At 37.6% G+C, this 144,179-nt stretch overlaps 1 protein-coding gene across 1 annotated transcript; it reads left to right on the top strand.

Annotated features, from left to right (window-relative positions):
• The first annotated feature begins 34,614 nt into the window (after positions 1 to 34,614).
• PLCL2 (phospholipase C like 2) lies at positions 34,615 to 126,769 on the top strand. Its single transcript, XM_083376120.1, has 9 exons — positions 34,615 to 34,740; positions 35,761 to 35,958; positions 36,175 to 36,293; positions 39,702 to 39,751; positions 87,663 to 90,149; positions 91,774 to 91,977; positions 114,905 to 114,980; positions 120,320 to 120,429; positions 125,532 to 126,769. Exons 3-9 carry the CDS (start codon positions 36,233 to 36,235, stop codon positions 125,658 to 125,660), a joined length of 3,117 nt encoding a protein of 1,038 aa, XP_083232246.1. The 5' UTR covers positions 34,615 to 34,740; positions 35,761 to 35,958; positions 36,175 to 36,232; the 3' UTR covers positions 125,661 to 126,769.
• The last annotated feature ends 17,410 nt before the right edge of the window (positions 126,770 to 144,179 follow it).

The following is a 144,179-nucleotide window of genomic DNA, read 5'->3' as shown; positions in this document are numbered from 1 at the left end:
TATTGAAGAGGCGAGCCAGACAGAAAGATGGCTCTGGAAGAAAAAAGCACATGTAGTAGAGAGTGGGTTTTTATACCCTCTTGGGCTTTTGTTTGGCATTGTTTCCTGTTCTTGTTTGAGGCTTTGTATTTCCTGTGTCATGTACTTTGACCTGAGTCTGAGTGTGCCCCTTTGGCATCTGTATTAATCCTATTATGTCCTGTCTTAGAGTTTGGGTGGGGTATGTAGATTTTAAGGGTCTTTGTCTTCCTAAGCTTCTAGCTGGAGGGCCCCAACCTTCCTGAATGGATGATCACATTTCTACAGAGCTGGTTTCTGCTTGTGGAAAGGAGACTTGGGGCTATTAAGAAAAACTGTGCATGCTTTTCTGTCTCTTTAAGATCCTTTGAGGAAATATAATATTTTGCCCTTTTAATATTTCCTTCTCGGGGGGGTGGCTGACTTCCTGCAACATATTTCAGACTTCTGTATTCAAAATCAATGAGAGAGTTCAGCCAAATTATAAGATGCTGAAAGAAACAAATCCAGATTTTTAATTCCATTTTGGAAAACAGCTTTAAAATATTGTTAGTTTCACTTACTTTGCTTTTATTTAAAAATGTGCTTTATATGCTTTCCATATTTGCTTTCCATATCTGCTTTATCCCAAAGCCACATAAAGGTAGTCCTTGATTTACAACCATTTGTTGTAAATGGTTGTAGATGACTGTTCACAGCACTGAAAAAGGTGAGTTATGACCATTTTTTACATTTAAAACTGTTGTAGCATCCCCATGGTCATGTGGTCAAAAATGGGATACTTAGCAACTGGCCTGTATTTATGGCGGTTGCAGTATCCTGGGGTCATGTGACCATCTTTTATCATGTGATAAGCAATGGGAAGTCCAATTCACTTAACAATTATGTTACTAACTTAATAACGGTGATTCACTTATAACTGTGATAAGAAAGGTAAAGTGAGATAAAACTCACTTAATTGTCTTGCTTATCAACAGAAATTTTGGACTCAATTGTGTCATAAGTCGAGGACTACCTGTATTGTCAGATTTGCATCATAACTATTCATCTACCTTACTAGTTTCAAGGTTAGCTAATCATATTAAGTAGCAGTTTCATGTGTAAGCAAATAAAGTTTTTGTTTTGTAACAGAGGTTAGAATTAGGGATTATCTCTGTATCTTTATAGTTCCAAACTCCTGCATAGCTTATTAAATTTGAGCAAATTTCAAACAATCGTATTATTCAGTTTATCTGCAGTGTGATCCAGATGCTTCAGTAGGTTGTCTGTATTCTCTTGTGATGTACAAATCAATTCATAGTATGTGTAATCACTGCATGGAATTTTTTTAAGATAGATCTACTTGCTCTAACTGGAAACAAGGTATACAGACATACTTACTTCTCTTTTGGAACCAGTAGCAACATGCAAAGCACAGAAAAGGGGTAAGACCAAGTAAAGAAAGAAAGAAATTAAAGGCATCTGGAAAAAACAAATCTAATTTATAATAATGTCATAATTTACTGTAACTTCGTATTCTTGCAAACTATCCTTATTTCTATCATGTCCTACATCCTGATTTATACATTTATCTTTTGTTCTTTAAATTTTTCCTACCTGTTTGCTACTCTCATCAATTCCAATCAACCACAATGTTTCCTCTCAATCCATTCATTCTTCCTTCATATATTTATTTTATTGATGAGGCCCAAACATATTTCTTTTGCACTGATCTTTTGTATTTAGTCAACATTAATTCATCAGACATAAATTCTTGATTCTGTCTCTTCTGATTTAGTAAACATACTTCTGACATAATATATTACTACTATATTGTGCTCATTAATAATTTTCTGTTTTCATTACATATTCATATGCACATACACATACACATCACATCCCATGGCATAAATTACAACTGTCTTCCTTTTTTAAATGACACTAGCCATGCAAGGAGAGGTAGGCTAATAGAGATTGACTGGTTCTAGCTGAAGTTGAACCTCCATTTCCCTAGATGTGGTTCAGCAACTTTGCTCATATTGGCTCTCATAAATGGTCAACTCAAACATATCTTCAGGTTAATTCTTTTTTTATTTGTATGTATGAATATGTTCAAACCTTCTATTTGAAACAGGATTTTTTCTAAGCAGATATCTACCAGTCACCATTACTATTCTGTGGTAACTATGTGATCTGATAAGTTTTTGTTGACCATCTTATCTCATTCCCACCCATTATTCCTATCACATCTACTGAGAATTGCAAACTTGCTCACCAAATAAATTCTGGTTATTCTTTTATTATAAGTCAATGAAACATAAGAGGAATTATCTCCAACTTAAGAATTTTTATTTCATACATACTGTTGGCTATCTAAATGATATGTCTAAATTCATATTACTGACGTATATTTTATTTTCTTTCATTGTTAAATCTACAACTTTATTTTCTGTATATATTCATCAACTCTACAAGATCAGATCATCTTCATTTTGATTTATTACATTATTTCCCTTTGTCTTAGTTTCATAGACTCACAATATACCTATTTGTTATTTCACTAATTTATGTACTTTACTATTGATAGATGAACTCATAGATATAGACTTTTGATCAGTTAAGGTATTCTGATTATAGCAAATTAGAAAAGATATACAGGTAGTCCTCAACCTATAACCATTTGTTCAGTGACTGTTCAAAGTTACAATGGCGCTGAAAAAAATTGACATGATTGTTTTTCACACTTATGACTGTTGAAGCATCCTCATGGTCACAAGATAAAAATTCGGACACATGGCCACTGGCATATATTTATGAAAATTGCTATGTCCCGGGGTCATGTGACCTTTTGATGAGCAAAGTCAGAGGGGAAACCAGATGTAAGAAAGGTCATAAAAAGGGGCAAAGCACACTTAACCACTGTCTTGCTTAGTAACAGAAATGTTGACTTCAATTGTGGTTGTAAGACAAGGATTACTTGTAGTCTTGGATACCAGGTTTAAATGCATCAGTGCACATGCAGTGTTTCCTGATAATGGTCAGGATTATACATTTTGGTACATTTTAGCTTCTATGTCACAAGAACAATCAACAAACTTTTCTAAGTGAAGCATTCTTTGCAAGCTAACAAGCATGTCAACATCATCTCTCTGAATTCTAAGGTATATATATCGTTTAGTAATGCATATTCAGGATGCATATCTTTGAAATAAAGGTAGAGCTACTTGGATTATGAGATGAGAATGGATAAACAGAAAATCAGAAATTGTAATATCATAGTAGCAAGAGATTGTTGGATGAACGTATTTGTGGACACTACAGTGCCAATATCTGCCTATTTGCCCATCGGTTTAGGGAAAATTTCCTCAATTTTGGGGTTTCCAGATATGTTGTTTATTTCCAGCTATTATTGAAGGAATAATTAGTAATTATTGATTTGGCACAATACTGTATAGAGATAGAGAGGGAGGTAAGGCAGCAAATGAGAAGCTGAAAGCATTTGGTTAAATGAAGGACTTTATTTTATATAGCTCTTGTCTGACTCTTAGTGATTACAAATACCACCTGGAATGAAACAAAAAACAAATGTTGAACTATGCTTGCAAATAAAATAAAAAAATTATGTAGAACATTAAGAACTGGTGAGAGATATGATCCCTTAAGTCTATAGTATTTACTAAACTGAGGAAAAAAAGCAAACATAAATTTGAGACTGCTGATTCCTGAGAAAACAGACTCTTCATATTAAGAAGCTGGTTTAGCCAGCTGTGTCATTTATAAAAATGATTTAATTGTTATAAGAAATGATGAAGGGAAGAACTTATTAGCAACTTTTCTCCAAGAGATTGCCATAGCTTGCTTGAGAACTTGGAGAATGGGAAGAATCTAGAGAACCAGTTTGGTGTAGGGATGGAGGTGCTGGTCTAAAAAGCAAGGTCTAGTTAGGTGTGAAAGCTACCTGGGTGATTTTGGACCAATCCAGGTTACAGCCCATCTCACAGGGCTATTATGGAGGAAAGCAGGAGGCAAGAATAACAGAATTGGAGGGAAATTCTAAATTCTTCTAGTCCAACCCCCTAATCAACAGGAAATCTATATTATTTCAGACAAATTGTTGTCCAATTTCTTCTTAAAAACATTCAGAGTTGGAGCAGCCACAAATTCTGAGGCAAGTCATTCCACTGAATAATTATTCTGTCAGGAAATTTGTCCTTGGTTCTAGGTTATTCTCTCCTTGATTTCCATTCATTGCTTTTTGTCCTCCCTTCAGGTGCTTTGGAAAATAGGCTGACCCTGTCTTCTTTGTGGCAGCCCCTTAGATTGGAATGCTGCTATCATGTCACCCCTAGTCCTTCTTTTCATTAAATTAGACATACCCAATTCCTGCAACCAGTCTTTATATGTTTTAGCGTTCAGTCCTCTAATCATCTTTGTTGCTCTTCTCTGCACTCTTTCTAGAGCCTCAATAGCTTTTTTATACTGTTATGACCAAAACTGGATGCAATATTCCAAGTGGGGTCTTATCAAGGCATTATAAAGTAGTATTGGTCAATGTTTGCAGCATTGTTTGAACTGTCTCATTTATTGGAACCATGACAGTATTAACACTTCAAGTGATCTTGATTCTATCCCTGTGTTAATGTATTAAGGTTTTTTTTGGCAGCTGTAGCACACTGCTGGCTTTATTTAAGTGATTGTCCACTAGGACTCTAAGATCCCTTGTAGTTACTACTACTGAGCCTAGTATCACCTATTCTATATCTGTTCATCTGGTTTTTCTTGCCTAAATGTAGAACCTTGCTTTTCTCACCATTGAATTTCATTTTGTTAGATAGGGCGCAGTGTTCAAGTTTGTTGAGATCCTTTTTTATCTTGAACCTATCTTCTGGAGTGTTGGTTATTCCTGCCAGCTTGGTGTCATCTGCAAATTTGATGAGTTCCCCTTCTATTTACTCATCTAAACCATTGATGAAGATATTAAAAAGTACTGGGGCCTAAGACAGAGCCTTGGGGTACACCACTGCATACTTCTTCCTTGTAGATGCAGTTCCATTAAAGATTATACATTGAGTGGTCCACTAATTTTGTCACATTGTCAAAGAATGCAATAAGGTTTCCCTGTTATTTTTGACAAACCCATGTTGACTTCTCATTATGACTTTATTTATTTCTAGGTGTCTGCAGGTTTGTTGCTTAACTATCTTTTCCAGAATCTTTCCAGGTATTGATGTCAGGCTGTTACATCTGTAGTTTCTTGGATCTATTTTTTCCCTTTTTTTGAAGATGGGAATCACATCAGCCCTTTTCCAGGCATCTGGTAGTTCCCAGGTGCTCCAGGACCTTTGAAAGATATTGTTCAGTGATCACATCTGCCAGTTCCTTCAGAATCTTGGGGTATAATCCACGTGGTCCTAGTCATTTGAACTGATCTAGAGCAGAGAGGTGTTCTCTTGCCATTTTCCTGCTTATTTTGACTTGAATTCCAAACCTGCATTTTACAGGAAATTTTTTTAATAGATTGAACTGTTTTTTTTTCCTTTTGTATATGCAAAAAATGAATTAAGCACTTCTGCTTTCTCTTAGCTGCTGAACATCTTTTTTACTATTTTCTCCCATTAATGGACCAATTGTTTCCTTGATTTTTTCTTGTTTTTTTGACATGTTGAAAGAAGCTTTTTTGTTGTTATTTTTTTACTTTTGTTGCAAACCTTAATTTATTTTGAACCTTAGCTTTCCTGACTTCATGTTTGCAGGTTCAGGCTATTTGCTGATATTCTGCCTTAGTTATGTGCTCTTCTTTCCACTTTTTATGCTTGCCCTTTCTGTCTTTATTAAATATTAGTATGTTTGTTGCCTTGAATGTGTATGTGTATAATAAAATATAATAATTCCTTTCTTCTTTCCTCTGGAGAAGAGTTCCCTGAGAATACTTTATAATTTGTTCATCTGTATGTGTGTGGGTGTACATACTGAAAAACTAGTCTAAGAGACTCCCATCATTTTTTATAACTTTGCCTCATTTTTCCCCATTACATAATTCTGAGATTTTGAAGTATTATATGGGAGAAGGTAGCATTAAAATGTGTGGTTGTGATACCCTTGTTCCATGGTTCCAGCTATCTCTTGTCTTCTGTCCCACTCAATTTTTTGTGTTTATTAATACTTGGTTGAAAAAAAATCTCTTTTGTGTAATAATTCCTTAAATTGTTTCCACTTTGTTTCTCTTTCAAGGTATAATTTCATGAAAATCACATTAAAGAGAATGACCCAAACACAATCAGTAACTAACTTTCACTAAGATGGGAGAGCTTGAGGGAAAGAGCATCTTTATACCATTACTGCATCTACTGTAATGGTATAAACTGTATTTCTGAAACAACCTAAAAATTAATTAGTAAATAGACAAGGTTATTTCAATCATTATTCTAAAAAAGTGGGCAGAATGTAGCTATTTGGAATCCTCTTTTAAACAGCTCATTTGTTCATATTGGTATCCACCTAATTGTTGCATGAACATGTCATAGTAACTGGATTGTTTTTTTTAAATGATGTTCATTTGTCATGTTGCCTTTATCTTATCCCCAGTTCACAGTTAAGGCAGTTTAAAATAATTTTGTAACTGTTCCATTTGAAAAGAGCATTTTTCTCCTTTCCTCATAGTTTTTGTCAGAGATATGCTCTGGAAGGTTTCCCTGACAGTGGGATGGACGATGCCATCAGGAGCTGAGAGCTGCTTCTATTGGCCATTGAGACTGCTTCCTCATAATCATATGGACTGTGGTCCATGGCCAGGATGGCTTCTGCTGGCTGCAGGGAAGCCCAGACCTCCAACTTTCTCAGGAACATCTGCCTATGTAATGCCTAATCATTGATTTCTCAGTGGTTTTTATTGGGTTTATGCAGGCTTCTCATAAAAATGTCATTAATACTGTTCTGAGTGATAGTTCTACAGTATGCCGCACAGGTTGATGTAAACTGAGAAAGAGAAACCAGTTTTGTCACCATGAAATACAGTAGATGCTTTCCTCTTTGATAGAGGAAAATATGGTAGATCTGTGGAATTCTTGGTGCTCTCTGAGCTGGGTAACTTGCAGGTGTTTTATTACTGAGCTAGGTGAAAGATTATGTGATCTAGTTGGTTAATGAAATATCTTCAAAGAAGTAAGCTTAAAGAGGACTAAGAACTCCACAGATTTTTCACTGCTTCCATCAAGATCTAAGATGGCGGCGCCTGGAATGGCTGCGGCTGCATTGGCTCTTGAAGGCAAATAGTTTTGGGAGGGCTATAGGCCACATGATCAGGAAGATTTTAATGTGTTTGAGCAACATGGTGGAACTAAGGTAACATACGACATACGACCAACAATCTTTGCTGGCATGGCAAGTTTCTAGTTGTTTTGGAACTGTTGGTGAGACCGTTAAAAGTCGTTGGCACTGTTTGAATTTGTTCTACCAGCAGCAAGATCTGCTCTTTTAATATTTCCTTCTCTGGGAGTCAGGATCAGAAAAAGGAAAGAAGGCGAGGTTGTCAGAATACAAGCGAATTTGAGGGCTAATCCACACAGATATAAGATGATGAAAATCTTGGTGATTACAGATGATGGGAATGGTAATCCAGCAATTGCTGCTATAAGTCATTTTTGTCCATTTGTTGTTCTCTCCAGAAACTGGAACAACTTTGTCATGGAACAGCCCCCATGACAGGATCTTGAAGTGTTAATTGGACAGCAGGCAGTTGTGCTAAATGTTTCCAGCACTATGTGTGAAGGGATTCAGAAATATATTAATTTTAGAATAGACACATAGAAAACTGTAGGCTTGAATTGAACTATCAATGGACGAAAGGATATCAAATGATATCAATGATATCAAATAATATCAATGGACGATTCCAATAGGAAATAATTGTTTGAACATAGAAGATGTCTTTTTTTACCTGGTATCTTCTAGTTGTCATTCATTTATTTTTGATAGCATCATTCATGACTAATCTTCCTACAGTACTAGTAAAATGTCTAAAAGAAACGACTGACATTATTGTAAAAGCATGAATGAGGCATCTTAAATATTAATGGTGCACCCAACTTCATTTTGTAGGACACAGTTCATTTATCCCTACTTAAATCTATTTTGCCTGCAAGAAGGCAAGGAAGATACCAAGTGTGAATACTATCAGGAAAGATCTTCATGTCTCTGTCTTTCCTCCCCTCCTAACCCACAATATTTCTGTGAATATGTGATTTCTTATCTGTAGTGCCACCTTTCAAATAATATCTTGATCAGCTATTGGGCACTAATAACTTGGGAAAAATAACATTAGCAATTTAACTAATTCCAATAATTCTCTAGAATGCATTTCAAAAGTTTCCAAGGGTGCTGTCCTGGTTGTCAGTGCAGAATAGCTGTGAATGTTGTTTTAATTTCCATTACTGACAAATTTAATCTGCTTATTTGAGAAGCCAATGCACAAAGGCAAGGAAAGTAAAGCCGTCAAATTTAATAGATTTATTTCTAGTATTTATAGATTTTCAGATTTTGGTGTGATTCATATGACTGGTTTGCTTAACCATGGAAATTCTAATCCCAGAATTGGTTGTAATCAAGAATTACCTGTACATTATACTTAAGAGTTAATATAATGTAATGGTTAAGGCACTAGAATAGAAACTGAGAAACTGTATGTTTTAATTCTTCCTTAGCCTGAAGCTAGGTGGGTGACGTTGAGCCAGTCACTCTCTTTCAGCTCTAAGAAAGAGACAATGGCAAATCACTTCTGAAAAACCTTGCCAAGAATATTGAGGGGACTTGTTCTGGTAGTTGTCAGGGATAAAATACTAATTCAAAGATACACACACACACACACACACACACACACAGAGAGAGAGAGAGAGAGACAGAGAGAGAGAGAGAGAGAGAGAGAGAGAGAGAGAGAGAGAGAGAGGAGAGAGAGAGAGAGAGAGAGAGAGAGAGATTATCAAAGAGCAGGAAAAGAAACAGGAGGGCAAAATAGCGAAAGGGAAGAGAAATTTAAAGAAAATTTGCAGCATGAAGTACTCGAGAGGGCTAGGACCCTATTTCTCTTATTTGTTTTTCCCATTTATGTGTATATTGATATTTTATACTTTTGACACCAGATGCTCATCAGGCTATAAGAAACCTATCAGTAATGTCAACCTCCAACAAATTCTGAAGTGCTATCATGTTGCCATCTCTTTGTAGGACAGTGAAGAAAGATTATAGGCCAGAGCAAAAGAAATCTATCACTTACAAATTCACCAGCAGAACAGAACAGAATAACAGAGGTGGAAGGTACCCTAGAGATATTCTAATCCAATCCCCTGCTCAAGCAGGAGATGCTATATCATTTCAGACAAATGGTTGTCCAATCTTGTCTTAAAACCTCCAGTGCTGGATGCAGAAACATCTCTCTTCCCTTTTATCATTTCACAAGAACTTCAAGAAATTAGAATGATAGAAGTGATTGATATGAAATGATGTCTTTCTTACAGGAATTCAGTGGAGTATACCTTATGTGAAATCCCTTCATTTTATCTACGCAATAATATATTTGATTGTGAAGTAAGTTAACCAGAAAGAAGAAAGAAAGAGAGGTGGCTTAGAGCAGACATATCAAACTCGTGACGTCATGTGACGTTGTGTGACATATCAAGACTGTTTTGCCATTGCCAGCAATGGGGTGGGCGCGGCTTCTGCGTGACATGTCTGGCCTGCCAGCCGGCAGATTCACACCCCTGGCTCAGAATCATCCAGTGGGTTTCAATGTATTTCAATATTCCCATTTGTAGTCCAACTCTTTATCATTACAGTACAGCATGAAAGTGTGTTGAAGCAGGAATATGTTGATGTAATAAATTAAGTCAAAAATTAAGAAATATTTTTTCTAGGCAGGGAATTTTTATATATAAGCTGAATCCTGAATCCTTCATATTAACGAAGTTTAGGCAACTGTAATTGAGGTTTAAAAAACTCCAAGCTAGAGGCAATGATGATGATGGCGGCGGCGTGGGCGTCGGCCTTGGCGCGGGTAGCAGCCTGCGCGACGATTTTTTGGGCCGCGCTCGGCGGTGATGGCGATGGTGGCGGCGGCCCGGGTTTGGCGGCGACGGTGACGACGATATGCTCCGGACGCTCGGGAATTCACCAGCTGGCTTTAGGGCCATTTTTGTCTGTACCGGCGTTTCTGAGACTGTTGCCCCGTCTGCGGGGGCCAGCTGCTGACTCTGGTGCCTTTGGGCTTTTGATCTTTTCGGCGGCGGCGGGACTTCCATGTGGCCCCAAGCCGCCTTGGCCCGCTTTGGTGGTGGTGTCGCCCTCGGGCCGTTTTGGCGGTGGAGAGGGCGACTATTATTATTCACCTTGGCGACGATGGTTGACCTATACCCTTGCTTCAGGCCGCCTCTTATGGCGACGGCGTCTTCGGACCGCTTGGGTGGCGAAGAGGATGACCGGGAGTTATCTTACCGGAGCAAGGACGACATGGGGCTCTTGCATCGTGTATCATCTTCGGACTGCTCTTGCAGTGACGCCGGTGATTCAGACTATTTTTATTCTGGCCTGCCTATCCTCCTTGCCTTGGACACACTTTCTTACCATCTGCCTGCCTACCCTCCCCCCTCTCCCTTTGGACTTTCGACATACCTGGGTATCGGCCACGGTGGGAGAGTGGCTGGACTTCTCCATTTGCAACCTCATAGAGGTGGGAGCTCTATGGGGTTTGCCTACCCAGAGGATACCTGGTCCACCCCCAGGAACGGAGTCTCAACCCGTTGTGAGAGAACGGGGTGCGGCCTGTCTCGGGGGCCACCCAACTGAGTGGCAGTGAAGTTGGGTGGGGATCCAGACATCTGTCATGTTCAATCCTCCCATGGACAACTAAGGGATGCCTATCCTGGACTGTTTGGACTTTTTTATACTTATGCGGCAATATACGAGCACGCGTTTGTACGCCCTCAGGGGTGCCCCCCTCTCCTGGGTGCGACCCGCCTCCTTAAACGTTTCTAACCTTGATGACGGGCCCGAGTTTTGGGTCTCTGAGAGATGGCTGGGCAGGGGCAGGGGCCGTCAATGTAAATCTAGAAAGCCTCTGATTATTTTTTTATCTAAATTTTTTATAGGGCTAGGGAGCGGGGTGGGAGATAGGGGTTGTTTGGCTATGGGGGGTGGCCGATCTACCATGGTTCAGACCAGACTTGGGTCTGATTGCACGGGGGGAGAACGGGGTGGCGTTGTCGCCGGGGCTCATGAACGGGTCGTGGGATTATCAATTCCCACGATGGGGAATGGCAGCAGGTGGATAGACAGGGGGCCGTATCGCTACCGGGAGGGCCGTCCCCGCTACTTGCAAGCGGTGAGGCGCTCCGACCCTCTGCTTCTTCCCCGAGATCCCGGGAGCGAGGATGTGCAGCCTCCTGAGCTCCGGCTGGTGTACCTGAATGCCAGGTCCGTGGTTAACAAAGCTCCCCTCGTTAGGGATTTAGTTGAGGGTGAGCATGCGGACCTGGCTTGCATCACGGAGACTTGGTTGGGCCCAGAGGGTGGGGTCCCTTTGGTTGACCTCTGCCCACCAGGCTTCCGGGTGCTACACCGGCCACGAACTCACGGTAGGGGTGGGGGAGTGGCGGTTACTATTAGGGAGACCTTATGCCCGCGGGAGACCACCGTTTCTCAGATAGTCGGGTGTGAGTCTCTCTTTGTGAGATTTGGTCCTGGGGCGCAGTTGGGCTTGCTGCTGGTGTACATTTCGCCTAGTCGCACAGCGGCAGCCCTGCCCGAGCTGCTCGATATCCTCTCGGGTTTGGTGGTTGAGTTTCCCAAACTTATAGTTTTGGGAGACTTCAATCTACCATCCCTGGGAGGTTCATCTGAGCTAGCTCGGGAGTTCATGGCTTCCATGGCGGCCATGGACCTGACGCAAGTAATTTCAGAACCAACTCATGAGGGAGGCCACACTCTTGACCTGATTTTTTTATCTAGACGGTGGTTGGATGATCTAGGTGGGGGCTCTCCATTTATTATGCCCCTGTCATGGACCGATCATCATTTCCTGTGGCTGGTCTTCCGTTTTGCCATCCCCCGCCGTGGGGGCATGGAGCCAATTAGATGGTACCGCCCCAGACGCTTAATGGATCCTGATAGATTCCAAGCGGCGCTGGGGTCCCCACCTGCCTCCACTGCTCACAGCTCGGCGGATGCCTTAGTGGAAGCCTGGGAAAGGGCAGCCACTGAGGCACTTGACCGGGTTGTACCCTTGCGGCCCCTGACCCGGCGCAGACCCCAGCGAGCTCCATGGTTTTCCGCGGAGCTCCGGGAGATGAAGCGTCAGAAACGGGGCCTAGAGAGCTGCTGGAGGTCTAGCCGATCCGAACCCGACCGGTTGCGGTTAAGAACCTATATTAGGTCTTATCTCGCAGCGATGAGGGTGGCGAGGTGTAATTACTTCTCCACCCTCATCGCGTCCGCAGATAATCGCCCGGCTGCCTTGTTTAGGGTGACTCGCTCACTTCTTAATCAGGAGGTGAGGGAGGATCCCTTGCAGGGTCGTGCCGAGGAATTTAGTCAACATCTGTCGGATAAAATCGCTCGGATTCGGACCGGTTTGGACTCTAGCTGGGCAGAGTCAGGCGGTCAGGACACGGGCGGTCTTGTCAACGTTACCTGGGAAGAGTTTGATTCTGTGACCCCTGATGAAGTGGACAGGATTATGGGGAGGCTGAGCTCCTCCACATGTTTGTTGGACCCGTGCCCTTCCTGGCTGGTTTATGCAGCTAGGGAGAGGACACGAGGCTGGCTCCAGGCGGTTATATCTGCTTCTTTGAGTGAGGGTTATTTCCCCACCGTCTTGAAGGAGGCGGTGGTGAGACCTCTCCTCAGCTGGGTGAGACCTCTCCTCAGAAGCCTGCCTTGGACCCAGCTGTATTGAGCAACTTTCGTCCAGTCTCCAACCTTCGCTTTCTTGCAAAGGTTGTCGAGAGTGTGGTGGCGCATCAGCTCCCTCTGGTCCTGGATGAAGCGGATTATCTGGACCCCTACCAATCGGGTTTCAGGCCCGGGTACAGCACGGAGACGGCATTGGTCGCTCTGGTGAATGATCTCTGGAGGGCTCGGGATAGGCGATATTCCTCTGTCCTAGTCCTATTAGACCTCTCGGCGGCTTTTTATACCATCGACCATGGTATCCTGCTGTGGCGTCTCAGGGGATTGGGAGTGGGAGGCACAGTTCTTCAGTGGTTCTCCTCCTATCTCCTGGGACGCTCGCAGTCAGTGTTGGCAGGGGGGCAGAGATCGGCCCCTAGGTCTCTCGTTTGTGGAGTTCCTCAGGGGTCGGTTATCTCGCCTCTCCTGTTCAACATCTATATGAAACCGCTGGGTGAGATCATTCGTGGTTTTGGAGTTGGGTATCATCAATATGCCGATGATACCCAACTTTTCTTTTTGACCCCAAACCACCCCAGTGATGCCCTCGCTGTGATGTCCCATTGCCTGGAGGCGGTTCGGGTCTGGATGGGGAGGAACAGACTTCAACTCAACCCTGACAAGACTGAGTGGCTGTACATTCCGGCATCCCGGGACATTCAAAATGTTCCATCTCTTTCTATGGGGGGTGAGCTCTTACCCCCCGTGGATAGGGCTCGCAACTTGGGAGTCCTCCTAGATTCACGGCTTACCCTGGAAGATCATATAGTGGCCGTGACTAGGGAGGCTTTCGCCCAGGTTCGCCTGGTGTGCCAGTTGCGGCCCTATCTGAACCGGGATGCCCTGTGTACGGTCACTCATGCGCTCGTGACCTCTCGCCTTGACTACTGTAATGCTCTCTACATGGGGCTTCCCTTGAAGACCACTCGGAGGCTCCAACTGGTACAGAATGCGGCCGCGAGAGTTGTCTTGGGAGTTTCCCGGTACTCCCATGTTACACCTTTGCTCCGCGAGCTGCATTGGTTACCAGTTGTCTTCCGGGTGAGGTTCAAGGTTTTGGTTATGATCTTTAAGTCCTTACATGGCATGGGTCCGGGTTACCTCGGGGACCACCTGCTGCCGGCATCAACTCCCCTCCGCCCTGTGCGTTCCCACAGAGAGGGCCTCCTCAGGGTGCCGCCAGTCAGGGAATGCCGACTGGTGGCCCCCAGGGGGAGAGCCTTCTCTGTGGGCGCTCCGGCATTATGGAACCAACTGCCGGTGGAGCTCCGGACGGCATCAGACCTCCGAACTTTCCGTCGTGGCCTGAAGACCCACCTATTTGAATTAGCTGGTCTGGCCTGACGGGGGATTATGGGTTTTAAATTGTTGTTTTAGAATTGTATTACTGTTTTTAACTGGGCATTGGTTTAATCTTTTTTAATTTTTGTATCGTTTTTTTTATATATGCCCTGTGAACCGCTCTGAGTCCCTACCAAGGAGAAGGGCGGTATACAAATTAAATAAAACTTGAAACTTGAAACTTGAAATACCGAATCTTCTAGAAACACGTTGCTTTGTTACCTGTGAAATGTGAGTGAAACAGATTTAGCATCAAGGATCTCTACAGCAGGGCTTTTCAACCTTTTCACCCATTGTACCACTTTTAGGATATGTCAACATCCGAGTACCACCAGTCGCCTAGCAAGGTGTCAAAAACTTGGATGACCAAAAAAAAGGAAAATGTGATGAAGTACAGGTAGTCCTCGCCTTACAACAGTTTGCTTAGTGACTGTTCAAAGTTACAATGGCACTGCAAAAAGTGCCCCCCAAGCCACAGCCAAGCAAGACACCAGCCTACCCTCCTGGCAGCGCTCTTCCTCCTGTCCAAGGTTTTCATTGTTGTGAGCATTTCTGTTAAGGATTGGCAGTGGGGTGTGTGTGTGTTGTTTGGTTTTTATTCCCCCCTGTCTGCTGGGTGGTTGCAGCAGGTTTTGGTCACTTCACATGACCCTGGGACACTGTGATGGTCATAAATATGAATCAGTTGCCAAGCATCTGAATGTAAATCACGAGACTCTGGAGATGCTGCAACATTCCAGCTGATCGGTGCTGCTTCTGGGCTCAGCAGAAGTGCCGGGATTAGCACCGAGCTCCAGCTGGAGCATGGTGCTGATCCTGGCGCTTCCGCTGAGCCCTGACAGCCCTGTAACTCCAGCCATCTCCTGCTCAGGCTTGTGTGGTACTGCCATTCCCCTCCCCCACTACCACTTTTCTAGGATGGTCGCGTACCACCTGCCAGGTGTCAACGTACCACAGGTGGTACCCGTACCACTAGTTGAAAAGCCCTGCTGTACAGCATATGTATAAATTCATCTCAAATGCTAATTAAACAAGAAGGCAGGATTGTTGTAAATTTCAAATTCATATCTTTTGAGCCACAACTGTTATCTGCCTGTGCACTGAGGCAACAGGTGAAGTAACTCAGCATGGATATTAGCCTAGGCCAGGGGTGTCAAACTCGCAACATCACATAACGTGTCGTGACGTATTCCATTGCCAGCAATGGGGTGGGCGTGGTTTCGGCATGACACATCTGGCCGTGGGCTGGCAGTTTGACACCCCTGGCCTAGGCTATAGAGGTTTTTCTATTCAAAGGGGATTCTTAGCCAAATGTAAGGCTAGTGTGGGTAAGTGAATGTCTTGTGCATGTGTCATGAAATGGAAGGGCATGCTCCTTTGTCACTTTGTAATATATAATATATTATGATGTAGGAATAAGAATTAAAAGGAAGGTTGAAAACTACAGTACTACTGAAACTAACGGATCCTGTTCATTTATAATCATTAAGTTTCTTTCTCTAGATCTGTAAATACAGCAGTACTGTATAATAGCTTTTCTGTATAGATAACTGTAGTTAGAATGATTACAGTATCTTATAACTCAGACATAACAGAATTAAAATAAGGCTACTGTTCAACTGCTGAAGGAATGTGAGCTATTTATTGTAGTCAGAAATTGGTAATATTATTAGCGTTTTATACTTCTCAAAACAAACCATCTACCAGTCAATTTTATGATGGATCATACTTCTTAATATTCACATCACTGAATGACCTTGTGGCTTGAACTTTACATGGCTGAAAGCAAGAGATTAGTCTTCGACCTTTATTTTGTTATCTGTTTTATAGTGAAATGACTTCTGCTAGCAACAGTAAAAACATTTTCAGTCATACTGTATTCTGTATTAATAGCATATTTTTACATCAACTATGATTATTGCACTTGAACAAACTATATGTTATTGCACTTGAACAACTATATGTTATTTTGCATCCTTTGAATTATAGCAGTGACAATGTTAGATAAATGTTAAAAAGTAAAACATTAAAAAGCATTCAACTTCCTTTTTGTATAATAATTTTTATTAAAGTTTAAAGCAAAACACTAATACAAAGTAAGCATATAAGATTAAAAAAGAATAAATGTGCAGAAAAAATTAAAAATATAGTAAAGAAAAAAGATGACTTTCTTCTTTATCATGACAAGTACAATTTTAGTAACTTACACTTTTTCTGATACTATGACCAAAAGTCTCTTCTTCCCATAACTCATCTGCTGTGCATAAACAAATTCCTAAAGCCACAGTCCTAATCAGGAATAGTCTACTAAGAGGTACTATAAATGACGTATATTTTGAATTTAATCAAATAAACCAATTTTATATTTCTTTACTTACTTTTTAGTATTCTGAAATACAGTAAAAGATCTCTTCTTCCCATATTTTATCTGTGTAACCTTTAAAACCTCTTTAGATTCTGATCAACAAAGATTCATTAAGAGTTACCACAAACAACAACACATATACATATACATATACATATACATATACATATACAAACCTTGATCAAATAAACCATATTTATAATATTTCCCTTTACTTTTAACAATCTTGATCTTTAATCTCTTTACATAGTGACCCGTTTCTTTCCATTTTCTCTTTATCTCTTTAGGAAAATCCTTCAGAATGTTAGCATATCCTTTTTGTAAACCTAAAATTAGAAAGTTATCCAAGTCACTGTTGTGCTTTGTTATTTGTATATCTCTTTTAATTATTGAGACATCAGCTAGTTTCATTTGTATATCTGGTATGACATTTTTTCCATATTATCTTTTAACCTGTCATTTTTAAATCTAATTTGAATCAACTTCAGTCTTAGTCTGGCTCAGCAAAATATATTCTTATTCTATAACATTCTTAAAATCTTATTTTATTATAGCACACAATTTTAAGAGTAACTTTTTACTACATTGTTCCCAAAAGTTAGAAATTTTGTGGAACACTTTAATAGTAGTTCTCTTCTCCTTTAATTATGATTTTGGTTGTTTCTAGTTCCCTCTAGTATCTAACCTTCAAAATCCCATATTATTATGTTTATTTTTTTAATCAACATTTCTCCTCAGAGCGAGGGGGAAATAGTTAATTTTCAAATTTTATTTAAAATACGTCTGGCCCCTTAGACCTTTTATAACTTTGCAAAATCAATGTTATAATTACCCTTTTGCTGTCCAAAGTAAGACTTTTTAAGCCCTTAAACTAACATAAAACTTTTTTTGCTGAGGATGGAAGGAGACTCACCAGGTGTAGTGAAATCTGCCATTCTGAAGGCTCCTAATATTTAAAAAAATTAACTCCCAGAGTTCAAATCCTAGTGGAGACTAGTTCTTTTTGTCAAACAACTGTCTGGAGCATGTGCAGATGATTCCAGGTCTTGTCCTCAAATGGAGAGGAATTCTGAGAAGCCAGTCCATTCATTACAACATCACTCCCAAAAGCACTTATGACACCTTACTGAAGTCACGAATGTTGCAGCACCATGGCAGTCGTTTATCCTTACAACCGACTGCTGAGACACTACAATATTTCCCCTGCCTATTCCCCCACTCCAGGGACCTAACAGGCACTGGGTCTGTGGAGACTTATTTACCTTGCAAAAATCTCCATGATCAAGCGAGCTGTCTCCTCTGTAGTCACTCTGTTGTGGGTTTTTTTGCCTAATCATAGAGCTCCAATAGCAGAGTGGTAAGAACCGAGGCAGAGTGGGACAAGCGCATCCTACTCAGCTTGGTTACTCACCGAGGCTGCCTGTGCAAGATATCTGATCCATTGTTGGAACGCCAGGCAGCCTCAGTGAGTCTAAACAAGTGCGAGATCGCATTCTTGAAGGCTTCCATTCTCCATGTCAACAGCTTTTGCTGCAGGGAATGGAGACCTGCAGGGCGCGAAATTGTATTCCTGAAGGCTTCCATCTCCGTGCCAACAGCTTTTGCAATGGGCACAGAAGACTTTGGGGGTGCAAACTCACATTACTTCAGACTCCATTCTCTGCAACAAAACCTTTTGCAAAGTGGATGGAGGCCTAAAGCGGCTCACGATCATGCCCCTGAAGTTTTCTGTCCCTTTACAAAGATTTTTGGAGCAGAGGATGGACAGCTGAAGAAGCGCAAGATTGTGCCCCTGCAGGTCTCCATTTTCTGTGGCAAAAACTTTGGTGTGGAGAATGGAAGCCTTCAGGGATACGATTTCACACTTCTTCAGACTCAACTACCTGCTACTCCAAAAGTGGATCAGGTATCTTGCGTAGGCAGCCTCATTGAGTCAGCCAAGCTGAGCAGGGCATGCTTGTCCCACTCTGCCTCTGCTCTCACAGCTTTATTATTGGAGCTCTGGGAGCAAAGAAATCGTGGCAGAGAGGCTGGAGAGAAGACAGTTCGCTTGATCATTGAGTGCTTTGCAAAGTAAGCAAGTCAGCCTGTGGAGCCCTGGGGGGGGTGTAGAATGGGGTGCAATCAACTTTGGGAACCCCAGGGGAGCATGAGGTAGCTCAATGTGTCAGAGGGAGGCCTTGGGTGGACTGAAGCAGGTGGCCTGCTCCAGCACTAGGCCCGCAATGATCTTCCCCACTGTGAGATACTAATGTGCACTTAATGATCTGCACATTTGATTAACGAATGCGTTGAGGAAAGCAGGGATTCATTTAATGTGATCCAATTAACAAATCCTCAGGTTATGAATATAATTGGCAGGCTCTCTTACATTTGTAATTTGAGGATTACCTGCAGTAAAGTACCGAAAATAAGAACTATCCCGAAAATAAGACCTAGTTTCATTTTTATGTGTGCGTCTAATATAAGCCCTATCCCCAAAATAAGCCCTAATTAAGATCCTGCCAATCCCGTCTCACCATCTGGTTGTATGAGATGGGGCAAGGTGCACACGTAAAAATCAAGCTAGGATGGGGTTGGGAGATGGATCTGCCCATATGCCCTGCACAGGCTTACTTTAGGACCGCCGCAGTCAGGCCTCCTATGCCCTGACACCTGTTGCTCTACTGCCTGACTTGTTTTGCTGTCGCTTGTGGCTGGACACCATGTGGTGCATTGTGCTGGTGCCACTACTCATGGCAGGAGGTCATGTGGCATGTTGTACCAAGTGCACAAGTGGCAGCCCTGGGGCGATGCACCACATGGCCTACTTCCACAAGCAGCAGCACCAGCACAACATGCCACACGGCCTCCTGCTGCAAGCGGTGGCAGTGGCACGGCCTCCTGCCGCAAATGGCGGCACTGGTGCAACACACCAAGTGGCCTCCTGCCACAAGTGGTGGCACTGGCATGACATGCCAAACAGCATCCAGCTACAGAAGAAGTCAAGCAGCCGTGGGACAAATGTCAGGGCCTAGGATACCTGGTTGTGGCTCTCCTAAGATAAGCAGGGTAAGACATCCCTCGAAAATAAGACCTGGTGCCTCTTTTGGAGGCAAAAAAATATATAAGAACCAAGTCTTATTTTCGGAGAAAATAAATGTCTGTAGTTCTGCCTGTTTGCCTGGGATAGGCTTTCAGGGCCTCTTCACTTGTTGCAGCCGTTTGAGATACATAACTAAGGTGACCAATCGTCCTCCTTTAGGGAGGACAGTCCTCCTTTTGTAAATTCTGTCCTCTCTTGAAAAGCGTCCTCCTACATGTCCTCCTTTTTGATATTTGAAGACTAATCCAGGGCTTTTCAACTGGTGGTATGCGTACCACCAGTGGTACGTGAGCCCACCCTAGCTAGTTACAGTGGGGGAGGGAACAAGTCAAAATGGAGTCACACAGACCTGGAGATCATCTGGAGCTGCAGAGCTTGCCAGAATCCCCAGGATCTGTGGCGACATGCTAATTGGAGCTTCCAGTGCACCCAGAAGAGAAAAGGAGCAGGGCGGAGAGAAGAAAAAGTATAAAAGTATAAAAGACCGGCCTGTTTTCAGAGGAACAGCAAGTGGAGCGGCAAGCGAGGAAGGGTAAGTGAGCAAGTGGTGTGTTTGGGGGGGAAGGGCTAGCAAGCAAACGGCTCCTGCACAGCTCGCTTGTGGAAAACATACTGCTTGCTAAGTGAAGCCCCAGGATCAGCGCCGGGTAGCCTATTTTCTACAAGCAAGCAAGCAGGAGCCCAGGATCAGTGTTTTTGAGTGCGATCAGCTTAGCTGATCCTGGACTGCTGCCCAGCTCACTTAGCAAACAGCCTCTTTTCCGCAAGCAAGTGAGCTGGGCAGGAGCCTGGGATCAGCTGAGCCATGCTCAGAAGTTGAGCTCAGAAATGCTGATCCCATTCCTCCCCACCCCAAAACCCAGGGTTTTTACTTGTTTTTTGCACTGCTGCGCTTTGCGCGACTCACCCTTTCGCAACGTGAAAAGCGAGTAAAGGGCCTGCTTTTTGGGGTGGGGAGACTCAGGTGCTGTTCCTTGAGAATCCTCTCTCCCCACCCCAAAAAGCAGACCTTTTACTCGCTTTTCACGCTGCTGAGCTTTGCATGACTCACCCTTTCGCAGCGCAAAAAGCGAGTAAAAGCCCTTCTTTTTGGGTTGGGGATATAGGATTTCCAAGGAACAGCACCCGAAGTCAGAGCACAGCTCAGTTGAAGCTCAAAGGGGAAAAGCGAGACCTGGGGGAAAAAAACCCTTCTCCATGGGGCTCGACACAACCATTGTCACTGCCTTCCTCGCTTGCCTCTTGCAGGACCCAGACCCGGACTGCCAGGAAGGAAATCCCAGATGTGGGGGCAAGGTAGGGACAATGGGAGGGAAGAGGGGAGGGAGGGAGGGAGGAAGGAAGGGACAAAGAAGGAGAGAAGGAAGTAAGAAAGGAAAGAAGAAAAGTAGGGACAGTGGGAAAGAGGGAGGGAAGGAAGGGACAAAGAGGGAGGAAAGGAAGAAAGGAAAGAAAATAAACACATTGAAATTGATAAAAGATGAGTGGAAATATTCAGCCATTTCAAAAATGAACATATTCCATGTGAACATTTATTTATTCTTGTTCAATTTACATTGTGCTGCCCTGGAACTAATGCAGCAGTTGAAAGGGTTTTTTCAATTGCTAATGATTTTTGGAAAAGTGAGAAATCGAGATTGAATGTTGATACTCTAGCTGCAGCACTTGCCGTAAAATTCAATATGAAGGATATTTCTTGTTCAGATATTTCCAATATATTGTTAGAAGATGATACATTGACAAAAAATATTCATTCAATGGAAAAGTACTCATTTAAATAAAATTAATAGGCATGTAAGCATAATTACAGTATAAATGTTATTGTTACAAATGTTTTTTATTATGTATTTATCATATCATAGTGTATTTATATTATTGTTGCAATGAATAAAATGTTTCTTTTATTTACGATTTTTTTTCCTTCAGTTTATTTGTGTCCTCCTTCTCATTGTAAAAAAGTTGGTCATCTTAACATAACAACCTATGGTCCTTATTTAATGATGGCAAATGAGACTACAGTAGTGCAATTGCTGTTGCTAACTGATGCAGTCATGTGGTGTCATGCTTTACAATCCCCTGCTTAGTTACAGAATTCCAGTCCCAATTGCTGTCATAACTAAAGCACTAAGCTGTAGATCTGACAGTTAATTGCGCCAATTAATGCAATCTATGGATTCAGGCAACACCAGATCACTGTTATGCAACATCAAGGAAACAAGAACTATACAGTTTTATTAAGTTTTCTTTAATACAATATGGTTAAATTCAAAATTTCACAAGCTGTAAGAATTTCCATCCTCATTTATAGAGACTTTTTCAATACTTTAAAATATATTCACAATTTCTCCCCACTTAAAATAAGCTGTCACTGACTTGCCTACCATCTTTTCAGTGCTTATGTTTTCTTAATTTCTTTTCCAGTCTTTTCTCTTACACTGGTAGCCTATTCCTGATGCTCTGTGGGAACTCTGTAGTGCAAATTATTTTTTTGCAAATTGAGATGCAGGGAAAAAACCCCAGTGTGCTTTAGAGAAAATTTCCCCATTGAACTAACAAAATGAACTAGGGACAAAGTAACATCACTCATCATACAATTAAATCATGTTTGCCCATCCCCTCCCCGATAAAATGGGGCCCTATTACTTTTGGGATGGACTTAACCCCTGAAAATCATCTCAGCCTGATCTGCCTGTTCATTACTCCAAAAAGGATAAACTAGCCTGCTTGAAAACTCCCATCAATTTGATCTATCTACTGGCTAATATGGAGCTGTATACCAAAGCCTCATAAACCTATCCTCTCACTTGGCTAGGTATTATGCATTTTTATTTCTGCTTGAATTACATCAGAATTTTGATGTAGATGTACATCAGAAATGGGATTGCCATGATCCAGAACACATTCTACATGCTATTGCAATTCTTTCTAATATGGGTTGAATATAAAATGTAAAATCCAAATTGAAGTTAATACTCATGGCAAAAAAGTATAACCTATTATCTCTGTATAAGATGTAGTCCAAGGAAGAAATGAAAGCAAAGCAGATGGCTATATGCAGAATAATAATGTGAATTGACCCTTGCAATCAAGTTAAAGTACTTTTGATATGTAATAAATTATTTCCATTATCATTAATAATGTTAAATAGAAAACAATACGCATTATGATTGGAGTAAGAATTCAGGACATTGGGTCTCAGTTGTGAATCAGAAAAGTTATCTCTATGATACTGTGATTTTCTTTTTCTTTTATACAAGTTTTATTGATTTTTTAATATTTACATATACATGTATTTGTGAAGCAATACGGTGGTTGGGTAGTCAAAATAACAAATAACAAGTTGTAAATAGTTCAGGTTGCATCAACGGGGATTCCCTCTCTGATTCCCTTAATTATCACATAGTCCAAAATAGTCAAGTTAATACATTTCTAGTTGTAACCTAGTCAATTAACAAAATTTTCAATATATTTTCACTAATACATATCAATATCCTGCTTTTAAATTTTATCTAATTGCAATAGAATATTCTAGAATAGCCTATAATGTACGAAAGAAAGCTTAATTTTGGGGTAACCCAGAATTCCCTATTTCAATAAAGAATAATTCTCTTACCTACAAAACTTACATTGTTCATTACAAAACATTCTTATGTTTTACCATTAAAATCTAGTTTTCATCTTTACAAATCACCAATTATTAGAAAGATATTTTTTGTCTTAACCGTTCAACAATTATTAAAATACTACCTTTTGTATATAAAGTTCTAGATCAGACATGTCAAACACAAGGCCCGGGGGCCAGATCTGGCCCGCAAAGTGGTTTCATCTGGCCCGCGAAGCCATCCTGGAAACAGTGAGGGAACGGCCCCCACTGCCTTGGCCCTGGCCCAGAGACCCTCCTTCTGCCAGAGACCCTCAGATCTGTCCCACTCCTGCCCAGGCCCCCATAGGCACCCTTGATGCGAATGATGTAGAGCTGGCCACACCCACCTAGTAGGCCATACACACTCTAGCCATGCCCACCCAGTAGGCCACGCCCACCCTGGCCATACCCACCCTGAGGGCAACTGCAATGCTGATGTGGCCCTCAATGAAATTGAGTTTGACACCCCTGTTCTAGATTCTATAATATAGTTCAAAGGTAACAACTAATATATTCTATAAGTCGTCTTAACCATACATCAATTGTTAAAATACTATCTTTTGATATATCATTCCAAATTCTATAATATAGTTCAGAATTATATTCTAAAAGCTTACTTTTGTTTTCCCATACAGATCTAAAACCTAAATGTAAAATCAGTTATATTTTTTAGTGATTCCCCTTAATCCATTGAAAGGTATTTTTATAGTCTATCTTTAGGAATCCCAAAAAAGAAACAAGTTCAGTTTTTTAAATCTAATTCTTGCCTTCCTTTTGTGCCAATCACCTCCAAGAGTTGTTTTCAGTGCCAGGTGTTCCCACACTTATCTTTAAAAGTAATGTCAAGGACAGCTCTGTTATTCAGTCAGCTCTCACAACAGGAGAAAAGTTTACTTGCTGTACCAGGTTTCGCCACAATATATCATCAATAGCATATAAAATGCAATGTAAAATTTTTCTTTTTTTTCCAAATTAATATAAAACTTTTATAGCATTAGTCCAATTTTTTCCCTTTCCCACCAAAAAATAGAAGCTTTTTAGTAAATACAAATAAAATTACTTAATTTCTTTGCTGAATTACTTGAATTTCTTTAAGGCTTTAAGATTTGTTCCCAGAGTAGATATTCGCCCTTTTTTCAAAAAGTGGGGAAAGAAATTTTCAGGAAAGTCCCACAGGAAAATAGTTAAGGGAGTAAGAAAGGTAAAATCTCACCCAGGTCCTCCAGATTGCTTCTTAGTGCTAGGTAGTGCTTTTGGCTTTCGGCAGGGAGCGGCTTAATGATCGACCATCTTTATGGCCGGTCACTTCTTCTTCGGGCCAAAGGAGTAGTCCCGGATTCAAGCAGAGGGCTGCTGCCCTTCCGTGATCACAGGGAAGGCCTCCTCTCAGTAGTCACCCCTCCAGGGCAATTTTTGACCCTTTTCAGGGTCCTCCAAAAAAGAAAGAACTGACGGCAGGAAGTGGACTGTTCCTGTGCATCTGGAAGTGCCATGCACGCAGACCGGAAGCTCTGTGGTTTTTTTTTTCAATTATCTTTGATGGAGAATAAAAATACTTATCAGTAAATCACTGAAAAAAATCTTTTTATTGCCTTGCCAAGCAGCATACTCTTTTGTAATTTGTTTCTTAGACAATAGAGAAGGTATGATTATGTTCTTTGCAGCAGGCATAAGGATTTACAAAATACAAATATAAGAGGAGGGCTCTTATTTTCAGTGACTAGCCTGCTAAGCTGTAAAGGAAGATATACTCACTTTTTTAATCAAGACCACACAATTAAATTGTTTATTGTTCTCCTTTCTTGACTGTTCATTGTTCTTTTTATCAGTTAAAATTATTTTAGCTTCGCTGTTGCCAACAGTTGAGCAGTATTCCACACATAGTGAAATTTTGATTTATAAGCTTTTTAATTTAATTTAATTTAATTTCATAATTTAATTTGTATACCGCCCTTCTCCCGAAGGACTCAGGGTGGTGAACAGGGCAATACACAATAAAAATAGAATACAAAAATTAAAAAGCCATTAAACATTATGCCCATAAAATTAATACATATTAAAATTAAAACTATTTATAAAAAACCCAACCCCATCCCATCATAGACTTATCATAGAAAATTTTCTGTTGATCATTGCCCTTTTTGGCTTTTGAAGTTCATTCAACAGACCTGCTTCAAGAGGCCTGCCTATATTATGTCAGAAGCCATAATATGTTTAGTTTAGTTTAGGCTTAATGGAATTGTGATCCCTCTGTAGTTTGTACACCACAATTTATGGTTGTACACCACATCATTCAACAAATCACTTGCTTTAGTATTTAAAATCATGGAAATGGCTTTAGTATTCCAAATCATGGAAAATAAATCCTAGGCTATATAGTTCTGTATTCTGCATAGTTAGGAGTCACCTTAAATACAATTTAAATGTGGCAGGGATGACTACTTTAACATAGTGTTTGGGCAGTGTTTTAGAGACTTCAGTGCAGTATTTCTCAACCTTGGCAACTTTCAGATATATGGACTTCAGCTTTCAGAATTCCCCAACTGAAGTCCACACATCTGAAAATTGCCATGGTTGACAAACAGCACACTAATAAAAGTTAAAGGTTTTCCTGTCCAGTTGTGTCCAACTCTAGGGTGCAGTACTCATCTGCATTTCTTGGCCAAAGAAGCCAGTGCTGTCTGAAAACATTTTCTGTGGTTATGTGGCCAGCAGGCTATATGCCAAAGGCGCATGGAATGCTGTTACCTTCCCAGCAAAGTGATACTGATTAATGTACTTGCATTTGCATGCTTTCAAACTGCTAAATGGTAGGAGCTGGGTCAACAGCAGCTCACCCTGTCACATGGTACTCAGGTCACAAATCTGGGCTGTCGGCTGATAAGCTGAGCATCTTTAACTGCTAAGCCATCACACCCCCTCTATACCAGGGCTTTTCAACTAGTGGTACGGGTACCACCTGTGGTACATTGGCACCTGGCAGATGGTACGCGATCATCCTAGAAAAATGGTAGTGGGGGAGGGGAATGAGCTGAACCAGTGGCAGCACCACACAAGCCCGAGTGAGAGATGGCTGGAGCTTCAGGGCTGTCAGGGCTCAGCAGAAGCGCCAGGATCAGCGCTTCATCAGGGCTGTCAGGACTTAGTGGAAGCACCAGGATCAGTGCCATGCTCCAGCTGGAGTTTGGCGCTGATCCCAGTGCTTCTGCTGAGCCCAGAAGAAGCTCTGATCAACTGGAAAGCAGCACTGATCCTGATGCTTCTGCTGAGCCCAGAAGAAGCGCCGATCAGCTGGAATGTTGCAGCATTCCCAGGGTCTTATGATTTACATTCAGAAGCTTGGCAACTGATTCATATTTATGATGGTCACAGTGTCCCAGGGTCATGTGAAGTGACCAAAACCTGCTGCAACCACCCAGCAGAGGGGAGGGGTGGAAATAAAAACCAAACATCCCCCCACCCCACCCCCGCTGCCAATCCTCAACAGAAATGCTCACAACAATGAAGACCTCCGACAGGAGGAAGAGTGCCACCAGGTGGGCAGACAAGTGTCTTGCTTGGCTGTGGCTTGGGCACTTTTTCCATTGCCATTGTAACTTTGAACCATCACTAAGCGAACTGTTGTAAGTCGAGGACTACCTGTACTTCATCACTTTTTTCTTTTTTTTGGTCATCAAGTTTTTGACACCTTGCTAGGCGACTGGTGGTACTTGGATGTTGCCATATACTAAAAGTGGTTCAATGGGTGAAAAGGTTGAAAAGCCCTGCTCTACACTAACTACACTACACTACACTACACTACACTACACTACACTACACTACACTACACTACACTACACTAGTGCATAACAAAACATTGATATGTAAAAGTATAAAAACTGACTTAAAGCAAAGTAGGACCAAATTAATACTTGGATAGAGACCACTAGAAAGTTCTAGGGCTGAAGTTTAGAATGGGAAATGAAATTAATATCTGGAAGTAGGCTATGACAATCCACTTCCATATTTTATGAAAAAAACAGTTACTCAACTGATGTTTGGAGAGATGATAATATTGCTAACTGAGAATGGGACGGAAATAAGCATATGCTCAGAAATTTTTCCAATATGAATTGGCTATTTTTAGGAAAATAATCTACAAATGACTCAGAATAGATTACCTGTTGAATGAAGAATCTATAAATATAGATTATATCTTTATTTACCTTTCCAAAATGTTACTGTGTAGAATCCTAATATTTGATAGGAATAAGTTTGTATTGGTGGTGTAGAATTATGGTTCTCTGTGAAATCACACAGTTTGTTAGATTTTTCATCCTGCTTTCAGTACTTTATAAGCAACTCAAGGCAGCAAACATATGTCATATTCCTTCCTCCTCCTATTATCTCCACAACAAGTGACAAAAAACTCTGAAATGGGTTAGGCCAGGGGTCAGCAACCTGAAACAGTGAAAGAGCCACTCGGAACCGGTTCCCTCACAAAAGGAAAAACTGGAAGCTGCAAAAAAATGTGTGCACATGCGCATACATGCGTGCATGCGCAGAACAGGGTTTGACTAAAGAGTGGAGCCAAGGCGAGATATGCACCTACCCTGCATATTTGAATTGATTGGTTGAACTTTTTTAGTCCCACTTTTTTTTTGGACTGCACATGGCAGAGGACTAGGAGCCGCAGGGGGCGGCTGAAAGAGCCGCATGCGGCTCCGGAGCCACGGGTTGCAGACCTGTGGGTTAGGCTGAGAGGAAAAAACCCGACGCAGATCCCAGTGGGCTCCATGGTTTTCTTCGGAGCTCCGGGAGATGAAACGTCAGAGACGGGGTCTAGAGTGCTGTTGGAGATCCAGCCGATCTGAGCCTGACCGATTGCGACTAACAGCCTTTACAAGGTCTTATCTCGCTGCAATAAGTACGGCGAAATCTAATTACTTCGCTACCCTCATCGCGTCCGCAGATAATCGCCCAGCCGCCCTGTTTCAGGTTACTCGCTCCCTCCTTCATCGGGAGGAGAGGGAGGATCCCTTGCAGGGACAGGCTGAGGAGTTCAGTCGTCATCTTGCGGATAAAATTGCTCAGATTCGGGCCGGCTTGGACTCTGACTGGACAGAATCTGACAGGGAGGATTCGGGTGGTCTTTAAAGTGTTATCTGGACTGAGTTCGATCCTATGACCCCCAATGAGGTGGACAGGATCATGAGGAGGCTGAGCTCTACCACCTGTTTATTGGACCTGTGCCCCTCCTGGCTGGTTTATGCAGCCCGGGAGAAGACATGAGGCTGGTTCCAGGCAGTAATAACCGCTTCTTTGAGCAAGGGTGTTTTCCCTTCTGCCTTGAAAGAGGCAGTGGTGAGGCCCCTCCTCAAGAAGCCCACCCTGGACTCAGCGATTTTGAATAACTATCATCCTGTCTCCAACCTTTGCTTTTTGCCGAAGGTTGTTGAGAGTGTGGTAGCGCATCAGCTCCCTCTGTTCCTGGAGGAAACTGATTATCTCGACTTGTACCAATCGGGTTTCAGACCTGGGCATAGCACAGAGACGGCATTGGTCGCACTGGTGAATGATCTCTGGCGGGCTCGGGACAGGGGTTGTTCCTCTGTCCTAGTCCTATTAGACCTTTCAGCAGCTTTTGATACCATCGACCATGGTATCCTACTGTGGCGTCTCAGGGGGCTGGGAGTGGGAGGCACTGTTTTACAGTGGTTCTCCTCCTACCTCCTGGGCCGCTCGCAGTCGGTGTTGATGGGAGGACAGAGGTCCACCCCGAGGCCTCTCGTTTGTGGAGTCCCTCAGGGGTTGGTCCTCTCTCCCCTCCTGTTCAACATCTACATGAAGCCACTGGGTGAGCTCATTCGTGGTTTCGGGGTGGGGTATCACCAGTACGCTGATGATACCCAACTTTTTCTTTCCACCCCGACCCAACCCAGTGATGCCCTCACCGTGATGTCCCATTGCCTGGAGGCGGTCCGGGTTTGGATGGGGAGAAACAGGCTTCGTCTCAATCCTGACAAGACTGAGTGGCTGTTCATAGCAGCATCTCAGGCTGACCAGCCTTCTCCATCATTAATAATAGGTGATGAGGTATTACCCCCCATTGATAGGGCTCGCAATTTGGACGTCCTCCTGGATTCATGGCTCAGTTTGGAAGATCATATAGGAGCCGTGACCAGGGGGGCTTTTGCCCAGATTCGCCTGGTGCACCAGTTGCGTCCCTATCTGAACCGAGATGCTCTACGTACAGTCACTCATGCGCTCGTGACCTCCCGGTTAGACTACTGCAATGCCCTCTACATGGGGCTGCCCTTGAGGACCACCCGAAGGCTTCAACTGGTGCAGAATTCAGCCACGCGAGTTTTGATGGGAGCTTCCCGATACTCCCGTGTAACACCTCTTTTCCATGAGTTACATTGGCTTCCGGCTGCCCTCCGGGTGAGATTCAAGGTGCTGGTAATGACCTATAAAGCCCTAAATGGCTTGGGTCCGGACTATCTAAGGGAACACCTGCTGCCGGCATCATCTTCCCATCGTCCTGTGCGTCCCCACAGGCAGGGCCTTCTCAGGGTACCACCAGTTAATGAATGCTGGCGGGTTATTCCCAGGGGAAGGGCGTTCTCTGTGGGTGCGCCTGCCCTATGAAATCAACTACCCACAGAACCTAGGACTGCCCCTGACCTTCGCTCATTTCGCCGGGACCTGAAAACTTGGCTCTTCGATCTGTTTGGTCCAGACTGTGGGGTTGTTAATTTAACTGGGTTTTAGATTTACTCTTGGGGCTTGAATTTAATTTAATTGTTTTAATTGTTTTTAATTTTTTGTATTCATGGTTTTAACTGCCCTGTAAACCGCCCTGAGTCCTACGGGAATATGGCGGTATACAAATCCAATAAAATAAAATAAATAAAATAAATAAAAAGACTAGCTCAGAGTCACCAAGCCTGCCTAGGGTAGGATGAGAATTCAGTCTCCTGATTTCTAGGCCAGCACCTTAACCACTATACCAAACTGGCTCTATCTATTGTATGAAGTGATTCCTATTAAGAAAGGAACATATGTCTCCCAATTTCATGCCTTATTCTATATTTCTATACAATTTATGTCTGGGGAATATTTTTGTACATGCTGCTAGTGGCTGTTAGGGATTTCAGGTAGTTTTTCCAATCTTATTCTGAGAAGGAACCTGGGACTTTATCCACACAAAGCAGATGCTCTATTATTGGGCTGTATCTTGTCTATGAAATTGGCAAGAGAACTTTAATGTCCTCAGCATAGATGCACAAATCAGACTTTGTTACCTTCCTAATCATGGGCAAGGAAATGGATTTTGCACTTGGTGTTTATAATGGCAAAAATTAGTGTTCATTTTTATTAGGTTTGTAGTGAGCCTACATAACAAATTATTCTAATAATATGGTTTGTAAATTCTGCTTTTTGTCATTCATTCATTCATTCATTCATTCATTCATTCATTCATTCATTCATTCATTTCTGTGCCCATCTCAGCACATAGTTCTAAAAACATAAAAACAAACATTAAAAACATTAAAAATAAATATATAAAACAGCCAAGAAAATTAACCAATTGACAAGAAACAGGGCTCTTAACACATTCAGAGCCCCCAGGCCCAGTACACAGCCAAGTTTTTAAAGCTTTACAAAAGACCAACAGGTTTGGCGCCGTTCTAAGGGGAGAATATTCCATGCATCAGGGGCCACTGCAGAAAAGGCCCATCTTCTGGTCACTGCTAGTTGACACTCTAGATGGTAGGATCTCATGTGTGTCTAATCTACTAGATCACTGGTGTCAAACTCGCATCACGTAAGGTGTTGTGACGTATCACAACTTTTTTCACATTGTCGGAGCTGGGGTGGACATAGCCTCTGCATGATGCAACTGGCCTGCAGGCTGGCAGTTTGACATCCCTGTACTAGATCATACTGGGTGGGTAGAGACTGTTAGAAAAAGGCAGTCCCTCAGGTAGCCGTGTAGAGCTTTAAAGGTGATAACCAGTGTCTTGAATTACTCTTACAACTTACCAGTAACCAGTGCAGCTCACACAGTAGTAGTATTATGTGTGCCATGTATCTTTCACCATTTACTACATACATAGTCTCATTCTGCAGCAGTTGAAGTTTCTGAATGCTCTTGAGGCATAGCTCATGTAGAGCGCATTGCAGTAATCTAAGCAAGACTTTTTAAGAGCATGGGTGACAGTGAACGGAGCCCCTCTCTCCAAACTATGCAAAGGGTCTCCTAACCAAGGCTGCCACCCGCTCTTCAAGCAGGAGCCATGAGTCTAGGAGAACTCCCAGGTTATCTGGCAGTGCTTGCACATCTAAACATATGCTACTGTACAATCCTACTGGAGATACCTACTTAAGAGATACCAGAAATGAAATCCATATTAAATCATATGGACTCAGACTACCAATTAAGGCATAATTTTATATATTTCTTGGACATAACCTTCTGTTATATTACTGGACCTCAGCTCCAACTAATTAACTCCTTAGCTTTGTAAATGCTGAGTTTCATAGTATGTACTTGTTTATATTTCCTATGTAGTAAATAAAATAAAATAAAATAAAATAAAGCTACCATTGTTGGCTTATAATGCATGAGCTCCAGTGTACACCTTGGAAGATCCCTTTAAGTCATACCAGTTTTCAAGGAACTTTTTTTTTAAAAAAGAACTCCATTATAGGAGAAAATCTGAAGGAAAAGTCTTTCAGCTGTAGACTATAAATGGTATTCCTCTTTTGCTTTTCAAACAGATCTTTATCATGTATTTTCTTTTACTGGAGTCCTGGGAGAAAAGGGTTTCTTATTTTGCAGGAGACATTTTCTTCAGAAAAACAATTGATGTGCATAGGGAAATTTGTTCTCAGAACAACTCCTATTTCATGTCAGGCAACTTGCCTTCTTCTGTTTTCACTCCAAACAACTGCTTATTTTTCAAAATCATTTTTGGAACATTGATTTCTTTTTTTGTTGTTGTTTTGTCATATTTATATTTGCTGTAAATTCCTTTTTTTAGTTCTCATCACTTTGTCAGATAATTTAATCTTTTTTGCAGTTCCTGCTTACTTACTGTTTTTATTCATGATATTTTAAAAGATCAGTTGCTGCTTATAGACTTCTGTTTATTTTTGGTGTAAATGGCTGGATTGGGTAAAAAAGACTACAGGTAGTACTCGACTTACGACCATGTCGGCTGGTGGCCCCCAGGGGGAGGGCATTCTCAGTGGGTGCGCCAGCCCTCTGGAATTGCTTACCAACTGAAATCCAGATGGCCCCCGACCTCCGCACCTTCCGGTGCGACTTAAAAACTTACCTGTTCCAGCAGTCCGGCCTGGCCTGATAGCTCTAATTGGGGTCCCAGTTTGTTTTTACTATTGTTTTTCAGTATTGTTTCATTATGTTTACCTGCCTTACTCTGTACACCGCCCCGAGTCCCTCGGGAGAAGGGCAGTTCATAAAAATAAATAAATAAATAAATAAATAAATAAATAAATAAATAATTGAGCCCAAAATTTCTGTTGTTAAGTGAGACATTTGTTAAGTGAATTTTGCCCCATTTTATGACCTTTCTTGCCTTGGTTAAGTAATCAGTGCAGTTGATAAGTTAGTAACCTAGTCATTAAATGAACCTGGCTTCCTCATTGATTTTGTTTGCAAGAAGGTTGCCAATGGTGATTATATGATCTTGGGACACAGCAACGGTCATAAATATGAACCAGTTGCCACACATCTGAATTTTGATCACATCCTCATGGGGATGCTGGAAAGATTGTAACTGTGAAAAATGGTTCATAGATCACTTTTTTTAGCGCCGTTGTAACTTTGAACTGTCACTAAGTGAATTATTGTAAGTTGAGGACTATCAGTACTGAAAAAGAAACCTCTTAGAAGTATTTTTGTATAGTTGTATGGAGGCATAACAAGCAGATAGCAGTTAACCCCACTGAAGACCAGAAGTTGCTTTATATTGAGTAACGTCTTTGGTCCACTTAGTCCAGTGTTGTCATGAGTGATTCCTACTAGACTTTGGGAATTTACATTTTATTACCTTTATTTGGAAATGCCAAGGAGTTAATCTGGCACATTACAACATGCAAAACATGTGCTACATCACTGAACTACACTTACTCCATAAAGGACCTTTTTTGGTATAATTGTTAATATTGAGTCTTTAAAAGTGACTGACATTGTACAGCATATGAAATACTGCAAACATTATTCTTACTAATTTATTACATAACATTTATGTGTTTGAAATGCAAGCATACAGGATTTGTAGGTGTTATTTTCCTAGTGGATTGCACATTAGGGGAATGCTTTGGGAGTGCCATGATCTGGCTCATATTGTTGGAAAATATTTGCAAGAGATATTCCTTTGCATGTTTTTTTTTGGGGGGGGAGGCACCTTTAGTTCCCACCTTGCTTTCTTTTTGGAAATGTCATCTGCATATCATTGAGTATACACTATGCATTTATTTCAGTTTGATTTACACTTTGTGGGCAATTTATGGACAGAATTGATTGTCTAGGAATATGATTCTGCCCTAACCCAATCCAGTTGGTCTGATGATGAGTTAACCACGGATAATACTGCAGTATTTTCACAAGTGAAGCCAATGATATTGCTTATCGTGGAAAACTAATGTTTTTGATTATCATTAATGTGGAGAGCACCAATTTTTAACCGAGTGCACGATTTAATCAGATTAGGTTTACTTCCAACACAGATGGAAAATGAAAAGCTGTCAAACGTGCCTTTGTGAAAGCGCTCTTCACAGACAAGCGCGTCCGTGAAAAAAATGCAGTTAAGAAATAAGTAAATTTAAGCAAACGCCTTGGTAAGGAAATGACTGAGGAAAAGGCATCAGATGCTTAAAAACAAGCCAGTACTAATTTTGGTGGTTTTTTTTTGTTTAATTAAAAACCGAAAGGGGGGGGCAGAGTTGTGATAAAGCGGCCTTTTTCTCCTTCGGGGTAGCGTCGGTTCAGGACTTCGGCATTTCTCCCTCCGTCCGCTCCACCGTAATTTGTTTGGATTGCCGAAAGGGGTCCTGGGTGATTGCCCAATCTGAGTAGTGCTCCTTCGAATGATTGACAACTGGGCTAGGCCGGCCGCGGTGCAAGAGGCAGAAGTCAAGGCTGTTCTTCTTGCGTGGGTGGAACCCCGCTTGCCTTGCTTAAGGGTGTCTCGCTCTCCTCCGGCTAGTTTCCTAGCGAGTCGGCGGCTCCGTGAATCTATCACTGCGCGTATCCGGCTTCAGGCAGAGGCGGGAAGGGAGAGGAAGCCGCGATTACTGCTGCTGTTATTGAGGCCAGAGGAAAACAGCGAAGGCAGCAGTAGTGACTTCCCTCACCTTGTGGAGGTGTGTTTTTTTAGGTGGGTGAGAAAGGGAAGGAAATGGGCGGTAGTAAAAGTGAGAAGTAGCCTAAAGGATAATATTGGGCGGTGCTGGGGGTAGGGCATGTTGCGCAGGCGGGATTTGAGGACACCGTACAGGCACAGAAGAGTCGCCCGAAGCGGCGGGCCGAGATCGGAGGACGTGGGGAAGTGCAAGCTGAGAGTAACGCAGGCGAATTGTGCACGTGGGCGCCCTGTTGCCGGAAGATGGGACTCTGCCGGTTGTGCAGGCTCGGTGCAGTTACTCGGAAGAGATGTTTGTCCGCGTTGAATTGCAGAGGTGGGTCGGTCCGCTCCTTCGGCGCGGTCGACGGAGCTATCTTTCTGGATGGAGGTGTGTACGTTGTTCCTGGACGCCCTTTGCTCCTCGTACGCCTAGATAATGAGTAGGGCGGGAATTGCATTTCAAGGCTAATAGGCGGCGGGTGTGAATTGTTAGCGGCTATAAAGGGTCATGGCTTGGCCCTTGGCTTGCTTGCAGTGTATCCGAATAGAGATCGGGGAACTGAAAACCAGAGAACGGTAGTCTGATGGTATGCTTTGTGATGTGTTGGGAGAGGATCGACGATGCTTGCCGTTTTCTAACTTAACCATATTCCTTTGGCTATTCCACTGCATACGACGCAAAAAATGCTAATTCTCTTTGCCTTGAACTTGCAAACCGCGAACTGCTAGCAGCAGCGTTTACCTTTGCTGTGCCTCGTACGTCGCACACGGGCGCTTCCAGATTTTTTTTTTAGTGGGGGGGGGGGAAGGATTGCGATTGTTTTTCTACATTTCCTTCCTTTGGAGAAACCGTCTTTGTTGTAGCAGGAAGGGATTGTAGCTTTAACCTTTGTGTGCTGCTAAAGCGTTTGATTGTTGCATTTCATCGTTTCCTCCTTCCTCATCATTCGTGCATGTGGTGCGTAATATTTTAAGTTATGAGTATTTCTGGGAGCCTCATTTAAGAGCAGATATTCTCCTTTTTCTTGCTTTCCCCCAGGTGTGTGTAGAGCTCAGATGTGTCTCCAGCACGTTGCAATTTAAACTACAAAAGGAGAGAAGAGCGTTTGGCCACTCATCTCTTCAGATCTTTTTGTGTCAGGGAGGAAAAAAAAGCGGAAGAAGAAGCGCAATCATCATCACTGAGCCGCTGCAGGAGGTGGAGAAGGAAAGAGAAAAGCAGGAAAATCACAATACTGTATGCTTCTTTAGAATCAGATGGCGGAATTTGGCAGCAGAGGGGGAGACACTAGTGGAGGGGAAATAACCTCCTCCCCAAATTTGGCACAGGGAAAGGTGGCTTTTAAAGCAGGTGATGGGGAAGGAGGAGGAGGAGGAGGAGGGGGCGGTGGTATTGCAAGAATCCACTTGGACAGTGCTAGCAATGGGGTCTCCAATGGGGATTGTGCTCTAGTAGGAAACAGAGAACACCCAGACTCTCCTCAACCTGGTAGCCCTGCTGTAGAGAGAGGATGTTCCAATCTGCATCCAGAAGGCAAATCTGGTATTCCCAAGAAAGCCAGCATCATCAAGGTAAGACAATATATTTTTTAGCTTTTATTGACTCAGAGAAGATAACTTGCTTGGGGATACAGAATGACCCTGTGCAAGTCAGGTTGTCCCAATCACTCAGCGTCATAAGCAGTCTGATTGCTAATAGGCAGAAGCCACATTTGTACAGTCCAGGAAAGACGTCACAGTCCCAATAACAAGTTTTGTTTATTTAAATTAAGAGACATTATCTCTGAAAAAGGTTCTTAACAAATTAGCTGGTGGAACTGAAGGTAAATGTTGCTGGGGATACAGAATGACCCTGTGCAAGTGACCCCATGCAAGTTAGGTTATCCTCATCATTTAGTGTGTTATAAGCTCTCTACTGATTGGAAGTAACAGCAGCTGTGCAGGCCAGATGTCACAATTCCAATAACAAGTTTTGTTAATATGTGTTATGTTTCTTAATTTATGTAACGTCTATCTGTAAAAGATTCTTGGCAAGTAAGCTGTACTCTCAGAATGGAGGCGAGGGTATTACAACCCAGTAAAGTATGAAAACAATTCACCTTACAGAGATTATAGATTAAATAGTTTTTTGCTGATCATAGGGGCTGTTAGATGCACCTGTGCAGAACAGTTTTTCCTCTTGCTGACTGATGTACAGCAAGTCATGTGAACATGAGGGATTAATGACGCCGTAAGAGAAAAATATAGAATGCTCTCTTGAAGGTGACTATATCATTCAAGGAGATTGACAGTGTTGGAGATGAGATAATAATAGGAGAATCATATATAGACCAAAAATAGTTTCTGTGCTTTGTGTAAATATATAGAAAGTATACAAATTTTTTTCCAGTTAAAACAGATTTCATAATAGCTTATTTGCATATATTCTACCCTGGCTGTTTGGTGCAGAAATGAGCTGCACCAAAAATTACATAAAGTAGGATTCTATACGGAGTGACATATATATCAGTATTGCAATCGGTTTTATTTCTCTAATTCTACAGGAGTAAATGTTTTGGGTAGTCTTAAATTCTGTTTCAAAATCTTGCTTGAGATTCAAGGGAAGAACAAGGACAGGGATTACCATAATGCATTTATCAAAATTTTGCATCTACCCTTTCTTTAGAGAATGGCTTTGCAGACTATTAATAACTCACAACAGCGTATGTGGCAATCTGTAGTAAAGTTTTTCTACAATGTTAAGTGATTTTCTACACATACACCATAGTCTATGTTTGTGTATAAGTATAATCTGATCTTAGTTAAGAATGCCAGAGGTCTTTTGACCTAAGTCCAGATTCAAATATTCCAGATATCTTTAAAGGGGGATATTGCAATTTGTGCTATGTTGTCATAGTTTGTTAAATGTATTTTTAAAATATCCATTTTTATTTGAAATACATTGTTTTAACGTAAACTATAACATTTGGAAATAAGCTAAGGATCTACACTTAGCTTATTTCATTTGTTGTATACAAAAATGAACTTTGTCTTCTCTATGTAATTGTTGATACTCACCTAAATAGGTACTCACCTATTTAGTGGTCATTGCAAAACTGCATATTTTCTTTAACATTTTTAGGACATAATTGCTTGACAATTTCTACATATAATATAAGGTTATTTTTGTAATATCTGTTTAGCTGCTGTTGTAATTACTTCATCTGGTGTGAGTTTCAGTGCTATTTTAAGTGCATTGCCTCATTCTTATTTTGGACTGGAGTGTTGTTCTTTAGAACCAAATCCTATATATGTTTACTTGGAAGTTAGCCCAACTAGATTTAGTGGAGCTTACTTCCATGTAAATGTTATCAACATTAAAGGTACATGAATTTTATGTGAGCCTTATCTTGGAATTTCATAATCATAAACAGGGTATTTAAATATTTATGCAAAATTTCTGAAAACTCTGGTTTTTCCTTCTTAGCGCGCTACTCTTTATAGATATTTGTATTCAGGGTTATAACAATACACATGCATGGTTAATAGAGCAGAAATACATTCATGGTAAAACTTATTTTCCAAATTAAAGTCATATGGTATGTGCTATCATTTTCAACATATATGGTGGCTAATGCAGAAATTACTGATGAAATGAATAGATTTAACAAATTTCATAGATACATATTTTTAAAATGGTTCATTCTGTCATTGGATTCTATATAATTTTCCCAAATTATATGATAAAAGATATTGAAATAAGGTATAAATCCATATTTATGCAAATAATACATGGTGGTGCTGTTACTTCCCTGTATACAATGTATTTTTTAAAATGCTTGTTATCTCTTTGACTGGGAAATACATTTTTCTTGCTATCCTGTCACCTGATGTTGTTCTCTTCTTAAATTTCATTTTGTCAAGAATCTCCACTACAGTTTACCGGTATTTTGCTTTTGTAGCTGAACTTAAGATTTGGCAAAATAGTCCCAGTTGCAAGAGGAGTATTTTATCTCTTTTCAGCTAGCTTTAAAACCTGATTATTGTTAATTTTGGCTGTGTATAAAATCCTGAATTAGACTAGGTAGTGTATTTCTGAAGGGTCCTCTGGGTCTTCTCAGGATTTATAGAAAGGATAGTTTCTGCTTCCAAAAAGCTAGTCTCTGTGTTAGTTTTCTGTGGTAGGCCTCATCTGTGTTGCAATTCTCCATGTTCCATGTGTAACCTCTGGGCATCATGTGGCTGTGTACCAAGTAGTTCATCCTGATTGCATCAAAGTTTTCAGTGCAGTAGACAAAGCTAAATAGAAAGTATTGTAAGACTGCATATTCAAGCTCTGGTCCTTTTTAAGATGATGCTATAGCTGCAAGGATGCAGATACCTAGCGCGAGTCCTTAGCCAAGGTTTTACATATGGTGTATAAGCCTTTAAACTGTTCAGGACCAATTGACTGTATATAGTTTATTTCTGAGTTCATCTGGATAGGTCCAGTTGCCTGTGGATAGAATTACAAAATGCCATCCTCTAATTGCTTATAGGTTAACATTCTGGAATTCTCTCTCCCCTGAAATTCTATATGAGTTTGGAACAATGGGGTTTTATTACTGTTTTTCTTCCTTTCCCCCATTCTTTTATTTTAAAATATGATTTAAAATGCATTGTTACTGTTGTGCATTTTATATTTTATAAACCACTTTGCTTTTTTATAGGAAGCAGTACAAGGTAATGAACCTGCTTTTTTCATGTGTTTAAGAGTGGGAGGGTTGTTGTGGTAAGTTTGGTGTTTGTAAATGCATATATTACAGATAGTAGTACTTTTTGCATTTTATTTTTCTGTAAAGAATTTTTTCAGTTTCAATTTCTCTAAGTTTAAAAGTATGACTTTTGTTTGTATTGCGTGCATTATTTTCTTAAATATGGACAATTAGATCTGTTGACAAACAGAAGGGTTTTTTTCTTTCTCAACTTGTTAATGTCTCCCATCCTTTTTTTGTTTTCCAGTAATATTGGTGCCCATGATGTTGGTCAGAATATTCTGCTACATAATGCAAGTAATATATCTGCATTGAGTTCATATTATTAATAAACAATGTATCTAGAAATGCATGTGCTGCTTTATCCCTAAAAGAATTTATTCTTAAAATGGTGGTTTTAGACTCATTGAGAATATGACAAAGGCAGATTTCCCCCCCTCTTCTAAGATTGTTATTGAAAAAGCACTTTTGTTCTGTATTTTTTCTTTCCTAAACATAATGGATCTTTCAGTGTCCCAAAAGGAAAATAATAGATACATTTGGTGGTTTAATTGTAAAATACCTTTAAAATTTCAGTTTATATTTCTCAGTTTCTGAGAAATAGTACTTTGTGCATTTCAATGGTAAATTTACAGTTGTGTTCAATAGAAATGAAATTCTGGCAAAGAAGATTTTTCTTCTTTACTTTACTGCATGTCCCTATTATATGCTCTGGGGAGTTCTACAATTGTTTGTAAGAGATTTGAGGTCAGGGTATGCAAGTGAAATATAAGGCAGAGGAGAATTCAGAAGGTATATTTCATGAACTGCATTAATTTGTCTATTGCTGGCTATTTCTCAGAATGAGGAAGTAAGATAAGATTGTATGATTCTGTCTTTAGGAGAACCAATAATCTATATTTCATCTAAGTTGCTCAGGAGATGGTCTACTCATTTCTTCTTTCATTCTTTTATGAGGATAATTCTGTGAAGTAAGTTAGATTGAAAAGGAAGTTCTCTGTTATGTTATGAGCTTCAAGACTTAAGAACCTTTAGACCTGAGGGGGTCTGGTTCTCCTTTATTATATCATTTAGGATTAAGTAATCTGTTACCTTCTACAATACAGCTTCATTTTGTCAGGCTAATAGGGGATCAGGTTTAACATTCCCAGAGAGGACTCAAAAGCACAGTATCCTAGTTTCTAGTCCAATGACTTAATTGCTAGAACAAACAGCCTCCTCTTCTTCATTTGATTCTTCAGTTACTACCACTTTTGTTTACATAGTATTCCTTCAATTTTGGGGAAGAACGGAAGTTACATAGCAATAGGTCTGGACTACATGGAGGAATAAGTAAGACCATGGTATTCAACTTGGTTAAATGTCTGTTGCTTGAGTCCTGAGGTATGAGACCTAGCACTCTGCTGTTGTAGCAAAATTTCTTTCTTGTGCTTCCAAATATAAACAAAGTGAATTAATGTTGCAATGAAACACTTTTGAGTTGATGTCTAGTTCAAGGAAGTCCATGTGAATAATGTGTATCCCCAAAAACTTTACCATAGTTTTTTTTAAAGTAAAGCCTGGGATTCGATTATTTTTTTCCTGCAGGTGAAGATTTGTAATCACATTTAATAAACTGACACCTCATTTTTGAGTTATAATGATGGGTCCATGATGATGAGTCCATCATCTTTGGTTGTCACAATATTGTGAAGAAATTCCATATTTTTATTTCCATAGTATGATTATTGACAAATTTCATCTCTCAAAGCTTTCATCTCTGCTGTCATATGCAGTGAACCTATCTTACAAACTCTTCCAATAATATAACCTATATCTTCCTTGAAATGCTGAGCTTAACAGCAATTCCTCTTTGATTGATCCACTGATTGTCCTTTACCAGTTTAATGTTTCTTGTTGATTGCTGTGATAGGTTATATACTTCATACTTGATCACACAAATCAGTGGTTTTTGGTTCACCATCTGTACATTTTTGGCCCAATCATGCACAGTACTTACATCAACAGAGCCATTATATAAACAGCCTGCATTTAGCACTGAATATCAGTTGGAGGGACTCCTTCAATGGTAAAAAATTCAGTCATGAATGCATTGTATGAAATGCATTGACAAGTATTTATTGCAGGTTTCCATTTCATACCAATTCAGCCTTTTTGGACAGCAACTTTCCATCAACTGAAGTGAAACAACAGATGCTAAACAACCCATCAAAGCTTCTACCATATCAGTACTGCCATCTGTTGGCAGCTAATAACATTGATGGCATTACGTTTCATTCAACAATTGTAAAAATCATATGACTATTCTTAAAGGATAATGTAATGTATATATTCTGATATTTAAGACTATTTTTAAAAGCTAAAGGAATGTTAAGGGCCACTGATTAAGATATTAAGAAATGAATGTTTGTATTATTATATTACAATAACCTATTACAAATACATTCTACAAATGATTCTACTAGATGTACACTTGCTATGGTAAGAACATAATTTGGAATTTCCTACTTTTATTATTGTATATCCACACTACCATACATCAATATACTTTTTGGAACAAAAGGACTGTTCTTTGTTATTTTAAAATATAGTTAAAATAGCTAAAGATGAACTAACAGCATTGCAGAAATTAATTCATAAGCAAAAATATAATTTCGTACTTTTATCTTTGCAGGGGCAAAGATCATAAAAAATCCCGGAAGAAAGTGATACGTTGCTCTTGTTAAGAGTTATTTTTCTTGGTCTTAATTGCCTATAATTTTTAGAATTGTTTTATTGACTGTTTAATATATTAAGATGTTGCAAATCAGTTATTACAACGTATAGAAATGTTTTGTTGCAGCACTATACAACAAAACTGGAAGACAGGTAACACAAACTCATTTGTAAACATTTATTTTAAGAATTGTTTACCCTATGTATAAAATACAATTTTTAAACAGAGGAGAGAAATTTTTCAAGTCAGATTGTTTAGACTGGATTTGACTTCCAGGGTAGAGTTTTATCCTGTAGTTTCTTATATATAGCCAGTGGCAGAACTGGTAGCCAATTTTTTGTTGCCCGGGCCTAGAACAGACTTCCGGAAATGGCATCCACACAGAGAACTGGTTGTTCACATATTTGAATCCCACCACTGTATATAGCTATCTAAACTACAAAAGATAGAAAAAGTTCCCCAATGTGCACAGTTTTGAAAGATGTGAAATATCAAATTAAAAAAGCACTTTAACTTGACAAGTTTTAAAATTTCAAAAACAAAGAATGCTGAATGTTCTGAATATATAAAATACTAGATTTCTGAAACATGTTTTCTGAAGTAAAACTTCAGCTGATATATTTGAAAGGCTTTTAACAAGAATTTAAGAAAAGAAATACTTTAAAACGTTTTAATTAATCAGTAACCCTGGGGACAGTTGTGATGTGTAAAAAAATTGAAATATAAGGAAGGTAACAATTGATATGCCACATAAAACAAACATTAAACTGAAATGATATGCTCCATGAGAAATTTTCATTGATTTCTTACAAAGCACATATAATACTTTGCTTTTAGGCCTTGATTGATGCTTAGAAACAACAAGTATTGTGTAAATTTGGGATTCATATTATTGGATAAATAAAATCACTTAGATTTGCTTGTGTGATAATTCTGAATTAAAAGAACTAATTTAATCTAGCGGTTAAGCAATTGGGCTAGAAAGCAAAAGACTGTTCAAGTTTTGCTTTGGACATGAAAGCCAGCTGGGTGATCTTGGACCAATCACACACTCAGTCCAACTCGCCTCACAGGGTTGTTGTGGAGAAAATAGGAGAAAGATGTGTTGAATATTTGCCACCTTGAGTTATTTATAAAAATAATAATAAAATATGAAATATAAATAAATAATACAAAAATAAAAACAGTGAAAGCTAAAAATATATCCTCCAGAAAGTATTTGTGAGTCTTTGTTTTGGAATGTTTAATGGTTTTAATGGTTTTTTTTCTTAAAGTGGCTGGCAATCTATAGCTTCACTAAGAGCATAGACAAGATTAGTGTGGTTTCCTAACTGGTTTCCTTAGTTATTCTTAGTGAATTAATTGAGGCTGCTTCTAATAATAATGTAATGGTATAGAGAATGACCATGTTTCATTATAATTGTCTGTGGGTCTGCTTCACTCTTACTTTCTCTGCTCCTTTCTTTCCTCCCTTCTCTTTTTTCAAGGTTGTATCTATATGGTGAAGTGAGATTAATTTCAGGCAGTGGTGCTGTTTGATAATGAGATAAGTGTTTTATTTTATGTCCTTTTAGTAAGATAGATATGAACTTCCTTTTTAGAATGTAAAGACGTTTTTTCTGTTACTAAATAAGACAGAATTTGCTTACAATTTTGATTATATATTTTAGTTCTGGAATTGTGGCACTAAAGTGGCATGTACTATGGCTTTGAAAGACCTTAAATGTATTTTAAAAAATGCTTGTTAACATTCTAAAAAAAGTTCTTTGTAATATTTCACAATATTTATAGCAAGAAAATATTCTGAAGAACAAATTCAGTTTTTGCTATGAATGGATAAATTTATATGCATAACTACAGGTAGTCCTCGACTTACAACAAGTTCAAAGGTACAATGGCACTGAAAACAGTGACATTTTTTTTCAAACTTGCGACCATTGCACAATCCCCATGGTCATATGATCAAAATTCAGACACTTGGCAACCAGCATCTTTATGACAGTTTCAGTTTCCTAGCATTGTGTGATCATCTTTTGTGATCTGACAGTAGGGAAACCAGATTAACAGTCGTGTTACTAACTTAACAACTGCTGTGTTTCACTTAACTGTGACAAGTAGGCTTGTAAAAATGAAGCAAAGCTCACTTATAATAATAATAAAGTTGGAAGTGACCTTGGAGGTCATTGAATCCAACCCCCTGCTCAGGCAGGAAACCCTATACCATTTCAGACAAATGGCTGTCTAATCTCTTCTTAAAGGCTTCCAGTTTTGGAGCATTCACAGCTTCTGGAGGCAGGTTGTTCCACTGACTAATTGTTCTAACTGTCAGGAAGTTTCTCCTTAGTTCTAGGTTGCTTCTCTCTTTGATTAGTTTGCTTCTTGATGAGTTCCCCATCTATCCCCTCATCCCAATCATTGATGAAGATGTTTAAGAGCACCAGGCCCTTAACAGATGTCTCACTTAGCAGCAGAAATTTTGGGCTCAATTGGGGTCATAAGTCCAGGACTACCTGGATATGCAAATATGAAATGAGTAGAAAATATTTCTCAAAGTTGCCCTTTATATTTTTAAATGCTTAAACTATAAGGTATATTTTGTTGCTTATACTGTATTACTGCAGTAGAAACTGCATTTTGCTAAATATATAACATCTTTCTTTCAAAAATCTAGATAAATGAATCATGGAAATTTGAATTTCTAGCTGCTAATTGGGAATAAGTCATTTTGTTGTAGAAAGAAGAGACTCACGCCAGCTCTTCAGGAAAGGAAAGGTTTATTGCACAGGTTCAGAAGGCTTAAACAAAGCAAAAGGTCTGAACCCCGAAGGGCTCATGAACAGACGTATTTATACACCTCTAATTCCTAGTTATACATTGTTATACATTGTTCCTTATATGGTTACATCCTGCACATTCTTATCAGACAACAGTTTACAGAAGAAAATTACATGAAGTACATGTAGTTTCACAGACAGGATATGGCATCCCAATCATCATCTTCCTTAAGGACAAGACTATGTTTGCTTAAACAAGGACTTTAATACATTCCTCTTTAAGACAGTCGCCGGGGAATACGTGCAGTTACGCTATCAGGATTATGGCTACCTTGATCAGCGTCTGCCCTAAGGACCCGAATACGTTTGTTTACACAATTACTTTAGTACACTTCCTCTTTAATTTTACATCTTTTTTAAATATGCAATTTTTATAAAATTAGAACTAACTAGAAACTTACTATCTTCAAGCAGGACTTTGAAAACGGTATTATTGATCAGAAGTATAAGTTTTCCCGAAACAGGGCTTTATTATATATCACTTATAAGTTTTCCCCTATATATGTATAATCCCAAGAAAATGGTGAAAATTTTCTTTGCATTTTCCTGCCTCTTAAGTAGGATATCCTATTTTTTAAAAAAACAAAACAAAACTTAATTCATATTTTGCAAAACATATGTAAAATATAGAAATCATGACAATGCTTTAGCAATTTTATTGGAAATAAACATTCTAACTATATTCTGAGAATTCTTCCCATTTACTTTGCCAACTGTATTGGGGCCTGCTCATTATGGTCGAATATAGTGAAGTGTTCATTGATTGCCTCACAACCCCCTATGCTGTTCTTCCTGATGCAGTCAATAAGTGGAACATGGTTTACCTCAGGGACCCTGGGCCAAGCCCTGGGAAGCCAAGCACATGTCCTGCCCTGAGCTCCCCAACGCCTGCCTTACCCCAACATATCCCATGCTCCACTTCCTGCTCTTCATTCTCACAAGCCTTGGGCCTCTGCTTCCCATCCTACCAGATCCCACACTTCTAACCTCACCCCACATCACCCATTGTATACTTATCTTTTGAAGATCTATGGAGTTCAGGAGAGGAGGCTGCTCCATCTTCTGCCCATATGGTATGATCCTGGAAGCAGCTACTATTTTTTTGGGTGGCCAGAATGAATCATGGGTGCTTCAAAAATGGTGGCTGCTGTCTGGATCATACCGTATGGCCCAGGAATGGAGTGGCTTATTCTGCTTCCTTCATGCAAGCTCCAGACTTCTGCAGAGCTTTTTAGAGTTTATGTTAGAGAAGCTCAACAGGCCTTTTTGTTCCTGGGCTGTATGGCACAAGCCAGAAAGTGGCTGCCTTTTTTCAAAGCACACACAATTCAATGTGTTTTCCCCCAAAATGGCAGCCACTTCTGGGATTCTGCCACATGGCCCAGAAATGAAGAGACCTGCTCTGCTTCCTTTACACAAGCTTAGGGAAAATTTATGGTGGTCTTGAACTCTCTGCAACTCTTTGGTTCTCACATTAAGGAAGCAGAGCAGGCTTCCTTCCTGGGCCATGTGGTGTGATCCTGGAAGTGGCTGCCACTTTTAGAGTGGCCACAATTCAATGCTCTCCTTAAATGGAGCTTCATAGATCTTCAAATGGTAAGTAAGGAGGAGGCTGTGATGCTTGATGGAATAAGAAACAGAACCCAGTGGAGGGGTAGGGGAGAAATGGGCGGGAGGGGGAGCGCCATAGTGGCCTTGCAGTTGATTATAAGGGTGAATGACCGCAGGGGCACTGCAATGACCATAACTTTGAAACCAGGTTGTAAGTAGTTTTTTGGGGGTGGGGGTGTCCATTGAATAAGTCAAAGACTACCTGTAATTAGAATAGCTGTGTATAAGTAATTGCCAAAGAATGGCTAGTGAAAAATCCATCTCCAAATGTGAAATTTTTATTGCTTGGATATTCTGTGGCTGAATTCTATTTTTTCCCAGTGAAGCAGCATAGGTTTCATTTCTTGTAATGTTACTTTTCAGTTTGGGATTCCTAAGAAAACAGGCTGTATATTTGCTGTTCGTTAAAAAGATGTTTTAGTACTCCAACTTTAGACTGAAGCTTAACGTAAGCAGGCAAATCCCACTGTAAATAGCTTCATGTGTGCTTATAATATGTGACTTTATTATAAAATATTTGTTATGTAAAATCAACAAAGCAAAGCAAACATATGTTATCATGCTGTTTCCTTTTATGATAAGCAACTGCATTGCACAGAGGGAGTAAGAAAAAGCTACTCAAAAGAAATTTAGACATTAGATAGGAAGGAAAATAATAACAAATCTAGTTTATTCCACCACCTACCTTATGTATACCTTACTAGCCTTGCAAACTATCATTGTTTCTGTGTCCATATATTGCTTCTTATATTGCTTTTTACTCTAAATCAGGCATCCAAATGCAGCCTGTGGGCTGTATGTAATTCTGAACAGGTAATGTGGCTTCACAATATCATAAGCGTTTAACATCATTATTATTATACTTTAGATGCGGCCCAAGACAATTCCTCTTCACTCAGTGCAGTTCAGACAAGCCTAATTTGGTTATCTATGCTTTAACTTTTCATTTCATTTTATAAATCTTATCAAGTCCATCTGGCCATAACTTTCTCAATACTGTCAACCCATTTACATTAATACATATACAAAACACACACACATGTGCACATGCATATCCCAGTTTTATTCTCAAACTACTTCAACATACTATCAGACTAGATTTTTCTTCTGATCAGTTGTGTCTAATTTGTGGATACTGCTTGGGTAAGTTCCTGCAGTTTTCTTGGCAGGCTGATTCAGAAGTGTTTATTGCGTCCTTCCTAGTCAGAGAAAATAGTCACCCAACTGGCTTTTATGCCCAAGGTGGAACCAGAACTCCTAGTCTCTGGTTTCTAGTTTGATGCCTTAACCATTACACTAAATTGACTCTGTAATCACTTTTGTATTCATCTGTGTTCATTCAACATCCATTTTCACCTCCATCTCTTGTTAAGAATCCTATTGTCACTCAAAACATAACAACTTTTCGAAATAAGCAGGATACTTTTACATAGTCATTTTCACTGATTTCAATACTGATTTATTTATTCCTTATTAAGGACCATATTGTCCATTATCTTTCTATTACTATTTACACCTATTAAAATTTCTTTATTGGTTTTCCCACCCTCAGGAAATATTATACAGTCAGACTCACAAATGTTTTTACTCTAGTTTGTCACCATTTATATATGCATTGCAATCATTCTCTTGGTTTTTCCTGTGAAACACAATTAATTATCTTAGCTTTCAATGGAGTATTTTCCAGAGTCTAAGAATTTATAATAGAGCAGCATATAAGAGTAAAATAAATCTGTCCAATGTTCTTTATAAAACTTTTATCCTGAACACTTCTATAATTACCATAAATTTCCTTTATATATTAATCTATAAATACATTATATATTAATCTATAAATATATTAATCTACAAACAAGAGATGACAAGACTAAACATTGACATCTTAGGTATCAGCGAACTAAAATGGACAGGAATGGGTGAATTTAATTCAGATGACCATCAGGTATACTACTGCGGGCAAGAATCCCTCAGAAGAAATGGAGTAGCCTTCATAGTCAATAAAAAAATAGGAAAAGCAATACTGGGATACAATCCTCAAAATGACAGAATGATCTCAGTTCGAATCCAAGGCAAACCATTCAATATCACAGTAGTCCAAGTCTATGCCCCAACCACCGGTGCTGAAGAGGATGAAATTGACCGGTTCTATGAAGCCCTACAGCACCTTACAGAACTAACACCCAGAAATGATGTCCTTATCATCATGGGGGATTGGAATGCTAAAGTAGGAAGCCAAAAGATAACTGGAATAACAGGCAAGTTTGGCCTTGGAGTACAAAATGAAGCAGGGCACAGGCTGATAGAATTTTGTCAAGAGAATACGATGGTCATAGCAAACACTCTTTTCCAACAACCCAAGAGACGGCTTTACACATGGACATCACCAGACGGTCAACACAGAAATCAGATTGACTATATGCTCTGCAGCCAAAGATGGAGAAGCTCTATACAGTCAGTAAAAACAAGACCAGGAGCTGACTGTGGCTCAGACCATGAGCTTCTTGTTGCAAAGTTTAGGCTTAAATTAAAGAAAGTAGGGAAAAGCGCTAGGCCAGTCAGGTATGAATTAAATCATATCCCTGTTGAAAATACAGTAGAGGTGACAAATAGATTTAAGGAATTAGATCTGATAGACAGAGTGCCTGAAGAACTATGGACAGAGGTTCGCAACATTGTACAAGAGGTAGCAACTAAAACCATCCCAAAGAAAAAGAAATGCAAGAAAGCAAAATGGCTGTCTGAGGAAGCTTTGCAAATGGCTGAGAAAAGGAGGGAAGCGAAAGGAAAGGGAGAAAAAGAAAGATATGCCCAATTAAATGCAGAATTCCAAAGAATAGCTAGAAGAGATAAGAATGCCTTCTTAAATGAACAATGCAAAGAAATAGAAGAAAACAATAGAATAGGGAGGACCAGAGATCTTTTCAAGAAAATTGGAGAGATGAAAGGAACGTTTCATGCAAAAATGGGCATGATAAAGGACCAAAATGGCAGGGACCTAACAGAGGCAGAAGAGATTAAGAAGAGGTGGCAAAATTACACAGAAGAACTATACAAGAATGAGCTTAACGTCCCTGATAATCACAATGAGGTGGTCACTGACCTCGAGCCAGACATCCTAGAATGTGAAGTGAAGTGGGCCTTAGAAAAGCTGAGCAACAACAAAGCTAGCGGAGGTGACAGTATCCCAGCTGAGCTATTCAAAATCTTAAAAGACGATGCAGTAAAAGTGCTACACTCAATTTGCCAGCAAATTTGGAAAACTCAACAGTGGCCACAGGATTGGAAAAGATCAGTTTACATTCCAATTCCAAAGAAAGGCAGTGCCAAAGAATGTTCAAACTATCGCACCATTGCACTCATTTCTCATGCTAGTAAAGTTATGCTTAAAATCCTACAAGCTAGACTCCAGCAGTATGTGGATCGAGAACTACCAGAAGTACAGGCAGGATTTCGAAGAGGCAGAGGAACCAGAGATCAAATTGCCAACATACGCTGGATCATGGAGAAAGCTAGAGAGTTCCAGAAAAACATCTACTTCTGCTTCATTGACTATGCTAAAGCCTTTGATTGTGTGGATCATAACAAACTCTGGCAAGTCCTTAAAGAGATGGGCATACCAGACCACCTTATTTGTCTCTTGAGAAATCTATATGCGGGCCAAGAAGCAACAGTGAGAACTGGACACGGAACCACTGATTGGTTCAAAATTGGGAAAGGAGTCCGGCAAGGCTGTATACTGTCGCCTTGCCTATTTAACTTATATGCAGAGCACATCATGAGAAAGGCAGGGCTAGATGAATCAAAAGTTGGAATTAGGATTGCCGGAAGAAACATCAACAACCTAAGATATGCAGATGATACCACTCTAATGGCAGAAAGTGAAGAAGAACTAAAGAGCCTCTTGTTGCGGGTGAAGAAGGAGAGTGCAAAACTTGGGTTGAAACTAAACATTAAGAAAACCAAGATCATGGCATCTGGCCCTCTCAATTCCTGGCAAATAGATGGGGAAGAAATGGAGGTAGTGACAGATTTTATTTTCCTGGGCTCCAAGATCACTGCAGATGGGGACTGTAGCCAAGGAATTAAAAGACGCTTGCTCCTTGGGAGGAAAGCCATGGCAAATCTAGACAGCACACTAAAAAGCAGAGACATCACCCTGTCAACAAAAGTGCAGATAGTCAAGGCTATGGTCTTCCCAGTTGCAATGTATGGCAGTGAAAGTTGGACCATAAGAAAGGCTGAGCGCCAAAGAATTGAAGCCTTTGAACTATGGTGCTGGAGAAGACTCCTGCGAGTCCCTTGGACTGCAAGGTGATCAAACCGGTCAGTCCTAGAGGAGATCAACCCTGACTGCTCTTTAGAAGGCCAGATCCTGAAGCTAAAACTCAAATACTTTGGCCACCTAATGAGAAGGAAGGACTCCCTGGAGAAGAGCCTAATGCTGGGAAAGATTGAGGGCAATAGAAGAAGGGGACGACAGAGAATGAGGTGGTTGGATGGAGTGACTGAAGCAGTAGGCGTGAGCTTAGATGGACTCCAGAAGATGGTAGAGGACAGGAAGGCCTGGAGGAACATTGTCCATAGGGTCGCGATGGGTCGGACACGACTTCGCAACTAACAACAACAACATAAATACATTAATCAACAAACATACATCTTTATTTTGCTCCCTTTACAATGATTTGGTAAACATTCAATATATTTCCAATCATGCTTCTTCATCCACAGTCAAAACAACTTTTTATTTCTATCAAAATTGTTCTTTATTTCTCTGTCTCTTGTTATTTTAACCTTCCATGCCATTTGACTTTGTAGCATTTTATTTCTGTGCATTTTAGAATATCTTTCTCCTCGTTTTATATGCATCTTTTTCCTCATCAATACTTTTTTTTTACACCATGATTCATCCAATGATCTTTTTATATATTTTTCATTAAAGTGCTCACTTTTCTGTGGCACTCTGTAATATAATTCTTTTCATTTTTATCAAGCAGCTTCTTCTTTTTCTTTATTTGTACAATCGGTTCATTAGGTTGAAAGATCTATCTTCTAGTCCTTACAGGACCCATCTTCCTGTTGTTCTATTTTGACTCATTTCTTTCACTTCTTTTTTCTCTGTACAGTTTATATTGACAGTAACAAACAATGCTCTGTCTCATACGTACAGCTACTTAATATCCTGGCATTCTATATTGATTTTCTTAGTTTTCATCATATGTACAAACAATTAAAACCAAATCATGCCTTTTGATTTATATTTTTTTTATTTTTAATTCCATTTATATCCCGCCCTTCTCCGAAGACTCAGGGCGGCTTACAAGCTTAGCAGTAGCCTTCATTCTATGTATATGCCTGCTTATTAGGGCTTTCACACACACCCCAAGCGGCATTATTACAAAGTCAGCTTTATTGCCCCCAACAATCTGGGTCCTCATTTTACCTACCTCGGAAGGATGGAAGGCTGAGTCAACCTTGAGCCTGGTGGGATGCGAACCTGCACTAATTGCAGGCAGCTGGTGTTACTTAAGGAGGCATTAGCCCACTGCTCCACCAAGGCTCTTTTTTTGTTAGAACAAACAATTTTTAAAATATATATAATGTTTTATCAATAAAATACAAAACAGAAACATACATCCAGCAATAACAAGAACAATAAAAATTTTGTATTAAAAAACGGGGGGGGGGGGAATCACCCAAACATCCAACATCAAACATAAAAAAAAAATCCACCCAGGCTGGATGCTGAAAAAACAAAACAAAAAAATCCTGATAAATTTTCCTCCCTTTACATAATGGTCCTGCAAATAGTTATAAATTTCCTTATACTTATTTGACAAGAAAAATATGTTACATAGACAAATATTTCAGATGAGGTTATATTTTTTGAAGCAGGGACTTGGGTTGGTTGATTGATTCATTTATAAATAGCCAGACAGGTTTTTTTTTAAGTCTCATGGGATATTTTCCTATATACTCATTCATGTCATTTAGCAGAATATTTCCTTCCCCTGTATCACATGAGTCCTACTCTCGTTAGAGAAAATAGTTTTTTTTAAAAGTGACTTTATGTCACCCATGTCAGGAGAAAGAATAGATTGCTATATTAAAATATTCATTTTCTCTGAATGGTTTTTTGTTGCCAAGAGTGGACGGTAAGCTTGCATCCAACCGTCTTGTTCTCCTAACTCTGAAATGAGAAATAAAGTGAGAAATGAGTAGGTTAATATTAATAATGACTCAGTTCTCATAGTTGGTACAGTAACAGTTACATTACTAAAGAATGTACTTCATAATATTTCTCATATTATTAAATGATAAAATACAGAAAAGGAAAATGATGAGATTAAGTGTTTTGTCAGGATTAAGATTGTGTTTAATATGCTTATTTGTATGGAAAGAAATGTATTAGAGAAAAGATGATATAATACTACAAGGGAATCTTCTGTTACTACAGAATCACATATTATTTTTAGATAGCTCATATGTTAAATAACTAAAATATGTTCTTCTGTTACAGAGCAAATGGTTACAGTCCCCAAGATATGACTGGAGCTTATCTATTACAGTCATATGTCACAACAGTCATTAAATGAAGCAGCTCAATTAATGACCCTTCCATCCCAGCTCTCCCCAATTAATTATTAAATGAACATGTATGTCATAAGTTGAGGTGGATCAGGTCCTTTGAGGCCTAGCACAAGTCCAGACAACTTGGCCTGACCCTCCGAAGGCCTCTCCCACACTCTTGAAATGTTCTGTGCTCCACTTCCCACCCTTTAGGTCTCCATAAGTCTTTTCCACTCCACCAGGCGAAACACCATTTACTTTTTGAAGAGCTGGAACGCATGGCCGCATGGCACAATTCTGGAAACAGCTACCATGTTTCCAGTGGCTTTCTGAAGCTGTTAGAAGTTTTGCAGCACTGTGCAGACCTCCTTAATTCTGTAAAATGGAGAACTTTGTTCTTGGTCTGCACGATGGTGACTTGTAAATGGCAACATTTTGTTTTGTCCCCCAAATATCGGCTTCTGGGTCACAGTCAGATAGCTCCAGAACAATCTGCTTTATTTTGCTGCCTTAACCAAGTCTGCATATTGTGGCAAAAGCTTTCCGCAGCATTCAGAAATTTCTGCAGCTCTATGCAGACCTCATTAAGGTAACAAAACAAAACAGTGTACCACAAGCAGCTTGTCACAAGTTGCCATAAGCAAGTGGAACAAAATTGTCTGTTGCCTGTCATTTTGTCCTGCCCACAAGTGGGCTGAAAAAATAGCAGCTGAATTTGGATCAGCTCCTCATAGCCCAGGGACAAATTGCTTTATTTTGCTACATTAATGAGGTCTGCAGAATGCTTCAGAAGTTTTCTGCAACATTCAAAAGCTTGTAGCGCTATGCAGACCTTGTTAAGGTAGCAAAACAAAGCAAGTGGTCTGCTGGCTACCATTATATCCCCACCACCAAGTAGCTGCTACAAAATAGTATTAGTGTTTAGGGTGTTTCCACGTAGCCGGGGACACATGGCCAGGGACACTTTTTCCCTAACATGAGATCCAGAGAGTTTCAAAAGATGGGTGAGTGGATGATGGGTGTGTGGAGAGCAGGCCCAAGCATTGCAGTCCCTGATGAGGTAGGATGTGGGAGAGAGGTGCACTGCAGCATCCCTGTGGTCAATCATAAGGGTGAATGACTGCAGAGGTGCTGCAGCCCTCGTAATTTTAAAGCAGCGTCACATATAATTTTGGGGCATCTCTTATAACTTGAATGTTCATTAAGTGATCTGTCAAGTCTGGAGGATTACCTGTACAGGGATTTAAAAGTGCTTCCCCAATATAATGCTTTCCAAAAGCATTCCATTACAATTCACGTTTTCCAGTCATCTTGCCCTGGGTCGCTGGCTAGTGATTATGAAAATTGAACACTAGCCTATAAGGCATGGAATCTGAACTTCTGATTCAGATGTGATGATGATAAATTTTATTTATTTACATTCTTATTTTAATCAATTGATCAAGTCTTAACTGCCAGTAATCATGACCACAAAATAAAATCATAGCAATAAAAACATTACATTTTAAAGCATGAAACCATCATAATCTTTCATTTCTGAAGATACTGTAAACGAATTCAAAATTTAGTGTTTTCTGAAGGATGCAGAGAGTTAGTAGGGGGTGAGGACTGTTCCACAAAAAAATAATGCTTCCCCTCTCCTCCTCACAATTGAGAGGCATCTGATGCATGAAAAGCTTAGTTCTATCTGAAGATACTAGGAGAAATCCAGTTTTCAAGGTTAAAATCAACATTTAATTGCACCCAGATTGCTATAAGAAACTAATGTAGTGCTTGTGACACAGATATTGCACATCTCAATATTTGATCTCAGCCATTAGCAAATAACTCTTCAGAGAGGGTATCAGAAAGGATTACCAGAGCTTTATTTCTTATTTTAAGTTTAGTCAAACAAATGAGCTTTATATTGCTTCCTTTTACTTCTGCAAGTTTGATCTTTAATTCATTCAGATATTGTCATAGGATTTGATAGCTTCAAATTTTCTTTTTCGTATTCAAAAGTCTTCTTATTTACCAGTATTCCTGGTTTTAATATTTCTACATTAATCAAAATTTGTTTCACTTTTTTATCCTGTAAATCTCAAAAAAATCTGACCTTGCAGCTGTTAAATTCTGATCTCATTCTTCAAAAACTCTTGAAATATTTTGAAAGTCATAACATGCATGTCATTTTGTAAATTCTAGTACTAACCAAAAACAAAGGGCAATATTTCACTTTTTTCCCCTTTCCCTTTTCTGCTTTCTGAAATTTTTAACCCCCTTATAGACACCAATTTCTGAAATCATAACGTCTGAAATTAGGATAGTTAAAACAACTTAGTTTCCATAAAAAAATTATATAAAAGTGTTTGTATAATTATTTAAAAAATCCTATAGTAAAAATACTAATGCTCCAAATTCGTTTGGTCCCTTAATTTGTAACTTTCTTAGATTAGAATCATAGTTAGATTTTGCTGTTTATTTCCATTTTTTTAGATTTTTAATCTTTATATCTAATTTTACTTTCCTTCAAGAATGAAATTAAATTTACCAGGTGGCTTTTCAAACTTGTCATTTTCAAGGTTTCTAGTTGCCTCAGGTTAGGTAATTAGAAAGTGAAGTTGGAACCTAGTATCTTTTAAAATCTCCACCTCAGTAGAGAACATGATAGCTTCCCTTTGTCTCTCAACCTACAACTCTGTGGGAGACTGCTATCTGGAGCACATGTGGGTAATCTCCCATCCTCTCCTTATCAATAGATGCAAAAAGGGTCTGTAAGACCTGTTCTTTATTTTTTGCTGTGGTTGTTGTGTCTGCTTAATCAGACTTGTGCTAGCTCAACATACCTCCCCAGAAAGTCATCTCTTGTCAATCCTTTTCTTACATGATTTCACACATATACACAGAGACAGAAAGACAGACAGACAAATAGAGAGACACCAGCTATTTCATGTACCTCTTGTTAGTATTACCAAGGAAAAGAAGTTGTACAGATTAAATTTCAACTTCTATAAACTCAAGATTTTGGCACTATTTTTAAGAAAAAAATTTCATTCTCAGAATTTAGGCTGTTGCAGAGTCATGCTATTTAGCAGATGCAAAATGTTACAGTATTGTGGGAGAAAAAAAAGAATTTATTAACTAGAGACTAGATTGGGTAAGCAGTCTCTTGTTAAAACTATCTGTTGTACATAAGATTGTCAACAGGCATAGATGAAAACTGCTTAAGTTTTGGTTGATTGCAGTTCTAAGAATTCATTTTTTTCTTAGTGGAAATGTACCTAGTTTATTCTGCGGTCACAAAATTGTCGTTTTCTTTTTTCTTTTTTAAATATTTGTATTATAAAATACAAATGCAATTAAAGATATGGCAATGGGAAAGAAAAAGAAAGTGGAAGGAAAAGTGTAGGGTACAAGGACTCCCCTGCAGATTTTACTCTGCATGTCGTTGCCAACAATAGGATGTGGTGCATCTCTGTTTTCAAGGCCATTGAACCAACATTGTCTGAAGATATTTCCATGGTCATGTGGCAAGCATGACATGACAGAACACTGTTACCTTCCCATCGAAGTGTTACCTATTTATCTACTCACATTTGCATGTTTCCGAACTGCTAGGCTGGCAGGAGCTGGGGTGAGGAATGGGAGCTTATTGAATCAGATGACACTCAGGTCTTGAACCTGGGCTGCCAGGTCTCCAGCCACACTACACTCCAGACTACAAGGGAAAACAAAAATATGCATTGAGTTCCAACTTTTTCCAGTACAGTAAAATAGAAAGTTACAGCCTCAAATCTTTACTTTTACATAGTTAGTAATATTAGCCATTTCTATAACAACAAACTAATCTAATCAGCAAATCTCAGTCAAGATCTCATTTTTTCTTGTTTCCAGCAGAGTCTAGAAAGTTTCCAAGTAGAAACTAAAATAGCTAGTATATTCTTTTCTCTGATTAAAACAGTTATTTTCTTGAACATTTGCTTAAAAAACAACAGTTATTGCAGATCAGTTTAGTTATTCTAAATAGACTAATAGACTACCTCTTGCATAGTTCAGACATTTTTTTTAATTTTATGGCGTAATACTTTTGAATATATGGTAATATGTCACTTTTTAGTTACAGCATTTCTACCACTTGTTCCACTGTATGTATATTATATATGTTGGCAATCATAGAATTATTTGCCATCTGTAAAACAGGCTAAAATACTTCCTTTATATTGTGGCATGGACCAATGTTCCATTGGCCTTCCCATTGATCTGTAATTATGTGTTTTGCATCCTTTTGCACCCAGTTATTATATAGTTTAAAATTATTTTTTCTCTAATATGTTTCAGCAATGATCCTAATAAATGATCTTGGTTTTATATAAGAATTCAAATTCTGTATTTTTTCTCAAAAATACAAAAAAGTCCTTTTTTGAGATTGTTTTTTTAATTTTTGCAGTTACCGGTATGTGCAAATATATTAACCAAATTCCTTCCTGCATTGATATATGTAAAACTATTTTTGTATAATTATCCTTGAAGTAAAAAGTGTTTGATGGTGAACTTGCTAGTCTTATTCTTGCTTTTAAATTGCAGGAAATCTTTAAGAGACTTTGTCTTATTTTATGTCCTTTCAAATTCCAGGGGTCTCCAAACCACTGTTTTATTTGATCAAAGGATAGGTGCTGTATTGTATCCCAGCATCCTACCTGTTAGGGTTTTTGTGTCATTGTGTGTTTGCATGTGTTTTCAGTTTTATAGATAATTGAAACAGAATGTAGAAAGGTTTATAAGGTGTAAAATACAGAGAAGGAAAAACAGATTTGTGTAAGTGAATGCTGTTAAAAAGGTTAAAAGAATAAAATGTCAAAACTGGGTACTTAGTTAGACAACTAACTTATAATAAACAATTTATTTTTTATTGAGTAAGGCTGAAAGCCAGCATCTCTAACTATTTCTGTGGATTCATTTTTATGAGAGTTGAAGCAGAATAAGATGCATTTTAATCTCATCAGAAACTTTAGAATAATTCTTTTATAAACATTATAGATTTTAACCTCTCAAAGCTACTTTGATGTTTCTCTAAAAAGAATAGGGATTAAGATAGTTGTCTATGCTTGGCCATGGAGCAAGTGGCTGAATCTGTGACATAACTGTTTTATTTAAGTTGGGTCTAAACTAAACCTTCAGCTTTTTAGATACTTTTCTTAACATACTGTATATGTTCCATACAAAAAGGTAGAAAACAATCTTAACTATTAAAACTGTAAAGGCACAGTCTTCTGCATTTGTAGAAGAGTTATTTGTAAAGGGCCACTTTGATCTAATTGTTAAGATACCATGCTAGAAATTGAAAGACTATGAGTTCTGATCCTGCCTTAGGCATGAAAGCCAAATGGATATTTTGGGCCCATCACTGTCTCTCAGCCCAACTCACCTTACAGAGGTGGTGTTGTGGGGAAAATAGGAAGAAGCAGTAGTATTATATATGTTCACCACTTTATAAAAATAACAAAAGCAGGATTTTAAAAATAAGCAATAAAAATGTAGTAATAAACTGCTTAGGAATTATATGTAAGCTGCTGTTATTATAGCATAGGTCACTAGCTCAATAATAATGTGATTTCTAGTAACTGGGCAAAATAGAAATAGATGAAGGTAACAGCATATTTAGAGATTAGTCACTTTGTTTGTGAAAGTAGAAAAGAAAACATTCCCAAATTTCAAAACAATTCTCTTAAAAACTAATTATATGCAGCAGTTAAGATTAGAATTAGATGAAAGAAAGAAATGTAAATCTGAATTGGAGGATAAGATGCTATGATCTCCTGAAAATTACTTGGAAAAATCTGTGGTTGATGGAATCCTTGGGTTTCAGGAGCTATTAAGGGTTATAGCAAATTTAGGTTGAAGTTCCAACTTGAAAAATTGAATATAGTGGTTGGTACCAGGCTATGGAAAAGATTTTATGCAAAGTCAAGAGGATTATATTGACTGTATAATCCTATATACTTGTAGAATAGAATAAAATAGAATTTTTTATTGGCCAGGTATGATTGGACACACATGGAATTACTATGTACTTGGCACTTGGCACAGTTACTTATGCACTGTTCATCTCACGGTTAGCTTATTGCTAAGCTTCCACATGGAATTAAGCTAGAAGAGTATTTGGAAGCTACAGTTGGTACAAAATACAGCTGCATGGCCAGTTAAGGAGACTGTTAGGGTGGCACATGTAAATCTCTGCTGAGCGATCTGCATTGGTTACCAGTTTGTTTCTAGATGCATTTCAAGGTGTTGGTCATTACCCTTAGATGGTTTTAGATGAAAGTTCACAGATCATATTAGCTTTTAAAGTATAAAGTTCTATTAACTTAATACAGAATTAATTTCATGAAAATAAACTGGATTGCATTTTTGATTGGTTGTCCTGTCCCATGATCACGTGACCACCATTTGTGATATTTTTTGCTGGTTTCCAGCCAGAAAATCCTATTTAGGACAATTTGTTTAACAACCATATTATCTATCATAACAATCCTTGTAAAATTGAATCTGGTCACAGGTGACTCACTTAACTACAATAACTTAAAACCAGTTTTTTGGGCTCAATTATGGTCATTAAATGAAGACTTATTGCATGGAAATATAATTCTTAATCATGTACAGCAAATCATTATAAACTGAAATCCAAAAAGGTCTGTAGGTACCTCTGATTAAATTAAAATGAAAGATTCTTTGTTGAGTTATGTAAAAAATGAAAGTGCACAGGGAAGACTGTAAATTATTCCTTTTTGCTAACTACATCAAACCTCATTTAAAGCATTTGTGCACAATTGAGTTTCCAATATTTCTAGAAACTGAGACCAAACTATAATTTTAATCAAATACATGATTATTAATAATTTAATTTTAATTTTAAATCTAAATGAAATTTACCATATTACTTTTTTTAAGATGACAAACTTTCCATTAATTAAACTTACTGCTAATGCTGTAAACATTGGATGTTCCCACTCTTGACAACTGATGAAAATTGCAGCCATTTTCTCTTTTAACATGCTTTTTCTGGTATTTAGAAATCAGGTGCAGAAGGGGGGGATGGAAGCTTGAACTCAGCTAGCCATAATAATGTGGCTTTGTGGGAACCCAAGAACAAAATGATAACGTTTTGGCGGACTGAGGAGCTGGGGAGAAACCTTATTTCAAATTTGAACCCACATCAGTTAGCAACTCCACATATCTGATGAGGTAAACTTACACTTTTAATAAAATTTGTTAGTAAAAAAATAAGATTTTTGGTTAATATGGATTACTGTGACTCACTTGCCCTGGTGATGTTTTTATATTATCTTGCTGAGGTTCTACAAAGTTTCCTGTATGTGTCAGAGTACAAGGATGAGAAGTTTCTTTTACTTTATTATTATTTTATTGGAAAAGTGGTTAACAAGATAATACAAATGTTAGAAATGAAACAATGAAAATTAAGAAAGAACAAATAGAAAAGAAAGAAGCTTCTGATCTTTTTCACAAGGAGTTATAAATACATTACCATCACTCTCTGAGGTTACATTATATTCCTCCCAAGAACTAATTTTTCTAATCTTCAAATCATAAATTACAAGTTTATCTTTCTGTTTTCAGAAAAAAGCTCATAAAAGATTTCCATTCACTAATAAATGTAATTGATTTTTTTAATCAAACAAGTTTTATTTTTTATTTTTATTTTAATTCCATTTATATCCCGCCCTTCTCCGAAAACTCAGGGCGACTTACAAGCTTAGCAGTAGCCTTCATTCTGTGTATATGCCTGCTTGTTAGGGCTTTCACACACACCCCAAGCGGCATTATTACAAAGTCAGCTTAATTGCCACCAACAATCTGGGTCCTCATTTTACCTACCTCGGAAGGATGGAAGGCTGAGTCAACCTTGCCATTTCTATTGGTTAGGTCATCTTCACCAAGCATCTTCAATAGATATTTAATAAGATAGATATTGTAGATATTTGTAGATATTTAATAATATTTCCATTTTCCCCCAACATAGTAGTCTTCAACAGTAATAATATATAGAAGCAGTCTTCTTTCTAATCAACTACCTTGACAAGAAAAGTTCCTGTATCAGTTGAATGTTGACTTTTAAAATTCTTTGTATGATTATGTGTATTTATTATACATATTTAAACCCAGAAATTCCTGATTCCTTTGAGTCCATCGGGCATAATAAAATGAGCCTTTATGTTGTCCACATGTCCAACATAACTTTGAAATACCTATATGCATTCTAGACTATTTTTTTGGATTCATATATTAGTGGTGCATTATCGTAAAAATTCTATATAACAGTTTCACTCCTGTTAATCTACATATTTTCCCCCCTAGTATATTGCGTCCAAACTTCTTAGCCCATTTTATCAAAAGAAACTTTTCTTTTGATTTCACCTTACATTCTCCATGTATCTGTTCTAACGACTTCTGCTAAGTTAATCATTTTTCTTTACCTACAGTTTGTTTCTTGTATTGAGATCTGATGGCATTTTTGGGCAGTCTGGATTTATATATGTTCCATATTCTCAATATGACACTGCTAATGTAATAACTCTTAAAATCTATATTAACCTTAACACTATCTTCCTTTTTTTGTTGTAGAAAAATGAATTTGTATAGTTGAGAAATCTTTCCACATTGCTTTATCTTAAAGGTGATATTCTGAACAAACTTGTCAAATGTTATACCAAAGGGAGATGTTTATTCAAACTGAAGAAAGAGCATCACAATGCTGCTAATTAATGAGTTCTTTATTTGAAGAATCTTGATAGATTTTCAACCAATCATATATTTTGTGATGTGATTTGAATTCTCTAATGTCACTATAGAATAGTTATTGTACTGTAATGATTTGTTTCAATCTTACAAATAGTTTAATTTTGTATAATACAGGTGAATTGTTTTGATTTCTACAGTCAAACAAGCCAGCCATAGTAATACAATATCAATATTCTAATATCTTAATATTTTCTAGAAACCTGTGTTCATGCACTACAAAAAGTTCTCTGTGTGTGGTTCTCTCTCTGTGTGTGTTTTCTTCTGGGCAATATTACGAGGAAGTGTATAAGTGGAAAGACACATTTAAGGAACATCTAAGAGCTAAAATGAAAAAGTTCCAATAATAATATGGAAAGCATTGAATGAAAACTTTGAAGAGCAGGATAGATTTGCTTATGGATTGGATTAGTATACTGCCTAAATAATGTATACCATATTGTAGTAAATTTCATTCTTATAAAAATGCCTTTCAAATTGTATCCAGTGATACAGGTACAAATCAGTTTGGCTTAAGAATGTTGCATTATTATTATGAACAAAATACCACAAAGCATAAGGCTCAGAGCAAAATACTTTGGCAAAGAGAAAAATGGTCTCTTTTTGTAAACATCAGATTATTTGTGGAAAGAGGAAGGGTGGAAGTAATTACATTAAATCTATTTTTTAAATGATGGATTTTGCATTACTAGTTTGTTATATATAAAAGTTAATGTTTGAGTAACCATGCCCCCTAAAGTTAATGAGTAAAGTATTTCAAATAACAGGTGTTTTTGAGTGATGGTTAGCAGAAACACAGGCCACTTTATGAAATCTTTCATGTAAATATTTTTCAAGTGGTCCTCAAGTTACAAACACAATTCATCCCAAAATTTCCATTGCTAAGCAAGACAGTTATTGAGTTTTGGCCCACTTTATGACATTTCTTTCCACAGTTGTTAAAGGAATTATTGCAGTTAAGTTTAGTAATACAGTTGTTAAATGAATCTGGCTTCCCCATTGACTTTGCTTGTCAGAAGGTGATCACATGACCCAGACCACTGCAACCGTCATAAATACATTCTGTACATTTACCAAGTGTCCAAATTTTGATCACTTGACCATGGGGTTGCTGCAATTGCTTTTTTAATTCCAAATAAGTCACTAAGCAAATGGTTGTAAGTCAAGGACTACCATATTAGCCCATATATAAATGTATTTGGCATTTCTTGGCCACATATTCTAATTATGAATAAAATCAGACAAAACATTTTCCTTTGATTTCCATAAAATAAAAATTGGTATAATTGGGAAATTGGGATAGAATCAAATTAAAAAGCAAACTTCCTGGGCTAAATCCATTGAAGCAATCAGAATTTCTACATGGAGGAAATGGATGCAGAATTCATCCATATGGAAAGAAAGCACATCTATATATTTTGTCCAGATATACGTAATAATTTTTATTTTTATATTTTGCACAATTTCTAAAGACTGGATAGTTAACTGTTAAAAATATTTAGAACAAGAAAAACAATATAAAACAAAAAGAACAAAGGCAATTAAGATAACAAATCTTGGTGGAAATAAAAAGAAGAAAAGGGAGCTTCAGTTATGCTTGACACAGACATGAGCAAACGGCCAGGTCTTTGGTGGTCTCTGAATTGGTTGTTTTCTTGCAGATATTTCATTACCAAATTAGATAACATCATCAGCACGATCTGTGTTATTTAGTTTGATAATGAAACATCTGCAAGAAAACAATCAGGCTCAGAGAATACCAAGGACCCTGCCATTCAGTCCTGAACTACAACTATTCTTTTTGAACAGCAAAGTGTGCCAATCTTGGCTGATCTGAGCAGCAGGGTAAATATGTCAGGCAATTCCTCCTGTCCATGTGCCATATGGGGCACATATAGGTAGATATGGATTCATATGTGATAATTGCATACTTTTTACTGTTATAGAAGATTAGAGGCCTCTGAAGGCTGCATCTGTTTCTACAGCTCTTCTGATCTATGGCAGTCAGGCAAAAGTGGTATGTTGACTAAAAGAGATGAATATGTGATCCCATTATCTTATAATAATAAGTTGGAAGGGACCTTGGAGGTCATCTAGTCCAACCCCTGCTCATCCAGGAAACCCTATACCATTTCAGACAAGTGGCTGACCAGTCTCTTCTTAAAAACTTCCAGTGTTGGAGCATTCACCACTTCTGGAGGCAGGTTGTTCCACTGGTTAATTGTTCTGTCAGGAAGTTTCTCCTTAGTTCTAGGTTGCTTCTCTCCTTGACTAGTTTCCATCCGTTGCTTCTTATCCTGCTTTCAGGTGCTTTGGAGAATAGCTTGACTCCCTCTTGTTTGTGGCAGCCCCTGAGATATTGGAACACTGCTATTATGTCACCCCTCACCCTTCTCTTCATTAAACTACACATACCCAATTCCAGCAACCGTTCCCTATATGTTTTAGCCTCCAGTCCCCCAATCATCTTTGTTGCTCTTCTCTGTACTTTCTAGAGTCTCCACATCTTTTTTACATCATGGTGACCAAAACTGGATGCAGTATTCCAGGTGTGGCCTTACCAAGGCATTGTAAAGTGGTATTAGTACTTCATGTGATCTTGATTCTATCCCTCTGTTAATGCAGCCTAGCACTGTGTTGGCTTTTTTGGCAGCTGCAGCACACTGCTGGCTCATATTGAAGTGATTGTCCACTAGGACTCCGAGATCCCTCTCACAGTTACTACTATTGAGCAAGGTACCACCTATACTATACTTGTGCATTTGATTTTTCCTGCCTAAATGTAGAACCTTACTTTTTTCACAATTGAATTTCATTTTGTTAGATAGTGCCCTGTGTTCGAGTCTGTCCAGATCCTCCTGTATCTTAAGCCTATCTTCTGGAGTATTGACTATTCCTGCCAGGTTGGTGTCGTCTGCAAATTTGATGAGTTACCCATCTATCCCCTCATCCAAATCGTTGATGAAGATGTTGAAGAGCACTGGGCTCAGAACAGAGCCCTGGGGCACCCCACTACACATTTCCTTCCATGTAGATGCAGTTCCATTGAGGACCACACGCTGAGTACAGCCTGACAGCGAGCTACGAATCCATCTGGTGGTGATGCTATCTAACCTACATTTTTCTATCTTTTCAAGTAGTAGGTTGTGATCTACTTTATCAAATGCCTTACTGAAGTCCAAGTAAATTATATCTACAGCATTCCTCTGGTCCACTAGTTTTGTCACTTGGTCAAAGAATGCAGTAAGATTTGTCTGGCATGATCTGTTTTTGACAAACCCTTTATTGGTCTGTATTAGTATGTGTATGTGTTACCTTAGCCGAAAAAGATACTAAACAATATTGTACCAAAAGAGGATTACATCAATCCTGTACTATTAAAAAGTTAGATTTTGCCATAGTATAGTATATAGAAAAAAGGGACGCGGTGGCTCAGTGGGTTAGGACGCTGAGCTTGTCGATCAGAAGGTTGGCAGTTTGGCGGGTCGAATCCCGAGTGCCGCGTAACAGAGTGAGCGCCTGTTACTTGTCCCAGCTTCTGCCCACCTAGCAGTTCGAAAGTACGTAAAAATGCAAGTAGAAAAATAGGGACCACTACGTTGGGAAGGTAACAGCGTTCCGTGCGACTTTGGAGTCTAGTCATGCCGGCCACATGACCACGGAGACGTCCTCGGACAAGCGCTGGCTCTTCGGCTTTGAAACGGAGATGAGCACCGGCCCCTAGAGTTGGAAACGACTAGCACGCATGTGCGGGGGAACCTTTACCTTTTTAGTATATAGAACCAAAGTATAAATTAAGCCTTCTGTATCTAACTTATTGCTTTATAATATGCAAACTGGAACACAAAGACTTTGAATATTTTTTCAGGCCTATTATTTAAGTAAAAGATTGCCCTGACCTGAAAGGATTAATCCTCAATAGGCTTGGTAATTAAATTAATTAAAATATGAGTTTTACTTTTCTTGCCTTTTATTCTGGCCAAAGAAGCAAATATTTTAAAATTAGGGTAGAAATTGCTTACTATAAGCCTGCTGGTTATCTGAAATGTGCAAGTCCAGGAAATTACACGTACTACTGTTCAAAACTTGGGTTAAAATGTTAAACGATCACAATATTTATTTCCTGAAGAACTCTCAAAGAAATTCACTGAGGATTTCATTTTAGCAGTATCTATTTGTAACAGAAAACTTGTGGCTGGCTGGGTGTGGATGGAGGAAGTGGGTTAAGAAAAACCATAAAATAGAAGGCGAAAGAAGGGAGAAGCATTAAATGAGCAAAGTAAGAGGCAAATTTAAAATTACTTTTTACTTTCCCTTATTCAGCTATATTTTCAGAGAGGTTTGCTGTTATTAAAATAGTTCTGTATATAGGACTGCCTGAGTAAATTGGCATAATAAGAGAAAAGAGAAATGATTTCAATTATCATTTCAATACCAGAGAGAAATTTAAAATGGTGTAGATAATCCGATACATAGTATACTCAGATATATAAGAATTGGACAACATACTGTTTCATAAAATGTTTAATACAAAATTTTATCACAACTTAGCTGCAGTAACTGTAGTCTTCTCTCCAAACGTGGTTGAAACCACAGGAATCTTGGCGGGGAGTGACCATGCAATATTGGAATTCAGCATTATGCAAGCACAAGCAATAGAAAACAGTCAAACTAGAGTCTTGGACTTTAAGAGAGCTAATTTCAATTAACATAGAGCTTGGGAAGGATTCAATGGATGAGAATCCCCAAGGGGAGAATAACTTAGAAAGCTTGGGAAATTTTGAAATGTAAGATTATAAAAGCCCAATCTAGCACAATACCAACAAAGAAGAAAAATAACAGCTCTCAAAAGAAACCAGCATGGCTGCATAATTGAAAAACAAAAAGGATAAGTATAAAAAGTGGAAAGAAGGGTGCATTACTAAGGCAAAATATCAGCAAATAGCCCAAGCCTGCAAAGATGGAATGAGGAAAGCTAAGGTTCAAATTGAACTAAGGCTTGCAACAAAAGTCAAAAATAAAAAAGCTGCTTTCAACATGTAAAAAACAAGAAAAAAGTTAAGGAAATGATTGGTCCATTAGTGGGGGAAAGTGGCAAGAAGGTGACAAGCAACAGGGAGAAAGCGGAACTATTTAACTCATTTTTTGCATCTGTCTTTACACAAAGGGAAAAAAACAGTCCAACCTATCAAAAACAGTACCATAAAAACAGATTAGAAACACAAGTTAAGATAGAAAAGAAAATGATGTGAGCACCTGTCGACCCTAGATGAGTTCAAATCACCAAGACCAGATGGACTACACCCCAAGGTTTTCAAGGAACTGGCAGGTGTGATCTCAGAACCACTGAACTATATTTTTCAAAGATCCTGGAGCACTGGGGAACTAACAGAGGACTGGAAAAGAGCTGATTTATTCCCATCTTCAAAAAAGGAAAAAAATGGATCCAGGAAACTACTATCAGCCTGACCTCAATACCTGGGACGATCTTGGAAAGATACTCAAGCAACAAATCAGCAAAAACCTAGAGGCAAACAAAGTCATTACCAAAAGCCAATATGGTTTTGTCAAAAACAGATCATTCCAGACAAATCTTATTGCATTCTTTGACCAGGTGACAAAATTAATGGACCAGAGGAATGCTGTGGATATAATTTACTTGGATTTCAGTAAGGCATTTGATAAAGTAGACCACAAACTACTACTTGATAAGATAGAAAAATGTGGGTTAGAAAGCATCACGACCAGATGGATTCGTAGCTGGCTCACCGGCTGTACTCAGTGTATGGTCCTCAATAAACTGCATCTACATGGAGGGAAATGTGTACTGGGGTGCCCCAGGGCTCTGCTCTGGGCCCAGTGCTCTTCAACATCTTCATCAATGATTTGGATGAAGGGATAGATGGGGAACTCACCAAATTTGCAGCTTGACACCAAGCTGGCAGGAATAGCCAACACTCTAGAAGATAGGCTTAAGATACAGAAGGATCTTGACAGACTTGAACATTGGGCACTATCTAACAAAATGAAATTTAATGGTGAAAAAAGTAAGGTTCTACATTTAGGCAAGAAAAAACAAATGCACAGGTATAGTATAGGTCAAACATGTCAAACTCGCAATCTCATGTGACGTCGCACGATGTATCAGAACGTTTTCCTCATTGCCGGCAATGGGGTGGGTGCAGTTTCATCGTGACACATCTGGCCTGCAGGCTGGCAGTTTGACATCCCTGGTATAGGTGATAGCTTGCTTAATAGTAGCAACTGTGAGAGGTATCTTGGAGTCCTAGTGGACAATCACTTAAATATGAGCCAGCAGTGTGTTGCAGTTGCCAAAAAAGCCAACACAGTGCTAGGCTGCATTGACAGGGATAGAATCAAGATCACCTGAAGTGTTAATACCACTTTACGTTGCCTTGGTAAGGCCACACGTGGAATACTGCATCCAGTTTTGATCACCATGATGTAAAAAAGATATTGAGACTCTAGAAAGAATAGAGAGAAGAGCAACAAAGATGATTAGGGGGCTGGAGGCTAAAACATATAAGGAACGGTTGCTGGAATTGGGTATGTCTAGTTTAATGAAGAGATGGACAAGCGATGACATGATAGCAGTGTTCCAATATCTCAGGGGCTTCCACAAAGAAGAGAGTCAAGCTATTCTCCAAAGCACATGAAGGCAGGACAAGAAGCAATGGATGGAAACTAACCAAAGAGAGAAGCAACCTAGAACTAAGGAGAAATTTTCTGACGGTTAGAACAATTAATCAGTGGAACAACCTGCCTCCAGAAGCTGTGACTGCTTCAACCCTGGAAGTTTTTAAGAAGAGACTTAAAAGCCATTTGTCTGAAATGGTATAGGGCTTCCTGCCTGAGCAGGGGGTTGGACTAGATCACCTTCAAGGTCCCTTCCTGTTGTTGTTGTTGTTGTTGTTGTTGTTGTTGTTGTTATTATTATTATTATTATTATTATTATTTCTTTGACCTACCTAGGATTCCTGCTGAAATTTGTTGAAAACTAATCTTACGGCATGTGTCATATTTCTTGATAAAATACTAATAGAAAAAGCATGATATTTTAGACCAGGCATAAAATTAGCTTTTTGCTAATCATGACTTTGAAACCAGGTATCAGTTTTATGAATGTATGTTGCCTCTTTTTTATCATCCTATGATTAGTCACATTTTATGTTAAATTTGTACATAAAAGCAGTCTATAATATTTAGGAAATCCGTGAATTGAATCTGAAATTAAGACAAGTGAAACATATGATAAAAAAGATTTCCTGCAATGCAAATCTCTTACATAAAATCGTTTAAGGAGTAGATGAAAAAGTCATTTTCAGAAAAGGACTAGAAAGTGACTGAAGAGTGCATTGCTAAAGAGAAATATCTTACTAAAGTTTGTTGCTGCTTTTACAATTATGATTTGAGCATATTAAAATATTTGAATAAGTTACATTCACTGCTGCTTAATAATATTTGACTACATAGTTATAATTATCATTAAAGTAAATTTTGTCAAAATACTAATTCAGTTGATGGATATATTTTCTTCCTGACATTCAGGCAACTCTTTATAACAATCTTTCCATCTATCTGTTTATCCTACTGCAGGGACTTGATTTGTTTGTTATTTTACACTGATTGAAAATAAAATTAATATAGGAATAATTAACACTGTTTTAGGAGTCAATATCCATCTATCATTGCAGCATTGAAATAAAGTTACTAGATTTATGAAGCTCAGCAGTAGGTATAAACATTTTTTGATATGTTAAAGTTTAAATTAGATTTTGCAGCTCTTCAAGCATAACATATTTTTGGCTATCTGTGAAGTTAAAAGAATAATTACTGTAATTTAGTTCTTCAGTTTTGAAAATAATTTACTCCAATTATGGTAGATTTCACAAAACATATTGCACAACGTTTAAGCAATAAAAGTAGACATTCCAGAAGACTCCTTTAGTGGGTTAGACAGCACCACCACCAGATGGATTCGTAGCTGGCTGACTGGCCATACTCAGCATGTAGTCCCCAATGGAATTACATCTACATGGAGGGGTGCCCCAGGGCTCTGTTCTGGGCCTAGTGCTCTTCAACATCCATCAATGATTTGGACGAGGGGATAGATGGGGAACTCACCAAATTTGCAGCTTGACACCAAGCTGGCAGGAATAGCCAACACTCCAGAAGATAGGCTTAAGATACAGGAGGATCTGGACAGACTTAAACACTTGGCACTATCTAACAAAATGAGATTCAACGGTGAAAAAAGTAAAAGTTCTACATTTAGGCAAGAAAAACCAAAAATACAGGTATAGTAGGGGGTACCTTGCTCAATAGTAGTAACTGACAGGGATCACTTAAATATGAGCCAGCAGTGTGCTGCAGCTGCCAAAAAAGCCAACACAGTACTAGGCTGCATTAACAGAGGGATAGAATCAAGATCACGTGAAGTATTGGGTTCTGGAATTTCGGTGCTCCCAGACGTGTGAGGGAATCGCTCCTCGTGTCGCCTGGATTTGTTCATCGGGGCCCCCCTGTAAAGGGGTCAAAAGTCTCCCTGGAGGGGTGATGAGCGGGGGAGAGGTATCTCCAGTCAGCAGTAGAAGGGCAGCAGCCCTCCCATTGGCTTGGAGCTACTCTCTGAACCAAAGAAGAAAGGATCGGCCACTCCCATGGCCCATCATTTAGCCGTTTCCTGCAGAAGCCAAAAGTACAACAAAGCACTTGAAAAATGGGTGAGAATTGCCTTCTTGTTTTCCTAATTGTCTACTTTCCCTGCCAAAAACGTCTCAAATTTGCTTCCCCCTGCAAGGAGAGAGGGAAGGGATTTTTTCCCCCCCCACCCTTCATAAGAGTGGCCTTTGTCTACATTGGGAGAGAAAAGAAAAAGCCTTCTACTAAATTATACTGATTTATTGGACTTACTGCCTTTCTACTTTTGGCCCAAAGTTCCTATATTTATAGAAATGGACTATTCTACCTATTAGTCTAAAAAAAGGGGACATACATACATACATACATACATACATAATAAATAAATAAATCTGTCTGAAAAGGATTTGAAGCATTCTGGGGATATCTAGTGAATACTATTGGCAAACAAGCTTGCTTACATTTTGGACTGACCTTGGCATTAAGATAAAAACGTGAAACAGCTGGAGATGAATTTGGCTTAGGCTTGTGGATTTGGACTCTTACTGATTATTGTTTGAAACATAGCCTCCACCAAGAACTATTTATAATTATTACAAAATGGAGAAAGATCAACCACAAACTGTGCTTGATTATAACCTCATATTTGAAACAATCTACAGAGTCACAGATGTCTATCTCCAGATTTAATAATTTACATGCCAACCTTAAGTCACAAATTGAAACCCAGACTGCAACTAAAGAATTTATACTTCAGAATATAACAAAATTGGAAGATATTACTATTGAGACAGAGGAATATAAGAACAACTATCCAAAGAACCAACAACTCTAAAAGTACAAGGAACTATCACTATGGCAAATAACCTTAAGGATCAACAAACTATGGGAAAACATAATACTCAACTCCATCAAAAGGGCCTATAGCTTTAGAAGTATACTATGTACAAGAGAGTGATGCTAACGTAGAGGACGTGGAAGATCAACAAAGACAGTTTTCTGAAAGCCTGCATACCCAAGCATTAATTACAAAATTGGATAAGACTCTTTACTTAAAGCAGATGAACCCAGATGGAAGAGGAATCCAGACCGAACTGAAGATAAAGTTTTTAGAGCAAACACAGAGACTAGAAATCAAGTTTCTGATGTATGAGCTTTTCAAGTGACTCTGAGGCATTGTTTACCTTAAAAAGTCCTTTATTCAGCCTAATACACCGGCAAATGCTTGCTCGAAGGAAGCTGGAATCTGACATCTCCGCCCCCTTGCACAATATATTAAAACATAATTCTCCACCTTTCTAATTTTGTCATTAATCATATTCTATTAATTTAAAGAATCAGTTTCCCTTCCATTAGAACCCCCCCCCCAAGCTCTTATCTTCTTTAATTTCAGATGGCCTTGAGGAACAATCCTTCTCTCCCAATCTCATAAAGCAAAAACTCAACATATGAAATAGCTACTTCTTCATCTCTTGTCAAGCAATAACATTCGATGTTAGTAGCGTTGACATCCGGCCCCCCTTACAAAAAGGACAAAACACAAGTTAGGAACTGGCTTTTGGTTTGTTGGGGTGTTTCTCGTAAAACCTTTTTATAAGTCTTGTTAGCTTTCACATCAGTAGATTTCACGCAAATGGCTTCAGACAATGGGTATCCCTTCCATTGTACTAGGTACTGCAATTTTCCCTTAAAGATTCTAGAGTCAAGAATACGTTTCACTTCATAATGGGTCTGGCCTGCTACTACAAGGGGTCCAGACAATGGGTATCCCTTCCATTGTACTAGGTACTGCAATTTTCCCTTAAAGATTCTAGAGTCAAGAATACGTTTCACTTCATAATGGGTCTGGCCTGCTACTACAAGGGGTCCAGGTGCTTTCTTAGGGGGACGTCTTAAAGTGGAGGTTCAAAAAGGTTTCAGCAAGCTACAATGGAACACCAGGTGAATTTTTCCCAAAAGTCTGGGTAGTTTCAATTTTACTGTGACTGGGTTGATGATTTTCACAATGGGGAAAGGCCCCAGGAATTTCGGTCCCAATTTCTTATTGGGTAGTTTAAGGCGTAAGTATTTGGTCGCCAAATAGGCCTTTCCCCCAACATGGAATGTTCTTTGGGGAGCTCTCTTTTTGTCAACTTGCTTTTTGTAAGTCTCAAAAGTCTTTTTAAAAGCCACCTTTGTATTTTTCCAAATTTCTTCCCAACCCTTCACCCAATGATCAAGAGTCTGGGAAGTGGAGGGTAACTGAGGGTATTCTGGTATGGGGTTGAATTCTTTCCCTGTGGCTACACGGAAAGGAGTGTAGCCAGTGCTGCTATGTACTGAATTATTGTAAGCCACCTCTACAAAAGGGAGGAGGTCGGTCCAGTTTGTTTGTTGGTAAGAGACGTAGCATCTAAGGTATTGTGCCACCATTTTGTTGCCAGATTCTGTGGCTCCATTAGTAGCCGGGTGAAAAATAGTTGATAGGCCTTGAAATGATCCAATTAATTTAAGAAAGTTTATCCAAAATTTAGCTGTGAACTGCACCCCTCTGTCCGAAATTATTTGGGGTGCTATGTAGCCGATAAATATGTTTTAGGAACAATTTAGGCGTTGAGCTGATGGAAGTCCTTTGCAGGTGATAAAGTGAGCCTGTTTTGAAAATAGTTCTATCACAGTCCAAATGACAGTATTTCCTCTACTATCGGGTAGGTCTACTGTAAAGTCCACAGCTATTTCTTCCCAAGGTTGAGAAGGTTCGGCCACTGGTTTGCAGTAACCCAGGGGTCTTTCCTGGGATTCTTTTCATGGTGGCACATATGGTACAGCTCTTGACATAGTTTTCTACGTCTCGTTTTAGTCCTGGCCACCAAAATTGCCGGCGAATGAGATGTAGAGTTTTTAGGTATCTGAAATGTCCAGCCTGTTTGACATCATGGCTGTGTTTGAGGGCATTAAGACGAAGAGCTTCAGGCAAGTACGATTTTCCACCCTTATAAGCCAGACCATCCCTGCATGTTAGGGATGTTTGATTGTCTTTAAACCATTGATCAGTTCTCGCTTTATTTTCTTTACCCCGGGGTCATCAGGATTAGGGGTCCTGTGAGGTGTGAGTTGGGCTGCAGTTTGTGGACCAGGGGTAATTGCCTCGTGAACTTCTTCGTGTTCGCTTTTGTACTGTTGGAGAGCACATCAGCTAGGAAGTTTTTTCTTCCTAGTATGTACTTTAGAGTAAAGTTAAAATGGTTGAAATGCTGTGTCCATCGTACTTATTTTTGGGACAATTTGCGGTGAGTTTTCAGTGCCTCTAAATTTTTGTGATCTGTCCATACTTCAAAAGGCACCTTGCTCCCTTCTAAGCATTTCCGCCAGTTTAATAGCCCCCACCTAATAGCGAAGGCCTCCTTCTCCCAGATTGTCCATCTCTTTTGACTGCAACAGTCAAAAGTGTGAAACCGTCGTAAATCACTTTTTCAATATCATTGTAACATTGAACGATCACTAAATGAACTGTTGTAAATCAAGGACTAAACAAGTTTTGACAAAGGCTAGAAGGAAAGAAAGGCAAACGATAGAAGACCAAAAAAAGGTCTGTTTGCTCAATAGGTTGGATATCCCAGCCTTAAATTAAGAACTAGAGCTCATAAGGCGCTTGTTATGATTTAAGCATGAGAACCCTGTTCTGTACAATCAAAAACCTTGCTGTGACTAATAAAGCAGGCATAAGTTTCCTTTTTATATTTTCTTGCTCTCTCTAATATCCATCTTAGATTATTTAATGTCATGTAACTGCCTTTTTAAAATTGATCCATTACTTTTGGGTATCTGTTAAGTATACAAGTTACATAATCTTAGCTTCTGTGGATTGCCGAAGTTCACTTATTTGCATATTCTCTTACCTTCCTTAGTGTAATAGCGAGATTTTTTTTTCCAGTTGCTAGGCTGAACATAGGCAGAAATATTAATATCTTAACAGTCTTTTGCATCCTTAAACAGTTCAGTTGGTGTTTTATTTCTGCTTGGTGCTTTCCTATTTGATAATTCTTGCCTGTCAAACCGCCTTTTCTAATGGGTTTGTTTCCTGAACATATGCTCTCTACAAATGTTTGCTATTCTGTAGTCCTATTTGTAAAATGTTTCATATGTTTAATGTTATTCTACCTTCCCTTAACCTCATCTGCCTGTATTAATTTTCCCCTAAGATTTCTCATTTTCTACGTTAGCCGTATATTTTCCTGTCACCTTCTAAAAGGTTTTCTCATTTTACTTGCATTCATCTATTTATTAATATTTTTTTGAATTTACGAGGTGTTTTTGTTTGAAAGCTCATCATCTTGCATTGTTATTTTTACTCAAATCTTTCATCCTACATCTTTGCCTGGTCAAAATTCTTTTCCAAAAATTATATTACCAAATCTCCTGTATTATTGTATCTGAGTTTCTGTCTTCCTTCATTGTCCAACACTTTGCATTCTAGTTAGCAATTGGTATTTCTTAAAATATTAAGATTACAGTTATTTGCCATAATATATAATATATAGTGCCTGTCTACATTTTATGGACAATCTTTTAAATAAATGAATACATAAATTGATTTTATTTTATAGTACTTTATAAATATAACATGTTTAAAAATATAAATATATGTGAACAATATTTATGTATTGATTTTTACTGAAGCAATACAATTATCTGTTTACCTAGAATAAATCAGAACCATATTATTAAAATGTGCACCGCTGGGTGAGATCATCCGTGGCTTTGGGGTGAGGTATCTCCAATATGCGGATGATACCCAGTTGTTTATCTCTACCCCGAGCCAACCCAGTGATGTCCTTGACGTGATGTCTGTCTGTCTCTGTATATATGTATATGTACGTGTGTGTGTGTGTGTGTGTGTGTGTGTGTGTGTATGTATATGTATATGTTTTTATAATAAAAGACATCTGATGATGTTACCTAGTTTGGTAATGAAATGTCTGCAGGAAAACAACCAAGGTCATAAAACAACAAGGATCCTAGTTCAGTCCTGAGCTACAGATATTCTCTTCTATCAGTACTTCTTGTACGTTTTAAACTTATTTTTTATTAAACATGTCTTAGAATGCTTTTGTGGTTTTTCCAAGTCCACATTTTATTATTCATTTCTATAAGTTTCTAACAATACTAAATTTAACAGAAAATGATGCAATACAAAATTGTCTGCACAATGTTTGAATAATATGCTGTGTCTGGTTTAAAATCTACCAGATGGTTGGCAAAAACACAAAATAAATTACCCAAGAATAATTAAAACATCCATAGTACTGTTCTCATCAATTACAGAGAGTAAATGGCATGTATATTGCTTCCTGGAATCAAGAAAAATTGTGCATGGCAGATATTATGGATTCATGGTTTAACAAAGCTGGAAGAGAAATCATTATGATACTTTCTCCATCAATCAGAGGCATACATTTCCCCCCCCCTCCCAGTGGGGAGGGGATTAAGAAAGACTTTTTTGAAAAATCAAATCATTAATCCTTTTTAGCCTTCCCAATAGCTAATTATCCCTTTTGAGGGAAAGAGATTTTTAGAAAACAAAAGTCTCTCTTCACCAGATAAATAGTTGGGTTAAAGTTTTGTCAGTGTACAAGAATTATTTATTTTATGTAGGCTTCTCTGGTTACTTTGAACCCAAATACTGTAGGTCTGCCTGATCTTGTCAGGCAGCTAACTAAGGTCAGATCTGATTAATTCATATATGGAGGGCTACTGGGGCTCCATAGTATATTCATGTTTCTTGAATAGTCGTATCTCAAGAAAGTAATGCACAGCTTTTCTATACTGTTGGCAAGACAATTGCAGAAATGTGGCCACAAATTATCTAGCAAGTGTGTTTCATTTCTTTTAGAAACAGGCTAGCAAGTACAAGTACACTAGTGAATTATTTTCTTGAGATAAAAGTATTCAGAGAAAATATTACATATTTTATAAAATACGTTTTAGTTGTTGTACCACAAAACTACTACTATTGTCTGTGTGGTGGATTGTCATAACATATAAGTTGTACAAAGTTGGGGTTTTTTTTGCCAATTCTAGTTGGCATTCCAACAGACTAGAATATTATGTATGGAAACAATAACATATTTAACTTGCTCATTATTCGGAGTATTTTTACTCTACTACTAGAGAGATGCATAGTTCGATAATAAAGGGTATACCTGCTTCACAAAGACATAGTCCAAAGAAAAAAGAATTGAGAGTGGGAGAGGAGAAGAAAACTAAACAGGCATTACATTTGTCTTACAAAGTTCTTATAATGAACAGCTGGATGAAAACAATATAAGGAAAAGAAAAACCAAATATTGCTAATGTCTTTCTTTTCTTTCATGCTGATATTATGATTGCTGTTTGATGATAGTTAATGAAGAAATTAGCAGAGTGGATTAAAATACCAGAATAAATTGTGTGGAACTTACATAAATGTTAAAATTAATAAAGTATTATTTCATTTTCCATCATGCTTTCTCCATTTTATTCTTGCAAATTTAATTGATGATAAAGTTACAAGTAATGTAACTCCTCTCAGTAGTACGCAAGCATAATGAGAGAATGAGCTTTGGGCATTCAATTTCACTCTTCTGGAACCATTTCCCCTATTGCTAGAAAATTTGAAAATTATTAATTCTAGCTATACAGAAAAGTTGCCAAAGCCTCATGTCAGAGATACACATTCACATTCAGAAGCACTTCTAATCTTCAGTTAAGTAGTTTTAAAAATGAAACTTACAAAGAAGCATCCTAATATAGTTGAAATGTATTTAATTACTCTATTTTATTAAAAGTATGATCACATATTGCACTTCAGTATAAAAGTCTGTAAAAATTAATGTGCAAGTTAGTAAGATTACTGGGGGGAAAAACTCCTGGGGGAAAACATAATAAAATAAATGAATATGGCATTCTCTATTCTAGGCATGTCAAACTCACAATGTCATGTGACGTCGCACGACATATCGGAGCCTTTTCTCCATTGCCGGCAATGGGGTGGGCATGGTTTCCTGGTGATGCGTCATGCCTGTGGGCTGGCAGAGTGACACCCCTGCTCTATTCTCTTTTCCTGATTTGCTGAAAATGAGATTTATGCATACTGTTGGGAAGTGAAGGGATAGCCAAGATTTTTAACCATTTTCATTTTGTGAATGTTTTGCCATAATGTTTTTATTAATCTAACCTTTGGGACATGAGGAAAATCAGAAAAACATTTCTGAATTTTTTTTTTTACATAGTATTTCAAATCTATTACAAATTAGGTATATGGTGGATGGTGTTTTAAAAAATAATTAAATAATCTTTCAAAATATATACTTCAACAACAATGGCAATAAAACCACTTTACATGTGTGTCAAAAATATGTTGGTTACGTAGCAATAATTAATCTATCTTTTCTATAATCAAACCAATAACAGATTTATCATAAAGCTTTTTACTTGTCCAAAAATACCCACTGGTTCTTTTCATAATTTCAATCCAATCTATTTGGAATTTTGTCGCAGCTCATTAGCATAACCTTCCAATTTAAATTGCAAGCTAAAAATGTTAATTCTTTAATTAATTTCTCTATCATTTTTTCAGTAGAAATGACAAAGTCTGTGTTTTTCCTTCTTCTATCTTCTTGTGAATTCAGGTGTCTGTGTGCGTGTTAAATGTTTTCATACTACTCCCTCCCTCACCTTAGTTTCTGCTATATTTACCTGTTCATTGCCTTGGTAACTGATCTTCTCTTCCATCAAGGTCACCTCTTCACAAGCAATGACAGCTGAAAGTAATTTGGTGACTTTCCTAGTAAGAGGAATAAATAAGACAACTTGGGGCAAAAAGGACATCTGTTGACAGCAACGAATATGATGATAAAGCATAGGTTACACTAAAAAGGGCATGGTATAATTAAAGTTAAAATAATTTTTAATAAAATATTTTAAAATTAAAATTAAAAGGAATAAGGGCAAGGGCAGATCAGCATGCCACCAAAATTAATTTGAAGATATTGTTCCTGACTTTCAGTAGGCTACATGATCTTTAGAGTGATGATTTTTATCTTTGTCCTATTTGTTATTATTTCAAATATTAGTCTGATGTTCCATATCTCTTATTGTCTCAAATGTGTACTGTATTGTCATTTTAAATCATATTCTTTTGAATCCCTATGTGGTTTTGCTGTTGAGCATTACTTCCATTAATATCTTCAAGCATTCCTTCTATGTTTCTGTCAAAATGATTGTTACTCCGTAAATGATGTGCTTAATATTAAAGCATAAAGAAGAGTGTAGAAATATTTCAAGACATATTTCTTGAAGTAGTAATACTTTTATCATAAAAAGGCATATGCTAAATAAATAAAGATAGGAAAAGATATATTATTGGGGAATGAGAATGGAAACAGATTTTAGTCTGTCTATTCTATATGGCAACTGAATTTACTATTTGATTATCCTGTTTCTCTATTCTCGCTTTTCCCAAAATAATTCTCATTTTATCTATGATCTTTCTACATTAGGATATCCAAGTGAAATATTTTGATTATAAAAAATCCTACTGTTCTTTAATCCTGTAGGTTGCAATAGTTATTAATGTTATTGTCTATGCAAGACACAAACACTGAAGTGGATTGTTCTGGGACTGAGTGACAGGTCCGCAGTCACACAAGCAACTTCGTTGTTTCAAGGAGGACTCAGGCACAGTCTCCTTGTAACTAATCTGATGCCTTATCATCACATCAAACTCTCTAAAAATGCATTTTTAATATATACTATTTCTCCATTTTTTCCCTGCATTTTTTATATATTTTGGTCAACTGAAGATGGTGAACATACCTAATACTCCTACCTCCTATATTCCCCAGAACAACATTTTAAGATATATTGAATCAAAAGATAATAATTGACCCAAAGTTATTCAATTTGCCTTCAAACCTAAGGCAGGCTAAGAACTCCATCTCCTGGTTTTTAGGACAGCAATACATCAAACTGACTCTTAGTTATTATATTAGCAAACATAGTAGTACACTGTGATATACCTTGTACTGGTATACAGTGATTATGTCAAAGTTAACCAAAGCTTTGGAAAAATGAAATGGACTTCACAATGACTCACATTGCTTCTCTATCTTGTTTCCACATTTGCTGTCTAGAAAGGTCAGGAAATTGCTTCATTTTTGCCTGGTTTTTTTTAACCTCTTTTTACCTCTGTCTTATTTGCAACTTGAGAAGAATACTTATTTTCAATTCCAGTACAGAAATTATTTTTACTCTTAAGATTCTTCTTCACTTTATTATCGTTTTAGGACATTACATTAGTAGGATATTAGTAGGACATTTCACCTGGCTTAACTTATGAGGAGATGTTGCTGACTTGTTTATCCATGTACAGTACTATTTTGATTGATTGATAAATTGATTTTATGCCATCAGGTTGTTTTTGACTCCTCAATAACTACATAGAGTTCCTCCATTATGATCTATCTGTAATCTAATTTTTTGAATCTTCCAATAGTGTTCTCAGTGCTATTGTGACTGAATCCATCCATCTTCCCTTTTCTTCCACCTTTCTCAGTACTAGAATCTTTTTTAGGGAGTTAGGTCTTTGTATAATGGGTCTGAGGTAGGAAACTTTGAGCCTTGGCATTTATGCCTCTAATGAGAAATTTTAGTTGACTTGTTCAGTTATCCATTGATTTATTTGTTTTTATCCATGGATCTCCATGTTATTCTTAGGAGTCTTCTCCTATACCAAAATTCAAAAATGTCAATATTCTTCCTATCCTGCTTCTTCAAAGTTCAACTTTTATTTCCATAGTGTCACAAGGGATTCCGTGGCTTGCAGAATCTCTTTGATAAGTGTAGACACATCAGGCATTTTGATACCTTTCCCAAGGCCTTCATTGCTGCATTACAAAATGCTGATGTGAGACATATAACTTAACTTCTGGATTTTTATTTTATTTTTATTTTTTGCTGTTGATATTTAATTCTAAAAAGTGGAAGCTATCCATCACCTCAATATATTCACTGACAATTCCAAATTGTGGTAACTTATTAGTTTGGTGGTTTTTATATTTAATTTTAATCTCATATTTTTTCACTTTTCTTCTTTTATCTTGATTATATCTCTTTGTTAATGCAGCCTAGAATTGCATTGATATTTTTTGGAGGCTGCAGCACACAGCTAGCTCATATTTAAACGATTGTACACTAGGTCTCCAACATCCCTCTTGCAGTTGCTACTATTGATCCAAGTTTCACCTAATCTGTACCTGTACATGTGGTTTCCTCGCCTAAGTATAAAACCTTACTTTTCTCTGCATTGAATTTCATTTTGTTAGATAGGGCCCAGTGTTCAAGTTTGTAGAGATCCGTCTGGATCTTAAGCCTGTCTTCTGCAGTGTTGGCTGTTCCTTCCAGCGTGGTATCATCTGCAAATTCTATCCCCTCACCTAAATTGTTTATGAAGATATTGAATAGTACTAGGCCTAAAACAGAACCTTGAAACACCCCACTTTAAGTGTGGTTTGTCAGCCAGTTACAAATCCATGTGGTGGTGATGCTGTGTAACCCACATTTTTCTAGCTTACCAAGAAATAGGTTGTGGTCTACTTTTTCAAATGCCTTTCTAAAATCCTAGTATAATATGTCCATAGCATTTCACTGTTCCACTAACTTAGTCACTTTATCAAAGAATGAAGTAAGATTTGTTTGGCATTATCTGTTTTGGACAACCCAATGTTGGCTTCTGCTTATAACTTAGCTTCTAGGTGTTCGTAGATTGCTGGTGATGACCTATAAAGCCCTAAATGGCTTGGGTCCGGGATATTTGAGGGAACACCTGCTGCCGGCATCAAGCTCCCTTCGTCCTGTGCGCTCCCACAGGGAGGGCCTTCTCAGGGTACCGCCAGCAAAAGATTGCCGGCGGGTAACCCCCAGGGGGGAGGGCCTTCTCTGTGGGTGCGCCTGCCCTTTGGAACCAGCTGCCCATAGAGCTTAGGACTGCCCCTGACCTTTGTTCATTCCGCCGGGACCTGAAGACCTGGCTCTTTGAGCTTTCCGGCCAGGACTGAGAATTTTAATTGTAATTTTATTTTAATTGAGTTTTAATTGGAGTTTAATAGAGGTTTTATTTTATTCAAGGACTAAATTAATTATTTTAATTGTTCTTAACTTTTGTAATTTGTATTGTTATTTTAAACTCCTTGTGAACCGCCCTGAGTCCTACGGGAGAAGGGCAGTATACAGTATAAGTCCAATAAATATTAAACATTAAACAAACATTGATTATCTTTTCCAAGATCTTCCCAGGTATTGATGTTAGACTGATTGGTCTGTAGTTTCCTAGATTATTTTTTTAAACTTTTTTGAAGATGGGAACCATATCAGCTCTTTTCCAATCTTTTGGTAATTTCCCGGTGCTCCAGAATGTTTTAAAGATATGGTACAATGGTTGTGATATAACATCTGCGAGCTCCTTCATAACTCTGAGATGTAATCCATCAGACCCTGGTGATTTGAACTGGTCTAGAATGGACAGATGATCTCTTACCATTTTCTTGCCTATTTTAATATGAATTCCTAGTCTTTTTTATGGTTCTGTCTTTGGTAGATTGAGCTATTTTTTCTTTTTGTGTAAAGACAGATTCAAAGAAAGAGTTAAGCAGCTCTGCTTTCTGTCTGCTACATGTCACTTCCTTACCATCATCTCCTAATAGTGGACTTTTTTCTTATTTTTTATATGTTGAAAGAATTTTTTTTGGCATTTGTTGCAAGTCTTAGTTCATTCTGAGCCTTAGCTTTCCTGACTTAGTCTTTGTCCCTATTCTCTAGAAAATCTCCCCCTCTAAACATACCCCTACTCTTCTTGGATTTAAGAAAGTGCTTAAGACCTGGCTCTTCCCCCGGGCATTAGTGGTCATTTGATTGAGCATTCTCCTTGAAGTTGTTTGGTTGTATTCTTGATTGCCATTTTATATTTTTGAATTTGTATATTTATATTTTGTTTCTGTACAGTATAGTTAGATAGTTTTCCATTATTTTTTTCTTATTGATTTACAGGTAATCCTTGCTTACAATTACAATTGAGCCCAAAATTTCTGTTGCTAAGGAGACAGTTGTTAAATGAGTTTTGCCCCATTTTACAACCTGTCATGGCACAGTTGTTAACTGAATTGCTGCAGTTATTAACACAGTTCTTAAATGAATCTGGCTTTCCTTTGGCTTGCTTGTCAGAAGGTCACAAGGTGATCACATGACTCCAGAATACTGCAACTCTCATAACTATGAGTAAGTTGCCAAGTTTCTAAATTTAGATCATGCAGCAGTGGAGATGCTGCAGCAGTCATAAGCGTGAAAAACTGTCATAAGTCACTGTTCAATGCCATTATAACTTTGAATGGTCACTAAATGAACTGTTGTAAGTTGAGAACTACCTGCATTGTGTATTTATGATGTAGGCTGCTCATAGTCACCAGTATGAATTTGTGGGCTTTAAAATTCTTTCAATAAATTAATGTAAGTGAGCTGAGTGAGTCAGTAAGTGCTCAAAGAAAGTTGAAAAGTTTAAAGAAGAAAAAAAAATATGCAAAGTGGGTTATAGAAATGGGGAATCAAGGAGATTTCCAAGATGAAAGTGATATGGTTTTCTGAACTATGTTGGAACAAATTTGTTGTTGTTGTTGTTAGCTGCAAAGTCATGTCCGACCCATCGCGACCCTATGGACAATGTTCCTCCAGCCCTTCCTGTCCTCTACCATCTTCTGGAGTCCATTTAAGCTCACGCCTACTGCTTCAGTGACTCCATCCAGCCACCTCATTCTCTGTCATCCCCTTCTTCTATTGCCCTCAATCTTTCCAAGCATTAGGCTCTTCTCCAGTGAGTCCTTCCTTCTCATAAGGTGGCCAAAGTATTTGAGTTTTAGCTTCAGGATCTGGCCTTCTAAAGAGCAGTCAGGGTTGATCTCCTCTAGGACTGACCGGTTTGATCGCCTTGCAGTCCAAGGGACTCGCAGGAGTCTTCTCCAGCACCATAGCTCAAAGGCCTCAATTCTTTGGCGCTTGGCCTTTCTTATGGTCCAACTTTCACTGCCATACATTGCAACTGGGAAGACCATAGCCTTGACTATACGCACTTTTGTTGACAGGGTGATGTCTCTGCTTTTTAGTGTGCTGTCTAGATTTGTCATGGCTTTCCACCCGAGGAGCAAGCGTCTTTTAATTTCTTGGCTGCAGTCCCCATCTGCAGTGATCTTGGAGCCCAGGACAATAAAATCTGTCACTACCTCCATTTCTTCCTCATCTATTTGCCAGGAATTGAGAGGGCCGGATGCCATGATCGTGGTTTTCTTAATGTTAAGTTTCAACCCAACTTTTGCACTCTCCTTCTTCACCCGCAACAAGAGGCTCTTTAGTTCTTCTTCACTTTCTGCCATTAGAGTGGTATCATCTGCATATCTTAGGTTGTTGATATTTCTTCCGGCAATCTTAATTCCAACTTTTGATTCATCTAGCCCTGCCTTTCTCATGATGTGCTCTGCATATAAGTTAAATAGGCAAGGCGACAGTATACAGCCTTGCCGGACTCCTTTCCCAATTTTGAACCAATCAGTGCTTCCCTGTCCAGTTCTCACTGTTGCTTCTTGGCCCACATATAGGTTTCTCAAGAGACAAATAAGATGGTCTGATACGCCCATCTCTTTAAGAACCTGCCACAGTTTGTTATGATCCACACAATCAAAGGCTTTAGCATAGTCATTGAAGCAGAAGTAGATGTTTTTCTGGAACTCTCTAGCTTTCTCCATGATCCAGCGTATGTTAGCAATTTGATCTCTAGTTCCTCTGCCTCTTCGAAATCCTGCCTGTACTTCTGGTAGTTCTCGATCCACATACTGCTGGAGTCTAGCTTGTAGGATTTTAAGCATAATTTTACTAGCATGAGAAATGAGTGCAATGGTGCGATAGTTTGAAAATTCTTTGGCATTGCCTTTCTTTGGAATTGGAATGTAAACTGATCTTTTCCAATCCTGTGGCCACTGTTGAGTGTAGCACTTTTACCGCATTGTCTTTTAAGATTTTGAATAGCTCAGCTGGAATACTGTCACCTCCACTAGCTTTGTTGTTGCTCAGCTTTTCTAAGGCCCACTTCACTTCACATTCTCGGATGTCTGGCTTGAGGTCAGTGACCACCTCATTGTGATTATCAGGAACGTTAAGCTCATTCTTGTATAGTTCTTCTGTGTAATTTTGCCACCTCTTCTTAATCTCTTCTGCCTCTGTTAGGTCCCTGCCATTTTGGTCCTTTATCATGCTCATTTTTGCATAAAACATTCCCTTCATCTCTCCAATTTTCTTGAAAAGATCTCTGGTCCTCCCTATTCTATTGTTTTCTTCTATTTCTTTGCACTGTTCATTTAAGAAGGCATTGTTATCTCTTCTAGCTATTCTCTGGAATTCTGCATTCAATTGGGTGTATCTTTCTTTTTCTCCCTTGCCTTTCGCTTCCCTCCTTTCCTCAGCTATTTGCAAAGATTCTTCAGACAGCCATTTTGCTTTCTTGCATTTCTTTTTCTTTGGGATGGTTTTGGATGCTACCTGTTGTACAATGTTGCGAACCTCTGTCCATAGTTCTTCAGGCACTCTGTCTATCAAATCTAATTCCTTAAATCTATTTGTCACCTCTACTGTATATTCAACAGGGATATGATTCATACCTGAGTGGCCTAGTGCTTTTCCCTACTTTCTTCAGTTTAAGCCTAAACTTTGCAACGAGAAGCTCATGGTCTGAGCCACAGTCAGCTCCTGGTCTTGTTTTTACTGACTGTATAGAGGTTCTCCATCTTCGGCTGCAGAGCACATAGTCAGTCTGATTTCTGTGTTGACCGTCTGGTGATGTCTGGTGATGTAGAGCCATCTGTTGATGTCTGGTGATGTAGAGCCTTCTCTTGGGTTGTTGGAAAAGAGTGTTTGCTATGACCATCGTATTCTCTTGACAAAATTCTATCAACCTGTGCCCTGCTTCATTTTGTACTCCAAGGCCAAACTTGCCTGTTATTCCGCTTATCTTTTGGCTTCCTACTTTAGCATTCCAATCCCCATGATGATAAGGACATCATTTTTTGGTGTTAGTTCTATAGGGTGCTGTAGGGCTTCATAGAACCGGTCAATTTCATCCTCTTCAGCACTGGTGGTTGGGGCATAGACTTGGACTACTGTAATATTGAATGGTTTGCCTTGGATTCGAACTGAGATCATTCTGTCATTTTGAGGATTGTATCCTAGTATTGCTTTTCCTACTCTTTTATTGACTATGAAGGCTACTCCATTTCTTCTGAGGGATTCTTGCCTGCAGTAGTATACCTGATGATCATCTGAATTAAATTCACCCATTCCTATCCATTTTAGTTCGCTGATTCCCATTCCTGTCCATTTTAGTTCGCTGATACCTAAGATGTCGATGTTTAGTTTTGTCATCTCTTTTTTGACCACGTCCAGCTTTCCTTGATTCATGGATCTTACATTCCAGGTTCCTATGGAGAAAAAATCTTTACAGCATCGGACTTTCCTTTCACCACCAGACATATCCACAGCTGAGCGTCCTTTCGGCTTTGGCCCAGTCGCTTCATTCTTTCTGGTGCTACTAGTACTAGCCCTCTGCTCTTCCCCAGTAGCATATTGGACACCTTCCGACCTGAGGGGCTCATCTTCCAGCGTCATATCGTTTTGCCTTTTGGTACTGTTCATAGGGTTTTCATGGCAAAGATAATGGAGTGGGTTGCCATTTCCTTCTCCAGTGGATCACGTTTTGTCAGAACTGTCTGCTATGACCTGTCCGTCTTGGGTGGCCCTGCACGGCATACGCAAGCCCCTTCGCCATGACAAGGCAATAATCCATGAAGGGGAGGAGCAAATTAGATAAGGCTTTATTTTTTATTTTATACATTGTACAGAATATCTTACTGTCTTTCTAAGCATTGCATAGCATTTTGTCCAAGAACGGAATAGTGTGATTGATATGTTTATATGCCTAAAATTCAGAAGCTAATACCAAACAATAGGAGAATGATTTTCCACCTATTCTCTGAAAAGAAACAGAGGACATACTGTGTATAAACGAATAATAATTCTTGCTGCCATCTAATGATCATTTGGATTTTGGCAGTCCAGATGTGATAATTCTAATTGAAAATACATTTAATCTGCCTTGCTGCCTGCCTTTTGTTGACAGTTTGACATGCAAATTTTGACTTATGACCATAATAGGACTATAAAATTTGTGGTTAAGCATTGCAGCCATTAAATGAGGCATCACATGCTTTTACAACATTTTTGCCACAGTCATTAAGTGATTCACTGCAGTCATAAAAGGAGATGTGTGGCCATGAATTGCAATCTTCCCTGTCAATTTTGCAAATGATTTGTCAGAGGCCAGTAGGGAAAGTTGCAAATGGCAGTTATGTGATTGTGGAACGTTGTGACTAATGTAAATGCATGATGGTTGCCAAGTGCCCGAATCATGATCATATGACTTCAGAGACCCTGCAAGTGCAAGGACCAACCATAAGTCATCTTTTTCACCAATTTTGAACAGTCACTTAACAAATGGTCATGTTAAGAATGACCTACAGACTAATGTATATGCAATATACATTTAGAAATGAAGTGTAAAAACATGGAAATATGTTAATTAAATAAATTTGGGGGTTATATGGTATGATAATTGGAATCATAGATTCAAAACGAATACCTTAGATACAGTATGTATAAACTGTAAGATATCTCATGGAGTTATTGCATATATGGCAGAAAATGCCCTGGCCCTTAATCCTAGTGATTTTCTTGGAATTTGCATAACATTAAGCTACATATATATGTAATTTATAATTATTATAATTAGTTACATGTCTGTAATTTTATATAATTCTTATCTTTTTATGTATGAGTGAAAATAGTGGACATACTACTTACTCTTCTGCAATCTTTCTGTACCATGTAATTTAACATTTTCTCTCTTCTCTATTTCCAGGATGGCACAAAACAAAAAAGGGAACGGAAAAAAACAGTCTCATTCAGCAGCATGCCTACTGAGAAGAAGATAAGTAGTGCAAGTGACTGTATTAATGCTATGGTTGAAGGTTCAGAACTCAGAAAAGTTCGATCCAACTCTAGGATATACCATCGATATTTTCTTTTAGATGCAGATATGCAGTCACTAAGATGGGAACCTTCAAAGAAGGATTCTGAAAAAGCAAAAATTGATATCAAATCAGTCAAAGAAGTGAGAATAGGGAAAAATACGGATATTTTTCGTAGCAATGGAATTTCTGACCAAATTTCAGAAGACTGTGCATTTTCTGTTATTTATGGAGACAATTATGAATCCCTAGATCTGGTTGCAAACTCTGCAGATGTTGCAAATATTTGGGTAACTGGCCTAAGGTACTTGATATCTTATGGAAAACATACATTGGACATGCTAGAAAGTAGGCAAGATAAAATGCGCACCTCATGGGTCTCCCAAATGTTTAGTGAAACAGATATAGATCATATGGGGCGGATATCCTTGGGCAAAGCTGTGCAGTTTATAAAAAAAATAAATCCTGGTTTAAAAACAAATAAAATTGAATTAAAATTCAAAGAACTGCAGCGATCAAAAGACAAACCTGATACAGAAATCACAAAGAATGAATTTATTGAAGTTTTCCATGGGCTTTGCACTCGTCCTGAGATCTATTTCTTACTAGTTCAGTTTTCTAGTAATAAAGAATTCCTTGATACCAAGGATCTTATGATGTTTCTAGAAGCAGAACAGGGTATGGCTCATGTCACAGAAAAGGCTAGCCTTGATATTATTCACAAATATGAACCATCTAAAGAAGGTCAAGAAAGAGGCTGGCTCTCTATAGATGGTTTTACAAATTATCTTACTTCTCCAGAATGTCATATATTTGATCCAGAGCATAAAAAGGTATGCCAGGACATGAACCAGCCTTTATCTCATTATTTCATAAACTCTTCTCACAACACATACTTGATAGAAGATCAGTTTCGAGGCCCATCTGATATCACCGGTTACATTCGTGCTCTAAAAATGGGATGCCGCAGTGTTGAGTTGGATGTGTGGGATGGTCCTGATAATGAGCCTGTAATTTATACAGGTCACACAATGACTTCACAAATCGTTTTCCGTAGTGTAATTGACATAATTAACACATATGCATTTTTTGCTTCGGAATACCCTCTTATTTTGTGTTTGGAAAATCATTGTTCTCTCAAGCAACAGAATGTGATGGTGCAGCACATGAAGAAGATCCTGGAGGATAAACTATATATAAATCCTCCGAATACAGAAGAATCTTATCTGCCATCTCCTGAATATCTTAAAGGAAAAATACTAATTAAAGCCAAGAAGTTATCATCTAATTGCTCTGGGCTAGAGGGAGATGTTACAGATGAAGATGAAGGAGCAGAAATGTCCCAGAGAATGGGAAAAGAGGCAGCGGAAGCACAGAATGTTGTCCCAGTGAAACGCTTTCAGCTTTGTAAAGAACTATCAGAACTGGTAAGCATATGTAAATCCGTTCAGTTCAAAGATTTTCAGGTTTCATTTCAACTTCAGAGGTACTGGGAAGTTTGCTCTTTTAATGAAGTGCTTGCTACTAAATATGCCAATGAACACCCTGGAGACTTTGTGAATTATAATAAACGCTTTCTTGCAAGGGTTTTCCCAAGCCCTATGAGGATTGATTCCAGTAATATGAACCCACAGGATTTCTGGAAATGCGGCTGTCAAATTGTGGCAATGAACTTTCAGACACCTGGATTAATGATGGACCTCAACATTGGCTGGTTTCAACAAAATGGCAATTGTGGCTATGTGCTGCGGCCTGCTATTATGCGGGAGGAAATATCTTTCTTTAGTGCAAATACAAAGGACACAGTGCCTGGTGTATCACCTCAACTTCTTCATGTTAAGATTATTAGTGGGCAGAATTTTCCAAAGCCAAAAGGTTCAGGTGCCAAAGGTGATATAGTAGATCCTTATGTGTATGTAGAAATCCATGGGATTCCAGCAGACTGTGCAGAACAAAGGACGAAAACTGTCCACCAAAATGGAGACAATCCTATTTTTGATGAGAGTTTTGAATTTCAGATTAACCTACCTGAACTTGCTATGGTACGCTTTGTTGTGTTAGACGATGATTACATTGGGGATGAATTCATTGGGCAGTACACAATTCCTTTTGAATGTTTACAACCAGGTTATCGTCATGTCCCACTTCAGTCTCTAACAGGAGAAGCTCTAGCTTATGCTTTTTTGTTTGTCCACGTTGCTATTACTAATCGAAGAGGTGGAGGGAAACCTCATAAAAGGGGACTTTCTGTTAGAAAAAGCAAGAAATCCAGAGAATATGCCTCTATGAGAACTTTGTGGATTAAAAGTATTGATGAAGTATTCAAGAATGCTCTTCAGCCCATACGGGATGCCACAGATTTGAGAGAAAATATGCAGGTATGACGTCCTATCTTCTTTCATAGACAGTATAATTTTGTACATGCATTTATCTAATTATGAATCCAGAATTTAAAAAGAATATTAGATTGTAGGAATAATAATAGTTTATAAAGGGATATTTAGATTTTATCTGATGAATTTCCTTGATAGTGTGACTGGGCCAGGCAGTCTTTTTCAGTTCAACCCATCTCACAGGATTGTAGCTGTGAGGAAAATAGGAAGAAAAAGGGAGTATTGGGTATGTTCATCACGTTGTTATTTATAAAATAATGAAGGTTGTATAAAGATCTAATAAATAACATACAAGAAAATTAAATGTGGAGCAGGTTTTTTTATTTTAAGCTTGAGTATTTTTACTGAGGGAAAACTGCTTCTTCAGTAAATACCACTATGTAAACTTGGAATACATAGTGGTGAGAACAAGCTTTTAATTGTAACTTAACATTTAGTCAATAATTAAATGTCAGTCCTTCAGTATAAAAATTGTTGCCAGATAGTATCCTTGGGCAATTTTCCCAAAGAAAACTGGCACAGGCAATTGAAATAGCTGATGAATCCAAACACTGTGCAAACTTATGTCAATCAAATAAATGAACCTATTTCCTTATGTCAGCAGTCTGTTTATTACAATAATTTCAAGGCTAAAATGACAGATTGTTTTTCTTTAAAGGCTTCTTTATTAAATTACAGTTGTCTATTTTAGCAGTGATTTGCAATGTATATAAATATTAGGTACTATGTTTAGTGAAGTGATGGAAGATAAGCTGGAGAAAATGCTGAATCTAGTATTATGGGGTCATTTTCTTTTCTTCACTTTTCTTGTATTTACATCATTGCATTTTCTTGCCATAATTATCCATCTACCCATCCATTTATACAAAAACATACATTAAAGAAATACTGGGAAGAACTTAGCTGTATGTTTGGTGGAAAATTATGTGTGGAGAAGATATTTTCATATGTTGAGCAATTTACCAATTGTAGATACAGGCTAATTTATCTGCCTCAACTAAGTTTGAATATTTTTAAGCTCATTTACATAACGAAATAGCAATCATTATTTCATTACTGTATTTAATTAGAAATCAGAGTTTGAAGTGGAGCTAAGATTCAACAAATGGGAAAGATCAAAACATTTATCTCATTTTTATGGCAAAATAAGTAATTGGTGACTTTTTTTTTAAAAAAAACTCAGTAATTAAGTGAATGACCCACAGTTATTTAAACCTCCAAGGATAAGAAAGTTGCATGATAAATATTATAAACTTTCAACATAGGAGGTTTTGAAATGGAGACCATAATGTAAAATTACAACATGGGTACCTCAGTATTTTTCTGCATGAGAAAGCAAGCTGTCTTTATCAGTTACAAGTGAAAAATGGAATTGATTCCTTAGCAATTTTTTTAAAATTTATTTATAATATTGAGCATTTGTTATAAATGCAGCAAATAAATATAGATGATTGATTGCATAGGAAAAGTAGTTATTTTCCCAGAATCTATATGTGTATTGTTTAATAGTTTAGCTGTTATAACTTCTATATTATAAACTATTTGATGTCTATTAATAAAGTAACCAAGTACAGTATCATTTCACTCTTTTTCTCTCTCTTCCAAATAGAATGCAGTAGTTTCATTTAAAGAGTTGTGTGGGCTTGCTCCTGTAGCAAATCTCATACAATGTATTGTGGCAATGTCTAGCCGCTTAGTGAAATCTGACAATACAACCTTGGTTGTGGTAAATCTCAATGATCGGTATCCCACAATGGAATTGCAAGGGATTGTTCCAGAAGTTTTAAAAAAAATTATCACAGCATATGAAATGGTGAGTAATCTTTTTTTCCAGTTTGAAACGCTTATATTTATATATCAGTCTATATAGACTTAAATATGTAAGTCTACTGTCCTGCAATTCTTCCTCAACCCCCATCTGCTGCTTGGAAAATTACCTCTATGAACATGAAGGAATTGTTTCTGGAGATTAATTATGGTTACCAGATCTGGACTGCAGAGGCACAAAATTTTCCCTTTGCTGTCCTCTATAGTTATTTGGATTCTTGCTGAACATGTCTAGAGGTATGAGGTTAGCACAAAAACTGATTTATGAAAATCAGTTATTGCAATTAAACAAAATTTATTGTATACATGTTTGCATATATCTTGCTTGGGCATTTGTTGTTCAGTTGATTTAATAATTTTGCTGCACAAGTATATATAATACTGAGTATAGCTTTGTAGTTCAATAAAAATGGAAAATTATTTTTAAGAATTTAATGTGTTATGATTAATATGAACTACAAATCACATTCTGTATTGAAATTTGTAGCTAGCCATAAAATTCAGTTTTATTTCTAGTAACTATTTTTTGAAGATTAGAATATCTTTTCCATGTTTAAAAAATCTTTTTAAACCTACAGTATATACATTCTAAATTAATAGAAATACAAATATAATGCACATGGTAGAGATGATTCCACAAAGATGACTTTTTAAATGGTTGGGGTTTTTTTAATATAAACATTTCATGTCTATTGAAATCATTGCCTGAAATAAGTGTGGTCTTAAGTATAAGTCAGATCTACTTCTGAATATGGTTGAGTCTAAATAAAATTTTATTTAGCAAATTGCAGTGATTATAATTTCTCAGGCTTTGCTTCCTTCCCAGTTTGTAACACACAACCGCCATTTCTTGTGAAAAGTAAAATTTAGAGAATAATTCTATTAACTACTGCACAAGTTGTAAGAGTAAAAAGGATCTTCTCCCAGCTTTTCAGATGTGTAGATGTAATCCCCTTCATGGATTACTGCCTTGTTGTAGCAAAGGGGCTTGCATAATTCAATGAAGCTATGAGCTATGCTGTGCAGGGCCACCCAAGACGGACAGGCCATAGCAGAGAGTTCTGACAAAACGTGATCCACTGGAGAAGGAAATGGCAAGCCACTCCAGTATCTTTGCCATGAAAACCCTATGAACAGTACCAAAAGGCAAAACGATATGACGCTGGAAGATGAGCCCCTCAGGTTGGAAGGTGTCCAATATGCTACTGGGGAAGAGCAGAGGGCTAGTACTAGTAGCACCAGAAAGAATGAAACGACTGGGCCAAAGCCGAAAGGACGCTCAGCTGTGGATGTATCTGGTGGTGAAAGGAAAGTCCGATGCTATAAAGATTTTTTCTCCATAGGAACTTGGAATGTAAGATCCATGAATCAAGGCAAGCTGGACGTGGTCAAACAAGAGATGACAAGACTGAACATTGACATCTTAGGAATCAGCGAACTAAAATGGACAGGAATGGGTGAATTTAATTCAGATGACCATCAGGTATACTACTGCGGGCAAGAATCCCTCAGAAGAAATGGAGTAGCCTTCATAGTCAATAAAAGAGTAGGAAAAGCAATACTAGGATACAATCCTCAAAATGACAGAATGATCTCAGTTCGAATCCAAGGCAAACCATTCAATATCACAGTAGTTCAAATCTATGCCCCAACCACCGGTGCTGAAGAGGATGAAATTGACCGGTTCTATGAAGCCCTAAAGCACCTTATAGAACTAACACCAAAAAAATGATGTCCTTATCATCATGGGGGATTGGAATGCTAAAGTAGGAAGCCAAAAGATAAGCGGAATAACAGGCAAGTTTGGCCTTGGAGTACAAAATGAAGCAGGGCAAAGGCTGATAGAATTTTGTCAAGAGAATACGATGGTCATAGCAAACACTCTTTTCCAACAACCCAAGAGATGGCTCTACACATGGACATCACCAGACGGTCAACACAGAAATCAGATTGACTATGTGCTCTGCAGCCAAAGATGGAGAACCTCTATACAGTCAGTAAAAACAAGACCAGGAGCTGACTGTGGCTCAGACCATGAGCTTCTCGTTGCAAAGTTTAGGCTTACACTGAAGAAAGTAGGGAAAAGCACTAGGCCACTCAGGTATGAATTAAATCATATCCCTGTTGAATATACAGTAGAGGTGACAAATAGATTTAAGGAATTAGATCTGATAGACGGAGTGCCTGAAGAATTATGGACAGAGGTTCGCAACATTGTACAAGAGGTAGCAACTAAAACCATCCCAAAGAAAAAGAAATGCAAGAAAGCAAAATGGCTGTCTGAGGAAGCTTTGCAAATAGCTGAGGAAAGGAGGGAAGCGAAAGGCAAGGGAAAAAAAGAAAGATACGCCCAACTGAATGCAGAATTCCAGAGAATAGCTAGAAGAGATAAGAATGCCTTCTTAAATAAACAGTGCAAAGAAATAGAAGAAAACAATAGAATAGGGAGGACCAGAGATCTTTTCAAGAAAATTGGAGAGATGAAGGGAACGTTTCATGCAAAAATGGGCATGATAAAGGACCAAAATGGCAGGGACCTAACAGAGGCAGAGGAGATTAAGAAGAGGTGGCAAAATTACACAGAAGAACTATACAAGAACGAGCTTAACGTTCCTGATAACCACGATGAAGTGGTCACTGACCTTTTTTTTTAATTGAAAAGTTTTAAAATACATTTTTTGAAAACATAAACTCCCTTCCCCCCCAACCCTCTCCCTTGCCCTCCCTAGCCCTCCCCCCCGACTTCCCAGAGCTGAATACAGGGTATGAACCAGTGCTTTTTTTGTAAAGGAAAAAGGTGCTGGAACTCACACATGTCATACAACCTGCCTTGCCTACCCTACAAGGTTCCCTCCAAAAAAGGTGCCGGAACTCCGTTCTGAGCGTTCTATGAGAAAAAAAGCCCTGGTATTAACTAATACAAACTTAAGCTAAAATGTGCTACTTAACTAAAAAGAAACATGTTAAACTCTATCCCACTTTAACTCCCCTTAAACATAACTAAATTACTAACCAATAATAAATAACTGATAATACATCATATAAAACTAATACTTATTCAAATGCTAAATGAAACTTTTTAGTCCCGTATTTGTTCTGAATATATTCAATCCATCTTGTCCATTCCACAATATATCTCTGTTGCGATTGTTCTTTCAAATATGCTGAAATCTTTGCCATTTCCGCCAAGTTTGAAACTTTCAAAGTCCACTCTTCTATAGTAGGCAGTTCCTCCTTCTTCCAATATTGCGCTACTAAAAGTCTTGCTGCCGTAATTAAATTCAACATCAATTTAGTATCTATGACAGTACAATCCGTAATAATACCCAACAGAAATAACTGGAGAAAACCTTATCTTTTTCTTGAATATCTTTTGCATATTCCACTAAACTTTAATCCAAAAAGCTTTAACATTTTTACAAGTCCACCATATATGATAATATGTTGCATCCTCACAACCACACCTCCAACATTTGGGCTGGCAGTTCGGATACATACTTGCTAATTTTCTAGGATCTAAATGCCATCTATAAAACATTTTGTAAAAATTCTCTCTTAAATTTTCAGCCTGTGTAAATTTTACTTTTCTGACCCATGTCTTTTACCAAGTATCCATTGTTATAACCTCCTGAAAGTTCGGGGCCACTTTATCATACAATCCTTAACAAGTTCCGTTTCTGAATCAATTTCTATCAGTGCATTATATATCCTCCTTATATATCCTGCTTGACCTTGATCTCTAATTTGTTTTACCAAATTTCCATCATTTATCGAAATACCAGCTTTCTGATCTTCTTTCCATCTTGCTTGTAACTGCCCATACTGAAACCAACTTTGTACTTGTGGTCACTGACCTTGAGCCAGACATCCTAGAATGTGAAGTGAAGTGGGCCTTAGAAAAGCTGAGCAACAACAAAGCTAGTGGAGGTGACAGTATTCCAGCTGAGCTATTCAAAATCTTAAAAGATGATGCGGTAAAAGTGCTACACTCAGTTTGCCATCAAATTTGGAAAATTCAACAGTGGCCACAGGATTGGAAAAGATCAGTTTACATTCCAATTCCAAAGAAAGGCAGTGCCAAAGAATGTTCAAACTATCACACCATTGCACTCATTTCACATGTTAGTAAGGTTATGCTTAAAATGCTACAAGCTAGACTCCAGCAGTATGTGGATTGAGAACTACCAGAAGTACAGGCAGGATTTCGAAGAGGCAGAGGGACTAGAGATCAAATTGCCAACATACGCTGGATCATGGAGAAAGCTAGGGAGTTTTGCTTCATTGACTATGCTAAAGCCTTTGATTTTCTGGATCACAACAAACTGTGGCAGGTTTTTAAAGAGATGGGCGTACCAGACCATCTTATTTGTCTCTTGAGAAACCTATATGTGGGCCAAAAAGCAACTGTGAGAACTGGACACGGAAGCACTGATTGGTTCAAAATTGGGAAAGGAGTCCAGCAAGGCTGTATACTGTTGCCTTGCCTATTTAACTCATATGCAGAGCACATCATAAGAAAAGCAGGGCTAGATGAATCAAAAGTTGGAATTAAGATTGCCAGGAGAAATATCAACAACCTAAGATATGCAGATGATACCACTCTAATGGCACAAAGTGAAGAAGAACTGAAGAGCTTCTTGTTGCGGGTGAAGAAGAAGAGTGCAAAAGTTGGGTTGAAACTTAACATTAAGAAAACCAAGATCATGGCATCCGGCCCTCTCAATTCCTGGCAAATAGATGGGGAAGAAATGGAGGTAGTGACAGATTTTATTGTCCTGGGCTCCAAGATCACTGCAGATGGGGACTGTAGCCAAAAAATTAAAAGACGCTTGCTCCTCGGGAGGAAAGCCATGGCAAATCTAGACAGCACACTAAAAAGCAGAGACATCACCCTGTCAACAAAAGTGCGTATAGTCTTCCCAGTTGCAATGTATGGCAGTGAAAGTTGGACCATAAGAAAGGCTGAGCACCAAAGAATTGAGGCCTTTGAACTATGGTGCTGGAGAAGACTCCTGCGAGTCCCTTGGACTGCAAGGTGATCAAACTGGTCAGTCTTAGAGGAAATCAACCCTAACTGCTCTTTAGAAGGCCAGATCCTGAAGTTGAAACTCAAATACTTTGGCCACCTAATGAGAAGGAAGGACTCACTGGAGAAGAGCCTAATGCTGGGAAAGGTTGAGGGCAAGAGAAGAAGGGGACGACAGAGAATGAGGTGGCTGGATGGAGTCACTGAAACAGTAGGCGTAAGCTTAAATGGACTCCAGAAGATTGATTGACAGGAAGGCCTGAAGGAACATTGTCCATGGGGTCGCGATGGGTCGGACATGACTTCGCAGCTAAAAACAACAAGATGTATAGGCTCTGTGTAAAAGGAAGACTGTACTATATTTCAATACGTTTTAAATCTTGGCGACTTTAAGATATGTGGACTTCGATCACCAGAATTCCTCATTTGTTCTGATGATGCCCATTTTCTATATTGATATAGGAATTATTACCAGTATTCATGACTATAAACTTAATAGTAGAACCTTAAATTAAAATTTTAAAGTATGCAAACAAATTATATCATGTTTTTTGCTTTGAATTTTGCTTAGAAATTTGCTTTTTTGAGAGAGCATAAACTTAAACCATAAATTATTAAATTTATTTGCTACCCATCTCGTGTCCATGGACTCTGGACAGCTTACATTACAACATAAAAATATTAGAAAACATTAAAATCATCAATCATAAAAAAATCCTACAGCAAATAAAATCATTAACACAAGATGGCAAAGAGGAAACTTAATTTGAAAAATATTTTTAAGACTTTTAAGTAAACAATAATAAAAATAACAGTGATTATTTAAAAAAATACAGGAGATTAAGCCATAATAGATGGAAATATATGCTGAATAGTAGATGAAAGATATGATTATTACAGCTAGTTTCAAATGAGCATTTTTACTTAATTAAAATGTCTCTGGATAGCATGGAATTACATTGCAGTATATTACTTTATTTTTCTATAGGGAGATTTAACAGTGATAGAATTTGTCTTATAAATTTAGTATATGTTATTGAATTAAAAACATTTACATTTATTTGTAAATTGTTGTCCTTTCTTTCATATAGAATTGTATATGTAGTGTTCCCTATTGTTTGTCTCACCACCACCATCCTGTGAGGTAGATACAGAGGCAAGATATAGAGGGGAAAAAGCATTCTTTAAGGATGAAGGTTTATATTTCTAAAATATATACAATTTATAGGTGACAATTTTGGAATGAACTAATAATTAAGTGTAGATAATCCATTTATAACCAGTGTGGATTTGAGAATATATCTTACTCAAAATATGCATACAATTTTGTGCTTGGTTTTTGCTAATGAAAAGTTCAGACTGATTTTGTTTTCTGAACAATTTACCAAATGGCCCCAAGTTGAGGCCTTTTAGATAAGAAAGTGAAATAAAAATGAAAATACAAGTAGTCCTTGACTTACAACTAAATTAAATTGCTCATATTTACAATCAGTTGCAGCATCTATGGTCCATGTGATTGGGATTTGTGATCTTTTTTTGCCAATTTCCCATTGGGGAAGCTGGATTTGCTTAATCCTGCAATTTGCTTAATAATTGCTGCAAAAATTGTCATAAATTTATCATGATTTATTATCACAATGACTTAAAATGGAAATTCTAGTCCCAATTATGATCATAAGTCAAGGACTACCAGTGGAGGAACATAGTTTTGTATGTTTATATCCTTGCAATAAATAATAATGCATTATCTTGAAAATTCATTAACTTTCATTAAAAAAATCACTATGGTAATTAGACATATTTGTAGATATTATGAAAATATTGTGTTATATATTCCTGGGGGACCCTGAAAAGGGTTAAAATTCTCCCCGTGGAGGAGACCAGGAAGGAGGGGCTTTCACTGGATCGCGGAAGAGCAGTAGCTCTCCCGTTGGAGCAGGCAATTCTCTCCAAACTGGCGGATGAAAGACCGGCCATAGGATTATGGCCCGTCACTAGGCTGAGGACAGCCAAAGTTACAGTTACCATCTGGCAACCTTAAAGCAGTATAGAAGATTGGGTGAGAATTACCTCTCTTAAATCCTGACTTATTTTTGTACCTGCATAAGCTGCATAAGTATTTTCCCCCAGTGAGAGGGAGGGGGGATTTTAACCCTCCCTTTAGAAACAGTGGCGATCGACTATTCAGGGGAGCTAAACATTGAGGGGGGGAAAAGGAAAACAAATTGGATCACTCATTGGAATTCTATCTCTTAAAATTGTGGATTAAAAGACTTTATTCACTATCTGCTATTCTCTAATTTTTGCCTGAAAATCTGGACTTTTCAAAATAGAAGTAAAATTGAAAAGATTAAAGCAGCTCAGGGGCGACATCTTGTGGCTAATTTGAGACTTTAACTTGTTATTATTTAAAGAGACTTGGCTGACAGCCCAGAAAGTAGATAAGACACCTGTAACTTTGATATCAGCTGTGGGAAAGCTCAGCTGCGTCCTTCACTGAGTGGATTCCCTGACTGTAAAGTCTGTATTAACATAGCACTATAGAAGAAGATCAGGAGCACACACACTGTATGCTGAAAAAAATACTGCAGACCCTTATTACAGTTGGGGATGAAATAAGAAATTTCAGAATAAAACGAAGATAAGCTGGAGAGGCAAACTCAAACTATGAGTATAACCAAAGAACTATCTATACAGAATACAACAGAAAAAGTGGAACAACTAAATACTATGATCTTGAGGAGCCAAAAGAACAGATGGAAGAAAAGATAAATAGCTTAGGACAACTACAGCAAGTGGGAAAAACAAACAATCTTGCCAGATCTACTAAACTTCTTTTAAAAATGGCGACTGAATGGTGTTTCCAATGCCAAATAATGGGCACAACAATACAAGAAGAGGTGCTTGACGATTCAAAAGCGCAGACATGGAAGACAACATGGCAGAGAAAGAAAGCTAGAATAAGACTGAAAAAGAGTGGAAGATTGACATAAGTATAGAATTAAAATAGAATACATTCTAATAGTTAAGATGTATATTTAGAATATAAGATTTGGTTATGAATTGAGATAAAGACAACTTTGGTTATCTAAAACGTAGAAGTATAAGTACTAATAGCTAAATCTGAATATTGATTTATGTGTAAAGGTTGAGGGGAAAAGAGGAAGTATTAAATGCTGAACTAAAAAAACTGTTGGTTATTAAACTTAAGGTATTTGAAAACTTAAAAAACAAGAATATTATATTATTTTACTAATTTGTCGATGTAAATGGTCAGAATGAATAAAGATAAGATGTGTATCCTGAATATTAGATTTTGTGAGGAATGGTGATAAAGGAATTGGGATCATTTAAAAGTGTGGAAATGATAAATATGAAATGTTAAATTTAATTATTAATTGAAATTAGAATTTGGAAAAATATATTAGGTCATTAATTGTCTAAAAGATGGAATATCTAAACAATTGAGATATATAAAAAAACTAAAAGCTATTGATAAATGTTAGAAAACTCTTATTTGATTGATAGACTCATATTTGTATCAATTTAAATATAGTCAATATATAATAATAATAATAATAATAATAATAATAATAATAATAATAATAATAATTTTATTAATATACCGCCCTTCTCTCGGAGGACTCGAGCGGTGAACAGGGCAACCATTTAAAAATACAAAAAATACAAAAGTTAAAAAAAGAATTAAACATATGCCCAAGCTAAAAAACAGTAAATACATATATTAAAATGACAATACAAACCCAACCCATCCCCCATCAGGCCAAGCCGGCTTGTTCAAATAAATGCGTCTTCAGATCGCGCCGGAAGGAGCGAAGGTCGGGCGCCATCCAGAGCTCCACCGGCAACCGATTCCATAAATCCGGGGCGCCCACAGAGAAGGACCTCCCCCTGGGGGCCACCAAACGACATTCTCTGATCGGTGGCACCCTGAGGAGGCCCTCTCTGTGGGAACGCACAAGGCGGAGGGAAGTTGATGCCGGCAGCAGGTGATCCCTAAGGTACTCCAGACCCATGCCATGTAGGGCCTTGAACACCATTACCAGTACCTTGAATCTCACCCGGAAGACAACTGGCAGCCAATGCAGCTCACGGAGCAGAGGTGTAACATGGGAGTATCGGGAGACTCCCAACACAACTCTTGCGGCTGCATTCTGTACCAGTTGGAGCCTCCGAGTGGTCCTCAAGGGCAGCCCCATGTAGAGAGCATTGCAGTAGTCCAGACGAGAGGTCACGAGCGCATGAGTGACCGTACACAAGGCATCCCGGTCTAGATAGGGCCGCAACTGGCGGACCAGGCGAACCTAGGCGAAGGCCCCCCCTAGTCACGGCCACCATGTGATCTTCCAAAGTAAGCCGTGAATCTAGGAGGACTCCCAAGTTGCAAGCCCTATCTACGGGGGGTAATAGCTCACCCCCCATAGAAAGAAATTGAATATTCTGAATATGCCGGGATGCCGGTAAGCACAGCCACTCAGTCTTGTCAGGGTTGAGTTGAAGTCTGTTCCTCCCCATCCAGACCCGAACCGCTTCCAGGCAACGGGACATCACGTCGAGGGCATCACTGGGGTGGTTTGGGGTCGAAATAAAAAGCTGGGTATCATCAGCATACGGATGATAATGACAATACTGATGATACCCAACTCCGAAACCACGAATGATCTCACCCAGCGGTTTCATGTAGATGTTGAACAGGAGAGGCGAGAGGACCGACCCCTGAGGAACTCCACAAATGAGAGACCTCAAGGTCGACCTCTGCCCCCCTGCCAACACCGACTGCGAACGTCCCAGGAGATAGGAGAACCACTGCAAGACTGTGCCTCCCAATCCCCTGAGACGCTGTAGCAGGATACCATGGTCGATGGTATTGAACGCCGCTGAGAGGTCTAATAGGACTAGGACAGAGGAATGTCCCCTGTCCCGAGCCCTCCAGAGATCATTCACCAGAGCTACCAATGCCGTCTCTGTGCTGTACCCGGGCCTGAAACCCGATTGGTACGGGTCTAGATAATCCGCTTCATCTAGGACTTAAGGGGGGAAAGAGAGGGAATATCTATGGTAAGAATTTTTTTTTTATTGAAAAGTTTTTCAATACATTTTATCTTTAACAATCCCTCCCCCCACCCCCTACCCAACCCTTCCTAGCCCTCCCTAACCCTCCCCCCTCCCCTCTCCCCCTCCCCGACTTTCCCAGAGCTAAATACAAGGTATAAAAATAAAAGCAATCATAAACAACCATATGCTAACAACAATAAGCTATTAAGTCTATCGCACTCTAGCTTGTATAAAATGACTACAAGCAATACTAATATCACATCAAAACTTATACAAATGCTAAATGAAACTTTTTGGTTCCATATTTGTTCTGGATGTAATCAATCCACTTTTTCCACTCCATAATATAACGTTGTTGCGAATGGTCTTTCAAATAAGCCGATATCTTTGCCATTTCCGCCAGGTCAGAAACTTTTAAAGTCCATTCTTCTATAGTCGGCAGTTCCTCCTTCTTCCAATAATGACCTACTAAAAGTCTTGCTGCCGTAATTAAGTTCAACATCAACTTAGTGTCCAGTATCCGTAATTATGCCCAATAAAAACAATTGCGGACAAAACTTTATCCTTTGCTTAAATATCTTCTGCATATTCCACCAGATTTTAATCCAAAAAGCTTTAACCTTTTTACAGGTCCACCATACGTGAAAGTATGTTGCGTCTTCGCCACCACATCTTCAACATTTAGGTTGATAGTTCGGATACATACTTGCAAGCTTTTTAGGATCTAGATGCCACCTATAAAACATTTTATAAAAATTCTCTCTTAAATTTTGAGCCTGCGTAAATTTTACGTTCCTCACCCAGATCTTTTCCCAAGTATCCATTGTGATAACTTCTTGAATATTCTGAGCCCACTTTATCATACAATCTTTAACAAGTTCTGTTTCTGAGTCAATTTCTATCAATGCAAGATATATCCGTTTGATATGTGCTGGACCCTGATTTCTAATTTGCTTTACCAGATTTTCATCAGTCATTGAAAAACCAATTTTCTGATCTTTCCACCTGGCCCGTAATTGACCATATTGAAACCAGGTTTGAACAATCTTCTCTTCTCGTAGAAAATTATACGGCTTCAAACACCATACGTTCCTCTCCAAACTTAGGATTTCCTTATATGTAGTCACATCATGTTTGAACCCAACATTTATGTTTTCTATTGCGTATTTTGGTATTGCCCATAAAGGTATCTTGTAATTTAACTTATGTCTATACTTTTTCCAAACTCTCAACAAGGCATGTCTAAAAATATGCACCTTAAACACATTATCTACCTTCTTATCATACAATAAATATGCATGCCAGCCAAATAACAAGTCGTGGCCTTCAAGATTTAATAATCTCCCTTGTGTTAAATTAATCCAGTCACTTATCGCTGACAACGCAGCAGCTTCATAATATAATTTAAAATTGGGCATTTTAAGACCACCTCTTTCACGCGTATCCTGCATAATCTTAAATTTAACTCGTGGCCTTTTCCCTGCCCATACAAATTTATTGATACCCTTTTGCCATTCCTCCAAATTTGAGTCTTTTTTAAGAATAGGTATCATTTGAAATAAAAAAAAAAATTTTGGCAAAACATTCATTTTCACTGCTGCAATTCTTCCCAGTAGAGACAATTGTAATTATTTCCAGCTCTCCAATTCTTTTTGAATTTTTCCCCATAACTTTTCATAATTATTTTTATATAACTTTGCATTTGAGGGTGACAAATACACCCCCAAATATTTAACCCTTTTAACAATCTCAAATCCAGTTAACCCTGCTAAAAGGTCCTTTTGCAATACTGTCATATTTTTAGCCAATATTTTAGGTTTTTGTATATTAACCTTGAATCCAGAAACCTTCCCATATTGCATTATTATCTCCATCAGGTCCACAACAGAATTTTCTGGCTGAGTTACCGTAACAACCAGATCGTCTGCAAACGCCCTCAATCTATAATCCTGATCTCTTATTTGAATTCCCTTAATTTTTTCCAAATTCCGTATTTTAATCAATAATATCTCCAATGTTAAAACAAATAATAAAGGTGATAACGGACACCCTTGTCTTGTGCCCTTTTCAATATTACATACTTCAGTCAAACTATTATTTACTATTATTCGGGCTGTTTGTTTTTGATATAATGCCCTAATTGGCTGTAAGAATTTATCCCCAAAATTCATTTTATCTAATACTTTCATCAAAAATTGCCAATCCAGTTGATCAAAGGCTTTTTCGGCGTCTAGAAAGATCAGCGCCGCAGGGATCTGGTTGTTCCTTTCCAAAAATTCCAACAAGTCTACTATATGCCTCACATTATTTTTCATTTGTCTACCACTAATAAACCCAGTTTGATCACCATGAATTATCTGTTGCAATACCCTCATCAATCTGTTAGCTAAAACCTTAGCAAATATCTTGTAGTCCGTATTCAAAAGTGATATTGGTCTGTAATTTCTTACTTGAGTGACATCCTGATCTTCCTTAGGAATCAGAGAAATAAAAGCAGTTCTCTAAGACGGAGGCACCCCTCCTCCCCTTTGAATTGTCTGAAACAATTCCCTTAATGGCTTTATCATCTCCAATTGTAAGTTTTTATAATACACAGCAGTCAGTCCATCCGTGCCTGGCGCTTTATCCACCTTCAATTGTTTAATTGCTAAAAGAATTTCTTCTTCTGTTATCAATTGATTAATCTCTTCCTTTTGTTCTTGTGTAAGAACCGGGATGTTAGCATTCCTCAAATATGCATCAATATCTGCTTCATTAATCTTATCTTTAGCATATAATTTAGAATAAAAGTCCACAAAAGCTTCCTTAATAAGATCCTGTTGATACACAACCTTACCCTTATGTTCTATTTTATCTATATTAGAAGCCCTTTGCTTCTAAGAATTTGAGTTGTACTAATGATATCTGCACATTACTGAATTATTGTAACTCAGCCGCCACATTGTTTTTCAAATATGTGAATGTAATATTAGAAAATCAATAAACATTTATATATATAAAATATTGTGTTATGTTTTGAGTATGAATTTTACAAGAAAAATAGTTTGAATTATGTTACTGTAGAATAGATTACCTTTTTATTTTTTGTGTTTATTTTTTTTTATAGCAATTGGAAAGCAGCAAAATGTAAAAGGAAAACTGCTTTTATTTTTTCATTTGAACTTCAGTTCTTCAAAGAAGTTCTTTGGTTCTCATATGAGTTCTATGCATTTATGCTATTTACTGCACACGTTTTTAAGACTTGAAAAAAATATGTAGCTGCATTAATTGCATTAAAGTTGTGCTGTTTTAATGGTCTGAATCATTCTTATTTTGATGCTGCATCATTGTAATGTTCATTCCAAATGGTAATTATATCCATTATGATAGAATTGAAACTAAAAGAAAGTTTTTTGAGTGTGCCAAGTTTGACATATTCTAGGAATCATTAGTCCTGTTCTTAAAAGGAAGAACAGAAAGTTGCCTGAAACAGAAAGTCAGCTTTAGCATACAAACATTAAAAAAGTTGCTAGGCTTTTCTTAAGAAGTCAGTAATTTATCTGAAAATGTAACTTAATTGCCTTACAGCTTATCATTTATTTTTATTTTAAATTTTAATTATTTCCCACATTTGTTATTTATTATTATTGCATTCTTTGACCAAGTGACAAAATTAGTGGACCAAAGGAATGCTGTGGATATAATTTACTTGGACTTCAGTAAGGCATTTGATAAAGTAGATCACAACCTGCTACTTGATAAGATAGAAAAATGTGGGTTAGACAGTATCACCACCAGATGGATTCGTAGCTGGCTGACCGGTTGTCTTCAGCTTGTGGTCCTCAGTGGAACTGCATCTACATGGAGCGAAGTGTGTAGTGGGATGCCACAGGGCTCTGTTCTAGGCCCAGTGCTCTTCGACATCTTCATCAACGATTTAGATGAAGGGATAGATGGGGAACTCATCAAATTTGCAGACGACACCAAGCTGGCAGGAATAGCCAACATTCCAGAAGATAGGCTTAAGATACAGGAGGATCTGAACAAACTGGAACACTGGGTGCTATCTAATAAAATGAAATTCAATGGTGAAACAAGTAAAGTTCTACATTTAGGCAAGAAAAAAACAAATGCACAGGTATAGTATAAGTGGTAGTAGTAACTGTAAGAGGGATCTCAGAGTTCATGTGGACAATCACTTAGATATCAGCCAGCAGTGTGCTGCACCTGCCAAGAAAGCCAACACAGTGTTACGCTGCATTAACAGAGGGATAGAATCAAGATCACATGAAGTATTAATACCACTTTACAATGCCTTGGTATGGCTACACTTGGAATACTGCATCCAGTTTTGGTCACCACGATGCAAAAAAGATGTTGAGACTCTAGAAAGAGTGCAGAGAAGAGCAACAAAGATAATTAGAGGTCTGGAGGCTATAAAACATATGAGGAACCGTTGCTGGAATTGGGCATGTCTATTTTAATGAAGAGAAGGACGAGGGGGACATGATAGCAGTGTTCCAATATCTCAGGGGCTGCCACAAAGAAGAGGGAGTCAAGCTATTCTCCAAAGCACCTGAAGGCAGGACAAAAAGCAATGGATGGAAACTAATCAAGGAGAGAAGCAACCTAGAACTAAGGAGAAACGCCCTGACAGTTAGAACAATTAATCAGTGGAACAACCTGCCTCCAGAAGTAGTGAATGCTCCAACACTGGAAATTTTTAAGAAGAGACTGTACAGCCATTCGTCTGAAATGGCATAGGGTTTCCTGCCTGAGCAGGGGGTTGGACTAGATGACCTCCAAGGTCCCTTCCAATGTTGTTGTTGTTGTTGTTATTGTTATTATTATTATTATTATTATTATTATTATTATTATTATTATTATTATTATTAATCACACAGCCAGATGTTCAGATTGGATTTGGCATTTTTGTCTACCTATCGAGTCCTTACCAAGGACGTGGGATAGGCAGATATGGATGTTTGATGGTATTACAGATATCGTTGCAGGATGGAAGCTGTTCTTAGTAAGGCCGCCTTTTGCATTTGACTAATGGTGAATTTGTCAATGCCAATGGTGTTCAAGTGGTGCTCCAGTTGTTTTGGGATTGCACCTAAGGCGCCTATTACTATTGGTACTACCCTTGCTTGCCTCTGCCACAGTCTTTATATTTCTATTTGTAGGTCTTTGTATTTTGTTATCTTCTCCAGTTCTTTCTCTATTCTGCTGTCTCCAGGTACTGCCACGTCCACTATCCAGACTTTTTTGACTATTGTTAAGTCCAGGGTGTTATGTTGCAGGTGCTTGTCTGTTTGAATTCTGAAGTCCCAGAGCAGTTTAACTTTATCATTTTCTATGACTTTCTCTATTTTATGATCTCACCAGTTCTTGCTTACTGGCAAATGATATTTCTTGCAGATCTTCCAATTCACCATTGTTGCTACTTTGTCATGCTGCTGCTTGTAGTCAGTCTGTGCGATCTTCTTGCAGCAGCTTACCAGGTGGTCCACTGTTTCTTCAGCTTCTTTGCTAGGTGGCACTTATTGTTGCTGTCTTCTCAATTTTGACTTTGTATGCATTTGTCCTTAAGGCTTGGTCTTGTGCGGCCAGAATTAGTCCCTCGGTCTCTTTCTTCAACATTCCTGCTCTTGGCCATTGCCAGGTCTTGTTATTATATGCTTTCCCAGTTATTTTTTAATGTACTGGCCATGTAATGCTTTGTCTTCCCATGCCTCTATTCTGTTCTTCATTTGGTCTTTCTTGTAGGCCAGTTTGGTCTCTCCAGTAGTGAGTAAGCCTTCCTGATATACTAATTTCAGTGCATCTTCATCATTGTCCTTCAGATATTCTTCCAAAGCCATTTTTTCTTCTTCAACCATCTGATGTACTTGCAGCATTTCACGTCCACCTATTTGCCTTGGTAGATAGAGTCTGTCAATGTCACTGCGTGGATGAAGGGCATGGTTCATTGTCATTATTTTTCTGGTCTTCCTATCCTTTGCTTTTAGTTGTGCTTGAGTCCAGTGCACTATTCCAGCTGTGTATCTAATGACTGGAATTGCCCAGGTGTTAATTGCCTTCACGGTATTTCCTCCATTGAGTTTGGACTTTAAGATCTTCACTCTCTTGATGTATTCACCTCTCTAATCTTTTTCTTGATTTCAGTGTGCTTGATGTTGTCAGCTTGAAGGATACCCAAGTATTTGTAGTATACTTCCTTATCCAGACTTTTAATGTTATTTTCATGGGGCATCTTGATTCCTTCAGTTTTCACTATTTTTCCTTGTTTGAGAGTAAGTGTGGCACATTTGTCCAAGCCAAACTCCATTGCAATATCCTGGCTATATATACGGACAGTGTTCAGCAGCAATTCTATTTCAGATGCTGTTTTTCCATACAGCTTCAGATCATCCATGTAAAGGAGGTGGGATAGTGTGGCAGATGGTTTTGATGTTTGATAGCCATGTCCTGAGTTATTCAGTATTGTTGACAGAGGAAACAGTGCAATAACAAATAGTAGTGGTGATAATGAATCTCCTTGAAATATTCCTCTCTTGATATTAACCTCTCCCAGTCTTTCACCATTGACCTGCAACTGTGTCTTCCATTGTGCCATCGATTTTTGCACAAATTTTCTGATGTTTCTACTGACTCCTGTTATTTCTAGACACTTGATTATCCAGTCATGTGGCAGACAATTAAATGCCTTTTTGTAGTCAATCCATGCCACATTCAGGTTAGTCTTCCTTTTCTTGCAGTTTTCCAAGATCATTTTGTCTATTAGGAGTTGATCTTTTGTTCCTCTGCTATTGGGACGGTTTCCTTTCTGCTCGGGTGGAAAGAGATTGTTTTCAACTAGATGCCGTTGTACTGCATCAGCTACCACACCAGTTAGCAATTTGAATTGGCCTGTAGTTGCCTGGTGTTGCCCCTTTTGCTGGATTTTTCATTATTAGGTATGTTTTCCCAGTTGTTAGCCACTTTTCAATTTTTCCTCCTTGTGTATATTGTTGAACTGCTTGGCAATGAGTGGGTATATAACAGTTAGATGTTTCAACCAAAATGTATGCAGTTCATCTTCACCTGATGCTGACCAATTTTTGATCTTCCTTGCTCTTTTTTATACAATTTTTGTTGTTATTACCAGTTCTTTCATTTCAACTTCTGTTTTATTTGCATCCGCCTCTTTTAACCAAGCTGCCTCCTTGTTGTTTTTCTTTGGGTTATCCCATATCTGCTTCTAGAACTGCACTGTTTCTTCCTTGTCAGGTACTGACCGATTCATTGCAGTTTCTCCATTGATGGATTGGTAGAAATGTTTCTGATTGGATTGAAATTGCAGGTTCTGCCTAAAATTTGTAATTCAAGCTTCGTATCCACTGATTTTCCTGGCTATAGCTGTTTTTTGCTGCTTTATTGTTTCCAGTACTCCCTTGATCTTCCTTGTTTCTAAGTGGTATTTCTTGATTAGGTATTCTTTGGTCTTCTTGTTCTTCAGCTTCTTTTCTTTCATCTGTTCTAGCTTGCTTGCATGTGATCTTAACTTGCTGATCTTATTTTCTAGTCTAAACTTCCATTTTTGTGGTGCACTGTTTGTTTGTTTTTCTTCTTTGTTGATTTTGCATCCCAGATATTCAGTTATAACTGCAGCTGTGCTGTACATTAGCTGGTTTGTTTCTTGCAGTGAATTGGTGCTTATACTTGATATTGCAGTATTTGCATCTTTTAATGCTTGTGCTAGCTGTTTCTTTGGAACAAGTTTCAATGCAGACAGCCTTATTCTGTTGTTTTTGTGCTGTTCTAGATGCTCAGTTATTCTTTGTTTCAATTCTTTTATTTCTTTAGTTAGAGGGCTTTGTTCTTACTGAGGAAGAGGTGCCTGGTTTCCAAATGAGAACAGTTGTATATATCTGCTGGATTCTTTCACTGCCAACTCCCCCTGGCTTGCCTCTACATTCTGAATTACTTCTGGCAAGGCTTTGATTTCTTTGCCCTGGGTAAACCTTTGCACTTTGTCCAATTCTGTTTCTGTGAATACTTTATTTAGTATTATAAATCGGCATTGATCTGCTAGTCTCTGTTCTATTATTTCTGATTCTGGATGTTGTTCTTTCCAGAACTGGTGCATTCGTTTTAGATATCCTCTTGTTGGACTTGATCTGAAATAACAGATCATTATTTCTTTGTTTTCAATCACTGTGTATTTGCGACAAGTAAACATCTTTTCTTCCAGTATTTCTGCAACTGCTGGCCCTGGTTGCTCAGCCAACAGTCCTGAGTACTGTAACCCATTTTTCACCAGATATCCAGGAACCCCAACATGTAGCATGGACCTTGTTAACCCGGGCAACATCCGAGCCAGTATGGTATTCTGAAATTTACGTCTCACCATATTTTTTATGGGAGAGACACTCTTTGTCTTCTCCGATGAGACCTGTCCAGTATGGTTGAACCTCTGGCATAGCTCTCATCTTCCTCAGAGTACACATGACCCACAACCACATCAAGGTAGTACCTCACTGGGTGTTGTTGTTATTATTATTATTATTTATAGTACTTGAAACAAATTCTGAAGCTGTGGTTTACTGTATTGGCATTTTTATGTTACGATGTGATACATGCTTTTTTTAATGGTACACATTTTTAGATTAATTGGAGATTACAATAAATTCACTATTTTAATCTTTGCCAACAATTGTATAATCATAACTAGTATTGTATAAGTAACACCCAGAAAGATTTCTTTATATTGGCAATTTTGGACAGCACTTAGAGCAATAGAGATATTGATTCTGCTTCATTATGAATTGTCTTGGACAGTCTGGGCCTAACCCGAGTAGTATTGTAATGAGGTTACTATTGATTTTTGTCTTGTTTGGAAGATCTTTTTATCTTTTGCACTGTACTAAGCTTTTCTTAACTGCTAAGAAGAGGCCTGTACTTTACCAAACTCAGAACATATTGCTACATTATAATGTTGTAAAAATAAAATGATTTTCAGGAGGAAATGGATAAGATGATTACTATTATAAATATGCATAAAGATATACTCACCACATTTGGAGGTTAAATTTATATAAAATATGAAAAAAGGAATAATAAACTTGAAAAGTAAAGGCATGAGATCAGAAACAGAAAATATAATTTCTATAGTTTTCACTGCCACCATTGTGTCCTCGCAAACCACATTGTTTACCACATTAATGTATTAATTCATAGATCACTTTCAAACTTTTGCTATTAAAGTTCTTAATAAAAGATTTCTAAAATATTTTACCTTTTATTACCAACATGATGTTGGTAATGTATGTATGTTGCAGCATGTTAACAATTTTATAGAGACATATTGCTAAATTTTAACAATATGTCTTTATAGCAGTTACGAATTTCTGAAAGATAATTTAAAAGAATGTGTAAAGCCACCAAGGTTAGAAAGAGTTTAGCATACTAACAAAGAACAGAAAAAACAAATTTTGAAATTATGCTCATTTCCCCTTACATTACATGATACATGTACTAATCCATCTCCAAAAGCTTAATATTTACTCCAAGTGGTAGATAGCTATCTTGGAAGCAGACAGCTATTTTTAACCATTGAACATCTCTGGAATTTTAACATATCATGAATGCTGTCATAAAATGGTTGCCATAGAAGATGGCTTTCACATTTACCAACTGACTGTCAAAAATGTGCCTTCAAAATGACAGATGTAATTGTTGTGAACAAAATACCTGTTTTCCAGGCTAGTCCAACAGTACTGTCAGTTTCACAACATGCTCTCCTTCATACTAGTTTATCATTTTTTTCCACTGAAAATATGGGTAAGGAAAGCATTAGGCTATAGCCATCCAGAGTCACCTTGGAAATAAAGCTGATACTAGAAACAATGTTTTGGTTTTCAGTATTTTTTTAAAAATTCCATTTATATCCTGCCCTTCTCCGAAGACTCAGGGCGGCTTACAAGCTTAGCAGTAGCCTTCATTCTATGTATATGCCTGCTTATTAGGGCTTTCTCTGAATTTCCCATTAAGATAAAAAGAAATTTTATAACATTTAACCAGGTAGGACAGACAGTTTGTCATACTATGTCTGCCCATGTTGATATCAGTGGGGATCATGATACATATCTCTACCATTCTCTAATGTTGTTAATAACCTAATTTTGTGGTCCTCTGTCCCAATAATTTATTTTTCCTGTAATCAAAGACTGGTCTATAATTTCCCAGACCTTATCCTTATTCCTTGCTTGCAATGTAGTATGTAAGGCAGGGGTGTCAAACTGCCAGCCTGCAGGTCGGATGCGTCACGAGGAAACCACGCCCACCCCATTGCCAGCAATGGGGGAAAAGCTCTGATACATCGCGTGACGTCAAATGACGTTGTGAGTTTGACATGTCTGATGTAAGGCATCCTTAACAGAAAAAGATGGGGAGTTCAAATGGATTGAAGTGGAAAACGATCAGAATCAGGATTGGTTTGTATAAAATTGGAATCAGAATTCTCCAAATTCTTGAAAACATGAGTACTCGGTTACGCCAGGCATAAAGAGTAGGTTAGAGATAACTTAAGAAGGAAGTTAATAATGCTGAATGCTTTTTGTTTGTTTGTTTGTTTTCAATTATGATGTCTTGTTATTGGTTGATCATTTTTTTCTATCTGTACAACATTCAGGGTAACTTTCAGTAATAAAAAAATTAACTGGCATTGTTTTTATTTTTTATATTTAAAATTAAAATCAAGGCAAAATTAAAATGAATATCTTAAAATAAAATGTGTTCTACATATGCCTGATTACAGAAGGAACAGTATAGTTGAATTCAGGTCCTTTTTCTAAGGTAAGTGGACTTGCGTAATAAAAACTAAGTATGTTAGACAAAAGAATTTTAACATTAGATGTAGCTACTAATCTATCAGCACTTGAATGGCATATATTTTGTTACCAGATTAACTTACAAGTAATATTGTAAAATAAATGAATATCTTGACACGCCAGCATTTTATGAATTTTTCAAAATTGCATGTTCTTTTGCATAGGAGGAATATATCTGTTTCAGGAAATCTTTGAACTATGGCAGTACAACACCTATCACATTTTTAGATATAAATAATGGATTCATGTTGTACACCACTGCAGGGAAATGAACCATCATGTAGAAATCAGCATTATAAAAAAACTTATCCTTGAATTATTAAAGTCCATTGCACAGGAATCTTTCACAATGGCATGTCATACATTTGTTGCCCTATTAATCTGGAAAGATTAATGCACAGTACTTTTCTTAAAGACAGTGGACTAAAGAGCTTACAGACTGACTGTTACCTTAAAGGCACTGTTCTCTTCCAAAGAGGACTAAAAGATAGAATTCAGAGGAGAAGGTATTGTTTTGGGTAGTCATTGTCTACTCTAGAAGTTCTTTAAAAAGCATCATTTTACAGTGTTCAATGCCAAAAATTCCCAAGAGAGAACCGAATCCAAAAAATAAGAGCAAATTGGGAAAGCATAGAATTGACGTGTTAGGGGCATTTTATTTCTTTTCTGTGCTATTTCCAGCATTTGGTATCTACTCTTGCTAATATTTAGATCATCTGATCTCTACAATCTACATGGTTCATCATGTTGCATGGAGATCCTGTTTCTTCAGTTAGATAATTGAAATACGTCCTTTAGTGACTTTATGATAAAAATCTGTTATTCTTGATTACTCCAGTGTTTTGAATTGTACTAGCATCAGACATTCCAAAATGGTTGGTTCCTAGAACTAAGGGAAAACTGAAAACTTGGTTTTGGGCAAGAAGAAACTCATCTTTCTTTCCGTCTAAAATCCAGGTGAAGAGGTATTCTCCACTCAAGAACAGTCTCTTAAGTGGAATTTGTTTTTTTAATGTGTAGAAATCTATACCTGCACAGTTAGAACCCTGGTTTGAAGTTCCAGTTGTTGATATCAAAAAATAAATTAACCTAAAAGGGTTTTTTTGTGATAGATATAATCTGCTGTATGTGCAAAGAATATTTTAAAAGAAACATGTGGAGAGTTATAGTTCAATTTTGGGTATTTTAGAAAATACGGTTGTTATTTTCAGATCTGAAGTACAAAATATTGATAGTAACTTTTTGGTAACTTAATGATTACTACAATGAATCTTTAAAGCTGACTTTCACAAACTAGTTGTTAACTCTGATGGTTCAGTAGGTCTGTGTTAAAACTGATTATGTATAGGATTCTTTAAATATTTACTTTCTTTCATTCATTAAATGTTTTTAAAACCTTTTAAAAAGCGTCTGTTTGTTGTTGCTTCCTGAATTTTTTACTTGAATCTGTAGCAGTGATGTATGTGGCATAACTTAGTGTTTTACACAAGTAGATACACCCGAAAAAATAAATAACTGTAGATAATGCAAAATAAAACAACACTAATTATAATAGAAATAGTACTAATTATAATAGAATCATGCGGATTTTGAATTTTGGGGACATGGGAATAAATATCTGAATGTTTTAAACAAAATTGCACATCAGTATTTTTAGCGTTAAGATAAATGGGGTTAAAGAATTTAATTAAATAAAATTAGCTACTTACAAAGAATAACATTTTTGAAAACTCCTTTTCTACTCTTCCTAATCTATGTAAACCTGTTTAAATTGCAGTCGTGTTTCAGTGGTATATGATGTATCATTATATATACCAAAAGTTTAATCTTTGCATCTTTAGCTGTACAAGTGCCAGAGATCTGTTGCTACTCAGGGCAGATGGCTGGTTTTAATGGGTTAATAGTTGATTTTTATATGGAAACTTCAGTGTTCACAAAAGCTAACTTTGTTTTTGCAGATGATTAATATGATAAAGATTCTAACAGAAAATGCAGATACTGTATATGAAAAAATAGTCCAGTGCCAAAAAGCAGGTAAGGAAACTATTTTGCATTGCATGCAGTTATTCTGCTACATGTTTTATTTATTTTTATTTTATTAAATTTATTTGCCTCCTATCTCTGGGGTTACTCTGGGTTGTTTATATATTCTATTGTATATTATATATTTTACTAAGCAGAAGAACTGTACAGCTTAAAGAATTTGTATTAGCTCCAAAATTCAGCAGATGAATTTTTCAACTATTGAGTTTGTATGATTTGTATGGAATATTGTAGCAATACACTCGTTTGTTAATTCTTTTTAATATTGACACTCTTGAAACAACACAAATTCATTCTTTTATATCAATCCTTTGACATTATGCAACATTTCTCCACCATATCTGCTGTCATATATGGTCATAGAGGTAGCCCTCAGATTACAACCAATGGTGAGATTCAGCCAGTTTGCACCACTTTGTCAGAACCAGTAGCTAATTTTTTGTTGCCCATTCCAGGATGGACTTCCAGAAGCGGCATTCACACAGAGAACCGGTTGTTCACATATTTGAATCCCACCACTGGTTACAATGGTTCATTTAGTGACCATTCAAAGTTATAATGGCATTGAAAAAAGTGACTTAAGACCTTTTTTCACATACAACCTTTGCAGCGTCACTATGATCACGTGATCAAAATTTAGCCATGTGGCAACTAACAGTTGTATTTATGATGGTTGCAGTGTCCTGGGGGGGGTGTCATGTGATCACCTTTTGCAACCTTCTGACAAGCAAAGTCAGTGGAGAAGCCAGATTCACTTATCAACTGTGTTACTAACTGCAATGATTCACTGAACAGTTGTGGCAAGAAAGTTCATATAATGGGACAAAACCCACTTAACTGTCTCACTTAGTAATAATAATTTTGGGCTCAGTTGTGGTCACAAGTAGAAGACTGCCTGTAGTTCATCTTTAAATTATAGTTATTGATAAATTTATAGAAAAAAGAAATTATTTTTTTGAAATATTGATTTGTAATATACAATTAAGAAATTGCATCAATAGGATATATATAATAGTCATTAATGTGTCAGAAACAATGATGAAGAGTTCATTCAGGTAAAAGTGTTTGGCAGTGTGACTTTGAAGTTTGTTAGATTTCATTTAAACCTTCTTTTGCTTTTGTCTTTCCTCTTTTCTGATAAACAGAATAAAATAATTTTAAGGAAGTGAAAAAACTTTAGAGCCTAGCTTAATATGCAACACATTTACAGTAATTCATTCTACAGTAATGTACAATTACACAATCTTTGGAACAAAGCAAAATTATGTGTAACTTATGGTGGCATTTTTGCTGTTTGTGCTTAGCAGGATTTTCGGCAATAGAAATAACACTAATATTTGGATAGCCTTTTGTTTGGCTATTTTTGCATTCAGAACTTTATAGTGAGTAATGGCATAAATTACCAGTTTTGTAGCTCACATAGAATTTCACTAATATGAAACAATAGGTAAAATGGCCATTGTTTTTCAGTGTTTCTAATCAAGAAAAATGCATTTTCTTTGGATCATTGATTAAATTTTGTTGTATGGACATCAGTATGGACATCTATGTTCCTATATTGTGTTCCTAGAATGAAAAATATTTTTTTCAAACTTTTTCTGGCATAGCTGAGAACATGTATGTAATTATACAAAATTATAGAAAAACTGAGTCATATTTAAGACATTAGGTCTTTGCCAGTTACATCATGAAAAAGCACTTTCAATACTGCATAGTAAAAAACTATCATAAATTGTAATACTCACATTTCCTATGTAAATACATATGTTCTATTTTATCCGTTTCAAGCTATGTGGATTACTTTGGATTTGTTTAAACATTCATACTGCATTCTTAATGATGTTTTATCCTATTTGGCATCTGAAGCTAAAATATTGTATTTAGATTAGACAGTAATACTAAATTTTGTTTGGAAGGGAATTATGAATTATTGTTCTACTCCTTAGGATCAGAAATGTCTCACCCTCGCTAACATAGAACTTAGACCTAAGTAGCCAGCAGTCAACAGAAATTAGGGAAGAAAAAATATTTCTATCATGTAGCAATTATATTCATTTCTATGAATAGATAGGCAAAGAGAATCAATTGGAATCATTTTTGTTCCATCACGCTTGGATGGATTCAAGGATTAGCAACTAGGATAAGAGAGTTGTAAGTTTAAAGAAAAATAATTCTAGACAAAGTAATAGACTTCTTTAAGTAGACATTATATTGATAGAAGAAAATATTTGTAGCTCAGCATTGAATTGTGGGGCCCTTGGTGCTCTCTGAACTTGGTGGTTTACTTGCAGATGTCTTATTCCTTCAGTTTTGTGGCAGGTAGATCATGTGCAGAGTGGGCACTCTACTCTCTGATCAGCACTGCCTCCTTATTGCTGTGATTTATAGATGCACATTTGCTTTCTGCATCTAGCAAATTCACGTGTGTGTGTATGAACAGGGATTAACACCAAGACTAATACTAGACCAACTAATCAAGGAACTAGCAATGCAGATACACAAGCTAAGTGTAAACAGTCTAATCAAGGAACCATCAAGAATACTCCCCCCAACACTGAAAAGGCAAGCCATTGATTTATAAAAAAATAAGAGCAAACCCCACTGCCTTCTTGTAGTATGATGTTACCTAGTTTGTAAGGAAACAACTGCAAAAAACCACTAAGCTCAGCCATTAAAATAAGTGAAAACTGAATAAAAATCACGTTAGAACTTCAAGTCAGATTAGTGATTTATAGTCTTCAGTTACACTTGTTCTAACTATAACATTTTTATTTCATGAAACCAGCAAGAAAGCAGACTTAAAAAGCTAAGTAGGCCATTGTTATTAATAATGTTAGACTAGTTCTCTTCAAATGTGGTATGTGTAATTTTTGCTTTTTGCCATCAAGAGGTTGATGTGTTTGAGCCATTGAACCAAATAGTAAAAATATACTGGAATCTTAAACATTTCTTCATATTGTTTATTATCTCGGAAATCCTCCCCATTTTTAATAAATGGTTAGTTTTACCTAATAATTATGCCCAGGAGTTATAATAAAAACACATTAAAATAACGAATGAATTTATTTTAGAAGTATCATGAGATTCTCTAGAAAGAACCTTTGTAGTGATTTATTGCACATTGCATATTTTGCCACCGTAAATACAAGGGGAACTCAATAAATTTCCTTGTGATACAAAAGTTGTACTAGTGGTGCCCATAAGAACCATTGAGTATTTCTTTGTAAAGATAATTACAGATGTACTACATTAAACAACTTGCTTGTGATTGGGCAATGAAATAAGCATCCATGAGGTAAAATCTGATGTTCTTTTACTTTCGTTCAAGAGTCCTCTAAGTCAAGGGTCCCCAACCCCTACTCCATGGACCAATACCAGGCCGCGGCATGCCAGCAACTGGGCCACACAAACAAGCAAAGCCCCATCTGTGGGATGCAGGCAGCATACAAAACCACGCATTCTCTGGTCTGTGGAAAAACCTTTCTCCATGGAACCGGTCCCTGGTGCCCAAAAGGTTGGGGACCTCTGCTCTAAGTAACCCATGTTTCATTCATAAATTCTGATAGCAGAATAAAATGTTAAAATGGGACTGGTTATTTTTCTTTATAATTCAGAAATATTTCCCTGCCTACCCTTTCTGAGCATTTGGTAAAGACTGTCCCTCGAAATATCTGTGACCTGCATGCATGTGCCCAGCTGCCTGTTTCTGAATATACATGATATCGGACAATAATGGGTAGTTTTTATATAAAATACATTTTATTGTGTACAAAAGTTATATTTAATTAGGTGGTATTACTATTTTTTAATTTAACACATGTTTTTAAATCCTTTCTAGATAAAAAAAAGAGATTGCTAAGGTCGATATGGATGATTCCAAGCTGTACCTAAGACATGATTTTCATTCAAAAAACCGCTCTGTAGTATTATTGTAAAAGATGGAGATTTATTTATTTTTTTCCCTCTTGATGTTCCCAACTTACAAAATATATGAGTCAGCACTGCACACAGCCTGGTGCTGAAATTTGAAAGCATGTTTAGTATAATTTATTTTGTTTTGAGAAGCAAAAACTTTTAAGATTTGTGTCAATTTATTTTAGCAATATAAGCAACATGATTGGCATCTCAAAATACAGCACAATAAAAGCAAATCACATTTTACTTCTTTGTTATGGAAAAATGGAGAAAGGGGCAAACTGGATTATTTCTTTATTGCTGCCATTTAATTAATAGGTTTAGAATTCTGTCTTCCATCAACATAGCTTACACAAATAAAACAGTTTTAGCCCAAGCTCAGTTACGTTTTTTCAGTCTGTATTAAGCAATCCATCTTCCTTGTTCTAAGAAGGGGAACTCCGGCAGAGAATTGTTTGTATTTTTTCTACAGGTGAAGAGACTATGATTTCAGATACAAGTTCAATAGTTGAAGCTGTCTTCTAGTTCTCAAGCCTCTAAAATAGTTCTTTCTAACACCGGACAGATAGAAAAGTAAATGTGCTGAAGTTGACTAAGAAGTTAACAGGGGCCAAGGTCTCCAGTTAAGTGATGTGGGGCCCTGTGGCTAACAGTAAATTGCCACTAATTTCAATGGAAGGCAGCAATGCCTTAAATGCGATTGAAGATAAAATATAATTTTACTTTAAAAGCAGTCTGACAGAGAGTCTCCTGCAGAGAACTGTATACACCCTCATTTAGTGACTGTAATCCAGAGGTGTCACGTGATGCGGCACGTTTGACACGCCTACTGTAATCCCTTCCAGTGACTATGAAGTCACTGGTTGCTGCTGGGCAAAGAGATTGCTTAAACAAACCATCTCTTCCAGAGCTGCTTTCTTCTGCAGTGGAATGCTTCCCTAAAACGTGCTAACTGAAAATTAAGAAGCTGAGTTCTGTGATCTTAATTGAACAGAACCCTCCAGCTGACTCATTCTGCTGCCTAAAACTGATCAGAACTACCCAAGGCTTCTCGGGCCAAGATATTTTGTAAATGTTCCAAAAATGATTTTGCAAAATGGTCACTGATTGAGGAAGTAGCTAACCAAGAACTGACTGAATATGAATTCTTTTTGCAGTGTCTCTAATTTTTGAACTAAGAAGACATGCTGAGATCCCTTTGTATATAACATTTAAGACAAATTATTTTTAATACATTTACAATAATAGCATAAATTAATTTTATTCCTGTGTTTAATATATTTTTCTAATTTTGGATAAGTCATCAATTGATAGGAAATTAATAAGTATGTTTCCTTTTTAGTGCGAAAAAAAAATTCTTATAGTAAAAACATTAAAAGTTGAATAAGAAGGTTTAAATATTTCTTATTCCCCAGCAATGGAGTTCCATGAGAACTTACAAAATATAGGAGCAAAGGAAGGATTGAAAGAGAGCAAACTACAAAAAGCAGTGGAGAGTTTTACCTGGAATATTACCATTTTAAAGGTAACATTTGTTTATTGAAGTTTTTTCCTATAGTAAGTTATTCTCTTTAATTAGTTACTAAAAGAAAAGAAGAATGACATGTCAAGTATTTTACTGAGATAATTTGGTATTGTTTCAAAGGAACAATTGATGCATAAATTTACAGAATTTTATTATTATGTAAATAGTAGTAGGTGCAGTCTGTGTTGTAGCATCAATTGAATGTTTTTTTTTTACTATTTGAGCTGATTTTTGAAAATACTTTGAGGAAAGAAAAGGATTTAGATAGAAGAAATGGTGACTTGAGCATAAGGCAAGGTGATGGAACAGCATCAGCAGGTTTAGGTGATATATTCCTGCAAAAGCAGCAATTATTTATTTATTTATTTATTTAATTTATTTTAATTCCATTTATATCCCGCCCTTCTCCGAAGACTCAGGGCGGCTTACGAGCCAAGACATGCATTTCTGAAAGATGGCTATCTCAGCCCAACCCATCTTGCAGAGTTGTTAAAAAAAAAGGAAGAAAGAGGAAGGAGTATTATGCATCTTTGCTGCCTTGCATTACCTTTAAACTAATAAATGTGGGATAAAAAGCAAATAAATAAGTAAAAATACAAAGCGACTGCAATAGAGAACCCTTCATAATGAAAGCTTCTGTTTAGAAGCCTGGAATGATGAAGACTTAACTTTTCTGAGAAGTGATAGGAGTGTTAAAGGTATTGCAAAGCTGTCCTATAATTTAAAAAAAGAAGTAGCAGCAGCTGCATTAACAGTAACGGAGTTGAGAAATTAAGTACTTTTTCCCAGTCTTTAGCAAAATTCATCAATAGAATTTAATGATTTAACCACAGAAGTTAAAAGTATTAACGGATTTTCTTGTTTAGTAATGGAATATGCTTCCTTCATGCTTCTCTCTCTGCTTAACTACAGGACGTTCCCCCCCCCCCCCGTAAGTTCTGGCTGAATATAAAATCATACTGTAAAGTAAGCTTTTTTAGAAAACAAAAATCGAAGCATACAATTAAAATGCAAAATTTATCATCTGGAGTGTCTTTGATTCACCAAAAGGAAAGAAGTGTGACAAAATTAGTGCAGCTGCTTCTCTGTATTTACCGTCTAATTCAATCTCTATAAATTTTTATGGGCAAAAACTTCATTTCTTTCTGAAGGTATCTATGCTTGAACAGTGGGATCTATTTTGACAATATAACATTTCATGCTATTTATCTTTCTATCTCCACCATACAACCTTCTGAAATCCTCCTTTCAGTTTTAAAAAAAATACTTCAAGGTTATTCTGTTCCTGTTGCAGAGCTTTTAAGAATAGTTAATACACATTATTTACCTTGTCCATATTAGTTATATTGTTTGTAATGGTAAACTAAAATAGATTGGTTTTTAAAGAGCAGTGGCTTATTTTGCTTAATTTTTTTCCAGCATCTAGAATCCATCTGTATACTTTGTTTTCGTTTCCAATAATATGATGGGATCAGCTATGCAGAAATTGGAACTTCCTAAATAGTTCTAAGGCTGCTGCATGTTTTATTATAAGCACTTGCTCATTGGTTCTGAAATAGTTTGGAAGATACATGGTAGCATTCAATTTCTTATTTGGAGAGATGTACAAAATGTTCTGAGTTTGAAATTTTCTAAGCTCAAACACTTGATGCTAAAAGCATTTTGCTTTGATCTTGGGGCAATAATGGGACATGGTTTTGAGTGTTTTCGCATTCCACAATTAACTTCTGCTGTTATATTCTTCAGGCCATTAAGGTTTAGAAGGTACATTGGTCAATAAACAATTATGTTCTTTTTGCTTATTTGTTGAGCTTTGTAGGCAGATTACCAAATGTAGAGAAGTTAGTAACTAGTGAAATGTATTTTTATAGTCGTACTGTTCATAAGTTTTGTTCAAAATAATACATTGCTATTAATTGAGTGATGTCATTTTGCAGAAGACATCATTTGCTTAACTGTTGCTTCTGTGGCTTGCGATTGGAATTTAGAATATGGAAGTCATCCCTTGGTCTCTTTCTCTGTAGATGGACTGGTGGGAGCACTTTGCAGAAATCCTGTCTATTTTTGTAAAAAAATGAAGGAGCAAGAGGCATTGTTTCCTAAAATGAAACACTATTTGAATTTGTTCCAACATAGCCCATAGAAATACTCTTTTAAAACATTCTGAATATGACTGTTCTATTTCTTGCAGGGAACAAAACAAAATTGACAGAATTGGGTTTATTTTATCCTCCTATTGGTTAATTTAATAAACTTTTGCCTTCCCTGGTATCTTTTTGTTTTGCTCGGTCAACACAGACAGAAGGCCCAGCATAACTGAAAGTCATTCATTTGGAAATTTAACCTGAAAGCAAAACAGGCTCATAGAGGCTGTATAGACCAGCACAGAATTTGTTCTGCTTGTGTCATAATTATCCATTATTCAAATATAATTGCTTAGATATGTGCATATTAAATAAAATTATGGTTTTGCATACTTCTGATAGAATTTTAAAAATAATTTAAATTTTTATTACTAGCATTAATATTTATTCAAATTAAGTTAGAGTATTAAGAACAGGTATGCAGATAATAAATTGTACACATATTTATTCATTTAGGAATGTTCTTAAAGTACAAGTAATATATTTACTATTTACAGTCTGATTATGACTAGAGCTGAAGAGTTTTAATTTAACTTTTGTGAGACCAATTTCAAAATCATTTTTTGTAGAAAATATTCACAACGGCAGACTTGTCTATGAAAAATGTATTATAAAACATGAATGTTTTTAATGTTGGTGTCTTCAAAAGAAAGGAAAAAATGCTTGGCTAATAATAATGTGTAGCATGATCTAGAATACCTGTGGAAAGGTACATTTAGATTCATATTCTTAACTGATCTACAAAACCATTAAACTGACCGAGTAGGACATTTCTTTCTCCTATGCAAAAGTTACAGGAACTACAATTGCAAGGAATTTGGTAAAGAAAAAGATTGTTTATCAGCAAACATGGACTGTGTAACACTTAAAATATTTATTTCTGTTCTAGAAAGCAGTCTGTCATAGCCTAACTGGACTAGTGCACAAATAGAAGCCACTAACCATATCTCCTCTTTCCAGTTCACAAGAAGTCAGCCTCTGACTGGCTTTTCCTATGTGCCAAAAGTAGTGGGTTTTATTTTATTTGTACTAGTTCAATTTGTCTAATTCAGGGGTCCCCAACCCCCAGTCCGTGGTCTGGTACCAGACCATGGCATACCAGCAAGTGGTCCACACAAAGAAGCAAAGCCCCATCCGCAGGATGCAGGCATCACATAAAACCACGACCCCTCTGGTCTGCAGAAAAACCTCTCTCCACGTAACTGGTTCCTGGTGCTCAAAAGATTGGGGACCTCTGGTCTAATATGCTTGCTTTTCTCTTAGGTAAACTCCTTGACTCCAAGTTGCTATTGTGTATTGAATCAGGAATGAATAAACAGCATGCACATGCACACAAATGCACACTGCCCTGGGTCACTGGTTGTTGCTCTCTGCAGCCATTTTTCCTGAGCTACTGAAATGATAAAATGCTGTATCTTTAAAAAAAAACATAGATCCATTAAGGATGTTCAGATCCAATACTACTATATGTTTCAGCAGTCTCCATGTTCTGTGTCAAACCCAATATCTTTCAATCTCACTGAAAGTTTGCATCATGGGTACATGAAAGAATTTGAGGAGCACATTTAACATGCAGAATGACTTATTGTTTCCATTGTCCTAATTTTAGATTTGCGCTCATTTCAAGATACTACTGAACTGTGGCAATGTTTGGTATATTACTGGCCAAGATAAGTTATTCTGCTATAGATGTGAGCTACCAGCCATTGTCCCATATCAATCTAAAATTGGATGTCAATTATTTGCTAGTTGCTTCTAAGTTCCCTAGTACTTTGAAATAACTTGTATAATGGAAGTGAACAAGCCTCAGATGAAATAATGAAGTTTTGTTCACTTTAATTAATAATTAGATTACAGGTGCTTTTCAGATTCAATTCAAAATGCAATTCACCAGCTTAATTTCAGCAAATGACAAACTTGATTCATGATGAGTAATGAAGAAAAATAAGTAAAATAAATTATGCACTACTGATTTTTATGAAAACAATTCTGATAAAGTATATGATTCACTTATTCTACTATGTTTTAAATTAACTTTCTTTTTCATGGAAAAATAAAACAGTATTTTTTATTTTGACAAAGAATTCACTTAAAGTGAAAGTTGCATTGATAAATGTCTTATACAACAAACTAAACTGCTTCTGTGATTCTGATTTTTCCATTTTAATTATCCAATTTGACTCAGGCAAAAGTAATTTTATTTTTTTAAGTTTCTATAAATACCTATCATTTGATCAAAATATCATTGGCTTTCATTATTCTTACGAGATTCTGTGATTATAATTACATTGTCCTAACTATGTATATTTTCTACCTTCTCCATCTCTGAAGCTTTGCAGAACTTAATCATTTTCTAGCAGTCCTTAATTAAAGTCAATCATTCCAGCCTTCAAATATATTTATTTTCTTAAAGGTATGACACAATTATAGCTTTTGCACCATTAATTATATATCTGATATGCAAGCTGAATTTTCCCAATATGTGAGATTTTAGACAGACTACTTGAGAATACAGTATTCAAAATCTTTCAGATGTGTGTCATGTTTTGGTGGGTGCCTGTCCCAGTTCTGCCTCTGGGCACTTTGAAATTCCCAATTGTATGCACAGTGTTTGAATTTCATCATTGAAAAAACAACACATACAATGTATGATCGTTATAATTGCTGGATCACAAGCAATAACAAATTCTCATGGTTTCCATGGGTTCTTGGATTCCACTCAAAATACAAAAATGTTTGCTTTTGCCAAAAGTTGTTTGGTGGGAAAGATTCTTGTCTTTTAAAAATATGTATTTGACCACTTGGATACAGAGCAGTCTAGCTCTATTATCTTCATACGTCTTAGCTGAAAGCAATCTGTTTTTCATCTTTGTGAAGGGGGGGGGTCTATTGTAGGATAAATCAAGGCTGAAGAGTGGACTTAATATTGATAGATGAAACTCCTTTTGTTCTTAACAGGGCCAAGCTGATCTTCTCAAGTATGCTAAAAATGAGGCATTGGAGAACTTAAAGCAAATCCACGATGCTGCTGTTTCATGTGGATTGAATAAATCGGTATCTGCAAATGTTGAATCTTCAAAGCCCTGAAGAAGCTTAGAATCAATACCTGAAAAAAACGGAAGAAAGAAACAGAATGAAAAAAATTCTCATTACCTTGGAGTTTGTAACTCTGTAACTGTTGTAGTTGCACAAGACATTTTTCTTTGCACTTGTTATTTTTTGTGGGAGGGGGAGGGAGGAATCATGGAGTTCTAAAAGCACAACTGGAAAAGCTAATTACAATCTCTGAAAACTGTGAATGTATGTAGCAACTATATATGAAGGCAATTGAATTATTTTCACGGAAATAATATTGTTGGCTAAAGCATCCTTTATACATGTAAAAGATGCCATAATTCAAGAACTATATGCAGAAAATACCATTGTTATTAAAAGGGAAACATTGGGTTTCTAAATTTGTTTAATGACAAGGAAAGGGAGCTTTTGTCATTGCTTAGAAAAGTGCCTTGATCTGGGGAGGGGGGGGATCTAGTTATGTTGTATATACTTTACTTGATTTAGGGTAGTTTGGACAATTAGGCCCAGTGCTGATACATGATTTGTAAAAATCAGAGAGGAAAACTATGGAAGTGTACACATTTTACTGAATTGTGTAATTGAAGACATTTTACAGAATTATGTGATTAAGAAATTTGGCAGTGTTCAGGTTGGAAAGTCCTGTTGTTTGGGGTTTCATTTGTTGTTGAGCCATAAATAAAAAAGGAATGTAAATACAATGTGCTTACTCTGGCATAGTGCACTAAGGGAGAGCCATTGCATATAAAAAACATGCAATTAATCTGCCATTAAATGCCTGAGTAAGGCACGTACCTGTTTCCACCCAAGAACATCTGTGGATGTCTAAAGCTAATATAAAAGTGACCAAATTGTAAACAACATTTTGTAAATAGTTTTTCTTATTATTTTATGGATGTGAGGTACTCTCATTAAAATGTTTTATGATACAGTTCCCGTATTAGTTGCCTAAACTGATTCCTGTTGGTCGCAGGTTTTAATAAAATTTTGACCTCTGGATCCATCAGCATAGCTATTAAGTACTTTTAACACAGATTTATTGCTGTAATATGTTTTTAAGAAGTTCATACTCGCTATAATAAGATCTGTCTTATGAAGTTTATGCTATAAGCCTGAAAATAATAAACTGCAGTTTAGTTGAAGCACATTTAATCAATTTTTAAGAGATTTAAACAGTTTTTAACACTTCATTCAAAGAGTATACTTCTGTGACATCAACCCAACCATTTTATACCTATTTAGACTCCTTATTGATAACTCTATATCTTAACTATTAGATCTTTGTTCTGCATACAGTCAGTGGTGGTATCCTAGGATGAAGAAATAATTTGTGAAGAAACAGTTTGGTTTAATGGTTAAGGCATGTGGCGAGAAACCAGAAGACTGAGTTCAAATCCTGTCTTAGCCATGAAAGCAAACTGGGTGACTTTGGGCTAGTCACTCACTCTCAACACCTCACAGGGTTGTTGTAGGGAAAATAGGAGGACGAAGGTACAGTAGTGGCCAAAATTGTGGAAACCTTTTGAGAAAAGTGTACTTTTGAAGTTTGATGGCTAATAACACCACTTTTTTTGGAGTAGTACCATAAAATTAAATATTAGTGGAAAGATAATTTAATCAAGAATGTAATGCAATAACTTTTATGAGGGATTTGCTATTAGAATAGCAGTTATAAAGAAGAAAAGTGAAACACATAGAAAAAACAAGATATACAAAAATTATCACCATAGAAAAAAATGAGATATACGAAAATTATCACCGTGTCAGTTAATACTTAGTTGGGTAACCTTTAACATGAATTACGGCCTTAAATGTCTTCCCATGGAGTAAACCAAGTCCTGTAGTTTTGCAGCTGTTATAATGTGAAACCAAGATTGAATGATTGCTTCTATTAACTGGGTTTTATTGCTGGGTCGCTTCTGACTAACATGTTTCTTTAGTCGGCTCCATAGATTTTCAATTTGGCTCCATAGATTTTCAAGGTCTGGGCTATTCCCAGGCTATTCCAGCAGTGGAATATGATTATCTTGAAACCACTTTGCACATAGCAGCAACATGACATGAAGCTGAATCCTGTTGAAATATAAATGCTTCATTGTCTTGGAAAAGATCTTGTGGGGAAGGCTTCAGTTCGGGCTCAAGTATTTCATTAATGTATTTTTGGCCATTTATATTCCCATTAATCACACAAATTCTGCCCACTCCTTTCGATGTCATACAACCCCAGATCATAACACTGACTGGGTGTTTCACGGTACATGTAATGCAATCAGGATGCAAATCTTCTCTGATTCTTCTTATGTATTTTATGCCATCACTGCCAAACAGGGAGATTTTGGCTTTATTACTCCAAAAAACACTGTCCCATTGTTCTTCTGGCCAGGTAACATGGGTTTTAGCCCAGTTTAGTCTTTTCAACCTTTCTTTGAGAGATAAAAGTGGCTTTTTTGTGGAATTCTAGATTTTAGGCCAAATTCCTGCAGTCTGCGCCGAACAGTCCTAGCACTCAACTTCACATTCCATTGTGCCATTTCTTTTTGTATACACCCAGATTATTTTCTTCAGTCTCTTAATTCTTCTATCATCACTTGCTGTTGTGCATCTTTTCCTGCCTTTACCAGTGTGGTTTTGTAGTGACTGAGTCTCCTTATACCTCTTCAAAAACAAATGCCACCTTTGGTTAAATTCCCACCAATTTTTCTTCTAATTTCTTTATAACTGTAGCCTTGTTCATTTAATAATACTATTTTACATTGCTTTTTGGGCGACCAGTCAACTCTGCACCATTACTTTAATTTCATTACGTTTTGCAAGCTCACTAAATGAAAGAACACAAACCCAACCAACTTGATAGTGATGACATAACACACTGACAAATGGCCTCCTCAGCTTCAATACATGACATCAATAACTGAATCCTACTGTGATATGTTTGGCTCATTGCCAAAACAAGACACCTGATTGGCTCTCTAAACACTCATGCTCATTGGCTACAATCAGATGAAGGAAAGCTACCTGATATCAACCTAAGCAAGTTGTGCTTCCTTTTTCTGGTTATTTGGCTATGACTGTAAATAGAATACAGATAATTGAACTAACTTTGTTGCATTACATTCTTGATTAAATTATCTTTTCATTGATATATAATTTTATGGTACTACTCCCAAAAAAGTGGTGTTATTAGCCATCAAACCTCAAATGTATACTTTTCCCAAAGGGTTTTCACAATTTTGGCCACTACTGTATGTTGGATAGTTTGCTGCCTTGTTATTTATAAAAATAATAGAGATACTAATAAGAGAATCACGCAAGCAGTCCATTAATTAGTGGTAAAAGTCAAGCTTCATTTCTGTTGCATACTGTATTGCCTGTCGATCAGAAGGTCAGCAGTTTGGCGGGTCGAATCCTGAGTGCTGTGTAAGAGTGAGTGCCTGTTACTCGTCCCAGCTTCTGCCAACTTAGCAGTTCGAAAGCACGTAAAAATGCAAGTAGAAAAATAGGGACCACTACGGTGGGAAGGTAACAGCGTTCCGTGCGCCTTTGGCGTCTAGTCATGCCGGCCACATGACCACGGAGACGTCCTCGGACAAGCGCTGGCTCTTCGGCTTTGAAACGGAGATGAGCACCGGCCCCTAGAGTTGGAAATGACTAGCACGCATGAGTGGGGGAACCTTTACCTTTTTATCTCTGGACATTAAGTAAAGAATACATTGTTTCTATTAAAAACTATAAAAAGACCCCTCTAGAAGACAGTGGGATACTTGCTAGTGTTGAACCTGGTGAAAGTGCAGTTACTTTTTTGTTCTCGCTAACTTATTTTATGAAAGAATGTCTTCAGCTAGGAGATTTTGAAACATAATTCATGCAAAGTAATCCATCAAAGATTTAATGGTGCAAAAAGAAAATGGAATAAGTGAAACCCATTGAGCTTCAAATTTTTTCCCCAATTGTACCTAGGCTGCTGTTAACTCTAATGACAGCACAAGATGGAAAATTTATACTGTAATGCAGGGAGGTCCTTTGAACATGCTGACTGTGCAAGTATCCATTTGTTCTGTGAAAGTCTTTCAACCACAAGAAGTCAGGATAGCATGCTTAAGTGGAGTAGCAACTAGATTTGGTCATTCGTTATTAAAAAAATTTTAGACTGCTTTATTGTCTTAAATGATAATAAAGATTACTGGAAGGTACAATGCAAAAATGATTTCAGTGTAATTCAGAATATGTAGTTTTATCGGCTGGCATCTTCTATTAAAGTGTTCTCTACAACTCAAGTTTCAGCAAAAACAGGGTTTCTCTCAATACTGGTTTACTGCTCAAGCAATATGCAGTATTTATTTACAATAGAGACACTTCAACCTGTCTCCTTAAATAAATTGCCTTATTAAGGTAGCCCTTAAAGTTATAATGTCTATTGGAACTGCTTGCTAAGTGATGATCACAAAGCTCCATGTCACATGTTTAGCAGTAGCAATCTCAACATTGCTTATTTCTGCCATTAATCAACCTGTCTTTAGCTGAGGTCCCACCCCAATCCAAGCAATTCACTGTCTCCCAGCCCTGAACTTTAGTTCTTCCAAGAAAAGGGAATGCCTCATCTTCAACTCTCCAAACGCTATTTTTCCCCATTTCTGCCCTTCTAGTCCTGCACTCTGCCTAGCACACAGGTCTGCAACCCACGGCTCTGGAGCCGCATGCAGCTCTTTCAGCCGTCTCCTGCGGCTCCCAGTCCTCTGCCATGTGCAGTCCAAAAAAAAAAAAAGTGGGACTAAAAAAGTTCAACCAATCAATTCAAATATGCAGGGTAGGTGCATATCTCGCCTTGGCTCCACTCTTCAGTCAAACCCTGTTCTGCGCATGTGTGCATGTACATGCATGCGCACACATTTTTTACGGCTCCCAGTTTTTCCTTTTGTGAGGGAACCGGTTCCGAGTGGCTCTTTCACTGTTTCAGGTTGCTGACCCCTGGCCTAGCAGGGCAGCAAGCAGCCCCAGAACTTCCTGGCTCTGGGGCTGCTTGCCAGGCTGTCGCAGGCTGTCAGGCTGCAAGAAGCCCTTGAGCTGAAGTGTAAAGCAGCCCAGATACAGTCACCTTCACCGCCTTACACTTTGAGGCAGTCAACTTGCCGTTGCACCTGCTACTTATAAGGTATGCCGGGCCTTTCATGGGGCAACTGCTGGCCATGTGAGGTCATCTTCCCCATGTCTGGTATGTAACCTTAGAAAATTTTGGATAACCACAGCTTTCTCATTAAAGGCCATGCTGGGCATGCTTGATCAGCAGTAGGAGCAAGAAGATGGCAATGGCAGAAGCTTTGCAGTACAGGGGGACGGGGAAAGGACAGACGGGGAGAAATAGATGGGAGAATTATTTATCAAGTTTATATTACACCCATTTTGTGGTCCAAAATGAGTTCAAGTGCCTCTGGAGTTGTAAGTGTAATTGGGTTGCCAAGGGGTCAAATTTCTGTCACATGACTGGAGGAGGGAAGCACTGCAACAGCTGTTACTTTCAAGAATCAATATAAGTACCATTTGTTCTGGGCCACCATAACTGAATGATTAGATAAATGGTCATAACTTGAGGGCTACCTGTAATTTTCATTTAAGAATGACACATTTTGTTTGTAATGCTGTAATTTTTTGATTCTTTTAATAATTATGAAGGCTTAAGCCAGAAATGTCAAACTTGCGATGTCTCGGAACTTTTTCCCCATTGCCGGCAATGGGGTGGGCGCGGTTTCTTCGTGATGCATCCGGCCTACGGGCCGGCAGTTTGACACCCCTGGCTTAAGCCAATCTGAATATCAGTAGCAAAATTCAACCTGTGCTGAGCTGGCTTTGATTTCTCCAGGAATAGAAATAACTGGCCTCAGAGTAAAGCATGTGAAGAATATAATGTAAACATTTCTTTTAGTGGTGCAATTCCAAATGCAGGGCCTTTTGAATTGCATGACATTTGTAGATCAGCAGTTGAAAATCTGTTGTTGAGAATAACCACAAAAGCTTTTGAGAGTGTTTTAAAATATTCTAAAAAATGCATACTGGCAGTCTTTGTTATTAAGACTTTTCTCATTGGCCCAAACGGCCATTAAAAACGATTTTAGAAGTTTAAGGCCTCTGAAAATAGGAGTGAGGCATAACTGCAACAACAAAGAAAATGCAGACATTATAACAATTGTAAAAATGGAAAGAGGCAGGGCAAAGCAGAGGTTTCCCAAGAGTTACTTTAAAAACCACAGGCCAGCAAGTAAATTACATTTCCTATAGACACATCCCTAAAACCCAAACTAATTCAACCTCTGAGTGTTCTCTACCTGCCACATTGTATGATGAGAACCAACCTCATAAAGACATTTTCTGGAAATGTCTCCAGCATTTTCCATGTAAGTAAACTTACAAAATTCTCCAGGGATTTTCAACAGGGTCCTGTGGAATTATTAATTAATTTAATTAATACAAGGCATTATAGTACTAGTTTTCACAGTATGGGATAAATAACCATGCTTCTTTGCTGAAAACAAGTTGAATACCACTAGTTTCCTGAATAGGGATGTCATGTGAAATGTTTCTGTTCTGTTCCTTCCTCAAAATTATTTTTCTTACAAAATGCCAACATTTTGAATTTAGCATGTTCCCATGGCATCTTGCAATTAAATGGATGAGCTTGCTAAATCGTTTGATGGGTTAATCCATGCATGTCAAACTGCCGGCCTGTGGACCGAATGCATCATGCTGAAACTGCACCCACCCAATTGCCGGCAATGGGGGGAAAGTCCCGATATGTTGCGCGACATCATGTGACGTCACAAATTGACATGCCTGGGTTAATCTAATAATCCTTTATGAAATATAGATAGGCACCTTAAATTGTACGATTTGCTGAGTGATTCTACAGTAGACCATTATGAAAACAATGAAATGGCCCTATGCCATGTTCTGTTACAGCCCTGTATCACTCAAGATTACTTATAAGTTTTCTGATGGCAATCAGATGCATCTTGATTATAGAAAAAAGATTGCTTTTTCTGTTCATTAAACTCTCTTGGAGTTTAGGTCGACTGCTGGTGAGTTCCCAGAAGACTTGCAATTTTCTTGATAATAGAAAAGAAGTGGTTTGCTCTTGCTTTTTCCCAGAATATTCTTGACTTCCTTGATTGTTGCAGCTTTGGTTATTCTAATAATTTCCCATCTGAATTTTAACAAGGTCTCACCCCACCCAACCTCATAGTTGTTTGAAATCAGCTGGGTATAGCCATCTGCTTAGCAATGTTTAGTTTCTAATTCAGGGGTTCCCAATCCCTGAACCACATCTCACTATTGGGCCATGGCCCATTGAGAATCGGGCCACTGAAGCAGTGACTGAGCACGCAAAGCTACATTTGTGAATGTGTGGGATTTTGGTTGCATGTGCAAAACCAATCCCCCCACTGCCAAAACCACTACTGCCAGTCCGCAGAACCAAAAAAGTTGGGGACCCCTGTTCTAATTCCTTACAGTTATATTTAGTTCATCACATGGAAGTAAAATCGTTTACTTGATCAGTTGAGATATTAACTATCAAATTATCAGGATATCACTTGCCATAATTATTTGCATCAAGGATCACCCAATTAGAAAACAGCAGCATCTAATCATATTGCAGGAAGGAGTTCTTATAATTAAAGGGGCAACTAGTATGTTTTGATTTGTTTGATTTGAAACAATTAAATACATTGAAATACCCTCAAGGTAAGACATCATCCTTGTCTGAGAAAAATATATTTTGGGGGAAATTAAAAAGGCAGAATATTATATTTTCCCAAAGGAATAATGGAGAAGATCTTGAAAGACAGAAACCCTCCACCCCAAGTCTCTCTGTCCCAAGCAGAAACCAGATCTGTAGAAATGTAGATTTGATAATCCTTTCAGAAAGACTGTAGCCAGGAAGCTTGGAGCTGATGGGATTGGAAGGACAAAGATCCCTAGAACCAACAACCCCTCACCCAAAAAAATCTAGCACAGGACATAGCCATCAGCAACAGCCCCAGGGAAGCAGGATATGATCTTTAGGACATAATAGGATATTTAGTATTATTATCAGAATACTAAAAGGGCACACTGAACCTCAGGTCAAAGTTCATGCCACAGGAACAACTCTAAACACAAAAGCCCAAGAAGGTAAAAAAAAAAAAACCACTACTTCCAGTAATATGTGGTCAGCTTCTCCAGAGCCACATGTCTTGTGGTTCTCCTCTTCAATAAACTACAACCTTCTTTCTAAAGAAGTCTCCCATTTTGTTTATTTCTGGCTTGGATTGGACCCTGATGAAGATTTTTCTTTCAACAATACCTTACCTGAATTGCATCTCTGTGACAGCCCAGAGATTAAGAAAGGTTTTATATGTTTTGCACAACTACTATATCTATTTCAAACATTTCTCTTTTTCTTCCTCAAAATATAGCATAAGGAGCATTGTTTAAGGCAGTCTAATGAACCACCTACATTTTGCTTACATGGGAGCTATTAAGCAATGAAAAAGCTTTGAAGTTGTGGGTGTTCCATCACTGGAGGTTATCAAGAGAAGACTGCTATTTTCACAGAATGGTAGGATTCCTGAACTGGATAGGAAGTTGGAGTAGAAGACCCCAAAGTCTTTTAATCCTATGATTATGTAATAAGCATAAGTTAACTGTTTTAACTGAACTATTTTCTGCATAATAGATGCTGGGTTGTGGGAAATTATAATCCTTAGGATAGAAATATAGTTTGTTAGCTTTTTCACTTTATAGTGACATCTCCAAATTAAACAAGCTGCTTAATTGGATGAATGGTAAATTGTGCATACCACAGTTCTATGAATATGTTTTACAGCAGAGGAAATATCTATGAGAGTGAGTCAATTATGAAAATGCATACGCATTGCTTGTATTTTTCCCCTCCCCATATCAAAGTTCTGGATGGGACTTTAAAACATAAATGTATTATCAACTGGAAAACTCTAATGACCCAGTTCTATCAAGGCTTTAATGTTGTTGATCAGTGTTTCTCAATCTGCAAAACCAAGCTGATTGGGGAATTCTGGGAATTAAAGTCCACATATCTTAAAATTGCTAAGGTTGAGAAACACTGCTGTAGAGTATTAAACATTAAACAGGGATTGTAAGTCCCAGAAGTCTAAACACTATGCTATGATTAATAAATGGATTAAAGCAATAAATCAATAATTAACTAATAACCAATCAATATAATTTCTGAAGCAATATTAGAAACTAAAAACACACTAGGTTATCAAAGAAGAAGCAATTAATCTACAGAGATATAATAATTCAAAGAGTCAAGGCAACAAGTTTTTTTCAAGACAATATCATGAAATCATCAATTGAATGGAGCATTCAGAGTTCAGATCAATAACGCCAGACCTATGTCATATGTAGCAAAGGTGTCAGGCCACAACATTTTGAGAGACATATACTCCATTCTCACATAACTTTTAGAGGCTGTGGAGGCCACACAAAAAAGGGGTGCGCTGTGTAGCCTACAAAAATTGCACACAAATGGAGCATGTTTCAAAAAAATAAGGCCTCATGGAACCCAGAGCAGCCTCAGTTAAGCCACGGGCCTGTCAACAGAAAGACGACACTACCTAAAGGTATGTAGCATACAGCAGGTCCTGGAGAACATTGGACCATGGGAGCAAGTGTGCTGTTCCCCAATCTTGCAGTCCTTTGGGAATGACACAACTCTATCTTCTTAAATGGCAGTGGTGGTGCTAAGGTTGAAATCAAGGGTCAGACCTTGACTTCAGGCCTAAAAGAAAATACTGAAAAGACAAATGGAAACAATAAAACATAAATTAAATTTCATAGAATCAGAAAAATTGGCACAGCAAATTAAATTGCCTGCAATTAGTGCAGGTTCGAGTCCCACCAGGCTCAAGGTTGACTCAGCCTTCCATCCTTCCGAGGTAGGTAAAATGACCCAGATTGTTGGGGGCAATTAAGCTGACTTTGTAATAATGCCGCTTGGGGTGTGTGTGTGTGAAAGCCCTAATAAGCAGGCATATACATAGAATGAAGGCTACTGCTAAGCTTGTAAGCCGCCCTGAGTCTTCGGAGAAGGGCGGGATGTAAATGGAATTAAAATAAAAAATAAATAAAATAAAAGAGCAAACCGAAACTTTTTTGATAATGCAAATAAACCAGGAAGATGGCTAGCTTACTAAACTTAAAAAACAGGAGAAAAAAATTGATAAACAACTTATGAGATGAAAAAGGCTGTCTACAATTTAAAGATGAAGCAATAAAAACATAAAGACTATTATGAGAAACTGTATGATATAGGAGAAATTTCATGGGAGAAAATGATTCAATATATGGGGAAAAATAGTTTACCCAAAATTCCAGAAAATTTTAAAACCGTGTTAAATGGGAAAATAACAATGTTGCAAGTGACAGAAGCTATAAGAAGACAAAACAAAACAAACAAAAACCCCTGGACCAGATGGGCTTCTGGCAGAGTTTTACAAATGTCTACAAGATACCTTAAATGTACTGTTGAAAGATGTGTGTGATGAACTTTTAAAGGTAAAGGTAAAGGTTCCCCCACACATGCATGCTAGTCGTTTCCGACTCTAGGGGCTGGTGCTCATCTCCGTTTCAAAGCCGAAGAGCCAGCGCTTGTCCGAGGACATCTCCGTGGTCATGTGGCCGGCATGACTAGACACCAAAGGCACATGGAACGCTGTTACCTTCCCACCGTAGTGGTCCCTATTTTTCTACTTGCATTTTTTACGTGCTTTCGAACTGCTAGGTTGGCAGAAGCTGGGACGAGTAACAGGCGCTCACTCTGTTACGTGGCACTCGGGATTCGACCCGCCCAACTGCCGACCTTCTGGTCGACAAGCTCAGCGTCCTAACCCACTGAGCCACCGCATCCCCGATGAAGTTTTACTGGAGGCTAAACTCCCAAACACATGGACAGAAGCAAATATTACTTTGATACCAAAAGAGGACTCAGACCTGACACAGATATAAAATTACAGACTGATACCATTACTAAATGTGGACTATAAAATCTTTACTTCAATAATAGCGGAGAGGCTGAAAAGATTTCTAACTGAATTTATACATCCAGATCAAAATGGATTTCTACCATTTTGAGCGATTTGTCTGGTTAATTCCGATAACGAACGAGACTCTGGCATGCTAACTAGTTATGCGACCCCCGAGCTCTGGTGGAATATGCAGAAGATTTTTAAACAGAGGATAAAGTTTTGTCCGCAACTTTTTTTGTTGGGAATAATTGCAGACGTTACAGTTGTGGACACTAAGCTGATGTTGAACTTAATCACGGCGGCAAGACTTTTGATAGGCCAATATTGGAAGAAAGAGGAACTGCCGTCCGTAGAAGAGTGGACTTTAAAGGTTTCCGACCTGGCAGAGATGGCGAAGATTTCGGCCTATTTGAAAGATCATTCGCAAGAACATTATATTATGGAATGGAGAAAATGGATTGAGTTTATCCAGAACAAGTATAGGGTTAAGAAGTTTTATGTAGCATTCGAATAAGTCTTCTTTCGTTTTTTTTCCTTTTTTTATTCTAGTTTTTTATATATATTTAATATTGTTAAGGTGTGTCTTATCCTATATAAGCTAGAGAGTGATGGATTTTAGAATTTATAGTTGTTAGTATATGGTTGTTTATGATTGCCTTTTTATATATATATACCTTGTATTTAGCTCTGGGAAGTCGGGGGGGGAGGGGGGGTGGAGGGAGAGGGGGAGGGAGGGAGGTTGGGGGGAGGTAGGGGGGGTAGTAGGGAGGGGGAAGGGGGGTTTTTTAAAGGAAAACTGTATTTTAAAACTTTTCAATTAAAAAAAAATAATAATTTAAGAGTTATAATGGACATATTGGAATATTAGCATTAGTATTTCTAGATGCTCAAAAGGTATTTGATAATGTTTCCTGTCAATGTATGACTCAACAACTAAAAACAATGGACTTTGGACAAAATTTTATAAATATGATTAAAACAATATATCACAAACAAACAGCAAAAGTGATTGTAAATGGAGATTATACAGAAAGACTTGACATAAGAAAAGGCACAAGACAAGGATGTCCACTATCTCCATTGTTGTTTATTTTAACTTTGGAAGTTTTGAATAGAAATATCAGACAAAACCCAGAAATTAAAGGACTAGAAATAAAAGGTGAAACTTATAAATTGCAAGCATTTGCAGATGACTTAGTATTCATCCTAGAGGAACCTTTAGAGATGTTTCTCTATATTATTGGAAAAGATAGAACAGTTTGGAGAGATAGCAGGGCTGAAGATAAACAGAGAAAAAAACCAAAGTGATAGTTAAAAATCTTACAGATAAATAAAAAAACAAATGTCAGAAAAAATAGAATTACCAACAGTCAAAAAGGATAAATACATGGGAATATACTTGACAGCAAGATGTTCAACGATAAAAGATAACTATATAAAATTACTGAATCAAATAAAACCTGACTAGGAAAAATGGAAAAACTTACAAATGTCGAGGTTAGGAAGAATTGCTATGGTGAAAAATAATATATTACCAAAAATAATGTTTTCATTTCAAAAGATACTTAAAATGGAGAAAAAAATCTTTGAAATCTTAAATTTTCTAATTTTAAAATTTATTTAGCAAGGAAAGAAAGATAGAATTAAACTGAAAATGTTACAAGAAGTTAAGGAAAATGGAGGTTTTGGCTTGCCAGAGTGGGTTTTATATTATCAAGCATCAGTGCTAACATGGGTAAAAGAATGGATAACTCTTAGAAATAAAAAGTTGTTGTATTTGGAGGCACATGACTTACAACTTGGTTGGTGCGCTTTCCTACGGTATGGGAAAAATAAAATTCATAAATATTTTCAAAACTATATTAGAAATGCATTATTACTAACAAGGGAAAAAATAAAATGTAAAACTTACTTGAAAATTCCAGGATCGCTTTCAACAATGGAAGCATTTGTACATCCAAATGTAGTTAGTCTTGAGAAAATTTGGACATATAAAAATATTCTAAATTCTGAAGGGAATTTAAAATCTAAACAAGAGATGGAAAATCAGGGTAGTGATCTATCGTGGTGGGCATATTTAGTGAGATATGATAAAGATGTTAAATTGTACGGATTTTATAAAGAGCAGACCTTGTTTGATCAGATATTATTAACCTCTGATGAGAAACTAATTAAGAAAATGTATAACTTTTTATTGAATTTGAAAATGGAAAATGAACAAGTAAAAGAAACAATGATAACATGGGCAAAGAATTTTGGATACAATATAGACTTAGAGAAATGGCAAAACTTGTGGTAAACGAATTATAAATTGACAATGTCCACCTCTTACAAAGAAAATGTTAATGCGTTTTTATGTGTTTGTCAGCAAGCACGTTGCAGTCTGCTCTTTGCCAGCTGTACTGTTATCTTATCATTGTAACCATAGTGAGTATCACATGTTCAACCATGTTTTGGTTTCATATCTGGCTCTACTACAGTGTGCGCATGTCCAAACAAATTTTCTTCTTCTTTTTCTCTCTCTGTGCTGCCTGGTGAGAGAGAGCATGTAGTTAGTTAAGAGTCTTTCTTTGTATTCCTGATTAAAGTTTTTTACAGTAGAATATGTTTCGGGTTTTCTTTCTTTTACCTCTTGTGCACCATGCGTCAAATGAACCACGGTTCATCGACCTCTGATAAGGAGTTTTTTGATTTACTCCTTTGACAGAAAACTTATATAAAATGTTTTATAGATGACACTTGCCACCAGCAAGACTTGGTTAAAAAGATGTTGAGAAAAACATGTAGATTTTAAACCTGAACTTTTAAAATTAGGCACAATGCCAGAAAAGCTTGATAAACAAAGTATATACTTGATTTTACATGTGATAACAGCGGCAAGAATCATATTTGCACAATATTGGAATACCACCAGAGGAAGAAATAATTTAAAAAAAATACTAGATTGTGCAGAAATGGACTTACCCTGAGGTTGAAAGAAAAATAAGAAACAAAATACTTGCAAACGTGAGACTTGTTTTATCAATGGCTGGAGAAAAGAATAAGGGATAAGGAATTCAATTTGTATTAGTGAATGATAAACTCAGACAACACGTTTGTTGAATACATACTTTTGAACTGTATTAAAAATCAATTAAAAATTTAAAAAGAAAAGAAAAGAAAAAGAAACTGAAATATATTGATGTACATGATTACTTGGCCTGGGTACAGAAATTGGCCTAGCTTCTTTGAGATGAGGAGAAAGAGAAAGAGAGGGGGGGAGAGAGGGAGAAGGGGAGGAGAGATATGCTCAGTTGAGTGGAATTTCTAACTCTTCTGAATGTTTCAGGGCCCTTTTGGTTCTTTCCTTTGGGAATTTAGTAAATTAAAAAGAAATCTCAGTTTATCTCTTGGAGTTTTGGACATCAATAAGGTATCAGAAGAGGAAAAACATGAAATAGCTTTTCTAAGTTGAAGAGAGGAGATTCTGGAATATAATGATTGCCCACAGATAGAAAATTGTCAGTGAGGAAACTTTCAGAAGCAGAAGGACATGACAAATTCAAGCAATGCAATTCCCATGTGTACAGGTTCTCAAGAGTTAGCTTTTTCTTTATAGCAGGAGTATCAAACTCACAACATCACATGACATGTCGTGACGTATCACAATTTTTTCCCCATTGCCAGCAACGGGTGGGCGCAGTTTTGCTATGATGCATCTGGCCCGCCAGCCGGCAGTTTGACACCCCTGCTTTATAGCATCATCAGAAAACGGACTTGTTTCTATTTCTATAGCTAACCAATCATCCTTTCTTCACACTTATAGATCTATGATTCTAAGTAAGCAATATTGGCAATTTTACGAGTGTTTAAGAGCCCCTCTTTTTTATAGCAGGCTATCTTTACTCAACACATGGAAAACAAAGTTTCTCTTTATTATTAATCCAGTAGATGAAAGTATTTCCATATTTTCATTATTTGTTAGCCAAATATTAATTATTATCCACAACGGGATAATTTGCAGTTAAGAAACTTAGGCTGCAGCACAAAAGCATTTTCATTAAGAAGGATCAGCAGCTGTTTCTCCTTGGCTGAAATACAATCAATTCTGTCTCAGTTCTTAATTCTTTCAATTCCCTTGCTTTAAGAAATGATAGGATACGAAAGATATAGTAAACACAAAAGAGGGAACATTGAAAAGATTTTTAAATGCTACATTTCAGAAAAAATGCATAATATTAAACTAAATGTGCAAAGACAATTGTAAATTAAAAAGACCATATTGTAGAACTGCAAAGATAATATATTTTAGTGGTCTGTGTCTGGTTTGGTGAAAGGCATTCCTCCTGGCCCCAAATGAGGAGTCAGAAAATGTAGAGATTTGCTTACTGTCAGAAGGACTTGGCAAACATAAATAATGTAAATATCTTTTTTATCTTGTTTAGAGAAGGCTGAGGGGATTTTGGAACTATCTTGAATTTGAGAAGTCATTCTTGGGTCCTTTTAATAATATTTTATTCATGGCTTGCTCAGGGTCAAACAAGGAGTCAAACTGGGGATGCAATTTAGGAAAGGGAGCATAAACTATGTAATAAACACATGCTTAGAGTTTCTGCAAAATCATAAAGTCTCTTCCTGCCTTTCTAAGTTCAATTGCTATTTGGTGCCTTCCGAGTCTTTGTCATTTATATTTCTTCTCTGCTGGATCATTCTTCAATTTTCTTTGGTCTCCAAAGTCCCTTCTTCCTAATTCTGTTTCCTGAAATCTGGGAAATACCTCTGGACTTGTCCATTTAACAAAGAGACATTCAACTACTTTGTCCAGCAAGGGTTTCCCCCAGTGGTGGGATTCAGCCAGTTTGCACCACTTCGGCAGAACCGGTAGCTAATTTTTTGTTGCCCAAGACCAGAATGGACTTCCGGAAGCGGCATCCACACAGAGAACCACTTGTTTGTATATTTGAATCCCACCACTGTTCCCCCCCCCTCAAAAAATATTTTCCATTATTTTGGGGAGGGATTATATCTCTTTCAGAGATTGCACCCAAGAATATAACACAAATGATGATTGAAAACAGCTGTAGACTTTCATTTTGACGGCTACCTGAAAAAAAGAAAATCAGTATAAATTTCAGAGTTGTGAATTAGAAATAATAATAAATTCATAAAAATCCAATTCTGGATGAAGACCATGGCAAAGATCTCCCATATGTTGCCAACACAAACATATCCATATAGCCATCCAGAGTCAAGGTCAACATAAAGATTTATGTGAACATAGGGAAAATAGATCATAGATATGAAATGCCACAGTGCACCACTTGGGTCTAGTGAATAAGGTTATAGACTAGAAACCAGAAGACTGTGAGTTCTAGTTCTCTCCCATGAAAGTCAGCTTGGTGACTTTAGACCAGTCACTTTTGGCCAGCCCAGCCCAGCCTAGCCCAGCTCAGAATATTGTTGTACAATATTCTGCAATATTGTTGAAAAAAATAGGAGAAGTGTTAGGTATATGCACTGCCTTGAATTATTTATAAAAATCATAAAGGTGAAATATAAATGAATAAATAAATTTATAGACATTAGTCCACCATGAAATACCCCAAAGCAATTCCTAAGCTCTTCATAGCATAAATATCATAGTTTTTAGGTGGTGCTTGCAATTGGATGGCTAACCCTAATTTATGATGTCATTATGGAAAACCATTGCCTTATCCTCTAATACAGTAATGCTAATGCATATTTGTGTTTTCACTCCTGGTTTCTCCCTCTGAATGTGATTATTCCTTCTTGTCTCAGTTTTGAAGGAGATTATCATGGGAGAAAGGAATAATTTTCCATAGTGAGACATTTAAATGTCATAGAATATTTGAGTCAATAAGGGTGAGGAGCCGTGGTGAGGTAGTGGAGGGAGGAAGAATTAATGGGACAGAGAGTTTTCTGAGAAATGGCATACAGTTAATGTACAGACTTTCCTATGCTATTTCAATACAGTTTTAAAGTGCAATTTTATGGTATAATTCAATTCAGATGCAGCCTTTATTAGGAAAGCATCCATAACAGGAAAATTAATTAGGGAATAAAAATTTGCAGGCAAAGGAGACCTTTTGCGTATTGAGACATTAATGAATTAAATGCAAGCCATGAAGAATGCTATTTTTCATCACTAATGACAAGTACTGAGCTTGTGAACCATGCCTTCCCGTTTCCCCTCCCTTTCTCACTCAGCCTTGACTAGGCTGCCATAAAGCTCTGTACTGTACATATGCTGAGTATTGGAAATACTTCACATGGATCCTGCCATGTATAAATACATATTATACTCATTGAGTTTTCCAAGGAGGTAATGCAACCAACCAGCTAAGTTCATTGTTGCCGTTCTGATTCAATATGCAACTTAAGGTGCGGTAGAATATGATGCAATGGCACAAATGTTTACTCCTTGTGGCTTTTCTATATCTGCTGCATGTCCCATGCCATAAAACTTGGTTTACAAACCATAGTTACTGCATTTCCATAATGTTCTAAACTAAATTCAACCAATGCGCATTATGGTTTAGTATGCATAAGTATGTCTTCATCTTACTTAGTCAAGAATCAATGTTAAAATGTGGCTAGGATGTCATTACGTTTGAGGTTTGCTTATACAAGACCATAACTGCAAAATTCTTTCCAGAAGGTTATCATGCTCTGCAGACCAAGTATGACTATCATTCCAGCTGCCAGGATCTAGCAAATTATTTGCAAGTGATACATAATTTACTTTAAATTGCTATAAGAGTGATGATCAAAGGGGTGACACTGTCAATCCATATCACAGAATAAATAAGTAAATGTGTTTTGACAGTAAAAAATGGGGTTAAATAAAGGGGAACAATCAATAACTGACAGAGAATGGGACTGTTCTGCTGAATGAGATTTTGGTTAGGTTGCCCTATGACTTTCAATGTCTATAGTAGTGATGCAAACAACCTTTATTCTCAGTCCATACATGATATGTGGTGAGGTCTTTTGATTCTAGCTTGTCCCAAAGGGATAAAGGGATAGAGAATTGGTTGATGCTTGGTCTTCTAATCTTCAGCTTGGTTTTCCTTATTGATCTCCTCTCCTCTCACTTTGTTAGAAAATTTGCCATCCAACTTCACACCTGCCTACTCTAGGAGACCCCAGAGGTGATTATCTTGGCAATTCTCCCAGGGTAACTGGTCTGCAGAGAGTGTCAAAAGAGTCAAAATGGGAGCTACAATGGGACAATTGAAGCTGTTGGCGGTTTTTATATGTATTGCATGTGCAACCAGCTGGAGTTGCAATTGCACCATTGCGACCATCATCCTGACTTTTTTTTAATTAAAGAGTTTTAAAACAAAATTTTACAATACATATCCCCAAAACCATCATCCTGACTTTTTGATTAAAGTTTGTGGTCTCCCTGATTCTCCCTCAGCCTCTATTTACTAAGGATTACAGTTAACCAAACATAGCTTCACGTGTGCCAGTTATTCGTGAATATCAATAA

This window comes from Vipera ursinii (assembly GCF_947247035.1).
Source record: "Vipera ursinii genome assembly, chromosome: Z".
Taxonomy (NCBI): Eukaryota; Metazoa; Chordata; class Lepidosauria; order Squamata; family Viperidae; genus Vipera; species Vipera ursinii.
This window is presented reverse-complemented; position numbering and strand designations above follow the sequence as displayed.

Coding starts and splice junctions, on each gene's coding strand:
- PLCL2 (XM_083376120.1), top strand. CDS start 36,233: ATGTTCCAATCTGCATCCAGAAGGCAAATCTGGTATTCCCAAGAAAGC. Junction 39,752..87,662: donor TATTCTGCTACATAATGCAA/GTAATATATCTG, acceptor CTCTATTTCCAG/GATGGCACAAAACAAAAAAG. Junction 90,150..91,773: donor ATTTGAGAGAAAATATGCAG/GTATGACGTCCT, acceptor TCTTCCAAATAG/AATGCAGTAGTTTCATTTAA.